This window comes from Urocitellus parryii, chromosome X (genome assembly GCF_045843805.1).
Source record: "Urocitellus parryii isolate mUroPar1 chromosome X, mUroPar1.hap1, whole genome shotgun sequence".
NCBI classification, from domain to species: Eukaryota; Metazoa; Chordata; class Mammalia; order Rodentia; family Sciuridae; genus Urocitellus; species Urocitellus parryii.
The window spans coordinates 80,181,254-80,325,432 of NC_135547.1; the positions used below are offsets into that span (position 1 = coordinate 80,181,254).

Genomic DNA, 144,179 nt, shown 5'->3' on the forward strand with positions numbered 1-144,179 from the left:
CAACGGCCAAAGCAAACGCCGCCGGCTGGGGCTAAAAGCCAGCCAGCCAGCCGCTCCCGACCTCTGCCGGCCAGCACCAAGGAGGCCCAGAGTCAACAGTGCATGGACAGGTCTGTTATTTCATTCCTCCTCATTCCTCAAACATCAGATTTCCCTTCAGTGAATCTAAACAACCAAATAGAACTAAAGTCAGTTCTAGCCTCTAGGAAAAAGTCAAAGATCTCCCATGGACCTTGATTGCTAAGGGTTGGCACAGCCCTCCCCCTTGGGGTGCAGGAGCCCACAGACCACCTTCTACAACCTCTCTGTTTAAATTGCTTTCCTCTATTCCCTTAGGGGAGAAGAGAGAGGTATGCAGGAATGAGCAATCAGCACCCCCTGTTCTCTCAGGCTCACAGGCCAAGCTGAGAATCAAAACAAAATCCAACCAATCATTCCTTCTGAATTAAATAGACAGCCTCCCCACATCAAGAGAGAGCAGGTGCCAGGTTTTAGACACTAGCTGAGAGTGACATGGAGAGAGGAAGTGGAAGAGGGGGAAAGAAAACAAGGGAGGGAAAGGCCAGATAGAGACAAAGGGAAGATTTTTTTAATCTAAAAGTCAGAACTCTCAAAGAGTGACTTTCAGTTAATGAGCGAGATAAAGGGAGTGGGAAGACCTTGGTAGTGGCAAAACTAGAAAATGGGACCACTTTGGGTATGAGATTTTCTTGTCTATAAGTGTAAAAATAAATCTCTCAAACTTCCTCTTTGATACTCAGATCCCCTCTAATAATAGTAATTTCCCAATAATAAGAGCTACCATGTAATTAATACCAACCAACTGGCTGGAAATGTTTTATTCCCAAACTGGTCACCAAAGTGCCCAGGGTTACATAGCCAACTCAGAAGGGTGCTGCAAGATATTTTAAATTTTTTGAAGGAAACATACCTCATGAATTACTACTATTAATTTTTTGCACCTAGTTACTCAATAAACAGAAATGCTCCATATTTCTTTTGACTTAGCGGGTTCAGTGAAAATAATTACTGAGACAATAAGAGTTCAGTTAATCAACATTGGGAACCTTTGCCATATGCAGTACATGGATTACCTCATGTAATCCTTAGCATTATGAGATAGGTCTTAATTCTGTTTCTATTTCTTAGATAAAGAAACTAAACCTTCAAAATATTTAAAAATTTGCCCAAGGTTCCCAGCCAAGTGATGAGATGAGAACCTTAGATGGGCAGGTTCCAGAAGCTATACTCTCAAATCATTCACAATACTGCTTTTCCAAAATTAACTTCACACGTATTACATATATAGGCTGTAAAAAATGCCTTGATAGGACAAATGACCTTTGTGTTATGGAAATAGTATTACTATTCTAGAAATCCAGAATTGATCAGTCTCTAAATCAACACAACCACAAGAGTCATAGGCAAAGGCATGCTGCTTAAATTAAGAAACAAATATGAAACAGAAGCCAAATTTGAGGTTACTGTCAAGTTATTTCAACCGTTAAACTGCTTTTATTTGGAGAAGGGTGCCAGGGATTGAACCCAGGGACACTTGACCACTGAGCCACATCCCCAAGCCTAGTTTTTATTTTTTATTTAGAGACAGGGTCTCACTGAGTTGCTTAGCACCTTGCTTTTGCTGAGGCTGCCTTTGAACTCGTGATCCTTCTGCCTCAGCCTCCTGAGCCATTGGGATTACAGGTATGCACCACCGTGCCTGGCTATTCAGCTGGTTTTGAACTAATTCTTAGGGGACTTCTCATGCTTAGTATAATCCTAAACTTCAGTTATCCTTAACCACTAAGGTTCATGTTTTATGTTATGATGTAAGAAGAAACACCCTTTACCTAACTGAATATAAAATAGCCCCAGCTATTATTGATTCCCCTCAGGGAAATAAGCCTGAGGAAAAGGTCAACATATAGAGGACAGCAGTCAAAAGAACCACAGAGGAAGGGAGCCAGAGTCATGATAGAAATATGCCTTTTACCTGCCTAACCTCTGGGCTTCCCTGTTACATGATCCAGTAAATTCCATACTTCATTTTAGTCAATTTAAGTGGGTTTTCCATAATTTGCAACCAAAACATCATTAGTAAGAGTTATGTTCCTAAAGAGTCCAGTACAATGCTTGGTATCCCCATCCAAAAAAGCCCAGTTCCAATGTCTATCCCCACTGAAGATTATTCTGAACCATAAAACACAATTTGTTGCTGCATCCTTTTGTATACATAGGTCATTCTATGTAACTTTACTGTGTAACATATCACAGTGGGTTATTTGTTTATGATTGCTTCTTTAACCAACTAAATGCCTAGGACATAAGTACACCTTGCTCTAAACTAAAATGAAACATTATTCAATATTAGTTCAATCCTCCTCTTCTAGCAGGCCCAATGATGCCAGACAAGCCCTATTCTTTAAGTTCTAATGGCTCAGGGACTTGACCCACTTCAGCCCCAGGCATATGTAAAACAGCTCAAATGGCAATTAACTAGGTCTGCTGTCCCAGCAGCCAACACCCTACACCAGATGTGGCAGAAGTCAATGCAGAGATTGCTGAGACAAGCCTTGGGCCTCACTAAACCCAGCCTTGACAGTAGGAACCCAATGATAGCAAACATGAATGCAGTCAACCAACTCTAATATCAGAGCAGCACAAGAATATTTTCAGAAAGGCTCACTAAATTCATCCTTACATTCTCTCCTCTCTGTCCCATCTCCAAGTCTGCAATTCTATCATAGATTTTCTTCCTAGTACTTTAGATTGAACCAGAGTCTCACACATGCTAAACAGACACTCTACCCCTAAGCTGAATCCCCAACCCTGTAATTTTATCATAGAAATTTGACTGCATTGATCGAGGACTCTGGCCTTTTTCAAATACCAATTATCTCAGTATAATGGTTCCGTCTTCTCAATTCTCACCATGCTGTGCATATTCTTCTATCAGCAATTCTCTTATTGACTTGTGATTATCTGTATATGTGTGCCTTCTTCAATAGACTGTGAGCTCCTTAAAGATAAGGATTGTGCTTTCTCAGCGTGTATTCCATGGACCTAAGGACCTAACATAGTGCTTAAAACAGAAGAGCTGCTCAAAAAAGGTTTTGGATTTTTTTTTTTTTATATTGGAGATTGAACCCAGGTGTGCTTAACCATTGAGCCACATTTTCAGCCCTTTTTCATTTTTTCTTTTGAGATCGGGTCTCACTAAGTTGCAGGGTGTTGCTAAGTTGTTGAGACTGACTTTGAACTTATGATTCTCCTGCCTCAGCCTCCTGAGTCACTGGGATTACAGATGTATGCCACCACACCCAGCTGAAAATGTGTTTTTTTAAAATGAACTATTGTTGCATCCCCCTTAAAATAAAAGGGCGATTTGATACCAATTAATACTTCATAAAGCTTTGTGAAGGAGAAATGTTTAGGATTTGGGAATGATGGGAGAAGGCATGGATTTAAGCCTGATTAAGCCAATTACTAGCCCAGTATCCTGTCTCAAGTCCTAAAGCCTCTCTGAACATTAATATCTTTACCCTCACAATGAAAACAATCATAAACATACCTTAAAATGTTGTTGTAAGGAGAAAATGAACTGAGCCTACACTTAGTGAATGTGATATCTTGTGAAAACATCGGGTTAATTTATAATGTAATTTAATTGAAGGAGGGTATTTTTATAATCCTTTTTGCCTAGGGATAGATACGGTTTCCTTCAGAATTCAGTAGAGAACACTATTATACATGTGCATGGTCCCTGAGGGGTTTGTGTGTGTGCTGCTGTGGGCCTATTATCTTTCCTCTGTTTGATAATAAACAGCTTTTATCCTTTAGCCCTCCTCGCCCAGCACTGTTTAAGATTGGCAATGGGCAGTGGGAAAGACCCAGAACTGCATAGAAACCGAAAGTTTCTTAGAATCTATACTAGAATGGTGTTCTTGCAGATGAGAGGCCTTCCTCATTCAGCTATGCTTCAGTTAATATTAACACCAATTTATGTTTCCTGAGCACCTGCAGGTTGGATAGTAAGAGAAGCCATCTAGGAACAGGAATGATGATGGGAAAAAAGTCACCTCTGAATGCCAAACTAAAGTCTGCCAGATTGAACTACTCACTGCTCTTCATACATGCCCTGTGATTTTTCTACCTCTGGATCTTTTCTCTACTGGCCCGGAGGTCAGAAATGGCCTTTTGATGCTCTTTTCTTAATGTCAAGTGTTAACTATCCTTCAAGGCCTGGCTCAAATTCTCTTTTTCTAAATCTTTCCCCATACACCAAACTCCCCTTTTTTCTAGAAGTTGTTGCTTCCTCAAAGTACCTGGCTTCTGGGATTCACTGTTTTTCCATCATCTGTCTCAGTTAATGTCTCCAAAGTACTCTCCCCTGGACACTCATCTCTTCTCTGAAATACGACAGTTACACACAAAGTTTGCCTCCAGTCTTCCCATCCTCCAGTCTTCACTCCAGGCTATTGCTAAAGGCAGCTTTCTAAAATAAAGACCACTGTTCTGATTTATTTTTTATTTTATTTTTTTTATTGTTGGTCGTTCAAAACATTACATAGTTCTTAATACATCATATTTCACAGTTTGAATCAAGTGGGTTATGAACTCCCAATTTTACCCCGTATACAGATTGCTGTATCACATCAGTTTCCCTTCCATTGATTGACAAATTGCCTTTCTAGTGTCTGATGTATTCTGCTGTCTGTCCTATTCTCTACTATCCCCCCTCCCCTCCCCTCCCCTCCCCTCCCCTTTTCTCTCTCTACCCCTTCTACTGTAAATCATTTCTTCCATTTGTATTATCTTGTCTTACCCCTCCTTTCCTCTTATATGTCATTTTGTATAACCCTGAGGATTGCCTTCCATTTCCATGCTGTTCTGATTTAAACTTCCTGATTATGGGAGAAATATCTAGACTCAGTAACATAACATACATAGAACTACCAAATACAGGTCCATGAACTCACTACATCAGAATCATGGGTAGGGGGGTAGAGGGGAGAAGTAATTGGTTAAAAAAATGTAGATTCCCATCAAGAATCTGTTTCCTGAAAATCTGCAACTGCATTGCAGATCAGCCAAGGATGGCAAATATGTTTCACCTCATGAATCAATTCAAGTTGGCTGCAAGTAGCCATTTGGAGTACTGTGTTTAGAAGGACTGAAAGTCACATCCAGGCTCACTGGGAAAGAACATTATGTCTGATTAACAATTTCTGCCAAGGTCAGGAAACCAGCTGACAGTGGTGATCATGCCAGGCATTTACCATACCTGCTCTAGACAAATAGAATACATTTGTGTACTGTTCCATTTGTTTTTAACACCTCCCCACTACTCAGAGCACCCAATCCCTAAGTCCCTAGAAAATTCATAATCTTCCTCTAAGTTCAATTCAAATATCATCTAGTCTGGGAAGCTTTGGCTGACCCTCCATATAATTCCTTCTCTCATCTGGCCTCTCATAACAGTTTGTTCATAAGCAGAACTTGTGTTTGCCATTTTAAATCCACTTTCAAATGAAAGGGAATATTAAATTATCTCATTTTTAAAATACCAAATCATGTTGTAAACTTCTAGGTATATCTATCTGTCCTACTCTGATGTACTGGGGATAAATGACTGTACCACATTCATCTCTTTTTTAAAATTTCAATTCCCTGTTTCAGTGCCTGGTATCCTCAGGGTGCTCAGTAAACAATATATTGAACTAAAAACAAACTTCATTTGGTGGGCATAGGGACAGGGAAAGCAAGAGACCTGGCAACTACATCAAACACATCCTTCTCTGGAGAAACATGGAGATAGAGCCAGGTTCATGAATGCAAATGAACACTCCTGAATGAAGACAAAGCACTAAAAGGTATACAGCCTGACATAGGTACAAAGATATATCCTTTCCTCCATAATGCATTCTGTTTCAGCCCCCAATGGCCTCCCACTATTCCCAACTATTCCCACTATTCTTGTTTGTATCACACAACTTGGTATCTGCTTGTCTCAAGCAGGTAAGTCTTGTCTCTACTATTAGTACACTCCTAGAGAGTCAGAATCAGGACTGAACATCTCCAGATCATCCGAAGCATCTAACACAGGTCTAGGTACTCAAAGGCCTTTTTAATTGATGTAGTAAATGTTTCTTTCATTTATAGTTTAATAGGTTAATATTTGTGAAATACTCTGTCCAGTTGTTGTTGCCCTCCAATATCAAAGAAGAAAATGTTCAGGAAAACTCTTGCCTGTGGAAAGGCCAAATTCTTCCACCTCCACATTAATCTGCTCAGAGCTTACATCTCCAGACTGACAAAGCCTTGCTTATGCCCCTTAGTTGAGAAATAAGATGAATTAGTTTGCATAGTATGTTATAATAGGGAAAGTTGTGTATCTAGACTCAATGACTTGAATTCCTACTCTGACTCTGCCAACAAATTGCTGAAAGGCCCCTGGCAAGACTCTTCCCCTAAGAATCACTATTATTTATAAAAGGTAGATTGAAGGTCTCTCAGGGCCCTTTCAGCTCAAAGATTCATTTTTCAATTAATGCATGTGTGTCTCTCATGAGGAACATGAATATAGAGGAATTGAATATAGCCTGTCCTTATGGCTTTTATTGTCTTTTAAAACTTTATTTCATTTATTTATATCTGATGTGGTGCTGAAGATTGAACTAGGTGCCTCACACATGCTAGGCAAGCACTCTACCACTGAGCCACAGCCCTAGCTCCTATTGTCTTTTTAAATTTATTTACCTAACCAACTTTTTAAAATATCTACAATGTACCAAACACTGTTCTGAAGCTAGGAAATTAGCATTGAATAGAATAAAGTCCTTGTTCTTAAACAACTTATATTCTAGAAAAGAGACTATAATCAAATAAAGAAGCAAAAATGTTTTAAAACATTTATTTTTTAGTTTTACATGGACACAATCTCTTTATTTTACATTTATGTGGTGCTGAGGATCAAACCCAGTGCCTCATGCATGGTAGGCAAGCCCTCTACCACTGAGCCACAACCCCAGCCCCAAGAAGCAAAATTTTAATACATCAGCAAGTGCAATGAAAAATAATAAAGCAGCAAAATAATTAAAGGGACAGCTAGGGTTTATCATTAATTTATATAAGGTAACAGAAACACATCTCTTTTTAAATACCCCAAATCCTTCTGTTTTTTAATTTGTTCTTTATTATACATGACAGTAGAGTCTATTTTGACATATTTATACAAACATAGAGTATATCTTATTCTAATTAGGATTCCAGTCTTGTGGTTGTACATGATGTGGAAATTCACTGTGGTGAATTCATATGTGTACATAGGAAAGGTATGTTCAATTTGTTCCACTGTTTTTTCTATTCCCATCTCCCATTAATTCCCCCTTTGTCTAATCCAATGAACTTCTATACTTCCTCTGTCTACCCTCCCTTGTTATGGATTAGCATCCAGATACCAGGGAGAACATTTGACCTTTGGTTTTTGGGATTGCCTTATTTTACTTAGCATGATAGTCTCCCGTTCCATCCATTTTATGGCAAATGCCATAATTTCATTCTTCTTTATGGCTGAGTAATATTCATCCATTCATCCATTGAAGGGTACCTAGGTCAGTTCCATAGCTTAGCTATTGTGAATTGACCTTAGCTATTATAAACACTGATGTGGCTGCATCACTGTAGTATGTTGATTTTAAGTTCTTTGGATATATAATGACGAGTTAGATAACTGCATCAAATGGTGGTTCCATTCCAAGTTTTCTGAGAAATCTCCAAACTGCTTTCCAGAGTGACTGCACCAATTTACAGTCCCACCAGCAATGTATGAGTGTATTTTCCCCCTGTATTCTTGCCAACATTTGTTATTACTTGTATTCTTGATAATTACCATTCTGACTGAATTGAGGTAGAATCTCAGTGTAGTTTTGATCTGCATTTCTCTAATTGCTAGATATGTTGAATGTTTTTTTCATATATTTGTTGACCATTCATATTTCTTATTTAAAAAAAATTGTAGTTGTAGATGGACAGAATGCCTTTTTAAAAGAAATTTCCTGTGGTGCCGAGGATCGAACCCAGTGCCTCACACATGTTAGACAAGAGCTCTGGCACTGATTGCTCAACCCCAGCCCTCATTATTTCTTATTTTGAGGAGTGTCTGTTTGGTTCCTTTGCCCATTTACTGATGGGGTTATCTGATTTGAGGGGTGTTAAGCTAGAAAAGTATCTTTTGAAGTAACATTTGATTAGAGTCATAAAGGAAATGAGAGTCAGCCATGTAGATATCTGGCGGAAGATCATTCCAGAAAGAGGGAACATAAACTACAGAAGCCCTGAGAAATGGTTTTACTAAAGGTATTCAAGGAACAGCAAGGAGGCTAATATAGCTGGAGCAGAGTGAGTAAGGGGAGAGTAATAGGAGAGGAAGCCAAAGAGGTAAGTGAGGGCAGAATGAAGAGCATGAAATGGTCTCATACACCATTTTTAAGACTTTTGATTTTGTTCTGAATGTGTCTGCGAACAATTGCAAGGTTTCTATCACAGGAAGTGACATGACAGGACATGTATTTGAAAAGAAACACTCTAGCTCCTGTTTTGAGAACTGACTATGGACAGGGCAAAAAGAGTTGAAACAGGAAAGCCAGTGAGAAGGCTTTGTTAGAGGCAGTGGTAGTTCATTGAGGGAACACAAATATCTACACATGAAGCAGCTGCAGACTCAAACAATAATGTAGTGACTACAAATGGAATATAGAGTTTTAGTGCTATGGTTGGTGGGTAGTGGCAGAACCAAGTATGTGAATGGAACTGTCATAGAGGAGGTGAAGCTCAAGCTTGGCCTTCAGGAATGGAGAGGTAAGATCTATCAAATGGGAAGAAGAATCTAAGCCCTATCAATTCCACAGGATTCATGTGAAACTCAACTGAGAGCCTATATGGAAGAACACTATGTAAAAAAATATATAGCTTACAGACATGAGAAATTTTAACCCTGATCCTTGAGCTACCTATTCCCTATTTCTCATGAGCAACTAGAGAAAAGGGACTAGTAACTGTGTAACTCTAGAAAGCCTAGCATGCTAAAAATCACACTAAGAAATTGGCTATCAATTCAAAAGACCTTTATATGTAGTAGCCCTATGAGCTGCCCCATTCCCATGGGTAGGTAGAGCAGCCCTTACTGGTTAACTAAATCGTAGATGTTCCACAGCATTTGAGTTTGTGAGCCAAGGCTAAACAAGTGTGAAAACTAAGCTTGGCCCAATGGAAAGGACCAATATTTGATAACCACAGAAGCTGCTCCAACCCCCAAGCCTCAGAAGTCTTCTTTCCCATTCTGTGAAATTGCTGAGAGAAAACTGCCAAAGCCACAGCTGATAGCCCTCTTAATCCTTCCTCAATTCTGTGACATCAGTATCACTCAAGAAACCTCCGCCAAATCCTCGAACAAGCTGTTAGGAAGGATGAACAAAGTTTGCCTGTGCTGTTGCCAGGTAAGCAGAGTCACAGAGGATCTGAGCTGGTGGGTACCCAGAGACCATCCAGAACAGTGATTGACTCTGATTGAAGCACAGAAATGACCAGTAGCCTTACTGGTTCTCCCTTCCATCTCCACCTCCATAGGCCCTGACAGGACTCCCTATAAGGCCGACATTCCTAAAAGCATCAAGTGATCCAAGCATCATCTACCCAACCAAATATCCTCAATCACAAATGAGAGTACCAGGATTCAGAGAAGAAGAAAATTGTCCAGTCACAAACTGAGTTTACCACGTAAGCTCAGGTCTCCTAAGTCTCTGCCCTTTCTCATTTTCCCTTATCCTTTATGGGATAAAGGCTCATATCATGTCACTCTGATTCCCAAATCCTGTCTGAAATTATAATTTTTGTACATATAATTTATCCCTTGTCCCTGCTTTATTTTTTCTTCTTAGCACTGAACACCATTTAACACACTATGTTTTACTTGTTTGTCTCCTTACACCCTCCAACCACAAGTTAAGCTCCATGCTGGGAAGGAAGTGTTTTGCTCACTGCCCTATCCCCAGTACCTAAAAGAGTATCTTGCCTTTATTAGTCATCCATACTTTCATTGAATTAATAAACAGCGTGTTGACTTACTACTGTTGAGAACCAAGCTTCCCATTTGGTTGCTTTACCATTCTTAGCATGTGGCCCTAGATCCTACCACTGCACCAGGTTCCAATCAGCAGTAAAAAGGGGAAGTGAAAAAGCAAAACCTGAAATTTGTATACATCATTTCCACTGAGCAGAACGTAGTCAGTCACAACTAGATGCAAGAGAGGCTTAGAAATACAGCCTTGATTTGGGCAGCCTTGTGTCCAGTTAAAATGTTCCTTACTACAGAAGAAGAGGAGAACTAATATTGAACAAGTGCCAACTATAGCTCACAAAGCAAAGAAAGTCTAAAACTCATAAATGGTTTATAAGCAGTCCCTAGCTTGTTCCACTACCTATCCCATAACACACATATAGAAGCAAGAAGCAGCCTATCTCCTCAGAAAATTATCATAAGCCCAATAAAACTGTTGTTGATGTAGTGTTATTCAGAGTTGGGAATTTATAAGTCCCATTTCTGTGTTACTTTAACCAAGTGACATGATCATTAAGCATGTTTCTTGATCAACTGAATACAGAAGTTCTAAGTTTTAAGGTAAATTGAAGATATAAAAGTGATCTGGGGGGGCTGGGGATGTAGCTCAGTTTGTAGAGTGCTTGCCTCACATGCACAAGGCCCAGCACCACACACACACACACACACACACACACACACACACACACACACACACGATCTGTAAACTGCAATGCCTTATACAACTGAGGAACATTGTCATAATCACGGAGAATGTTATTCTTATCCTCACAGCCTGAGGGAAGCAGCCCCAAATTATCCTCTTCAGCTGACCCACAGATAGTGCTCAAACTTGGTGTTTCCTAGCACTAGCTATTTTTCTATACCGGCTTGCATTATAGATATCCATTTCAGTTACCTGGAAAAGAGAACTAAGATGAGGCAGTCAAAGAAATGGATCCCCTTCTGGAAAACTGTTGGCCCCTGAAAAGCTAGCACTTTACTGAGCTCTCTATAAGATTATTGTTCAAGGGTTAAACTATTCTTGTGTACCCTATAATGTGGCAAATAGAGGAGAAGATTCTGTTCTCAAATAACCAGAGTCCAGGCCAGTGCAATACATAACTATGTTTTAAAGCATACAAGCTTAAGTTCAAATCCAAGCTCTACCAATATACAGCTGTGTGGTCATAGGCAAGTGATTTAGCCTCTCTGATCTGCTTCCTAATCCATAAATACAGGGTATTAATAGTTTCTACTGGCATAGAGTAGGTATTCATTCCTAACCATGAAGGAATAAATGAATGAATTATATAGATCATTAAGTAGCATGCCTGGTACATAGCAAATGCCAGGCCCCTTTCTTCAAGATTAAGGCCCTATAAGTAGTAAAAATGCTTTAAATATTCAATAAGAATGATAATCTGAAAGCTATGTGACTGTCTTTGTATTCAAATATATTGTGTCTAAATAAAAGGTCAGGTTATAAGGTGAGTGACCTGGGATCCATCATTCACTTATTCTTCCATTTGTGCATCCATTCATGCAACTAATCAAGAAATATCTGTAAACACCCATCATGTGCCAAGCCCTGTACCAGGTGCTGAAGACATGGTAAAGCCTTAAAATTGACAAGATTCTTGATTTTATAGCACTAATAATCTAATGTAAAAGATAAGTTAACAGATGATTATAATATAAATAATCAAAGTTATCTTAACAAGCAAGTCTTGTGTACCATAGATATTTAGAGACGGGGCATCTAACCCAGCCTGGGTAAGGAGGGAGGTTAGGGGAAGGTTCCCAGAGAAGATAATGCTGGAACTAGACCTTGAAGGACAAGTAGGAGTTTTCTAAGAGGAGTGTGGAATGAAGCATGGTAGGCAGGGGTTAGCCTGTGCACACCTGGAGTCAGAATAAGGCCAACAATCTTCAAAGACCTGAAAACGTTTACTTAGTGGGGAAATAGAATGCAAGAAGGAGATGGAAGAGATAGGAATGGAGAACTAAGTTAAACAGACCATATGAAACTGCATAGTCCAGGTTCAAGAGTTTGTTCTTTAACCTAAGAGCACTTGGAAGGTTTTTAAGCAGGAGCATGTCACAATCAGCTTTGCATGTCGGGAAGATCACTTTGACTACAATGTAGAAGATGAACTAGAGGGCTAGGGCTACAGTGGGGATGTCATTGATGGACAGCAGCAGACTGATTGAGGTCAAGGTGGGGAAGAGAATAACCCAGACTTGTCTGTCAACTGAAAATAGAAAGGAGTCAAGATGTTCCCAGGTTTTTTCCACTCTCAACCTGACACTATCACTTAATAACTAGGTGCCCTTGCCCATTCATTTATTTGGCTGACACTCAGTTTTTGTATGTATCAAATGGGTATAATAACTGCTATTGTAAGGTGGGAGTGGATCTCTTAAAAATCAAAGGGAGATCAGTAGAGGAAAGGGAGCAAGGGAAGAGAGTCAGAGAGGGATGAGGAAAACTGGGGCATGATATTGGCCAAATTCCATTGTTATATTGTGTACGTGTACAACTATGTAACAACAATCCCATCATTGTGTGCATTTTTTTTTTTAAAAAAGCAAACATAAAAATAAACTCCTGTTGTGCTACTCTCTACAGTATTAGGGAGTCAAAGAATGGCTGTGATACTCTTTCCTAGATACAAAGGGCTATGAAACAGGAAGCTGGAGGATAACCAGTAGGGTTTCAGCTCACTGCAAAGGCAAGTGTGTAATCATCAGATGCAAGCTTAGTCCAATCACTCTTTCCCAGATTTTCTTTCTTTTTAAAAAAATTCTCCATAAAGAGCCCTAATAAAAAGGAGTGATTTACTCTACTCTTAGTAGGATATGAGCTGAGTTCTCTTAGGAATGGTGGGCTGCCCCAAACCATCCATACTGTTATCTAGGCCCTCTCATGAGCAGTGCCAGGCTATTCGTCTGGCTAGTGGCTGCCATGCCAAATAACATTCCTAAACTTCAGGTGGCCGGTAAGTCAGAGATACGAACACCAGAGGATAGGCAGAACCAACATAAGCTCTGATCCCAGGACAGAGGCTGTTTGTTATTGACATTCCCTTTCATACATATGCAGCCAAAGCCCTACCATTATCCAAAGGAAATCAGGGGCTTGCAGACACCAAATCTAGGCAAAAGAGTCTGGCTACCCTACCTAGAGTAGGATTAGCACCAATCCCTGGTACAATGGTAAGAGGCAATAAAATTTGTCCTTGGCACTCTCTACCTTCCTGGCACCCCAAGTTTCATCCCTGTCCCAATATTTCCCCTCATTATCAACAAAATTTGCATCTAGCTGGATTTCCACATCTCCCTGACAAGATTTTTGGGTACTGCCACTTTCTTATCAGGCTAAACTCTGATTTTCCCCTTGCCCTCTGACCATCTAAATCCTTGGAGACTTTCTCATACCCTGCCTTTCTACCAATATCACAGGACAGCAGGAAAGAAAAGAAGAAAAACTAGCTTTGTTCCCTGGGTTTGAAAAAAGATCAGAATAAATTCCTAACATCCTTTTATTTCTGCTAGCCCATTCATCAATGCCCCCCCAACCTTATTCTCACTCCATAGATGTGAGAAGCAGGTATTAGTAACTCCACTTTAAATGGAAGAAGCTGAGACACAGGAAGATGATAACTGACTTGCCTAAAGCCATAGTGCAAGTTGATGGCAGATCCTGGACCTAAACCCAGGTCTCCTGCCCATCAGACTATTAGAGTCTCTGTCCATGGGAATATGCTTTTCCATCAGAAGATGATGACTTCCTGTTGGAAGCCAGTCAGTAAAAGAAGTGCAACCAGCTGCAAGCAAGGATCCACCCTGCAAGGGCCTGTTCCACGAATCCCTCTCCCCTACCCTCACCCCCAGCCCCAGAGACTCACTCAGTTCCAGGCCTGAAAAATGTAAGCACCAGCCAGGCTGGGGGGGGGGCGCAGTATAGAATCTGGTCCCCTCCTCCTCTTCCCCTCCAGATCCCTGGAGCTTGAGCCTTGGAAAAGCCACGCACTACAGGGAGGGGGCCGCCCCGTGACAGCTGCAAGCAGGTTATTCCAGAGAACGTTGAGATGGCAGGAATATTTTCCAGTTGAAATCAACCCAATTCCCTTTGCGTTTGAGTCTCGGGAACATTCATGATGAAAATCTAGACAGCATGACACTGTATGAACTCTGAAAGCCGGGCTGATGCTACTCTGGTTGGTGTTGCCTTTGGCTCACACTGAAGACCCAGTCAGAGCCCTGGAAAGGTTCGGCCAAAGCAGCTTCAGCCAAAGACCCTGTGCCATCCATATTTTAAAGGCTGCTGTGTGTAGTGCTGACCTGGCCTCTGAGTCAAAGATTAGCTTCTTGTGCTTTTGCCCAAGGAAGATCTGGGATTGTAAGCCTCACCATTTGGGGTAGCCCAAGGAAGAAGAGCCCCTTGGCCACACCTTTGTTCCATCTATCCAGGATGATTGAAAAGGATGGCAAAAGGAAAACATAGCAGGCTGCAGGCAAAGGTGACGCATTTTTACCCAGAGTGTCACTGGCATCAGACAGAGGGAGGGCACAAGTCTGTGGGCGGGCAGGGTGAGGGTTTCCCCACCAATGTGGAGAGAAGCAGCATGGTATTGAGGGAGGGCCCCTGGACTGGAAATGAAGAGAACTCTGGTCTCCTGACTACCTGCTTCCACACCTCAGTTGGGGCCCTGTGTGAAATCTGAGAGGACTTTTCAGTATGCTCATAAAAATGATCACCTCAACCCCAACAGCACAAGTGGAAGCATGGAAAATTGCCTGGAAGGCAGAAGAAGTGGGCTCTGCCAGTCACTGACTGCATAACAAGTTACTTCCCCCACTCTGGTCTTCAGTTTCATCCCATTAAATTAGGAGTATAATAAGTCCTGCCTACCTCACAAGACTGTTGTGAGAACCGAATGAGATAATGGGTGTGAGTGGGTTTTTAGAAGCTGTCAACTAGGAGGCCCTTGGTTGTAGCAAGGGCATATGGAGTTGAGTGGGTGATACAATTGATATAGTGACCTGGAGCTTTGTGAGAGGAGCGAAGGGAAGAGCCAGGTACTCCCTACACTGTGGGCCCAGGACTCATAACACATAGAAACCTGAGTGTAAAATCAAACCAGAGAGGAGAGAGCAGCATTGGGCTTTAGCAAGGTCTGGTCTAAGTGCAGTCCAGGGAGTAGATCTCCTTCACAGCCTTATGTCCCAGGGCCAGGAAGGCTCTGGCTCCAAAATATCCCCATCACTGATGGCTGAAATTACAGAAGAAAACCTGGATTTTGAAGCTAAACCATTTATTCTATTAAAAATACAAATGTAAGGCTGGGGTTGTGGCTCAGTGGTAGAGCACTTGCCTGGCATGTGTGAGGCACTGGGTTTGATTCTAAGCACAGCATGTAAATAAATAAAATAAAGGTCCATCGACAACTAAAAAGAATTTTTAATTAAAAAAAATACAGATGTACTCTGGCATGAGTAGGGGGAATGAGTCTGGTATTTCCAGCCTATAATATGGGTTATTTCTGAGTTGCTTTGTTCCCTCCAAGTACTGTCCCATTTCAGTCCATAAAGTATTGCTGCACTACCCTATTAGAGTATCCTTCTTAAGTCACAGGTGATGCCACGCCTTAGCTCCAGAACCTTCAGTAGCATCCCATTACATACAGGGAAAAAAAAATCCAAAAGCTCTAGTCTGTCTTTCCAAATTCTTAGTAATTTGCCCTAGCCTCTTTCCAGCTACACATCAGACACATGCCTTCTAACCTCTGTACTTTGGCCAAACTGCTCCAGTCCAGAAGCCTCATAGCAAATATAGATTACAAGTAGAACACACTGGACTAAAAGTCCAAACTGAGTTCCAATCCCAACACAGTCATTAACTTTCATGGTACCTTTATATAAATCATTTATTCAACCATAATGTCCAGAGTGTTGAGACTCCTTGAAAAGCGTGTTAAAATCATTATTTTTACTAAAGTCAAAATGCTTTTGAATGACTTGATGTTTAAATTCTAGGACATAGTCTAGGTTCCCCCTGTATTGTCATCCATATTATTTTTTTCTCTTATGCTTTCCAAAGTAAGAAGAAGTTATAGCCAATGCCCACAGAATCACCCCAAACCTTAGAAAAATATAAGTATTCCTCTAATTTTAATACTACAAAAGGCAAGGTCATGTGCTACATATACTATTTTTTCTACCTTTATGTCTCTCTTTCACATTTTTCCCTAATATCCTCTCACCTTCCTGAAAGTGTTTAAATCCCCCCATCCTTAAAGACCCCCCCCCACCACCATAATACTAGAAATTCTTTCCAATGCCACAACCCGCCAGCCCACAATGAGCTTTCCCTCCCCCTGAATCTTTAATACTACTTGGGCCTATTCTTTGCTTCTTCAAAAGTCATACTGTGAATTCTCTCACAACTGTGTGAAATAGTGCGACTTATTTAAACCTACCTACTTCATACAGTGTTTAAGAGCTCCTTAGGGTAGCTCTCTGTCTCACCTACCTTGAGAAACACTTTATAGGGGATGAGGGGTAAACAGCTCTGGAGTGAACCTGGCTTTGGAGGCATGGCATAAATTTAACAGGAACATTATTTCATCATTATCATCATCTCCACCACCATCATCATACCTGAAATATACAGGGTACAGCATAAAATGTATTTTATACCTACTATCCCACACAATCAGAAAATCAAAATTAGGAAGACCTTAGATGATTCCATTCCAGTGGTTCTCTTTGCCTGGAAGTCTTGATGCACTAGATGCAGGATGAAGCCTGAGAATGGCATTTCTAACAAGTTCTCAGGTGATACTGCTGCTGCTGATCTGGGGAATCACACGTCAGGAACCACTGACAGGGTCCAGTCCTACCAACCACTTGAGAAATGAGAAAAAAAGGGAGGTGGGGAGACCCAGTGAGAGAAAGAGACCTGTCAAAGATTACCCAACAAATCAGTGATCTAATTGTGGCTCCTGACTCCTAAGTCAGAGCTCTTTCTTCCTCACTGGGGCTAAACCTCCTCCCCTTCTTTCTTTTCTCCCAAGAGTACAGTGAAGATGAATTAAATGCTGTCTGGAAAAGCCCTTTGGGTTCTACAAAGCTAAGATGCTCATAACCAGGTGGCAGTGTTATAGCTCTACAGAGACATCTGATCCCAATTAGGCCTCCTCTCCTCTCAGCCTGGACTCTGATGTTTGGATGATCTCCTTTGCCCCCACCCCCTCCCAGCTGTGTCTGCAACAAAGCACCACCCTTGTTGGCCCTGAGCCATCTTGAGCCACTGTTACTAGCTGTGCCTTCCCTGAGGCTGTATGCATATGAAATGGTCTAGCTCAGCCAAGGGGGTTGTTGGGGGCAGGGGAGCTAGTTTTCTTGAAGCAGGGCCCCAGATGGGACTGAGGCTCAGGTTCCACCTATGACCTGAACCTACCTCCACTTCCAGGCCTAGGCAAGAGCCCTCTGGAAACTACAGGTTATACACAGGTTCTGTTGGGGGTGGAGGATAGCTTATACTCACTCTCCCCACCCTATGCCTGGTCAATTGTAAGGGGGGGGCGTGCAGTGCTGGGGTCACACCACAGATTATCCAGGAGTCAGAAAACTATGGCCCACAGGTTGCATTTTGTTCATAGCCTGTTTTTGTACTGCCTATGCATTAAGAATCCTTCCTCTTTTTTAAATAAACATTTTAATAGGATTTAGAAAAAGAAGTGGGAAGAGGTGGTGGTGGCCGCAGCAACAGCAACAGTAACAGAGACAATAGTGGCCCACTAAGCCTAATATATTTACTATCTTTCCCTGTACAGCAAAAGTTGCTGACCCTTGGACTTCATACCATGGCAAGAGAATCCTCAAACTACACAATGTCAGAATTGATAGGACTTTGAGAGATCAGTTACCTAAAGATCAAACTGCATTCCTTGGTGCCCTAGGGTTCTAGAAGTAGCTCAAAGGATGACCCTGAAGTGACCTGAGCTTCTATTTCCTCCCATCCACCTAACTTGCTTTTCTCAGCCAGAGAAGCCAAGCCATTTTCATTTCTAAAATGAGCGTCTCTGATTTAAAATATAATGAAATCACCAGCAGTAACCAAAGCTCTTCATTTTATACATGTAAAAACTGAGGACCAGAAAAGGGAAGGGTCACATTCAAGATCACAAAGTTACTCAGAGATAGAGCCACAAGAGGAAATTTGATGTGCTGATTCCCCAGGTCAATGGTATTTACACATCAAAATCCTACAAATAAGTAGATAATGTAGGATACAATTATATCAATAGCAATTATCACTTGCATAAGATTTTCACTTTCCAAGTGTATTGTCATACTTGTCATTCAAATGGCACATAATAGCAGTACTTTACCAATTTCATTAAAACATATGCTTTAAGATAAACTATTCTAGAAGATAACACCATCCCATCCAGCCATTATATAGGTAAGAAAACAGGCCCAGAACATATGGGTGACCTTACTCAAGGTGAATAAAGAAACAGTGGCCTAGCTTTTTTCCACTACCACACTAAGAAATCAAAATACCAATCTGGGAAAAAAAAGCAAAGATGTTTCTTCCCAGGAGATGAGCCCAGTTTCCCCTACTTTCCAGCTCTTTGAAAGACCAGGAACTAATAAGTTTCACAGGACTCTCCTTTCTCTCTACACTTAAGTCTCTAATTTTCTCATCAGTTCTGATGGCTTGTTTTTTTTTTATTGGTCGTTCATAACGTTACATAGTTCTTAATACATCATATTACACGGTTGATTCACGTGGATTATGAACTCCCAATTTTACCCCGTATACAGATTGCTGTATCACATCAGTTACCCTTCCATTGATTGACAAATTGCCTTTCTAGTGTCTGATGTATTCTGCTGTCTGTCCTATTCTCTACTATCCCCCCTCCCCTCCCCTCCCCTCCCCTCCCCTTTTCTCTCTCTACCCCTTCAACTGTAAATCATTACTTCCATTTGTATTATCTTGTCTTGCCCTCCTTTCCTCTTATATGACATTTTGTATAATCCTGAGGATCGCCTTCCATTTCCATGCAATTTCCCTTCTCACTCCCTTTCCCTCCCACCTCTCATCCCTGTTTAATGTAAATCTTCTTCTCAAGCTCTTCGTCCCTACCCTGTCCTTGTTTACTCCCCTTATATCAAAGGAGTCATTTGGTATTTGTTTTTTAAAGATTGACTAGCTTCACTTAGCATAATCTGCTCTAATGCCATCCATTTCCCTCCAAATTCTATGATTTTGTCATTTTTTAATGCAGAGTAATACTCCATAGTGTATAAATGCCACATTTTTTTTATCCATTCATCTATTGAAGGGCATCTAGGCTGGTTCCACAGTCTTGCTATCGTGAATTGAGCTGCTATGAACATCGATGTAGCAGTGTCCCTGTAGCATGCTCTTGTTAGGGCTTTAGGGAATAGACCGAGAAGGGGAATAGCTGGGTCAAATGGTGGTTCCATTCCCAGCTTTCCGAGAAATCTCCATACTGCTTTCCAAATTGGCTGCACCAATTTGCAGTCCCACCAGCAATGAACAAGAGTGCCCTTTTCCCCGCATCCTCTCCAGCACTTATTGTTGTTTGACTTCCTAATGGCTGCCAGTCTTACTGGAGTGAGATGGTATCTTAGGGTAGTTTTGATTTGCATTTCTCTGACTGCTAGCGATGGTGAGCATTTTTTCATGTACTTGTTGATTGATTGTATGTCCTCCTCTGAGAAGTGTCTGTTCAGGTCCTTGGCCCATTTATTGATTGGGTTATTTGTTGTCTTATTGTCTAATTTTTTGAGTTCTTTGTATATTCTGGTTATTAGGGCTCTATCTGAAGTGTGTGGAGTAAAGATTTGTTCCCAGGATGTAGGCTCCCTGTTTATCTCTCTTATTGTTTCTTTTGCTGAGAAAAAACTTTTTAGTTTGAGTAAGTCCCATTTGTTGATTCTATTTGTTAACTCTAGCGCTATGGGTGTCCTATTGAGGAATTTGGAGCCCGATCCCACAGCGTGTAGATCATAACCAACTTTTTCTTCTATCAGATGCCATGTCTCTGATTTAATATCAAGCTCCTTGATCCATTTTGAGTTAACTTTTGTGCACGGCGAGAGATAGGGATTCAGATTCATTTTGGTGCAAATGGATTTCCAGTTTTCCCAACACCATTTGTTGAAGATGCTATCCTTCCTCCATTGCATGCTTTTAGCCCCTTTATCAAAAATAAGATAGTTGTAGTTTTGTGGATTGGTTACTGTGTCCTCTATTCTGTACCATTGGTCCACCCGCCTGTTTTGGTACCAGTACCATGCTGTTTTTGTTACTATTGCTCTGTAGTATAGTTTGAAGTCTGGTATCGCTATACCGCCTGATTCACACTTCCTGCTTAGTATTGTTTTTGCTATTCTGGGTCTTTTATTATTCCATATGAATTTCATGATTCTTTTATCTATTTCTACAAGATATGCTGTTGGGATTTTGATTGGCATTGCATTGAACTTATATAGGACTTTTGGTAATATCGCCATTTTGATGATGTTAGTTCTGCCTATCCATGAGCAGGGTATATTTTTCCATCTTCTAAGGTCTTCTTCTATGTCTTTCTTTAGGGTTCTGTAATTTTCATTGTATAAATCTTTCACCTCTTTTGTTAGGTTGATTCCCAAGTATTTTATTTTTTGGGGGGATATTGTGAATGGAGTAGTTGTCCTCATTTCCGTTTCAGAGGATTTGTCGCTGATACACAGGAATGCCTTTGATTTATGCGTGTTGATCTTATATCCTGCCACTTTGCTGAATTCATTTATTAGCTCTAATAGCTTCTTTGTAGACCCTTTTGGGTCTGCTAGGTATAGAATCATATCATCTGCAAATAGTGATAATTTAAGTTCTTCTTTTCCTATTTTTATGCCTTTAATTTCTTTCGTCTGCCTAATTGCTCTGGCCAGTGTTTCGAGGACTATGTTGAACAGAAGTGGTGAGAGAGGGCATCCCTGTCTTGTACCAGATCTTAGAGGGAATGCCTTCAATTTTTCTCCATTCAGAATGATGCTGGCCTGTGGCTTATCATAGATTGCTTTTACAATGTTGAGGTATGATCCAGTTATCCCTAATTTTTCTAGAGTTTTGAACATAAAGGGATGCTGTACTTTGTCGAAAGCTTTTTCTGCATCTATCGAGATGATCATATGGTTCTTATTTTTAAGTCTATTGATGTGGTGGATAACATTTATTGATTTCCGTATATTGAACCAACCTTGCATACCAGGGATGAATCCTACTTGATCATGGTGTATAATTTTTTTGATATGTATTTGAATCCGATTCGCCAGAATTTTATTGAGGATTTTTGCATCAAGGTTCATTAGAGATATTGGTCTGTAGTTTTCTTTCTTTGAAGTGTCTTTGTCTGGTTTCGGAATCAGGGTGATGTTGGCCTCGTAGAACGAATTTGGAAGTTCTCCCTCCTTTTCTATTTCCTGAAATAGCTTGAAAAGTATTGGTGTTAGTTCCTCTTTAAAGGTTTTGTAAAACTCTGCTGTATACCCATCCGGTCCTGGGCTTTTCTTAGTTGGTAGTCTTTTGATGGTTTCTTCTATTTCCTCTATTGTTATTGGTCTGTTTAGGTTGTCTATATCCTCCTGGCTCAATCTGGGAAGATCATAAGACTCAAGGAATTTATCTATGCCTTCACTATCTTCTATTTTATTGGAGTATAAGGATTCAAAGTAATTTCTGATTATCTTCTGTATTTCTGAAGTGTCTGTTGTGATATTGCCTTTTTCATCCCGTATGCTAGTAATTTGGGTTCTCTCTCTTCTTCTCTTCGTTAGCATGGCTAAGGGTCTGTCAATTTTATTTATTTTTTCAAAGAACCAGCTTTTAGTTTTGTCAATTTTTTCAATTGTTTCTTTTGTTTCAATTTCATTAATTTCAGCTCTGATTTTAATTATTTCTTGCCTTCTACTTCTTTTGCTGTTGTTTTGCTCTTCTTTTTCTAGGATTTTGAGATGAAGTATGAGATCATTTATTTGTTGGTTTTTTCTTTTTTTGAGGAATGAACTCCAAGCAATGAATTTTCCTCTTAGAACTGCTTTCAATGTGTCCCATAGATTCCGATATGTTGTGTCTGTGTTTTCATTTAACTCTAGGAATTTTTTAATTTCCTCCTTGATGTCTTCTAAAACCCATTGATCACTCAGCAACCTATTGTTCATTCTCCAGGTGATGTTTGATTTTTCCTTTCTTCTTTTATCATTGATTTTCAGTTTCATTCCATTATGATCAGACAAGATGCATGGTATTATCTCTACCTCTTTGTATTGTCTAAGAGTTGCCCTGTGACATAGTATATGGTCTATTTTTGAGAAGGTTCCATGTGCTGCTGAGAAAAAAGTGTAGCTACTTGATGTTGGGTGGTATAGTCTATATATGTCACTTAAGTCTAGGTTGTTAATTGTGTTATTGAGTTCTATAGTTTCCTTATTTAACTTTTGTTTGGAAGATCTGTCCAGTGGTGAGAGAGGTGTGTTGAAGTCTCCCATGATTATTGTATGGTGGTCTATTAGACTCTTGAACTTGAGAAGAGTTTGCTTGATGAACACAGCTGCACCATTATTTGGGGCATATATATTTATGATTGTTATGTCTTGTTGGTGTATGGCTCCCTTGAGCAGTATGAAGTGTCCTTCTTTGTCCCTTTTGATTAGCTTTGGCTTGAAATCTATTTTATTAGATATGAGTATGGACACTCCTGCTTGTTTCCGCGGTCCATATGAGTGATATGATTTTTCCCAACCTTTCACCTTCAGTCTATGTATATCTTTTCCTATCAAATGCGTCTCCTGTAGACAGCATATTGTTGGGTCTTGTTTTTTGATCCATTCTACTAGCCTGTGTCTCTTAATTGGTGAGTTTAAGCCATTAACATTTAGGGTTATTATTGAGATATGGTTTGTTCTTCTATCCATGTTTGTTTATTGATGTTACTAAACCTGATTTGTTTTCCTCTTTGATTATTCCCCCCCTTTACTGTCCTACCTCCCATTGTTGGTTTTCAATGTTATTTTCCATTTCCTCTTCCTGTAATGTTTTGCCAAGGATTTTTTGAAGAGATGGTTTTCTAGCTGCGAATTCTTTTAACTTTTGTTTATCGTGGAAGGTTTTAATTTCATCTTCTAACCTGAAGCTTAATTTCGCCGGATACAAGATTCTTGGTTGGAATCCATTTTCTTTAAGCGTTTGAAATATGTTATTCCAGGATCTTCTAGCTTTTAGAGTCTGTGTTGAGAGATCAGCTGTTATTCTGATTGGTTTACCCCTAAATGTAATCTGCTTCCTTTCCCTTGTAGCTTTTAAAATTCTCTCCTTATTCTGTATGTTGGACATCTTCATTATAATGTGTCTAGGTGTGGATCTCTTATGATTTTGCACATTCGGCGTCCTGTAGGCTTCTAGGATTTGGGATTCTGTCTCATTCTTCAAGTCTGGGAAGTTTTCTTGTATTATTTCACTGAATAGATTGCTTAATCCTTTGGTTTGGAGCTCTGTGCCTTCCTGTATCCCAATGACTCTTAAGTTTGGTCTTTTGATATTATCCCATAGCTCTTGAATGTTCTGCTCATGGTTTCTTAGTAGACTTGCTGAGCTATCTATGTTCTTTTCAAGTTGAAATACTCTGTCTTCATTGTCTGATGTTCTATCTTCTAAGTGATCCACTCTGCTGGTAGTATTCTCAATTGAGTTTTTAAGTTGGTTTATTGTTTCCTGCATTTCTAGTATTTCTATTTGTTTGTTTTTTATTACCTCTATCTCCCTGTGAAATTGATCTTTTACTTCCTGGATTTGTTTGTCAATGTGATCTTTCATTGTCTGATTTTGCTGTCTCATGTCTTCCTTGAGACTCCAGATCATCTGAAGCATGTATGTCCTGAGCTCTCTATCTGACATTCCATCTGTTGCAGCTATTACCTCTTCTAAAGTTGAGTTGACCTGCATTGCCTGTGGTCCTTTCTTTCCTTGTCGTTTCATACTGCTGGCGTTTCTTTCTGCTTGGTGAAATTGTTGTGTCTTTGATATTTTCCCCCTCTATTTATTTATATTGCTCTTGTATAGTTGAAAAATCACCCTTGCAGGGCAGGTAGTGGCTGTGATCCTCCTCCAATTAGTGTGATCCGTCTACCATGCTGGCAGGCCCTAGGTCTGCTTTGCTGGTCGGTCAAAGGTCCACCTACCCAGCAGGCGCCAGGGGCACCTGTGTCACTCCATAGGTTGCTGGGCCTAACCTCCCGATGGGTTGCAGGTTGGCCTCGCTTGCAGGCACTGGGGTAGGGGCCGGTTCCGCCCCTCAGCAGGCTTTGGGCCCGCTCTGCTGGTGTTCACAGTCCCCCGCCTAGCTGCAGACACTGGGGGAGGGGACGGGCCTAGGCTTTGGGCCCGCTCTGCTGGTGTTCACAGTCCCCCTCCTACCTGCAGACACTGGGGGAGGGGACGGGCCTAGCCCTCAGCCGTCCGCCGGACCTGTCCTTGTGGGTCCGGTCTGCGTTCCCCGCCGGCGCGTGTAGCTGCTGTCACTTGGCTGGTTGCTGGTCCTCCTGATGGCTTATAATTCCATCTATTTGCCAAAGATTCTCAAATTTTATCCCCAGTCAAAACTGTTTTTGCAATCTCAGATTAATATATTCAATTGCTTATTCAACATCTCCATTCAGATGTCAAACAGACATCTCATATTCAACATGTTCAAAACTAAACTCCTTATCTTTCCCACCTTCCTAAAAAGGACCTACTATACCCACAGGGAAGAAGAACCAATAGCTTGAAGACCACTTGAACCAATGTAAAGAATAAAAGATATTGGCATAAATACTGATGAATGAGAGGTAGCCTATATAAGCCAAGTTCATTTTCATTAAGAAAGAAGCTATCCTTTAGCTGTTTCCTTTCCCCACCAGAGCCTTCTTGGAGGTCACAAAAGCAATTAATCTCCAACAGCATGAAATTAAAAGCAAATGCAAAAGTTTTTTATAGGATGTTTTGCTCCTTTTAAAGTGACTATGAAGGATGGTTGAAAAAAATGGAGGTGAACCAGCCTAGAGATTAATGATCTCTGTTTATGAGTGAAGAAGGTGGGTTAGAAATAGAGGAAAGAAGAGATGAGAAGAGAGACACTATGAACAGGAAGTGATTAGAAGGAAGCAAAGTGGGAATAAGTAGTCCCTGAACCTTCACTCATCTTTAGGCTCAGACCCAAGGAAATCTCCAAAATATCTAAATAGGCTCTAAAGAAACAACTGTACCCTCCTCTTCTCTCAAAATCTCACCCTCATAATGACCATCTGCAAACATTCTGGTCCACATTGCAACTGAACTCTCTTTGTAACATAACAGACTCCTTGAGCTTTTACTCTTTTGGGAACTCTCTGGTCAGGATATAACCAGCTCAATGAGGCAGTATGGATGTGTAGAAAGTAGTGGGGTTTGGAGTTAGAAGACCTGGGTTGCAGATTCAGATCATCTCTAAGTTTCTGTGAGAACTACCCCTATCCCCAAATTAGGCCTGTTTGATCATATCACAAATAGAAGGGCGCCTGGAATGTTCATCTATTTCCATGACAGTAGGGAAGACTTCACAGTCTCAGAGCCTGCTATGGTTTTTTATCACTTTGCAGCAGCTTCGACCAGATTCTTGCACTCCATTCTAGCAAATGTACAAAAAGGTAAAATTCCTGTGCAAACTAGTGCCTTCTGGAGAAAGTCTAGAAAGATGAGCCTATTAGTTAAGTCCCACTAACTTTTAGATGGGGAAACTGAGAATTAAGATCCAGAGAAGGAATATAATCTCACAGGGAAAGATCAAAGGGACAATTGGGACATGCTAAGGCCATAAAGGAACCTACTAGGGGAAAATCCTAAAATGATAGTCCAGGAGTCCTCTATGTCTAGTTCTACTTCTGTTGCTAACTAGCTGAGTAGCATTAAGCAATTCTCTTCATCATTTAGGTTTTTCAATTCTTCATCAGCAAAACAAATGAATTGATCTGCCCTTACTGCTGATGCTCTAGGAGAAGTGATTCTGTGCTGGGATCCTTTCTCTGAGCTTAAGCTCCTAATGTGGTTGTCCCCAAGGAAACTTATGACAGAATCAAGTATAATAAAGTTATAGGAAAAACTCCGGCCACCCCACCAAGAGAAGGGTCAGAGTCCTGCAGATATCCAGAAAACTACCCTTCTCCTCCTGACTGAACCATGTTTTCCTGGTGAACTCCTCATGAACTTTTAAGACAAAGCTTGAAGTTTCATATCATTTTTGAGGGCTTCTCTGGTTCCCTAGAGCATAATTGATTGCATCTTCCTTTAGGCCATATTTACGCTTGGCATAAATGCTTACACGAATATTCATAATTCTGAATTAGCATTTTTATATTTTTTTTAGTTGTAGTTAGACACAATATCTTTATTTTATTTATTTATTTTTATGTGGTGCTGAGGATCAAACTCACGTCCTTGAACATGCTAGGTGAGCGCTCTACTTTTGAGCCACAACTCCAGCCCTGAATTAGTTTTTCATTTATAAAATGGGATAAAGAACAAGTTTTGGGAACTGTAGGAGATGAAAGTTTAAGTTAAGTCTTACAGAGGCTTGAAAGCTAAACAGAGAGGCCTGAACCACATGAGGATACAACAGGGAGCCAGTGATAACTTTTTTGTGAGCCCACATGGCAAAAAAGGTGTTTATTATGGTGATAATCAAGACATGAATATGGGAATGATCCTGAATTTCATGTGTCTGCCTATGTGTTGCAGAGACGAGAGAACTAAAGAGAACCCAGGGGTGACCTGGTATGACCCAGACCAAACTGCCAGATAAAATCCAAGTAAAGGATTAAAGACCATAGAAAGTAGCTCTCAAAGGGTCTCTGGAAAGCTCCATACAGGAGCAGAGACCTGGCTGGGCAAGAGAGAAAGGGTTAGGGGTAGAAACTACTCCCAGATGGCAATGGGGTCTTTGGCTCATTTTGCTCTGGAACCATTTAGGAAATAAGAAGGAATGAGAACAGCTGGGTCTAAGCTCCAACCCACACTGTACTGTGGTCTACCTCAGGAGTCAGCTCAGGGTCGGCCCCTACATACACAGACCCCTGGCAGCCCTTGGTGCTTCCACACAGCAGGGGAAAACTAACCTTCCCAGCAGCCTATGCAAAGGCCAAGGAGCTGAGAGGCTCCTGAAGGAACAATTTAGAAGGTATAAGAGGGTGCAGGGTGCGGCCAGGAACAGTGACCAGCAAAAATTTTGGACTCCTGCTTCAAAGTGGGCTTGGCCTGGTCCTGCCAAACAAGGCAGAAAGAGGACCAGCTTGGTTTTGGCCTGACTTCAGAAGGGGCAATAAGTACCCACAAACAGCCGGCTATGAAAAAAAATATCTGCTCCCTCTGGAAAATCATGGCCTTTAGCACATTCCCCAGAATGACATAAACTAGGGAACAGTGCCAAAAATGTGACTTTCACGTTTCTGTAGCAACAGACGATTTCCTCTCCCCACTTGGCTTTTTTTCTTCTATGTATAAATAAAGGAGCCAGTCAATCGTTCAAAAAATATGAACATCTTAAGCACTTCCAGGTTTGCAAGTAGTAATTATTAATAGAAGCAAGTGACCATGTCTCTTAGAAATGTTATTTCACATATCCCTTTTCTGGTTCCTTAAAGGAGATTTATATATGCAGCCATGCTGAACTGAAATAATAAGAGTTGACAAAATGACCACACCAAAATGGATTTTTCCCCACTTGATTTATATCGCTAACCTTGCACATGAATGTTCCATTTGGTCTGCCCAAGACTCTTAAGCCTGGGGACAAGGGACTGGAGGTCACCCAGCCCATGGTGGCTAAGGATAGAATCCACCAGGGCAAAATAAGGAGGATGGAAACTTCAGGAGAGTCCAGCTGTGTAAGTGGCTCACTGTTGTTCAGACTTAGCCAGAGGTCACCATAAAATCTAATGAGGAAAAAGCAATATTCATTGTCCAGTTTTTGCCTTCAACTTCTATCTTCTCATCATTTCATCCTTGACTAGTATGACCTTCTTTCTGAGCCATAGCATTCCTTTAAACTCTGGAAATTATATATGTCTTATCTCTTGACTGCCTGAACTTGTCTTTTTCCTTTATCTCCACCATCCATTTACCTCAGCAGTCTTCCCAAAATGTCAAAGATTTAGAAAGTTTGCTCAGCCTACAATAGCTCAAATCCAACTGTGTCATAAGCGACAAGTCCTTCAGTGGGAATTAGAACTGGGCTATACAGGAACTAAGGCCCCCAAATGATTCCTTTTTCTTAGGTTGTATGGAGTGGAGGCTGGGAGTCCTGATTAAGTTAGAACTGAAAGAGCTAATTACTTGTTCAGATGTTATGTGAACAGCCTGCTCTGCTGCTAAAAGGATGTTGCCTCTAGCTACTAGTTATCTAGATATCTAGATATCTAGCTGATGGAGGGCTGCCCCATTCCAGAAGGTGGCAATAGAGATGCTGAAATAGAGGTCTTTGTGATAGGAGAGTGGAGCAAATTTTCACTTAGGAGCAGGTGGCTTTGCAGTCAGAAGTCAAACAGCCAAGAAATGCTAGCTAAGAGTTTGCATCAAGGATTGATATTAAGCAAACAAAGAGTCAAACTCAGCTGGAGCCAGCTTCCTGTACTTCAAGAGACAACTTAAAAGACTAGCTTTCTATTCTACGTTGATGAAGATGTGAGTTAGGTTGAAGAAGTGTAGGGTGATCCCTCCAAAATCATATGAGAATCCAAAGAAATGTTAGAAGTCCTTGGGGGTTGCTAGCATACCAAATGTAAAATGTACTGAGTTTGTTGGGAGCCCATCAAAATGACCCATGGGGAGATAGTTTGGAACAAAACCTCAACCATGGCCTGATAAGATATATATTTTACAAATTTAGTTAAAAGATGGAATTTCCATGAGTGTGCTGGGTTCAATCAGTCCCTGTTATAGTTTGGATATGATTTAAGTGTGTCCTTTCAAAGGTTCATGTGCTGGAAGCTTGGTCCCCAGTGTGGTGGAGTTGAGGTTGTAGAACTTTTAGGAGGTGAGGACTAGTGCAAGGAAATTAGGTATTGGGGACATCGCCTTCAGAAGAGATTCATGCCAGTCTCACATAGTGAGTGTGCTCTTATGAGAATAGGTTGTTACAAAGCAAGGCCACCCCATGAACTTGGCCCCTTCTGCACATGGTCAATTCCCATTCCATTTCTCTGCCATACTGTGACATAGCCAATGGGATTTTCACCAAAGCTGAACAGATGGGGCCATCCAATCTTGAACTTTCAGCCTCCAAAACTGTGAGCTACATAAACCCATTTTCTTTATAAAGTTCATAGCCTCAGACATTTGTTATAGCAAGAAAAATTATATAAATACAGTCCCTTAAAATAAATCAAACACTATATTTCAATGCTTATGTACATGGGTCTCTTAATCAAAAAGATCTGAGGATATGTTTCCTTGATGCATGTATCATCCTCCTTCACAGCCAGTTTTCTAATTTGTAAAATGGGAATAAAAATAGTACCAACTTAATAAGTTTTTGTAGACACTAAATAAAATAATATATTGCATATAAATCACTTTGTGTACTGGCTTGGTATGTAGTAAGCACCCAACACATGATAACTTATTATTATTACCTAAATGATTATATGTTTATTGAGTTACAAAATATATAAAGCTTGTCTTATTTGCACATGTAAAACATTACAAAGAGAGGAAAGGAGGGGTAAGACAAGATAATACAAAGGGAAGAAATGATTTACAGTAGAAGGGGTAGAGAGAGAAAAGGGGAGGGGAGGGGAGGGGAGGGGGGATAGTAGAGAATAGGACAGACAGCAGAATACATCAGACACGAGAAAGGCAATATGTCAATCAATGGAAGGGTAACTGATGTGATACAGCAATCTGTATACGGGGTAAAATTGGGAGTTCATAACCCACTTGAATCAAACCGTGTAATATGATGTATTAAGAACTATGTAATGTTATGAACGACCAATAAAAAAAAAACATTACAAAGATCAATGTTGTGAATCTATATCCACAGTACCTGTATCTGATTTAGGAATGCCATTTCACAAGTCCACAAATAATACTGTGAGCCCCCAAAGGACCAACTTTGTGAAACTAGTAGCAGTGAAAGTTGATTGAACAAACCAAGGACAGTGACTACACTACAGGTCTAGTAGTCATCATAGAGCAGGACTTCCTTTTTCTTTGTGATGAAAATTACCACCAGTGTTTAAGTAAGAAAAAATCATAGTAGAGGTTGAATGCTAAGGATTTGGTCATGGTCTACATTCAGTCATCAAGTTTTTGGTTTTTGTTTTTCCTAGTTCAGGATCTTCTAGAAACCAAACTCTCTCTTTCATCACCATCTTTTTGATCCCACTTTAGTGGATCATTTCAGTCAGTTTACAAGCAAATAACAGACCTTCTCATGACCCAGCTTCCTTCCTGAACCCAAATTCTCTACTCTTTATTAAAGAAAAACTTCAAGATATTTTCTAGAGTCACTGTCTTCATTTACTTACCTATTTCTAAATTGAACACACTCTAATTGAGCTCATATTCCTAAAGTTTACCTGAAACTTCTTATCAACGTTACTAATGGCATCTATATTACTAATGTGTAGAAATCTCTGTGTCCTTACCTTGCATTAAGTACTAAGCAGCATTCAAACTGATGAATCACACTCTTTCTTGACATCACATTGGCCTGGTCTCCTCCTACCTCACTTGTCTCTCCTCATTTTCCCATACTAGTTGCTTTACCTCTGTTCCATCTCTAAATGTTGACATGTCCCAAGACACCTCTATTTTCTATGTATCCTCTCTCATGAAAATTTTATGTGACTATTATGGTTTGGATATGAGGTGTGCCCCCAAAGCTCCTGTTAATGCAGCAATGTTCAAAATTATATTGATTCAATTTTGAGACATATAACCTAATTAATAAACTGATCCACTTGATGGATTAATAATTTGAATGGACTAATTCAGTGGTAACTGTTGGTACATAGGGCATAGTTGGAGGAAGTTAGGTAACTGGGGCTAAGCTCTTGGAGATTGTGTCTGATCCCCTGACTCCCCCTCTATATTTCTTTTTTTTATTGGTTGTTCAAAACATTACAAAGCTCATGACATATCACCTTTCATACCTTTGATTCAAGTGAGTTATGAACTCCCATTTTTACCCCAAATACAAATTGCAGAATCACATCGGTTACACATCCACTGCTTTACATATTGCTATACTAGTGTCTGTTGTATTCTGCTGCCTTTCCTATCCCCTACTATCCCCCCTCCCCTCCCCTCCCATCTTCCCTCTCTACCTCATCTGCTATTGTTCAATTCTCTCCCTTGTTTTCCCCCCCTTTCCCCTCACAACCTCTTATATGTAATTTTGTGTTACATTGAGGGTCTCCTACCATTTCCATATGCTTTCCCTTCTCTCTCCCTTTCTCTCCCCCTCACTCGTCTCTGTTTAATGTTAATCTTTTCCTCATGATCTTCCTCCCTGTTCTGTTTTTAGTTGCTCTCTTTATATCAAAGAAGACATTTGGCATTTGTTTTTTAAGGATTGGCTAGCTTCGCTTAGCATAATCTGTTCTAATGCCATCCATTTCCCTGCAAATTCTATGATTTTGTCATTTTTTAGTGCTGCGTAATACTCCATTGTGTATAGATGCCACATTTTTTTTATCCATTCATCTATTGAAGGGCATCTAGGTTGGTTCCACAGTCTAGCTATTGTGAATTGTGCCGCTATGATCATTGATGTGGCAGTATCCCTATAGTATGCTCTTTTAAGATCCTCAGGGAATAGTCCGAGAAGGGCGATAGCTGGATCAAATGGTGGATCCATTCCCAGCTTTCCCAGGAATCTCCATACTACTTTCCAAATTGGCCTCACCAATTTGCAGTCCCACCAGCAGTGTACAAGTGTACCCTTTTCCCCACATCCTCACCAACACTTATTGTTGTTTGACTTCATAATGGCTGCCAATCTTACTGGAGTGAGATGGTATCTTAGGGTGGTTTTGATTTGCATTTTTCTGACTGCTAGAGATGGTGAGCATTTTTTCATGTACTTGTTGATTGATTGTATGTCCTCCTCTGTGAAGTGTCTTTTCAGGTCCTTGGCCCATTTGTTGATTGGGTTATTTGTTATCTTATTGTTTAATTTTTTGAGTCCTTTGTATACTCTGGATATTAGGGCTCTATCTGAAGTGTGAGGGGTAAAAATTTGTTCCCAGGATGTAGGTTCTCTATTTACCTCTCTTATTGTTTCTCTTGCTGAGGAAAAACTTTTTAGTTTAAGTAAGTCCCATTTGTTTATTCTTCTTATTAACTCTTGGGCTATGGGCGTCCTATTAAGGAATTTGGAGCCCGATCCCACAGTATGTAGATTGTAGCCAACTTTTTCTTCTATCAGATGCCGTGTCTCTGATTTGATATCTAGGTCCTTGATCCATTTTGAGTTAACTTTTGTGCATGGCGAGAGAAAGGGATTCAGTTTCATTTTGTTGCATATGGATTTCCAGTTTTCCCAGCACCATTTGTTGAAGATGCTATCCTTCCTCCATTGCATGCTTTTAGCCCCTTTATCAAATATAAGAAAGTTGTACTTTTGTGGATTGGTTTCTGTGTCCTCTATTCTGTACCATTGGTCCACCTGCCTGTTTTGGTACCAGTACCATGCTGTTTATGTTACTATTGCTCTGTAGTATAGTTTGAAGTCTGGTATCGCTATACCTCCAGATTCACACTTCCTAATTAGAATTGCTTTTGCTATTCTGGGTCTTTTGTTTTTCCATATGAATTTCATGATTGCTTTATCTATTTCTACAAGAAATGTTGTTGGGATTTTGATTGGCATAGCATTAAGCCTGTAGAGAACTTTGGGTAATATCTCCATTTTGATGATGTTAGTTCTGCCTATCCATGAACAGGGTACATTTTTCCATCTTCTAAGATCTTCTTCTATCTCTTTCTTTAGGGTTCTGTAGTTTTCATTGTATAAATCTTTCACCTCTTTTGTTAGGTTGATTCCCAAATATCTTATTTTCTTTGAGGATATTGTGAATGGAGTGGTTTTCCTCATTTCCATTTCAGAAGTTTTGTTGCTGATATACAGGAATGCCTTTGATTTATGCATGTTGATTTTATATCCTGCCACTTTGCTGAATTCATTTATTAACTCTAGCAGTTTCTTTGTAGACCCTTTTGGGTCTGTTAAATATATTATCATGTCATCCACAAATAGCGATTATTTAAGTTCTTCTTTTCCTATTTTTATGCCTTTAATTTCTTTTGTCTGTCTAATTGCTCTGGCTAGTATTTCAAGAACTAAATTGAACAGAAGTGGTGAGAGAGGGCATCCCTGTCTTGTTCCAGATTTTAGAGGGAATGCCTTCAGTTTTTCTCCATTTAGGATGATGCTAGCCTGAGGTTTAGCATATATAGCTTTTACCATGTTGAGGTAAGTTCCTGTTATCCCTAGTTTTTCTAGTGTTTTGAACATAAAGGGATGCTGTACTTTGTCGAATGCTTTTTCTGCATCTATCGAGATGATCATATGGTTCTTGTCTTTAAGTCTATTGATGTAGTGGATTACATTTATTGATTTCCGTATATTGAACCAGCCTTGCATCCCAGGGATGAATCCGACAAAGAAGGACACTATATACTGTTAAAAGGAACCATCCACCATCAAGACATAACAATTATCAACTTGTATGCACCAAACAATGGTGCTGCAACATTCATAAAACAAACTCTCCTCAAGTTCAAGAGTCAAATAGACCACAACACAATAATTATGGGGGACTTCAACACACCGCTCTCGCCATTGGACAGATCCTCTAGACAAAGCTGAACAAAGAAACTATAAAACTCAATAATGCAATCAATAACCTAGACTTAACCAATATATATAGAATATATCAACTATCATCAAGTGGATACACATTCTTCTCAGCAGCACATGGATCCTACTCAAAGATAGACCATATATTATGCCATAGGGTGACTCTCAGTAAATATAAAGGTGTGGAGATAATACCATGCACCATATCTGATCATAATGGAATGAAACTGGAAATCAATGATAAAAGAAGGAAGGAAAAATCCTACATCACATGGAAAATGAACAATATGTTACTGAATGATCAATGGGTTACAGAAGACATAAATGAGGAGATAAAAAAATTCTTAGAGACAAATGACAATACAGACACAACACACCGGAATCTATGGGACACAATGAAAGCAGTTTTAAGAGGGAAATTCATTTCTTGGAGTTCTTTCCTCAAAAAAAGAAAAAAACAACAAATAAATGAACTTACTCTACACCTCAAAAACCTAGAAAAGGAAGAGCAAAACAACAGCAAATGTAGTAGAAGACAAGAAATAATTAAAATTAGAGCAGAAATCATGAAATTGAAACAAAAAAAACCATTGAAAAAATTGAAAAAACTAAAAGTTGGTTCTTTGAAAAAATAAATAAGATCGACAGGCCCTTAGACATGCTAATGAAGAGAAGAAGAGAAAGAACTCAAACTACTAACATATGAGATGAAAAAGGAAATATCACAACAGACACTACAGAAATACAGAAGATAATTAGAAAGTATTTTGAAACCCTATATTCCAATAAAATAGAAGATAATGAAGATATCGATAAATTTCTTAAGTCATACAATCTGCCCAGATTGAGTCAGGAAGACACACACACAATTTAAACAGACCAATAACAAAAGAAGAAATAGAAGAAGCCATCAAAAGACTACCAACCAAAAAAAGCCCTGGACCAGATGGGTATACAGCGGAGTTCTACAAAACCTTCAAAGAAGAATTAATACCAATACTTTTCAAGCTATTTCAAGAAATAGAAAAAGAAGGAGTTCTTCCAAATTCATTCTACGAGGCCAACATCACCCTGATCCTGAAACCAGAGAAAGACACTTCAAAGAAAGAAAACTACAGACCAATATCTCTAATGAACTTGGATGCAAAAATTCTCAATAAAATCCTGGCAAATCGAATACAAAAGCATATCAAAAAATTGTGCATCATGATCAAGTAGAATTCACCCCCTCTATATTTCTCTTTCTCTCTCTCTCTCTCTCTCTCTCTCTCTCTCTCTCTCTCTCTCTCCACCCCCTCCATCCCCACCCTTCTTGGCCACCATTAGTGGAGCAGATTTCATCTGCCACACTCTTCTACCATGATGTTCTGCTTCATCTTGGGTCCAGAACAACAGAGTTGACTAAACATGGACTGAAACTCAGAAACCATGAGCCTAAACTAAATGTTTCCTCCTCTAAGTTGTTCTTGTTAGGTATTTTTGTCACAGTGATTAAAAGTTTAATAACACACTGACCCACTGGTTTTACACAGACCATCTATAAATGGATGAGTCCCACATTTTAGCTATATTCCTAAACCCCAGACTTGTATATTCAATTACTTAATTGACCACAACACTTATCTGTTCACTAGGCATCTCAGATTTAATGGATCCAAGACAGAACTCCTGATCCACACCCACCCACAGAACCTTGCCCCTCCAGTCATTTGCATCTTAAGAAATAAGACAGAAAAGAGAGTCATTCTTAATTCTTTTTTCCCCATGGCCCTGCATTCCAATCCATTCTGTTTCTCCATTAATTCTTCCTTGAGAACATCCCCCAAATACATGCACTTCCTGTCATATCAAGTAATAAAACTTTATTCCAATTATTTTTTTGTGTAGATTATCACAGCAGCCTCTTAACAGCTCTTCCTGCATACATTCTTGCCCCTTTATGGTCTACCTTCTAAGATCAGACAGAGTAATTCTTTTGAAATAAAGTTTGATCATTGGGTATCCCTGCTTAAAAGACTTCAATGGCTAACTATTAGTATCAAAATAAAATAACATTTTAACACAAACAACTAGACCCTATATGAGCTGTCCCTACCCATTCCATCTCATACCACTCCTTTGCCCCCTATGCTTTTGCAATGCCAGGCTTTCTCTCGTACTGATGTGTCACACTCCTAGTTGCTTCCTCTGTCTATAAATGTTCTTCACCAAAATTTTACTTGTCTGAGTTCTTTAAGAACTCATCTTAATGTCACCTAGTTACTCTATATCATATAACCTCAGTTTCTTTTACCTTAACATTGATCATTATATCTAACATTTTCTTCTTTATTAGTTTCCTTCCTGCCAAACTAGAGTGTAAGCTCTACAAGAATAAGGACATTGTTGATTTTGCTTAAATCTGTATTCCCTACCACTAGAATAGTGCTTAAAAGTTGATATGCTCCATGAAGGTAGAATTTTTTTATATTCATAATTGTATCTCCATGTCCTATAATAGTTCTTGGCATGAAATAAGTACTCAATAACTATTCACAAGTGAATAGGAAAATCCTATACCTAATTGTTAGATGGATCCCTGTCTAGTCTAAGACAAACCAAGTTTTCATTCAGATCAACCATTTGTCTTGAGTACAACAACACAAAAAATGTGGGCATTTAAATGTTCATATGGGTTAAAAAAGAAAGCAATTCCCTGGGCTTCATTCATTCTGTGCCTTTATCATCAATGCTCTTCTGATTAGAAACTAGGACCTATGTCCTAGTCTCTTTCTAGAAGTTCTGGAATCAAGCCTTCACATTGAGCTATCACTCCAACCATGGACACTATTGTTGACCATTTCAGAAGAACTTGTCCATGTTTTCCCTGGAAGTACTAATTCCTAAAGGATGTACTCAATACAAATGAGGATACTACTTCCATCAGCACTCTTATGAATTTGCCAATGATATGAATGCTCATTCCATTTCTGGATAAGTGGAGGACTAAATACTCTTTCCCTACCTTCATCTCCTTCTAAAACCCCAATTAAACAATGGTATGGGATTTTTTTAGTAAGTCAGGTTTTAAGAACTCCAAATGAAGAATTTGAGTCATCCACAAAGAAATATCATGTATTGACATTGGGGATTTCTCAACTACATAGCTTAAGTTAGAATATTCAATGGTGAAGCCCATAGATTTCAAACCCCAACCACCTAAACAAAGCTTCCAACAATTTCTTTTAATGTTTCTCTCTTAAATATGTGCAGAAATCCATAGAGCACTAGATATTTAAGAAAATCCTGTAATAAATATGCAAGGGATAAGACAAACATGAACATCCAACTTTTCCTATTGTTGATTTAGGAAGCATATGAAATATAGGGAGACAAAAACATCAATAATACCACAATAAATATTCTCAAAGAAATATGAGGTTTGAGGGCTGGGGTTGTAGCTCAGTGGTAGAGGGCTCACCCAGCATGTTCAGGGCACTGGGTTCTATCCTCAGTACCACATAAAAATAAAATAAAGGTATTGTATCTAACTAAAACAAAATATTTTTAAAAAACTTTTTTTAAAACTTTTTTTTTTAAAGAGAGAGTGAGAGAGGAGAGAGAGAGAGAGAGAATTTTTTTAATATTTATTTTTTAGTTCTCGGCAGACACAACATCTTTGTTGGTATGTGGTGCTGAGGATCGAACCCGGGTCGCACGCATGCCAGGCGAGCGCGCTACCACTTGAGCCACATCCCCAGCCCTAAAAAACTTTTAAAAAGAGAAATGTTAGGGTTTTTTTTAATCCAGCAACCAAGAACTGGAAGCTACTAAAAAAGAAATATTAGGAAATTTTAAATTACTCTTAGAAATTAAAACTAAGAGAAAATAATAGAAATTCCCACAGAACAGCTGAATGATAAAATTCAGGAAATCATTCAGCTACTAAGAGCAAAGAAAGAGATAGAAAATAGAACAGAAAAATGAAAGAAAATCAGAATTGTCCCAGAATTACAACATCCATTTTGGGAAAAGAAAAGAGAGAAAAAAGGGAGAATTAAATCCTCACTGAAATAGGTTTTTTTTTTTAATTCCCAGAAGTAATAAATATGAGTTTGTGGGCTGAAAGGGATATGAGTGACCAGCACAAATAGGTAAAAATAGACCCAAATAAGGTATATCACCATGAATCTTCATAATATTGAATACAAAGAGAAGATCCCATGAACTTCTAGACAGAAGTTCATGGACTTGTCAATAATGACCCCCTGGAAGCTAAGAAAAAAAATTAGAAATATGCCCTAAAATTATTTCCAACTTAAAACTCTATCACTAGACAAAGAGTCAACTGAGTATGAGGGCAGACTAAAACTTTTTTTTTTCAGAAACTAACAAAAAGTACATAAATATATACTTTCTATGTCCCCTTTCTCAACAAACCACTGAAGGATGAACGCAATCAAAACTAGAAAGAAAATACAGGATTCAAAAAACAGAGGAATTAATAAAAGATAGAGTATGCATAATACTCAAGATGGTAGTAAACAGAAATCACAATACAAGAGATAAACATCAGGCTCAGGAAAAACTTCTCCATACTGAAGCAAGATAGAACTCTAGAGGAGAGACTTGTTCAAGGAGGCAACATTATTATGGTTCTGAATATATTTAAAGGAGATTTATACAACTGAGGGCGAGTGGAGATAAACTGGGAAACTAAGTAAACAAAACAAAACAGAGAAAAATGGGCTGGGGATGTGACTAAGTGGTACAGCACTTGCCTGGCATGCATGAGCTCAGGGGTCTGATCCCTAGCACCATGAGAAAAAAAGACTAAATGTTTCATGTGCTTGAAAATAAAATTTTAAGGAGCTTAAAGAGTTAAAAAATAAAGCGTATTAAAAATCAATTCCCTGGTTTTCCATTTTATATCCCCAAAAGACAATAATTTCTACCTTTTAAAATCAAATTCCTAGGTATTTATGTCTGGATATTTAAAGAATATTCTATATTGCTACTTCTTGATTTTTTTTCAATTTTAGCCATTGTCTTTTTGACTTCCTGCTATAGAAAGTGAGACTTATACCCCTTTTTCACCCCATATATGTATATCTCAAGCTCATCTGTACATTTGCAGTCCTTCGTTCTACTAATATTCAATGAGTACCTAATTATGACCAAGTAAACTTATTCATATGTGCCATGATTATACTCTGAATACTTTTTCCATGTAAATTTTTGTTTTTATCATTTATAATTATAAACTAAATTTAAATATGATATGACCCCTGTGGCTGAGACTCTGTAAAAGTATTTAAAATCCAGTCATTGAAGAAATTCAGTGGTCAAATCTATAGCAGGGGTTTATTCTTCTACTACCCCCATCAATGCTCAAGCACCCTAATAGAAACTATAACTATTAGATAGCAAAACCCATCATATTCCTTTAATCCCTGACATACAAGAAAAGTTCCAAGTAGCTATAATATAACTCAAGATGGGCTTCTTGGTAGACATAAATCTAGTTTGAATTTAAAAGTACAATGAGTAAATAAGCTTTCTCATTGAGATTTCAGACCTCATGAATACAAACTATTAAGACTGAGTAATATGCATTCAATTTTCTAATAATGAGTGGCATTTTCCTATATCTTCATTACCCACCTGGCTGATATCTAGGTATTTATTAATTTATTAGATGCAACTCAGCCAAACTCACATATCCACCACATTCACATACATTTATTGAGTGCCTATTCTGTGCTTGGAGCAAAATAGGAAGTAAAAGTACAAAGATAGTGATGCAATGTACAGAAGAGAGTTGCAAACACAAGGAAAAAACAGAGATAACAATCAAAGGATACAAACTTCTGCTATAACATGAATAAGTACTGAGGATCTAATGTATAGATGGTAGATCTAGTTAATAGTTGTATACCTGAAATCTGCAAAAACAGGAGATCTTAAGGGTTCTTACCACAAGTAAATAGTACCTTTGAGGTAATACATGTGTTAATCAGCTTGATTGTGGTAATCATTTTAGGATCCATGTATATCAAATCATCATATTGTATACCTTAAATATAAACCATTTTTGTCAATTGTATACTTCAATAAAGCTAGAAGACAATTACAAGAAAAAAAGTGTAATTAGTTGTGCCAGATAGCTTCCATTTGTGTTTCCACCTCTTTACCCTTTACCATAATCCATCATGCTCTGAACTCTGGAAGGCTGACCTACACAGAGGTACCAATGGCCTCTCTTGCCCTCTATCTTTTGAACATGCTTAGTGAATGTGGGAAAATGGCAAGAGTCTTAAGGGCAAGAGAGATGAACTCAGGAAATTTATTTCCCTGGATCCCTTAATTCAGGGTAGCCACTGGCTGGCTACATCTCTCAACCAAAGGTCTTGGCTTATATTAGTCAGATTTATGTTGCTGTGACCAAAATTACCTGACAAAAATTTCTGAGAGGAGGAAAAGTTTATTTTGGCTCATGGTTTCAGAGGTTCCATTCATGGTCAATTTATTCCATCCCTCTAGGTCTAAACTAATGCAGAACATAATGGCAGAGGATAGCTGCCAAGCTCATTATAGGTGGGAAGTGGGTTAGAGGGGAGAATGTGTGTTTAAGAGGTTGCAAGGAAGATGGCATACTACCAGTGACCCACCTCCTCCAGCCACACCTCCACCTGTCTATAGTTATCAGTCCACACAAACTAGGATGAACTGACTAGGTTACAGCTCTCATAATCTAACTTCTGAACCTTCCTGCATTAAAACAGAAGCTTTTGAAGACACCTCATATCCAAAGTACAACATGTCTCCTATCAGTCAATTCTATTCACATATCCTTCTTGGTATCCCTTTCAGGAACAGTGATAGCAATACACCCAATTGCTATTAGATCTGTGGTACTATACTATCTATCTTTGTGGATTTTCTAATTCTTACTCATATCTTTGTACATAGTGCTGATAATAAACTCTTTAAATATCTGATATGTCTTATCAGTTTCCTGCAAGGACTCTGATAAGCTGAGATCAGTAAAGGCTCAGAGGAGGGAACTATTTAAGCATTTAAGAACTCTACATAGAGGAATGCTTAAATAGAGTCTTAATAAATGAATAAGTATTTTCCAGAAAGACTGAAAAATGAGAGAACAAACTAGGTGTGCAAATCCAGGTAAGTAAAATAATAAAGGCATAACAGAGTTTGGCATCGGACATAGTTGGCGAATTATAAGGTCTTCAGTGTGATTAAAGCTTACAGTTTGAGGGCAGGGATTGTAATAAGATAAAGTAGAACAAGATGATTTTTGCCATGTCTTCTATGTATGAACAATCAACCATATACTGATATACTTGGTTTGCAGGGAGTATATACAACACAAAGTCCTCCTTGGTCAAATATATATGCCCTAATACTGTTAGCTGGGACTTTGGCCTCATGTATCCATATATTCCCTAATCCAATGAGCTGGGATAAATCTACCAAAAAAAAAAAAAAACCTCAAGAGAACTTAGGTTCTTCAGAGCACCTGAAACCTGTCTTATAGAGATTGAGAATGAAATAAAATCATAAAGTGCTCATGTTTCATACATATTTGGGGACATGATTTCTCTGTGAGAATAAAGAATCAATATGAAAATGGGATAAGATTTGACTTATTGAATTTTAAAGTGTCAAAAGGATGTGAGAAAGATGGCAAAATAGTAGTTTTCTACCATCATCTCCATACAGAAATATCAATTTTGACAACCACTCACAGACAAGAGTACCCATGTGGAAGTCTGGGAATCTAGTGAGGAAATTTCAGCATACCTGAGCATCGATACATTGAATAGGACAAGAAAAACAATTTCATTTTATCAAGGAGGTACACTTCAGTGCCAAGAGAGAATTCCATGGACCACAATATCTCCCACAGGGGAAAGAGAGAGCACAGTTGAAAGAACGACTGGACAAGGCTCATTAAATGGGAGAAGTACCCTTTTATTGAGGAACAGCTTTGCACATTTATAGAGCCGGGGGCGGTTCAACAGAGCAGGGTATTGACACAGGGCGTTTTCTGATTGGTGGGTAAGGATCATGAGGGTCAGCAGGCTCACCATTGGGCAGCTCTTCCTGCTGCTGTCTCAGGGCATGGGGAAGTTAGTACCGGAAGAGAAGTGCGGTCGGCGCCATCTTTGGAGCCGGGGCGACTCCCAACAATGGTGAGTGATAGTTTGGTTTCACAGCCATGTTGGATGCTGCCCACCACATTACTGCCCCACCCAAAATACTCAGGGTATCAGCACAGCTTAGCAGTTGGGAGATGCCAGGATCAGGAAAGACAAATGTGGAATCAAAGCAACCAGGGCTCAGAACTCAACAATGGGTCACAAATTCTGCTAATTATTTTGTGAACTTCATCAGGAAACCTGACCACTAGCTGCTTGGAATGCCTTACCTATTCATCCCCCTCAACTGACTGGTGGGTACCCACATTGTTCCCTACACCTCACCTCTGCCCTATGGGCAGTTCCCTGCACCTTACCCCAATGACAGTAAGTATGAGGCTCTGAAGAATGCTCACAGATATAAACACCCAGCCCAACTCTACAGGATTGTGAGCAGGCACACAAATTTAAGCATTTAGGTGAACTACTCTAGAGAAAACAAATGATAATTTCTCAGCACGTGGCTTGCTTTGAGAAATAGATAGAATGCACCTAATTTTAAGAATTCCCTAGCCAGGATGAAACAAGAGGTATGGATCAGGCATGTATGGGGAGCTAAAGCATCCCAATCAGGTTCACTGGGAAAGCCATTTGGCTCCCAAAATCAGTCAGTAAAAACTGGCATTGGTGCTGCTTCTTCAAATGTGAATAAAGTGATATAATACTTTAATAAACACAAAAATATTTAGAAACCATGATACCACCAAAATAATATAATAATATTCTAATTGACAACCCCTAAAGAAACAGAGTTCTACAAATTTCATGACTTTTTTTTTTCAAATAATTGGTTTAAGAACACTAAAATAAATAAATAAGTAAAACATGGACAACTCAACAAATTCGGGGAAACAATACATGAACAAAATAAGAAGATTAACAAGAGAAATCATTTTAAGAAACAGATTCTGGAGCTGAAAAACATAATGAATGAAATAAAATTCAAAATTGAGTAAAAACAGCACAGTTAGTTAAGTAGAAGAAAGAATCTATAAACTTGAAACAGGTCTTTTGGTGTTTTGATCCATGTTTCACAGTATAGACAATGGTTAAGTATACAGAGAAACAAGAATAGAATGTGTGTGTGGAGGGAGAGGGAGAGAGGGAGAGAGAGAGAGAGAGAGAGAGAGAGAGAGAGAGAGAGAGAGAGACAGACAGACAGACAGACAGACCAACCAATGAGCAATCCATTCTATCTTCCCTATAGCCCAGACCAGTGTTTCTCAATGTGGGTTCCCAGCACCAACAGAATCAGCTTCACACCAGAACTTGAGAGGTGTAAATTCCCAGGCTTTCTCAGACCTACTAAATCAGAAACTCTCGAATTGGCAACTGGAAATCTGTGTTTTAACAAACCTTCTAGGTGATTCTTGAGTGATGCACACTCAAGTGTGAAAACCGCTGGCCCAGGTAAATAGAGGATTTAAAGTTCAAGTATGGTCCAGCTCAGTTCAACAGAGTACAACAAAAAAATCATGATTTATACAGAAGCAAAGCACTAGTTATAAAGTGTGTGTTTGCCTCCAGTGTCCCTGTATATACTCCACAGGATGTTACAGGATGAATTCAAAGTCTAAGAAGTCCCAACCTTGGCCACTTTGATTAATGGGATTGCTGAACAGTGTAGGCCTCGCTGAAATGGTAACTTTCTAGAGCACTAATATACAGGATTGTATGATTTTTTTTAAGAGCATGCAGCTCTGGTTCCAGATTATTCCAATGATCCCTCGAAGACAAGTAAGCCATTCAGGTTCTAAAGGAAACCTCCAGATGTTTTAAATGTACACTCTACATCTTGGATGGAAAAATATCTCTCCAAGCACACCGTTATAATCTGAATGCATGTGTTCTCAGTCTTCCTTTCATCATATTTACATAATATATTCCATTTTCCAGTGTAACATTGTCAAAGAAGGATTTAGGATATGTAAGAACAGCAGGCACAAAATATTATTTTCTGGGGATTGCAAATAAAATTGTCAACAAAGAATATCAGGCAATATTTTGTCCATTGTTCCTAGAGTGGGGAACCTTTGCCTCACTAACATGAGCAGAAATATGCCCACTGTCACCTATCCCACTTGACTTTTGGTACTCAATGCCAGGCTGCCAAAGTAAAACAACCTCAGCAAGGCTACCCAAAGGAATACAAGAGTTATGACACCATGGAAATTCAAGGGCCTTTCTTTGTAAAAATAAATAAGACCCCCTCAATTGTACTGCAACATTCTGGAGAAGGAAATAAGGAACTTTTTCACTAATAATGACAAATAAAGGATTTCAATGATGCATGTAGTTCTCAGGTTGGAAATTGAATATATATATATATATATATATATATATATATATATATATATATATATATTTTAAATCTAGAAACTTTACTCTTCTTTAAAAGGTCAGATTGAATTTTGATTTAATTCTTCTGCTTCAAAAAATAGATAAGCAAAATGAGACCTCTTTGATTTGCAAATGCATATGTTACAGTTTCACTACCATGACATGTTTATTAAATAAAATTTTATGTTCCCGGTCCCTAGAATGAAAAATGAATGACTTGCATACTTTAGATTTTTTTTGCTCTTAAAAAGTAAAAACTAAGCTAGACACAGTGGCACATGTCTATAATCCCAGCAGCTTGGGAGGCTAAGGCAGGAGGATCACAAGTTCAAGGCCAGCCTCAGCAATTTAGCCAGGCCCTAAGCAATTTAGTAAGACCCTGTCTCAAAGTGGAAAAAAAAGACTGAGGACATAGCTCAGTGCTAGAGTACCTCTGTGTTCAATCCCTAGCACTAAATAAGTATGTTAAATAATTAATAAAATAAAAATTAAATTTCCTTTTCATGAATATTGATTTTTTAAATATTTTTTAAGTTGTAGATGTACTATACCTTTATTTATTTAATTACTTTTATTTGGAGCTGAGCACCAAACCCAGTGCCTCACATGTGCTAGGCAAGTGCTCTACCACTGAGCTATACCCCCAGCCCATGAATATTGATTTTTATAGATTTTTTTTTGTTCTGCATCTCTTTCTTCATGGCAACAATATTTGACAGACAAATATTTCTCCACCTCTGCTCTAAATGGACCAAAGCCCACAGAGTGTGTTTGCTTACAATCTGTAACAAGCAAAAATGAAGTCAGAGGAAAATGTATGGAGAAAAAACAAGTAAGCATCTCATTCTTATGTTTGGTTGAGAAAATACTACAGGACACATTGTATAGTAGGAAGACTATGGCACCAAGAGTTAGGTGACATGCGTTCCAGTCCCAGTTCTATCACTAATTAGCTGTATCACCTGATAAAGGGTACTCCTTTCCTGCTTATATGCCTTACTTTTCTCATCTTCAAAAAGGACATGGAGGTGGGCAGAGAATGGAAGAAAAAGCAAGACGAGGAGAGATTGGACTAGGTGATCTCTCAGGTCAAGCTCTAATGTTATTTGAGATCCCAGATGTTAATGAAGCAGAAGAAAAAGAAAGTTTAGCTTAAATATGCCAGGAGCACTCCAGAAAAAGAAGAAAGAACTCACAGCCCAGCTTGGTGCATTAGCAAGTCCAAAGTAACATCCTAAAACCTTACTGCTATCCATTTTCATAAAGTAATCAGACTTCAACATGCCACCCAGTTAACCTTGGCAAAGTCAAGGAGAATTTAGCAGTGACATTTTCCAAGCCCTATTACCTGTGTGTTTTCTATTGAATATTTCACTGCCAAATCCAACAGGAATTGCCTCTAATACAACAACATGGGCTGGCCAGGATTTCTCAAAGGGAATTAGCACATTATCTCCTTTGCAGTCAATCTGCCAAGATTCCTCTCTCAACTCTGTAGTTCAACAGTTCCTGTGTCAGTCCCTGCCCAGAACTGGGTGGCCCACGTGCCAGTCAACGTGACCTATTTACTTGCCCTGCCCTCCTTCTCAATCAGAGATCATAAATCTTTTAAATTCCTGGATAAAGAGATCAACGTGCAGTTTGAATGAAAGTGGTTCCACCCTTTGCTACCACAGAAACAGGTGGGCAGAAAGAAAACTTTCATATATAAAAATTTAGTTGGGGGTTGAGAGACAAGCAGTATTGGAGTCAAGGAAAGGACATAGACCCTTACATTCCTGGACTAACTCTCCTTCTGGTTTGGCTCTCAGTCTCATACTCTAGGGGCATATCAAATGTGTGGTCCTGGTAGTTAGGATTCTGAATTGTGTATATGTATGTAAACATGGTATGGGCATCAGGGGAGGGAATGAGCAAGCCTTTAAGGTGTGCATGCAGCCAAAATTCATCCTCTAAGTCTCAAATAAAACTGTTTCCAAGATGAAGTCAAGGAGATGAGCCTGGAATGCAGATGGAATAGAGACTAACTTTTCAAGGAGGCTTCACGTGGACTGAGCAGAGCCAAGAAGATGACAAGCAGTTTAGTCACAGAAGACCATAGAAGTAAGCACAGGGATCTGGAAATGACATGATTGGCTAGAAAGTTATAGATTAGAAAGTATCCAGAAAAAGGAAAAAAAATGCTTACAAAATAGAATCAGGTCCCTAGTTCTGAATGAGATGGAGCAAATGCACTCTTCTATATTATACCCACTAATATAACTAAAATCTCTGAAAACTATACATAAAAAAAAGCATGAGAAGATTCTGAAAGGTAGAAAGAGGACTGGCCAGAGATTGTGGGCTTTGAGAACTGCCACAGTCATAAATTCCTTGAATATTCTTTATGCCTCATATACCCTATATTAGATATTGGGGAAGTCAACCTAGAAATACCTATGGGTGCAAACAAACTAACTAAAAAAAAAAAAAAAAAAAAAAGAGCCTGCACTTTCTAACCAAAAGCTCGAATAAGGGTAATCTAGCAAAACAGAAACCTTTTATAAAATAGCTGCTCTCCTCCTGCCAAATACCACAGGGAAAAACACTGACCCAAACCCTACTCCAGTCATCAAAAGCATAGTGGGGAACTTGGATTTTCACTTTTGCCCCCATTTAAAATAAGGCACACCATCTTTTTACCAGATGATGGCAGACAAGGCCAAGTATGAACTGAGGACTTGTATCCTTGACCATTAGTAAATAATATGCCTCAGTAATATCACTGGAGACCACCTGGGAACAGCAACGAATTGATCACCCACCTTCTACCCAAGGTAGTATCATCAGAGATTTAGTGGAGAGCTTAAATTTCTATACCTATCTAGAATCAATGAGGTACTACTTTCCATTGTGATTTCATTAGAGGCTTAGTGGGGAATGTGTGTTTCTACCCTCACAGTGCAATAAGGAGCAACAGCATTCCCTTACCCTGTCAGCAAGCCTGCTAAAACACAAGATTTAAATAAGATACAGAGTACACAACATAATACACAAAATGTCATGATATGATACAAAACCACTGTTCAGAACAGAGAAGTATCAGCTTGAAAGAGAAAAGATGATCAAAAAAACCAACACCAAGATAATAAAATGTTAAAAATAGCTAGCTTAATAAACATGCTTCAATGTACATTACAAATGTGCTTAAAACAAATGAAAAAACTACACTCACTACACTCAACAACAGAATACACACCCTTTTAAAATGCCTCTAGAGTATATACCAAGACAGATCAAATTCTGGGTCAAAACAAATATCAATGATTCAAAAGAACTGAAATCAGGGCTAGGGTCGTGGCTCAGTGGCAGAGCACTTGCCTAGCATGTGTGAGGCACTGGGTTCGATTCTCAGCACCACATAAAAATAAATAAAAAATAAAGGCCCAGTAATAACTAAAAAAATACTTGAAAAAAAAGAACTGAAATCATAGTGTGTTCTCTGACTACAACAGAATCATCAGGCAATCAATAACAGAAAGGCAACAGGAAATTTTCTAAAACCTTGGAAACTAAACACACTTTTAAATAATTGTCAGGCCAAGTAATATAACTAAAGATCAATCAAATAAAGGCTAAGAGAGAAGTCTGAATAACTAAATCTTGCGTTAGAAAAGAAGAAAAGTCTCAATACTATAAGCACCCCATTTTAGGAAATTAGAAAAATAGACAAAATAAATCCAAAACAATATGAATAAAGTAGTGAAATAATCAGGATAAGAGAAAAATCAATGAAACTGAAACAAAAAAATTTTAATCAATGAAGCAAAAGGGTTGAACTGGGCATAATAGCACATGCCATAATTCCAACAATTCAGGAGGCTGAGGCAGGGGGATCACAAGTTCAAGGCCAGCCTCAGCAATTTAGCACTGCCCTAAACAACTTATTTGATACCTTGTCTCAAAATTTAAAAAAAAAAATTAAAAGGACTGGAATATGGCTCAATAATTAAGCACCCCTGGGTTCAATTCCCATTCCAAAAAGAAAAAAAACAAAGTTGGTTCTTTGAAAATCTCAGTGAAATTGACAAACTTCTAGCAGAAATGACAACAAGAAAGAGAGAATACACAAATTAACTTAGACAAAAGGTCCACTTTCTCGTAAAAATAAAAGCACAACTCACATAATGTGAAATACACTATATATGAAAGGTATTGAATAGCCCTATACACGAAAGATATTGTATTTACAGTTTTTTTTTTAATTCCTGAAAAAAAAAAAACAGGCTTGGCTTCACTGGAGAATTCTACTAAATGTGTGAAGAAGAACTAACACCAATTATACATAATCTTTTCCATAAAATAGAAGAAGAAGGAATACTTCCAAATTAATTTTATGAGTCCAACATTACTCTGATACCAAAAAAGAAGAGAGCTACAGAAATATGTCTTATGAGTTTAGATGCAAAAATATTTAACAAAATAATAGCAAATAGAATTCAGCATATAAAGAAAAGGTATATACTGTGATCAAATAAGGTTTATTCTAGAGGTGCAATGATGGTTTAATCTGTGAAAATCAATGTAATTCACAAATAGGATAAAGAAGAAAAATTACATAATCATATCAATTGATAACATAAGATGTATTTGACAAAATTCAACACCCACTCCTGATAAAAATGTTCAATGAATTAAGAAGGCAACTGCCTCAACTTGATCAATAACATTCACATAAAACCTATAGCTAACATGACTTAATGATAAAAGATTAAACGTTTTCCTCCTGAGATTGAGAATAAAAAAAGGATGCCTATTCTCACCATTGTTATTCAACATGGTGAAAAAAAAAACTCTTGCCAGTGCAGTAAGTCAAGGAAAGGAAACAAAAGGCACACATATTAAAAAGGAAGAAATTGAACTGTACCTATTTACAGATGACACAATGGTATACATAGAAAATTCTAAAGGATATACCAAAACCTCCTGCAACTAATAAATGAGTTTAGAAACTTTGCAGAATGAAAATAAGCATTCAAAATTATTTGTACTTCTATATATAGCAATGAATGCAAAGAAAACAAATTTTAAAATGCAACATAATTTAAAATCATTCAAAATGCAGAGGTACAAAACTAACCAAACTCATAAGAATTTTTATGCTAAAAACTATAGAACACTAAGGAAAGAAATAAAAAAAAACATCTAAATAAATGGAGAGACTATGTGGGTTGGATGACTCAACATAGTGAAATTATCAATTCTTTCCAAAATGATCATGGGTTTAATGCAGTCTCTATCAAAGTACCAGAAAGAGTTTTTACAGATATAGGAAAACTTACTCTCAAATTAATATGGAAAGACAAAGTAACTAGAATGGCTAAATTCATTTTTGAAAGAGTTGAAGTGGGAGGAATCACTCCTACCTGATTTTAAGACTTATTGTATGGCTATAATAATCAACACTATGTGCATTAGTGGAGGAATAGACCCACAGAAATGAAAACATGTCCACAGGAAAACTTAAAACAGCTTTATTCATAATAGTAAAAAACTAGAAACAAAATTTCCCTAATAGGTGAATGGTTACATAAAATTTGTTATAACTATATCGTGAAGTACCACTCAGCAATAAAAAGGATTTAGATGCAACAAACTTAACTGGATCTTGCTTTGGTCTGAATATTTGTATACCCCCCAAATTAATATGTTAAAACCTAATGCCTGGGGGTGATGGCTATATTCCCAGGGGCTTGGGAGTCTGAGGCAGGCTGATTGCAAGTTCAAAACCAGCCTCAGCAAAAGTGAGGCACTAAGCAACTCAGTGAGACCCTGTCTTTAAATACAAAATAGGGCTGGGGATGTGGTTCAGTGGTCAATTGCCCCTGAGTTCAATTCCTGGGGTGATTAGGTTAGGGTGTGCCCTCATGAATAGGATTAGTGCCATTACAAAGCAGGGCTTGGGAAACTTTCACTATGTAAGAACAGCAATAAGGCACTGACTGTCCACAAGTCAGAAAGCAATCACTCACCAGACATTAAATTTGCTGGTACATTGATCTTGGACTTTCTAGACTCCAGTACTATGAGAAATAAATTTCTGTTGTTTATGAACTACCCAGTCTAAAATATTTTATTATAGCAGCCTGAATAGACTGACAGATCTCAATGATACTATGCTGAGTGAAAAGAGCAAACTCAAAAGATTACTTACAGTATGATTCTACTTACATATCATTGATTCTACTTACATATACACAAGTATAGAGATAAAGAATATACTAGTATCTGGCAGGGTTTAGGAATGGAAGATTTGGGGGAATTTTGTACAAAGGGGAACACAAAGGAGATCTTTATGGTGATGGGACAGTTCTGTATGCTGGTTGCAGTGGTGGTTACAAAAATCTACACATGACAAAATGACATAAAACTATTCATATACATTTGTACCAATATCAGCTTCCTGGTTTTGATATTGCACTATAATTATAAAAAAAATTAACCATTCTCTAAAAGGAAACCAAGTACTTCAATACTATTTTTACAAAGTTCTGTGAATCTATAATTAATTCAAAATAAAAATCTAAAAACAGCATCAAGGGTACCAAGGACCTGAACGTATTAAACACTGTACCACACCAGAAAATCATAAAGATTATGAAAAGCTGTCATGTAAAAAAGAACACATCTACTTTTTGAGGTATAAATATTCTTTGAGGTAGCTAAATAAAAGTGATGCCATCATGAGGTATTTACAAAATTTCCTTTGCTTTTCTACAGTGGCTGTGATAGCCCTCCCTTCTGTTTTTCCATCTCATTGTTACTGTTCCACTGGAGACTTTCACTTATTCTTCTCCCTCTATTGTAACAGACTCCAAGAAAACCCAAATGTTTGTAATGTGTTCGAAATCAGACCTTTTTCCCTCCTCTACTACCAGCCTTTCAATAATTGTCTATTGCCTAAAAAGTGAAGTCCAAACACAGTAAACTCACATTATCAAAGTGCTCAGTATTCTGTCCCCTGATCACTTAAAAAAATTGTAGTAGTTGATAGACAGAATGCCTTTATTTTATTTGGTTCATTTTTATGTGGTGCTAAGGATCAAATCCAGTGCCACACACATGCGAAACAATGCTCTGCCACTGAACTACTGCCCCAGCCTTCCCGTGATCACTTTTCTAGCCTCTATCTCCCATTTTACCCTTTCCCTTGAACACTATCCACCAGTGTTACAGAACTGGAAGCCATGATGGGTGTGGTGGTACAATCCTGTCATTCCAGCTACTCAGGAGGCTGAAGCAGGATTGCAAGCTCAAGGACAGCCTCTGCAATTCAGTGAGACCATGCCTCAAAATAAAATGAGAAAGCAGAGGATGAGGATAGAGCTCAATGGTATAGTGCTTGCCTAGAATGCACAAGGCCCTGGGTTCAATCCCCAGTAGTGGAGGGGAGAGGGAACTCAAAGCATTTCCACGTGCATACCTCATACTCGCCAGCATCCATGCTTTGTCCTTCCTATTTTCTCACCTGAAATGCTTTCTCCTCTCACTCCTCACTCCTCTCCTTTTCTCAATTTTTAAATATTGTATTCATCTGACAATACTGATTTCTAATGCTGCCTCTTCCATGGAGCCTTACTTGCTGTTCCTCATCACTGTCATCCTCATTCAGACTGAATTAGTCCTTCATTATACTGATCATTTGGCTATTGTGAAAGCTTCAATCCCACTTTTTAATATTGATTTCTTTTTCTTTTCTTTTTTGTTTTTTGGGGGGATGGGGATATGAGGGATTGAGTCCAGAGGCACTTAACCACTGAGCCACATCCCTAGCCCTTTTTTATTTTGAGACATGGTCTAGGGTCTCACTAAGTTGCCTAGAGCCTCATTAAGTTGCTGAAGCTGGCTTTGAACTTAGGATCTTCCTGCTTAAATCTCTGGAGTCACTAGGATTACATCTGTGTAATATGTAAGGTAATATAGTACTGATTAGGCCCAGCTTTTATATGCTGATTTCTAATGGATTCTTCAAAATTTCCCATATACCATTTCCAACACATTTCCAAATATGTTATTCCAATGGGAGACAACAAGAGCAAGATCTGAAATGGAGTGAGAAGGGGCCTCCTTCCTTTTTTTCCATTTCCTATATTAGTATATATAGTAGCTTCTTTCTACACCCCAAGCACCAGCCTCACTACACCTCCTAAAAGCAGCAGCTAAGACACACCCTTGACAACCAAAACATAAATTCCCCCACCAATTAAACTACCATTGAGCCTTATCCCCTTCAGTAGCCCTTAATTTGCATACCCCTCTTCAGAGGTCCAAGCCTCCACCATGACATCACCCCTCTTCAAAATTCAAAACACCAGTTGTGTAGAACTTCCCTCCATAGATCTTTTATTTCCCCAGTCTTCCTACTTCTTGCAGCCATTAATCCCTAGGGTACTCTACTTATCTAACTTCTGCTCTTCCCTTTATCAATTCCCTTCTGCCTGAAATGCATATTATGATCTGTTTTCCAGACAGGATCCTATAATTTTTCTAGCACTTTGCCTGACCTTTTATTTTCACATCTATATCATTCTTGTATTGTGCATATGCTTCTCTTTGTCTCTCTTCCCTCCATTCCTGCACGCACACTAACACACACACACACACACACACACACACACACACACCACTTGATTGAGATGTATTTGTTGAATGAATGTTGTCTAAATGATCAAAAGGGATTTTTTAAACTGGACTTTCTAGGGCAACCTTGTGCTGAAAAAAGAATAAGACTCTGGATACATGTATAAAGGGAGAAAATAGACCAATGATTGATAGAGTAAAAGGATGAGTATAATTCACCAATATTATCCTCTATGATATGTAATACCAACTATAAGTCAACCCACTACAATTTTACTTTGCAAGCAAATGAACAAAAAAGTAGTCAGCAAATTAAAAAAAATATATTTACAATGTGGTCCTCTATCTATGCATCATAGCAACTAACAAAAACAAATATCCTCTGTGTATTTCTGCTGGGCATAGGAGAATTAAATGACATGTGGATATAATCATTTTCCTTAAAGAGATTATAATGTATCTCTAGAGAGAATACAAAGAGAACTGGCTCAGAGGCCAGGATGTATCTTTGGTTTATTTATTGATAACTTTAAAGGGGTGGAACAGGAGTTCCAAATACTCTCACTAGCTTAAATGCATTGTGGCATTAGGTTTCCATGAGGAGAAGGTAATATAGTACTGATTAGTGAACTTCCAAACACAAGAACAACTGTTAATTTTCTACCTCCAAACAAGACAGTACAGACAAGACAGAATGAGAGTTGAACAAATTGAGTGGGGAGGTAGCCTCCATTTCCCCAGGTAGATACAGTGGTACATGCCTCTAATCCCAGCAACTCAAGAGGCTGAAGCAGGAGGATCTCATGTTCAAAGCAAAGCCCTAAGCAACTTAGCAAGACCCTGTCTCAAAATAAAAAAGTAAAAAAGTGCTGGGGAATATGGCTCAGGGGTTAAGCACCTCAGGGTTCGATCCCTAGTACCATAAAAAAAAGATAACTGTGGGTGCTATGTGGAAGACGGAGAGGATATAAAGTACAAATACATCTCCATTTGCATAGATAAGTAGAAATGTAAATGTGGAAGCAGAGATAACAAGTTGGGAAGCGGTTGCAATAGTCCAGGAGAGACATCATGGTTTCTTGCATCAGAGTATTGGCAGGAGAGATTGAAAGAAGTTAATGGATTCAGGATGTTTTAGAGATAAAATCCAGAAAATGGAATGAGTGATTGGACATATGTTTTAAGAGAAGGTGAAGGAGTCAAAGATGACTCCAAGGTTTCTGGCTTAAAGAAACTTTAGCACAGAATCATCCCCGAAGCAGCCAATCTGATCAAGACAAAGAACAAGAATTTACCAGAGTCCTCAATAACAGGTCCCAATCTGGTTTGGATTTTGTTTCCATTATCTGATTTTCCTTTGAACTGGCAACTGGCCACTCTTGGGCCTCTCCATTGTCACATCTACAAATTTAGTTCCTTTCAGTCTCACCTGCCTATAGGGGTCAACTGATGGTAATAGTCCAAGTTACCTCAGCTCTTGTCCAGACCTGCATAATGCAAGACTTCGTGCCTCTGAAAACTTCTCCCAAGCATTTCTGGGAGTCCTTGGGGTGTCTAACATGTGTTCGCCACCAGTTTTGCTATCCAATTTCATAATTAGGGTCATTTTATACTTGTTGGCTCTGAAATATATATATTTAAAAACTACAATGTGGAAATAAATGTTTAATGTATGCGAACTTCAATCATTGTTACTTTTAATATTCATAAAAAGTTGCATTACATTTGAAAACAATTTGTGGGTTTTATTTTCTCACTTCACAAGAATTCCCAAGTATGCATGATGATTACTTAGAAATCATAGCCAATTGCAAATTAAAGGAGTTAGTTATAGCCAAATAATTTCAAAAGCAACATTTTTAAGATCCTTTATAATTTTGCACAGGAAGAGAATTTTATTTCATGTGTAGTGTGGGTGTATTTTATTACATTTGATATGATGATGGGTGGGGCTTCCAAAATTGTAGGGCCTATGAGAGTCTGTAAATGTCCCTACCTTCAAGCAACAGGCACTGCTCTTAAAGCTATTTGCCTGTGGAAACTTCCAAATACCACTGTTTCAAATGCCTTCTGGGAGTTTGGGGGTCATTTGCAGGTGTCCCAAAGCATTTCTGTGTTCCCTAACATCTTCAGAGCACCCAAATCACAATCTGTTGCATCCAAGTATGGAGAGAACATCTCTTCACATTTCTCTGAAACACCTCTACTTATGCCCCAGTTTCTCTCAGATTCTATCAATTAACCTGCTCCCTCTGTCTGTGAACTAAAGTCCATGGTGCTAGCAGGTTTTCTTCCTAACCCTAAGTGCCAGCATAAAGCCATTTTCTCATTATCCTTTACTAAACAACAAAATAAAACAAATCTCCTGGAGTCCTGGCTCACCAGTGTATCATAGAAGCCCACCCTGCATGAATATAGTTTAAATTCAAGATGGCTATCACCACAGATCTTTCCAAGGACAAAAATTATGTTAAACCTACTCCAGTCTGTTTTCTCTTGATTCCAGCACCATTGGATTTCTGAAGAGGTGTTAGAGACCCTAAGATGTGGTGTGGTTTGGGCCTATCCCATAAGGACAAGGTCACTCTGGGTTGGAATCAGCTTTATAGGGGCATTTATCCTAAGGCTGAGAAAAGTAAATAGAAAGTATGTTTATAGTCCATTGTGATCTACAAAGAACTTGATGTACATTATCTCATTTGATAATAATCCTATGGGATAGGTATTATCATTAGTGTCTACAGAAATTTGAAGAGTTGAAAAGATGGTCCAAGGTTTTTCAGCTAATATAAGAAAAAAGCTGGGATTTAAATTCAAATATAGGTCCTCTGACTCCAATACCCTTGAGATATTTCCATTACATGTTGGTGTAAGGGCGTGATTATTGGGTATTAATTTCTACTTAATTCAGTTGTTCTCACATATGAAAGTACATCCAAATCATGTGAAGGACTTTACTATTTTAATAAAAAGATTTCTGGGCACCAGCCCCTGTGTTATTGATTCAACCAATTTTTGTGAGGCCTAAAATTTACATTCTCAACAGATTCTCAGGTGAAGCTGATGCTGCTTGTGTAAGGATCACACTTTAAAAACAACTGGTCTAAGGCCAGAAGCTCTAGATATAAAACCTACCACTTTCTAAACCACAAGACTTGGTTCTGAAGCATAACCTTACAAAGGAAATATAAGCAGGGTAGGACTATTTAGGTAGCAAATATATTCACTTCATTTCACTGCACCCTAAAACATCAGTATTCAAAATTATCCTTAGAGATCATTAGGAAGGAAAATGAGTAGGAAGAATTAGAGAATATAATACACCTAAGATAAACAACATTCAAGTACTCATGTTATAATGTAAAATGCCTGCTGCAAGGCCCAAGGGAACAAAGAAATTCTACAGGGTAGTTAGAAGGTTTAATTCTACAGGGTAGTTAGAAGAAGGCTTTGAGGAGATGACTTTTGCCCTAGATGAATGGAATGAGTAAGAAACTTAAAAAAAAAACTTTACACAAATATATTTATCTTAGTAATAGGGAGAAATTGGAGAATATCTAAACGTACAAGTATAGAATATTAGTACATGACTGCTCAATAAGCTATTTGGCAACCATTAAAAAGGATAATCAGAATAACTATAGCAATACATAAGATGCTTTAAAATGATGTTAAAAACTGATAATATTTAGGGTATAGGAGAAAGATCATTTAACTATAATAATGTCTCCTCAATTGTCCATGTATACATTATCTATAGTCTAGAATTGCAGGCTGGCTTCTGGGGCTCTTTCTTGGCTGCTTCACCTTCCTTTCAATCAACACATGGAGAGAATAAGAGGAAACAAATATACAGCAGAATATAGAAACATTTACAAGGCCAGATTGCTGAGGGGAATAAAGAAGAGGAAGAATATAACTCCTTCCTCTGAGAAGTTTATAGTCAAATTAGGGGTCTAAGACAAATAAATAAGAAAGAGTATGCCCAGAACCAATTGAATAATATAGGCTGTAAGTGCTAACAGAAGCTGACACAGTCTAAAGATTATCTAGAAAAAGCAGAAGATCAGCTTGAAGGAATAGGTGGGGTTTCAATTAGAGAATAGTGGGATAGTATGAGCAAAACTAAAATGGAATCTTTGGAGTCTAGTGAAGGGATTGCCCTGACTAAAGAACACAGAAAGCTAGGCTCAGTGGCACATGCCTATTATCCCAGCTACTTAAGAGACTAAGGCAGGAGAATCTCAAGTTCAAGGCCATCCTCAGCAAGTTGGGGAGAACCTGTCTCAAAATTTAAAAGAGCTGGGAATATAGCTCAGTGGCAGAGTGCTTGCCTAGCATGTGTGAGTCTCTAGGTTTAAATCTCTAGTATCAGAAAACAAAAAAAAAAAAAAAAAAGAACATGTGAGAGGTAATACTGGAAAGGTAGATTGGTATTTGACTACAAAGAGTCTTGAGTACCAGGCTTGGAGCTCTGGAGTTAGGCATACATATACTGGGGAGCTATAAGTAGCTCTTGAGAAAGTACTGCCATGATAAAAACTGCTTTGAGAAAATTTTCATTTTGGCGAGGCATGGTGGCACACGCCTGTAATCCCAGCATCTTGGGAGGCTGAGGTAGGAGGATCACAAGTTCAAAGCCAGCCTCAGCAACAGCAAGGCACTAAGCAACTCAGTGAGACCCTGTCTCTAAATAAAATACAAAAAAGGGGCTAGGGATATAGATCAGAGGTTGAGTTCAATCCCTAGTACCCTCCTCCCCAAGAAAAAGAAAAAGGAAAAGTTTATTTATAACATGTACAAGACAGACTTAGAGGGTGCAATAATGGGGTAGGAAGACCAGGTAGGTAATCTTTGCAGTAATCTGTGACTAGGAGCACAGATTCTTTAATTAAACTTTCAAGTAGATGACCACTTTATTTTTAATTGTTGAAAAGACTGGAAAACAAAGAAAAAAGGTGTTGTATGTGGCCCCTTAATCATATCTGTCCCCAAAAGCAGTGCACTATATTGCACTTGTAATAACATGGGCTACCTTTTCCAATAGGTAAACAGGTCATGTCTCCTTGCCTCTCCCCTGTCTGGTGCTCAACTGAGTTGTGTAACCAACATTTGGAGCCATTCAGGCGAAAGTGAATTCTGACCTCATCAAGATAAAGGAGATCAAGCCCCCCACAAACATGTCACTAGATCATTTAGAACAACCAAGTGTACCAAATTTATGTAAATGTCACTGATTAAGAGCAAAACAAAGACCAAATCCAAACAAGCTTTGGAAAATCATATACAATATGGACAGCCTAGTATAGCAACGTAGTTTACCTCCCTACCCAGTCATCAGTATTATGGAATGTTTCTTGAAGACCTAAAAACTGGAAATGTTTCTATAACTTATTTTAAAAGCTGTTTTCCTAACAAAGGTAATGACAACCAGTATTGCTATAGTGAATTCCCATACCACAACCAGGTTAGTTTTTAATTATTGAGTAATCAGAAAGCACCTACTATATGCCAAGTACTGTATTACACACAGATTTTATAGAAAGAAAGCGGGGAGGTAGGAAGGAAGAAAAGAAGGGGAAAGAAAGGGATCCTGTCCTTCAGGGGCTCATAGAAGAACAGATAAGAAGTCAAAGGGCAATGAGAACTTCATTATATACTAAAAATCTACTGTCCTTTTCTTTCTTGCTAAAGATATTTCACATTTGTTTGGAATAGCAATATAGCATGCTCAAGAGATGAATCATGATTACCTTAAGTTATTCAAAGTACTTTGATTTCCTTTTGCTAAACCCTGACTTTCCCAGACTCTTTGCAAGTAGAAATGGTGATTAAGATCAAGTTCTGTCCAAAGAATTGTAAATGGAGATCTTCTGGAAGGCTTCTGTGGAATGTTTTACTAGGCTTTCTCCAGTCTGATGAGAAAACCTTACACCCTTGGCCCTTTGTCACATAAGTCTGAGGATGCCATGCCTGCAACTGAAGCAGCTACCTTGTAACCATGGGGCAATAAAAACGAAGACAAGAAGCCACATATTCTAAATGGTAGAACAAAAGAATAGAAATATTTTAAGAACTATGTAATGTTTTAAACGACCAACAATAAAAAAAATTTAAAAAAATTTTTAAAAAAAGAAATATTTTAGTTTTTTCATTATATCATTGAGCCATTTAAATCAAACTACCATCTAGAACTACCACCTCTAGACTTCATGATAAGTAAACAAAAACGTCCTTATGGTTTAAGCCATCATTAGGTTTTCTGTTACAGATAATAGAATTCACATATATTGGGTACCTATTATGTGCCAGGAAAAATATGGTGCTTAATATGTTTTATTTTATCTTCACAACAACCCCTTGGAATATAAATTATTATCATTCTTTTACCAATAAAGCTGAAAAAAGGGTCAGTGTCTTATTCAACCATGCTAGAACCAAGATTCAAACTCACGTACGTCCAACTCTAAAACTTTCCACTAATAATATGTCCACAACTAGAATACATGATAGAAAGAGAAAAAGCACCTGTTAGTACTGTTAATTAGCTTTCACTCATCACAACAAAAGACCTGAGATTATTAACTTATAAAAGAAAGGGTTTGTTTTGGTTCACACTTATTGGAGGTTCCAGTCCAAGATCAATTGGCCATGTTGCTTTGGGCCTGTGGTAGGAGACACATCATGGCAAGAGGATGTGGCAGAGCAACACTTCTTATTTCATGAGAGAGGAAGCAAAAAAAGAGAAAGAGGAAGAGGCCAGAATCCCAAAACTCCTTGTTGAAAGAGTGCACCCAAAGATATAAGGGCCTCCAAACAGGCCTTATCTCGCAAGGTTCTACCACCTCCAAACAGCAACACTCTGAGGACCAAGCCTTTAACATACGTGTGCCTTTGAAGGTCATTCGGGTTCTAAGCCATAGCAGGACCTTAAGATCTGTAAAGTTAATCTGAGATTCAAGCCAAAGAAGAGAATATTTTCAAATATATAGGAAGGTGTCATGAAGGAGATAATATGTAAGCTGGGCCCTGAAAAAATGGTAGGATGTACTTATTTAAAAGGAAAAATAAAGCCAAAGGATGGTCTAAACCAGTAATTATTACCTTTGTTGTTATTTTTAGTAAATCTCTTAAAAATCTAAGGAAAGCTCTGGATTCTCTCCTGCAAAAAAAAAAAAATCACATATTCCAAGACTCACAAACTTTTGCATAATATTTATGTCTGTTCATGGACCCTTTGGAGCTCTTCCATTGAACAACAGATTCCAAGTTAATAATTTCTGGTTTAAACAAAGGAAAAGAACATGAAGCAACATACTAGAACAGGAGAGTACAAGGCATTGAATGAGGGTGTAATTAGTGTTTGGCTGACATATAGATTACTTTAATGGAATCTGTGGGAACAATGTCACAGAGATAAATAATGGTCAGGATTTAAATGTCTTGGATGGTAGAAAAAATAATTTGAATGTTACCTGTAGGGCAAAGAGAACTATTGGAAATTTTTGATATAGAAGTAGTATGATCAAAGGTTCGTTTGAGTTAGTAGAGCATTTTCCAACAGTTTCCAGTCCAACTTACCATGATACATTCAGGAAGTATTCCTCACCACCAGCAGGACAAAATTTCATTCTAATTTATATAGCAGAGATTCATATGCAAAAGTATAATTGATAGTAGACTGACCCATAATTTTGTATATATCATTATTTCCTACAATGAATAGTTATCTTGGTAAGAGTATAATCCATCATTCTTGCTATTTTATTATCTATTTGAAAATAAAGTATTTTTAGGTAAACACTATTACTATTTTAGTATAAAGGATAAAATGGAATAGCCAGATGAGGAGGTACATAAAATAAAGGCAAGTTTTAGGATATTCCCAAGTTCAGGAACTTTTGTCCTTGTGGGGTTTTAGGATATACCACCTTGCTGTCATATAGATGAGCTAATCAGTAGCTCACTGAACCCCATTGTTTAGAGTTTAAAATAAAGTATTTTTCAACACAAAATTAATTGAACTCATAGTACTCCTATTATTTAATTCAATAAAGTGCTTCCTAAAGTGAATAGAACTACTAAAATAACTATTTCTGTGCTTCTAAAGACATTTATTTGTTTTAGCCTCAATGACCATCCATCAAAACCTAAAGTAAGATTTCTTTGAACTTATCTAGGTCCTATTTGCTAAGGAGTAGTTATGCCATTTTGGATAAATATGATGTAAATAAATTTTTTACTATTACGGTCATTACCATCTCAGTCAAAATGCAGCAAAAGAGGCACTATCAATGAAATTGTCAGTGTAGGGTGTGCCAAAGGCTCATCCCTCCACAGAAAATCCAGAAAAATGAGCAAACCATCAGTATCAACTTTCTCAGAATGCTTAAAAACAATCAATAGTCTACAGCAACCAAGTAAAGGTTGCATCAAGGAAAAGCTGATTAGAATAAGGTAGTTGAATTTTAAGTAAATTTAACTTAAATTTTCTCTACTCTCTGCCCAGTGCTTTCTTGAATACAGCAGACCATGTTCAAGTTTAGATACCTGGTATCTGGACAAAGAGAGTAAATCTTGTTCAGAAATAAACTTTGTCACTTGTCTTTGGGGATCTCCTGGAGGAACGAGGCAAAGTGTTTGATTTGTTCCATATAATTGAGAACTCTCTGAGAGCAGAAAAGTAGCTAAGCAGGATTCATTTCTTGAAAATATTGAAAGGCGAATGAACAAGCTTCTACCACCTGAGGCAAAATATTACAATTGGGAAAACATTGGCATGGTTAAAGTCTGGGTGGAAAAGCTGGACAGAGTGTTTCTTTGCAGAATAAGGACTTTGAAAAAATCGCCTATGTTCTGTAAACCTAAATCTATCCTAAAAAATAAAGTCAAATAATTTTAATAATTAACAAAGGACTAATTGGGTGGACCTATTTGAAGACTGGACAGATCTGATGAATGTGTTATTTAAATTGAAAAGAAGTTAATAGAAAATATCTAAATTAAAATGTAGAGAATAATAAAAACAATAAACAAAGTTCCTTCACATAATAAGGAATATAAGGGCCATACACTTGCTGCTATATTTGGATCCTGAATTTCTACCAAAGGCCCATGTGTCAAAGGCTTGGTCTCCAGGGCAGTGCTATTGAAAGGTAGTGGAACCTTTGAGACATGGGGTCTAATGAGGGCCCTTAGGTCATTAGGGTCATGACCCAGAGAAAATTGTGGGACCCCAGCCCTCTTTCTTTTTCCTTCTTGGCCTGTGATGTTAGTGGATTTTGCTCTACCACATGTTCCCACCATGATGTGCTGCCATACCATAGGCTCAAAATAATGGGACCAATTGATTCTGGAACTTCCCAGACCATGATCCAAAATAAGCATTTCTCTTCATAAGTTAACTATCTAAAGTATGTCATTATAATAATGAGAAGCTGATTAATACACATGCCCCAGGATAGGATACATGTTCAGAAAAGACCTAAGAACACCTTACCTCTAAACTCTGGCTCTAATCTTTAGGCTTAGTGCAAGGAGAAAGGGAAGGGTGAGACAGAGTAAATAACCAGATTAGTTTGGTCTTGAAAGAGTACCCCAAGAAAAAGTCAATATGCAAAGACTAGAACAGTTTTATTGTCTTTTTTCACTACAGGTATTCAGGGACATCTCAGTCAAATCACAAGTTGACCACCAACTAATCAAACAGAAACATCAGACATCACAACCAAGAAATTATATGGTTTTTGAAAATTTACCAACAAACAATTTAAAAAGCATTTAACAACTGTATTTATGTGGGTTTGCCTCTGTGCCTTTTATCCTATGCCATTGGTCTTCATGTCCATTTTAGTGCCAGTACCATGCTGTTTTGGTTACTATTTCTCTGTAATATAATGTGAGGTCTAGTATTATGATATCTCCTGCTTTACTCTTTTTTTTTTCCCTCAGGATTGTTTTGGCTATTCCAAACTAATTTTAGAACTGCTTTTTTTCTAACACACAAATACAACATACAGCAAACAACAACAATCTCTGCCTGGAAAGTGTTGACAAAATCTGATTACCAGTGCTATCACATTATTACAAAAAACAACCAGTTTTAACACATTAAAAATGAAAGGCATACAAAGGAAAAAGAAAGTGTGTCCCATGAATAGGAAAAATGAACAGAAATTCTATCCCTGAAGAAACAGATATGGTACTTACTACTCAAAGACTTTAAATTAAATGTGTCAAATAAATTCAAAGAGTAAAGGAAACCATGGACAAAGAACTAAAGGAAACTAGGAAAAAGATATCCCCCCAAATAGAGAATATCAATAAAAAGATAGAAATAAAGAAAAGAAACCAAATCGAAATTCTATACCTGAAAACCATAATTGAAGTGAAAAATACACTAGAGGATTTCAACTGCTGGCTTGAACAAGTAGAATAGAATTAGCAAACAGAAAGAACATTTGAGATTATCCAGCCTGGGGAACATAAAAAAAATGAAAAAACTGAACAGAGATTAAAGGAACTGTAAGAAATCAATTTTACCAATACACAATGTGACAATGGGGAGTACCAGAAGAAGAGAAGAAAAAGGGATAAATGTTTGAAACAATGATTCAAGACTTCCTAAATTTGATAAAAGATAAAATCTATGCATATCATCAGATCACTAAACCCAAGTAATATAAAGAAATCAAATCCAAGACACATATACTATCAAAAGACAAACAGAAAATCACCAAAGCAGCAAAAGAGAAACTACTCAACACATACAAGGAACAATTCACAACATTAGCTGATAATTTTTCATCAGAAGCCATAAACACCTGGAAGAAGTGAGATGGCACATTTAATGTACCAAGAGATAAACAAAGTATTCGATAGACAAGAAAACCATCTATCAAAAAAGGAAAAATTAAGACACTCTCAGAAATCAAAAGCTGAAAGAATGCAACAACACAGATTTGTTCTCCAAGAAATACTAAACAAAGTCCTTCAGGCTGAAATAACACAAAAAAATAACTTGAAGTCATATGAAGTAATAAAAAACACAGGTAGGGCTATAGCTCAGTGGTAGTGTTGGCCTAGCACACATGAGGCCCTGGGTTCAATACCATGCATAGCAAAATCAAAAATAAATTAATTAATTAAATTTAAAACAATGGTAAAAGTAGCTAGCTACACAGATAAAATAAAATCTTCTATACTGAAATCTTACTTTGTATTTCCTCTTTCTATATATGACTTAAAACAAAAATGCGTAAAATAATAAGTCTATGTTAAGGTCACAAATGTATAAAGATATAATATATGATAATAATATAATAGGGGAGGGAGAAGCTGTACAGAAACACCTTTTGTTAATACTGTTACAAACTAGGTGAATACAAGTTTAGTTTAAGAGGTATATTATAAATTCACAGAGAAACTAAGAAAATGACATAAAAATATACCCCCCAAAATGAGAAAAGAATTAACATGTTTAACTATGAAAAAAAAGTCAGTTAAATAAAACAAAAGGCAATAATGGTAGAATTGAGGAACAAGAAAACATCAGACATAGAAAACAATTTGCAAAATTGCAGAAGTCTTCCCTTATCAATAATTACTTTAAATGTAAATGGAGATAACCTTCCCCAAAAGGCAGAGATTTGCAGAAGGGATTTTTTAAAAATCATCCAACTATATGCTGAATATATTCACTTTACATCCAAAGACATAAATGCACTGAAAGTGAAAGGATAGAAAAAGATGTTCCATGCAAATAGTAACCAAAAAAGAACTACTGAGGATATACTAATATCAGGAAAAAACACAATTGTAGCAAGAGATAAAGGAAGACTTTATATGTTGGTAAAAAGGAAAATCTATCACAAAGATAAAAAATTTATAAGCATAATTGAGCCTAGTAATGGAGACCAATTACATATGAAGCAAGCCATGAGAAAGAAGGAAATGGATAGCTCTGCAATAATAGTGGAAAACTTGAGCCAGAGGCACTGACACATGCCTATAGAACCAGCTACTTAGAAGGTTGAGGCAGGAGGATAACTTAAATCAGGAGTTCAAGGTCAGCCTTGGCAAGATAGCAAGACCCCATTTCAAAATTTAAAAGTTGAAGATTTTAGTATGCCACTTTCAATAATGGCTAAAACAGCCAGACAGAGTCAATGAGGGAACAAAGTTCCTGAAAGATCAATATAAGCAAATATATACAGAACACTCTACCCATAAACAACAGAATAAACATTAATATCAAGTGCACATGAAACTTCTTTGGGATAAACTATGTTCAGTCAAAAAAGTCACAACATTTTTTTTTAAGATTAAATCTTCTTTTACCACAATGGAATGAAAGTAAAAATCCATAATAAAAGGAAAACTGGAAAAATTACAAATATGTTGAAATTAGACAACACATTCTTCAACAACCAAAGGGTCAAATGAGAAATCATGAGGTAAATGGGAAAATACTTTGAGACTAGTGAAAATAAAAATACTACATACCAAAATTTATGGAATGCAGCAAAATCAGTGCTCAGAGGGAAATTTATAGCTGCAAATACCTCCATTAAAAAGGAAGAAATATTTCAAGTCAGTAAACAAACTTTACACCTTGAGGAACTTGTAAAAGAAAAGCAAACTAAATTCAAAGCTAGCAGAAGCAAGAGAACATGATAACAACCAGGAAGGATGTTTTAAAAATACAGAACAGAAAAGCAATAAAGAAAAATAAAAGAAACTAAGAGTTGGTTCTTAGAAAACAGCAATCAAAGTGACAAAAAATATATAGTTAGGCTAAGAAAAAATACATAAGAGGACTGATTCAGTAAAATCAGAAATGTAAGTACAGACATTATTACTAATCTTACAGAAATATAAATGATTATGAGGTATATTAGTCAGCTTTCTTTCACTGTGACAAAATACCTAAGAAAAAAATTTAAAAGGAAGAAAGATTTATTTTGACTCACCATTTAGGAGGTTTCAGTCTATGGTCATTTAGTTCTACTGTTTCTGAGCCAATGGTGAAGCAAGATGATGATGGGAAGGGTGTGGCTGACCAAAGATTTTTCACCCCATGACAGTGGAAGCAGAGAGTAAGAAAGATGAAAGGGCTAAGGACAAAATACACCCTTCAAGAGCATATACGCAGTGACCTCTTTCCTCCAGCTAAGTTCCATCTCCTAAAACTTTCACCATTTCCCAGTAGCTCCAAAGACTGATACCAAATCTTTAGCACATGCCTTTAGGATAATTTTCAAATCCAAACCATAATTTTCTGATGATAACCCCCAAAGGCTCATGTCTATCTCATAAGGCAAAATGCATTTTGTCTATATTCAAGAATCCCTAACAGTCTCAACAGTTACAGCATTGCTTGAAAGTCCAAGTACAAAGTCTCCTCTGAAACTCAAAACAAACTCTTAGCTGTGAGACCCTGTAAGATTTTTAAAAGTTGCATACTTACAACCTGCAATGGTACAGGATAAACATCCCTATTGAAAAGGAAGGAATAGAAGAATAGAAAGAAAGAATGGAACCAAAGCAAAACCAAAACCCAGCAAGGCAATCAACATACTGTAGACCCATGTGCAGCATTTGGGGCACATGTTTACATAGGTGCTCTCCAAAAGGCTTGGGAAACCCCACCTCTGTGGCCTTGTTGACTGTGGCCCACATGTCCATTCTTTTGGGATGGCTGTGCTCACTGCCTGTGGCTTCCCTCAGCAGACATTCCACATTCCTGGAATTGTGAACTTCCTTCCATTACAACTTTTGTCTTCACTCTCATAGCTTCACACACCCTCTTATAGGCGGCCCACAGAGGTTCCAATCCTGCCACTTACTGCCTGGCTTCCGAGCATTCCTTTGAAATCTGGATGGAAGCCTACGTGATATTAACTATTGCATTTTGCACACCTGAGAAAACAGTATTATATAGATAATACCATAGTCTGTCACCAGTGGGAGCAGGAAGTGGGCCCACTTAGACCCTGGCTGCTGTGGCCTCTGAGTGCCTGGATAGAATGATGAAATAAATACTGTGGAAATAAATTCCTAGTCAGCCCTGTGGAAGCAGGATGCCCAGGAGCTCAGCTCTCAGATAAAAAGTTTATGCTTGTACACCTTTGAACCGTCAAGGGGTGAGGTCTTGCTGATTTCTGAGATGCCCTCAATTTCTGCAATGTTTCCTATGGTCCTAGTGCTTGGCTTCTTTTCAAAGGCACGAATCTCTTTAACTATATCATCCTTTTGGCCACAACTTTAAAAGCATTCCTTTTCCAACAAAAATGCAAATTTAGGTCTTTGTGCTTTTTTTTTCTTCCAATTATCACTGTAAACCTGGCTAAAAGCAGTCAGCATGGCCTGAATGCTACCTTGAAATATTCCCTATGAGATTAAATAATCTATGACCTTTAAACTCAATTCACATACTCTCAAAACATGGAGAAAATTTAGACAAATAATGTTTCAGAATGTAATACAAATGACCTCTACTCCAGTTCCCAAGAAGTCCTCATTTCCATCTAAAGCTCATCAGCACAGCTTTTACTTTCCATATTCCCATCAGCATTCTAGCTTTCTGAGCCCTATCAGAACTGCCCATTAACCTTTGCTTACAGCATTCTAGGGTTTCTATATCCTCCATCTCCCAACTCTCTTAATTCTTCCCATAAACTAGTTTCAAAGCTTCAGAACCACATAATCAGGTATAGTAACAGTAATGATCCCATTTCTCAGTACCAATTTTCTATGTTAGTCAGCTTTCCTTTGCTGTGACAAAATACCTGAAAAATACTAAGATTTATTATTGGCTCATGGTTTAAGAGGTTCCAGTGTATGAGTACTAGACTTGTTTTTAGGCCTGTGGTGAGGCAAAATATCATGGTGGAGAGGGCATGACAGAACAAAGATGCTTATCTCATGGCCTCAGGGAAGTAGAGGAAAGAGTGGCTAAGGATAACATATAACCTTCAATGATGTGATCCCAGTGACCTACTTTTGCCAATTAAGCTCCACCTCTGAAGTTTCCACCACCTCTACCATAGGCTGGTGACCAAGACTTTAGCACGTGATCTTTGAGGAACATTGCAGATCCAAAACATAACATTAGGAAATACTTTGAATTATTTCATACAAATGAACTATATAATATAGATTAAATAGACAAATTCATAGAAACACACAAACTGCCAAAACTAACTCAAGAAGTCATAGAAACTCTTGACAAGTGTAAAGATTGAATCTGCAATGAAAACTAAACTAAAATAAAATTCCCAAAGAAAAACCTATGGCCAGATGGCTTCATTGATGAATTCTACAAATTATTTAAGGATGAAGAATATTAATTTTTCTCAAGCTCTTCCATGCCAAAGATAGAAAAAGGAACACTTCCTAACTCATTCTATGAGGCCATCATTACCCCTATCAGACAAGTACATCCCTAGTAAACAGAACTATTAATTGATATGAATAAAGATGCAAAAATCCTCAAGAAAATTGTATATGGAATCCAATAACATATTAAGAGACTATACATAATGAGCAATTGGAAATTATCTCAGGAATGTAAGGGTGGTTCACATTTTTTTAAACTAATAAATGTAATACAACACATTGATAGGATAGAGAGGGAAACCCATATGGTTATCTCAATTAATATAAAAAGACCATTCACAAATGTTTTCTCTAATATGTAGAAGCTAGAGTAAAATAAAGGAAGGGGGAGAGAAAGTATAGGCTACCATAAAGATAAAGGGAAGATCAGTAGTATAGAAAAAGAGACTGAGAGGCAGGATGGAGGAATGGGTAAGGGGAGGCAATGTGGAATGAATTCTTCAAAAATCATGTTATGTGCATATATAAATATGTCACAGGGAATTTCACTTTTATGCATAAGTATAAAGAATCAATCAAATATAAATAAATAGGCGAGTGAAAGGAAGTCTAGTAGAGTAGAGGAAGGAGAATGGGGAAAAAGAGGGAAGGCAAGAGGGAATGGGGGAAGAAAAAGGAGGCCTGTGAACCAAAATCAAGTTTCATGCATGTGTTAGTTTGTTAAAATGAACCCAACTACTATATATACCTATAAAGCTTTAATTTTTTTAATGAAAACACCATTCAAAAAATCTAGAACTTTTTCCTGGTAAAAACACTCAAAAAACTAAGAATGAAAGGAAATTTCCTCAACATATTGAAGGGGCATATATTAAAAATCATCTGTCACCAGACTAAAAGCTTTTCCCCTAAGATGAGAAACAAGACAAGGATGTGTGCTTTCACCACTGCTGCTCAGCATACTAGAAGTTCTCCCTGGAGCAATTAGGTAAGAAGAAAAAGGGATCCGAATTGGAAAGGAAGGAGTATCACTACTTATAAAATGCAATATTTTTATATATACAGTCCTACAAAATTCACATAAATATTGGTAGCACTAATAGACTCTACAAATTTATAGTATACAATAATTAACATGGAAAAAACAATTGTACTTATCTATTCTTGTGATAAGCAATCCAAAATTGAAAAGAAAATCATTTGAAATTCTATGATCCTACAAACTACATGTGTTGAAATCTAACCTTCAATGTGATTGTAATAAGAGGCAAGGCGTTTGAGAGGTGATTAGCTCCTGAAGGAAGGTCTTTCATGAATGGGATTACTTTCATTACAAAAGAGATCCCAGATAACTTCTTTACTCCTTTCAGGATATAAGAACCCAATTAGAAGGCACCACCTATGATGAATGGGTCCTTATTAGACACCAAATCTGATGATGCCTTAATCTTGGACTTCCCATCCTTCAAAACTGTGAGAAATAAAAATGTTCATGTGCCACCCAGTTTGTGGTATTTTGTTATAGCAACCCAAATGGACCAATACAAATAAAATAAAAAGAATAAAATACTTAGGAATAAATTCAACCAAAAATGTGAAATATTTATTATCTAAAACTACAAAATATTGCTGATATAAGTTAAAGAAGACCTTTAAGAAATGGAAAGATATCCCCTGTTCACAGAGTTAATATTGTGAAGCATGGCAATATTCTCCACAGTAATGTACATACTTCTCTGATGAATTGGTTTTTTGACAAAGATGCCCAAAGTACTTAATGTGGAAATTAGTCTCTTGAACAAATGTTTCTGGGACAACTGGACAAACATATGCAAAAGATTGGATCTATACACAACTTCCAAACATAATGTACAAAATTTTAACTCAAAATGGATCACAGAATGAAATATAAGAGCTGAACCAATAAAATTTTTAAGAGAAGGGAATGAGAAGATGGGGAGGGCAAGGGTAAGTACAAGAGACTTAGTTGGATGGAGCAAACTAAACTCCAGGTATTTATAATTATGTCAAAATAAATCCTAAACTATTATGTACCAATTAAAAAACTTTTAAGAAAATATGAAGGGTTATGCTGCACAGCAAAGGAAATAATAAACAAAATCAAAAGCCATATACAGAATGAGAGAAAATATTTGCAAATACAATAGGAGGTTGATAGCCAAAATAAATGTTATACAATTCAAAAAATAATAGCAAAAAATAATAGCCCAACTTAAATAGACCTCAATAGACATTTTTCCAATGAAGACATATATTACTAATCATAAGGAAATAGTAATTCAAAACCAGAATGAGACATCATATCACATATGTCAAAATGACTATTATCAAAATGTTAAAAGATGGATTAGGGTGACATCAGGAAGAAAGCATAGTAAGGCATAGTAAAAGATCTCAGCCTTTGTTTTGCCCATAAAGAACAACTAGATAAGGGCTGAGGCTGTGGCTCAGTGGTATCATGCTTGCCTAGCATGTGTGAGGTACTGGGTTTGATTCTCAGCACCGCATATATAATTAAATGAATCAAATAAAGGTCTATACATATAAAAAAATTCTTAAAAAGAGAACAACTAGATAGCCCTCCATAAATGGAAAATAACTCTGGAAGAGCTCAGGAATTCATTTAAGAAGCTACAACACCACAATGGAAGAAAAAAATTGATAATAACTACACAAATAGGATTCAAAAAACACTTTCATTTTCCCTGCATCATCACATCCCCCAAACCAGACTGCTCAGATCTCTCTGGCATTGATTTTACCTGACAGTAGAAAGGAGAGTTAGGGGGCTATGAATAATCAACTTCTTCAACCTTTCAGGGCACTGCCCAAGTGGATAACTTCAATGGCACCTTACCCAGATTCCTGTGGAGACTGGCAAACCTGAGAAATCTAGAGAAAGCTGGAACAAAGAAGGATGGCAGATATCAGTATCAACATAAGGCAGGAGCCATTTCAGTCCACAGTGGCCTATTTGGAGGATATCAACAGCCCGTGGAGTTGCTTTACACACAACTTTCACTACAAAAGACCCAGCAAAGTTCACCATTATAAACCCCACATGCCTGTGCAATAGAAACCCCCTCAGCTTTTGCTACTAAAGAAATCAACAGCCAGCACAGCCACAGCAGACCCACTGTACCACCACAGAAGGCTCCTATAGTTTTTTACCTTCACAGTCCCAAAGTACTTGATTCATAACCCCTCTCCCTACTCCTGCCCCAGTTGCTATAGCCATGAGCATCCCGGCCAAGGGACCCAGCATAGTTGTCATATGCATTCCCACAAATGCCCCTGGATTCCTGCCACAAGCCCTTGCTCCCACCACCACATGTGCACCCACAGCTAATCTCTGTAGCTGGGTTTATGCACACCACCAGTTCTAGCCCCCACAGCTGGCCATGCACAAACAGCCAGGACCAACTCCTATCATCAGCCCCATTGTGCTTATGTTCACAGTTAGCCCCTAGAGCTGTACACAGGCTTGCCACCAGCCCAGGCCCTCCACACCTGCACATGCAAACACAGTTGACTCTGCTTTCCAGCACTAGCACAAACTAATGCACTTTACCCCTTTACTTGGCCCTTGCATTGGCAAGTGTTAGTCAGCTTCTGTTAACATAGCGAAATACCTAAGATTACCAACTTATACTGAGGAAAGTGTTGTTTGGCTCATAGTTTTGGAGGCTCCAATCCATGAACAAATGCTTTGGGAGTATGATAGCACAGGACATCCTGGTAGGAGAACGTGACAGGGCAAGCCATTCACCCTAAGGTTAGAAATATGAAAAAGAGAGGAAGATGAAGAGACTGAAGTCTTACAATCAATCCTTCAATGATCTAATTTCTGCCCATGAGGTTTTTAAAGTTTCCACCACCTCCCAATTGCACTACAGGCTGAGGACCAGTCCTTTAATTCGTGGGCCTTAAGGGGACATTCAAGATCCAAACTATAGCAGACACACAAGAACACTACCAGGTAATCCCAGAGGCTTGGGAGGCTGAGACTGGAAGGTTGCAAGTTCAAAGTCAGCCTCAGCCTCAGTAAAGCACTAAGCAATTCAGTGAGACCCTGTCTCTAAATAAAATGCAAAAGAGGCTGGGGATGTGGTTCAGTGATTGAGTGCCCCTGAGTTCAATCCCTGGTACCAAAAAAAAAAAAAAAAGAACCCCACCAGGTTGGCCATTTCAGGTATACACACACACATGCCAGATCCCTATCACCAGTGCACACCTGAACACTGTACCATGCAACTGCATCCCATCATCCCAGACCACTATCACCAAACATGCATATACCACCAACCCTCATTGCCACACATGCCCCAAGAGTTGGCTCTGATCCCTACCCCTGGATCCAGCCAATGCCACCTTATACATGCTTGAAATTATCCCTGGATGCAACACATATATTTGAAGCTTGCCTCAGAGAAAGAAAAAGAAAAAAAAAAGAAATAGAGGCATATTTAAAGGAATAATGGATGAAAACTTCCCAAATCTGGAGAAAGACAAAGTTCCAGGTATGTTAAGCTCAATGATTTCCAAAGGATTCAGTTCAAAGAAGACTTCACCAAGATGGGTTATAATCATATTATCAAAAATCAAAGACCCAGAGAAAAGAGACCCCTCATATATATGGGAACCTCAATGAGACCATTAGCAGATTTCTACACAAAAACTGTGCAGGCCAGGAGAGAGTGAGATGATATATTCAAAATGTTCAAAGTAATACTAAAGAGAGTTTTTCTAACTGAAACAAAATGCCACTAATTAATGATGTAAATATGAAAGAATAAAACTCACTGGTAGAGGTAAATATAGACTTAACATCATAATATTGTAATACTAGAAGGACAGTGTGTAAACCACTTTTATTTCTCGTATAAAGGTTAAGACAGAAGTATTAAAACTAACTATATCTAAAATAACTTAATTATCCATACACAATAAGAAAGTTGTAAACTGTGACATCAAAAATATAAAATTGGGGAAGTAAAAGTGCTGAGCTATTGTATGCAAAGCTGTTAAAAGATTAAAATAAACTGATAATAATTATAAAATGTTTTATCTAAGCCTATGGTTGCCACAAAGCAAAATCTATAGTAGATACCCTAAAGTTAAACAAAACAAAAACAATACTACAGAAAATTATAAAATAACAAAGGAAGACAACGATAGAGGAAGAAAGAAACAAAGCCTTTACAAAACAACCAGAAAGCAATTAATAAAATGATAACAGTAAATCCTTACCTACAAAAATTACTTTAGGGCTGAGGTTGTAGCTCAGTGGTAGAACACTTGCCTAACACATGTGAGGCCCTGGGTTTGATTCTCAGCATCACATATAAAATAAAGGTACATTGACAACTAAAACAAAAAACTTTTAAAATTTATTCTAAATGGGGGTGCTGGGGTTATGGCTCAGTGGTAGAGTGCCTGCCTAGCACATGTGAGGCACTGGGTTCGATTCTCAGCACCACATTAAAATGAAATAAAGATATTATGTCCACCTGCAACTAAAAAAGATAAACATTTTAAAAAATTTAAAAATTACTTTAAATGTAATAGACTACATTTAACAATCAAAAGACAAAGTGGCTGAATGTACATATGAATAAGACCCAACTATCTGCTACATATAGGAGAACTGCTTAATCTTTAAGGATATATGTAGACTGAAATTGAGGTAATGGAGAAAGATATACCATGTAAATGACAAATTAGATGAAACAGACCTCAAATCAGAAACTATCACAAGAGGAAGTCATATTAAGATGATAATTAAGTCAATTAATCAAGAATATACAAAAGTGGTAAATATTTATGCATATAAGTATACAAAGCAAATACTCAGAAATATGAAAGGAGTTATGAACAGCAATATATTAAGAGTAGAAGATGTCAATACTCTACTTCAATATAGCTCATCCAGACAGAAAATTAATAAGGTAACATTGGACTTGAACTATACTTTAGACCAAATACACCTAACAGACATATATAAAATATTTTATTCAACAAAAACATAATTCATATTCTTCTCAAGCAAACGAAGAACTTTCTCTAAGATAGATAATATGTCAGGCCACAAAACAAGTCCTAATGACTTTAAGAAGATTGAAATCATATCACATATCCACTTTGACCACAATGGTATGAAACTAGAATCAGTAACATGAAGAAAACTGTAAAATTCACAAATATATGAAAATAAAAGAGCCTCTTGAACAATAAATGAGCCAAAAAAGATAAAGAAATCAAAGGGGAAATGAAAAAAATCTTGATACAAACAAAAATAGAAATGCAGCATACCAAAGATTATGAGATGTACCTAAAGCCTAAGAGGGAGCTTTATAGTGAAAATGCCTACATTATAAAAGAAGGAACTTAAGTAAACAACCTAATGTTACACCTCAGGTAAAAACCTTAAGTAGAAAAAAGTAAGCCCATGGTTAATAGAAAGAAGAAAATAATACAAATGAGAGAAAAAAAAAGAAAAGAAACATAGTCAAGAAAATCCAAAGATGAGATCAATGAAATGAGTTGGTTTTGTGAAGATAAATAAAATTCACAAAATTTTAGATAAACTAAGAAAAATAAGAAAAGACTCAAATAAATAAAATCAGAAATGAAGAGGAGACATTACAACTGATAGCATAGAAATACAAAGGATCATAAGTGACCACTATGAAATTATACACCAACAAATGGAAAACATAAAGAAATGGAAAAATTGGTACAGGCAACCTATGAAGACTGAATCATGAATAAGTAGAAAAATCTGACCAGACTAATAATAGAAAGCAGTTTGAATCAGTAATATGAAGTCCCCACAAAAGAAAAGTTCAAGACTTAATGGCTTCACCTAAATTCTATGAAACATTTAAGGACTAATAACAAATCTCAAACTCTCCCCCAAAACTGAAAAGGATGGAACATTTCCAATTTTATTTTACAAGGCATTACCCTAATACCAACCAGACAAGCATACTGCAAGAAAAAAAAAATTACAGGCTAATATCTCTGAGAGACATATATGCAAAAATTCTTTTAAAAATACTAGGAAATCAAATTAAAAACATATTAAAATAATTGTACAGCATGGTCAAGTGGAATTTATCCCTGACATGTAAGGATCATAAAAAAAACATACAAATCAACAAATTTGATATATCACAGCAGAATGATGAGAAAATCATATCTCAAAAAATGCAGAAACATATGACAAAATTCAACATCTTTTCATGATTTTTTTTAAAAAATCAATAATTTGAGTATAGAAAGAATGAACTTCAACAAAACAGAGGCCCACAGCTAACATCATAGTCAATGTTGCAAAGCTAAGATCAGATGCCAGACAAGGATACCTACTCTTGCCACTTCTAAACATAGTATTAAAAGACCTCAGGCTTGGATCAAAGCTCAGTGGTAGAGTCTGCCTACTGTGCACAGATCCTGGGTTTAATACCAGCACTGAAATAAAAATAGAAGACCTAGCCCAAACAATTAGACATGGAAAAGAAATAAAAGGCTTTCAAATCATAAAGGAAGAAGTAAAATTGTCCCCAAAGCAGGCATCATCTTATATATTTAAAACCCTAAAGACTACCAAAAAAACATAAGAATTAATAAATGAATTCATGAAATTTTCAGGATACAAAATCAATATTTGAAAAAGTCAGTGCACTTCTATATACTAAAAATGAAATTACCCACAAAAAAGTGAAAATCTCATTCATAATAGCAGTAAAGAGTAAAGCCCATAGGAGTAAATTTACCCAAGGAGGCCCGGATATAGAATCCCCCAAATACTCATGTGTTGATCACTTGGTCTCCCAATGCACCAATGTTCAGAGATGGAGCTTTGGGAAGTTATTGGTCCATGAGGCTCTGACCTCATCAGTGGATTATTCCATGATACCTGAATGAACTACTGGAAGGTGATGGAAACTGTAGGCATGGTTGAAGTAAGAAAGTTGCTGAGGGCATGCCCTTGGGGATGATATCTTGTCCCAGTTCCCTTCCTCCTCCTTCCCCTCCTCCTCCTCCTTGTTCTTCTTTCTGTCTCTCCCTCCCTCACTCTGCTTCCCAGCTGCCATGAGCTGACAATTTTTCTCTGCCACACCCTTCCACCATGATGTTCTGCCTTGCCTCAGCCCCAAAGCAATGGAGCTAGCCAACCAAGGGCTGTATTTGAAACCATGAGCCAAAGTAAATCTTTCCTCCTTTAAGTTGTTATTGTCAGGTATTTTGATCACAGTGACAAAAACTGACTGAGGTAAAAGATCTCTTCACTGAAAACTATAAAACATTGATAAAAGAAATTGTAGAAGAAACAAATAAATGTAAATATATCTTATGTTCAAGATCAGAATTAATATTATTAAAGTATCCATACTGCCCAAAGAGAACTGCAAATCCATTGAAATACCTATCAAATTCCAATGACATGATTCACAGAATTATTTTTTTAATCCTAAAATTTGTATGGAACCCCAACAGATCCTGAATAATAAAAGCAATCCTGAAGAAATAAAAGATAAGGGCATCACACTTTCTAATTTCAAATTATATTACAAAGCTATAGTAATCAAAACACTAGGGTAGGGCTGGAGATATAGTTCAGTTGGTAGAGTGCTATATGTACAAGGCCCTGGGTTCAATCCCCATCAACACACACACACACACACACACACACACACACACACTCTCTCTCTCTCTGTTAGTGTCATAAGGGAAGACCCATAGACCAATGGAGCAGTATAGAGATCCCATAAAAAAACCTGCACACATACAGTCATCTAATCTTCAAAAATGGTGGCAAGAATTGGGGAGGATATTGAACAAACTACATGTGTTTTATTGCGTTATGTATTAATATATAACAACAAATCCCACCAATATGTACAACTATAATGCACCAATAAAAGGTGTGGAAGAAAAAAACTAATGACTCAAACACACAAATACTCGTGTGCATGCACACACACACACACACACACACACACACAAAGGTGGAAAGAGTATACAATGAGAAGATAGTCTCTTCAATAAATTTTTCTGAGAAAACTGGATATTTGCATGCAAAAGAATAAAACTGGAATCCTTATCTTGTACCATAAACATTAACTCAAAATGGATTAAAAATATAAACAAAACATCTGAAACCATAAAACTCCTAGGACAAGACATAGGGGGAAAACTCTGTAACATTGGTCTCTGCAACAATTGTTTTTTAAATTTGACACCAAAAGCACAGAAAACAAAAACAAAAATGAACAAGTAAGTAAAACTTCATCAATCTAAAAGATATTCTTCACAGCAAAGGAAGCAATCAACAAAATGAAGGCAACCTAGGAAAAGAAAATATTTTTGTAAACCCTGTATCCAATAAAGGATTAATACCTAAAATAGATAGAAATCACAATATAATAGGTAAAAAATAATAATCTATGTAAAATGGGGAAAAGACCTAAATAGACATTTTGGCAAAGAAGACATACAAATTGCCAATGGGTAAATGAAAAGATTCTGAACATAATTAATCATCAGAGAACTGCAAATCAAAACAACAATGAGCTATTTTTCCTGATGTGTGCTATGCAGAGTCACTCATCTCTGAAACCTGAAAATTGAGAGTTTCTTTGTACCCTGGTGGCTGTATCCAGTAGCTCTGTGACTGTTACAGAGCCACAAAATTGACATATTGAATTACTTTGTAAATGCTATTGATATCATTTGGACTAGCATGAGAAAAAAGAAAATGAAGCAAAGTTAGGAGGCTCATGAATGTTCAAAGAAGAAAAAAAGGATTGTGTTGAAGGCTAAACTACCTTAATCAGCAGCATGCTGAGAAAATAAAGAAAAAAAATGATTGAGATGTATGAAAAGAGACACACCAAACAAAAGAATGTTGAAAAGACTCCACAGGAAGCAGTATCTGCCTATCTGCTCCACAAAGACTATCAAGAGAAACTATTTCCCAATATGATTTTTAAAATGAAAAAAAGAAGGCAGGAAAATGGTAAGCCTCTCTACCCAAAGTTTGTGCCTAGAGAGGAACCTGAATATTAAAATTTACTTGAATGGAAAAAAAAGAAAAGACTGCATGGCTCTCAATGTCTGCTTTGTTGAAGATCGCATTATGAGAAAACCACCTAAATATAAAGATTAATTAAGACAATGGGCTTAAATTTCATGAAGGCCCATGTGACACATCCTGAACTGAAAGCCACCTTTTAAACCTGCCAATATTTAGTATAAAAAAGAATTGCTTCCCACCATCATGTACATCCATAAGAATGGGGTCCTAATTAGAATAAGATATATTCCATGCTTGTATAATTATATCAGAATGAATTCTATTGTCATGCATAACTAAAAAGAACCAATAAAATTAAAAATAGAAAACTATTTTTGTAGGAACATGACAAAAAATTTTAGAAAATAAAAGATAATTCCTCATCCCTACTATACTCAACTTTTGGTCTTATTACCAAAGACACTGTCAGTGAAATAAACAGGAGCAAGTTGGACATTGTGACACAAGGTGCCAAGGTTATTTGTGGGAAAATATGTCCAGGTTATCAGCAATCCTGAAAATGAATGCATAATGCAGTCTTACTGATTTGACAGCACTTTCATGAAGTGTCTCCTTATAATTATTGAACATTACAAACCAGGGAATCACCATTTCTATGATGTTTATGAATATTAACAAATAGCCTTGTGCATGTACAATCATCAAGAGAATTTTGTTTTGAGACAGGGTCTAATTATATTGCCCAGGTTTGTTTTGGTTCAACTGATGCTCCTGCCTCAACTCCCAGTACTGAGGACTACAGATGTACCATTACAGCTGGTTAATCAAAGAATTATTTATTAAGTTGTTGAAAATATTACAATAACCTTTTTAAAATAAGAAAACACCACGAGGACACAGTGGCATGTGCCTGTCATCCCAGCTACTTAGGAGGCTGAGGCAGAATGAGCACTTCAGCCCAGAAGTTCAACATCAGCCTGAGTAACATAGGCAGACTCCATCTCAAAAAATAACAATAATACAGGCCATGCATGGTGGCACATGCCTCTAATCACAACTTGGGAGACTGAGCCAGAAGGATCACAAGTTCAAAGCCAGCATCAGCAAATTAGCATCCCTGGATTCAATCCCCAGCACCAAAAAATAAATTGAATAATAATAAAAATATGAAAAATTCTTGAGATTTGATGTACATTATGGTGACTAATAATATTGTATAGAAGAAATTTGCTGAGAGAGTAGACCTCAAGTATTCTCATATTCACATTAAAAACATAAATGTTTGAGATGATAAATAAGTTGATTAGATTTTTCAATCGAATTAACATATAAATCATTTAATAATATATATGTACACCAAAAACATCAATTTTATACCTTAAATATAAGCAATGTTTATTTATGAATCATACCTCAATTTTAAAACACAGGGGTAATTCTTCATGACCTTACATTTGGAAGTGAATTCTTACTTATGAAAGCCAAAGCACAAACCACACAAAAGAAAAAAAATAGATAAATTGGACTTCTATTTTTAAAATTTTTATGCATAAAAGTACACTATTACAAAGTGAAAAGACAACCTACAGAATGAGAGAAAGTATTGGTAAACCACATATCTGATAAAGGTCTCATATTCAGAGTATTTAAGGAATGTTTACATCTCAACAACAGTAAGACAAACAACCCAATGAAAAATAGGCAAGGGACTTAAATAGATATTTCTCTAAGGAAGATATACAAACAGCCAATAAGTACAGGAAATGATGCTCAACAGTATTAGCCATCAGGGAAATGTGAATCAAAACCACATTGAGCTACCACTTCACACCCACCAGATGTTAAGTACTGGGGAGGAAGTGGAAAAATTAAACCCCTCATGCATTGCTGGTCAGAATCTCAAATGGTACACTGCTATGGAAATTAGTGTGGCATGTCTTCAAAAAGTTAAACAGTATTACCACGTGACCCACCAATTCAGCTTACACATATATTCCCCAAATTGAAAACAAGCATTATGAGGCCTTCGGTTTGATCCATGAACACCACAAAAAAGGAGGAGGAAGAAGAGAAGGAGAAGGAGGAGAAGGAGAAGGAGAAGCATTGAAATCAAGCACTCCAGGCAAGCATGTACTTTTACACAAATATTCATCAATAGTCCAAAGTTAGAAATAAACCAAATATGTCCATCAATGATGAACAGATGATAAACAAGTGTGGAATACAAACATAGTGAAAAATTATTTGTCCATAAAGATGAAGAACTGATAAAGGTTACAAGATGAATGAACCTCAAAAACATTATGCCTGGTAAATAAGCAGTACACAAAAAGTCATATATGGTATGAAGATATCAAATATCCAGAATAGGTAAATTCATAGTGATAGAAAGTCAGTATCAGGGGCTGGGGATGAGGCCCTGGGTTCAGTCCTCAGCACCACATAAAAATAAATGAATTAATTAAAGATATTGTATCCAACTACAACTAAAAAATAAATTTAAAAAAAGAAAGTAATTACCAGAGGATGGGGGGGGGTGAATGGGGCATAAATGATTAATGTGTATAGAGTTTTCTTTTGGGGTGATGTAATGTTTTAGAACTAGATAGAAGTGATGATTGCACAATGTTGTAAATATTCTACCTGCCACTATATCGAACACCTTGAAATAGTTAATTTTTTTTAAAGAGAGAGAAAAGAAAGAGAGAGAGAGAGAGAGAGAGAGAGAGAGAGAATTTTTTAATATTTATTTTTTATTTTTCGGTGGACACAACATCTTTATTTTATTTTTATGTGGTGCTGAGGATTGAACCCAGCACCCCGCACATGCCAGGTGATCACGCTACCGCTTGAGCCACATCCCGAGCCCCAGAAATAGTTAATTTTTGATATGTGAGTTTCACTTTCAAAACAATCATCAAAAAAAAGAGTAAATGAAACCTAATCATCCTGAGGACCTCTCTATGATTTACATAAATGTTTCAAAACCATGATTTAGAAACAGGTGAAGGCAGGAAAAAGATCCTTGGGATGGGTGTCTAGAAATCAGGATTTAGGATTGACTATTAATTAGCTTTGTAAGCTGAGGCAAGTTATGTAGCATCTTTGGATAGCTCTTGCATTTGCAAAAGGCAAAACCTCAAATTTGCTGCCTCTACAATAAAAACTTCAAAAGAGTCACCCGTAAGAATAGCCCTATAAAAAATCATACTCAGAAAAATACCCACCCAATCTCCTGGACTTGCTGGGAGTGACAGAATGAGTCAATGAGTGGGAATGCACTAGATAAAAAAGGGCTGGCTGGATTAAAAAGTAGCTAAATCTACCCATTTCATTCATTCAGAAAGCAATTTTTGAGTACCAAATATATACCAAACAGTGTACTAGGTACTGAGGCTACAGACAAGCAACTCAAAAAGTCATATACACTACTGTATGAGATAGGAAAACAGATAATTATAATAGGGTATGATAAAGATATATGATATGGAATGCAATGAGATTCTGTGGGATCACACAGGTATATAACCTCACTCAATATGGAAAGATGTCTGAGATGAAGTAATAAAAAGTTGCCAGGCAAAATAGTATGGAGAGAAGACTCAAACCAAGAAGATGGAGATGGTATAAACGGTTATGGATACCTTAAACAAATTGGTGTCTGCAGGGGACTTCAAACAGCTCAGCATTGCTGGAGCTTAAATAGCAAGAAAGAGAATGGCAAAAACAAAAGAAAAAAAAAAGTTTATGTGAAAGGATCATGCCGGATCTTACAGGCCCTGAAAGGAATTTAAACTTTCTCTTAAGAGGAATGGGAAGGGTGGGGGAACAAGGGAGAGAATTGAACAACAGCAGATGAGGTAGAGAGGGAAGATGGGAGGGGAGGGGAGGGGGGATAGTAGGGGATAGGAAAGGCAACAGAATACAACAGTCACTAATATGGCATTATGTAAAAATGTGGATGTGTAACTGATGTGATTCTGCAATTTGTATTGGGGTAAAAATGGGAGTTCATAACTCACTTGAATCAAATGTATGAAAGATGATGAAAGATGATATGTCATGAGCTTTGTAATGTTTTGAACAACCAATAAAAAAATAAATAAATAAATAAATAAATAAATAAATAAATAAAATTAAAAGAAAAAAAAAGAGGAATGGGAAGCCATTGAAGGATTTAAGGATCCAGAGTTCCATATCAGATTTATATTTTAAGATTATTTTGGCATTGTAGAGAATGAAGTAGAGGGGGCCCAGATTGGTGGTAGGGACATCAGGTAGGAGATAATGACAATAGTTCTGATCTAAAGTCATGAGGGTTTGGCCAGGTATGTTGGCTCACACCTGTAATCCCAGTGACTTGGAAGGCTAAGACAGGAGGATCACAAGTTTAAGGACAGCCTTAAAACTTAGTAAGGGGCTGGGGATGTAGCTCAAGCGGTAGCATGCTCGCCTGGTGTGCACGGGTCGCTGGGTTCAATCCTCAGCACCACATACAAATAAAGATGTTGTGTCCACCAAAAACTAAAAAATAAATATTAAAAAATCCCCCCCCTCTCTCTCCCTCTCTCTCTAAAAAAAAAAAAAAAAAAAAAAAAAAAAAAAAACAACTTAGTAAGACCCTGTCTCAAAATAAAATAAAATAAAAAGGGCTGGGGTATAGCTCAGTGGTAAAGAGCCCTTGGGTTCAAGTCCTACTAGAATAAAATAAAGCAATAAGGGTTTAAATAAAGGCAATGGAAATAGAGCAAAGCAGATGGAGTTGAAATATATTTAGGAGATAAAAATCAACAGGACTTGCTGAGGGATTTGGGTCTAGCAGGTAATGGAAGCTGGTGATATATGGATGACTTTATAGTTTCTAGGTTAGGTAGCTGGTAGATAATCATGCCACCAAGAAAAATTGGAAACTCAAGAGTAGGAACATGTTTATTAGTAATATGATGGAGTCCATGTTGAACATGTTAAGATTATGGTTCCTGTGGTGCATACAAGTGCCTTGATACATTATTTGCAACTTAGGAATGATAATGGACATATAGAATTGAGGGTCACCAGAATGTAAATAGTAGTTGAAACTTAGTGTCTCAAGAGATTATTTTAGATGATCTTTGGAGAATCTTCCAGCTTCAAGATTAAAAATCCTTCATTATACCTCCTCTTTTTCTTTCTTTTTGATGATATCCTATGGAAGAATAAAGATAAGTTTATAGGAAAGAATTGAATGGAGTAAAAGTGACAGCTTTATGGATCATAAATGGAAGACTGTTCTAGATAGGAAAGAAACATAGGCAGAAAGAAAATAGTTTAAGATCTTCAGGAGAAGCTGAACTGCACAGTCAGTCAGCTATTGGCACAGATATACAATGCTCCGAGCAGGCCATTTAGATCTTGATGTTGATCCAGACAAGACTGTCCCTACCCTTGACTTGGCACAACAAGTTGGCATCAGATACTGCTACCTTGAAGTTCATGCCTGTGGCTGCCAGCGCAGTGGCCCAGGAACTATGTTTAGAAGGCCATGTGCATGGCTTCTCTGCTCTGTATCCAAATGGAGGAAATTCACTTGGCTGATTTTCGGAAACACTCTCTAGGAGGAATGTGAAGCAGGTTTCTAATCTTGCTCTGCTTAGACATAAATTAAGATCTTGTTTGTTCAGAATGACTACTGCCCCATCCTGCCAGAAACTCCACTGTGCTCTCTGGGGTGTGCAACCTCTATTTATTAGGTTATTTTGTTGGCCAGGGGCTCACACTGTGCTTTGTTCTCTTTGCTCCGCCGCTCCCATGGACTGGCTGCCGAGCAAACCAGACGGTGACCCCTGATTCACTCTTCCATCAATTCTATTCATATCGCTTCGTTGTCTTTGGATGGCGTGACCAAGCACCTCAAAGCAGATGCTGGGAGCCTTGTGTACTGCTCCAGAGTGACAAGCTCCTCCCAGGCCCTGGAGACACATAGGAAATCCAGCTGCAAGGCCTCTCCTCCTGGCCCCACCCAACGATGGCAGTACAGTTGGGGACAAGGAACCCTGAAAATCTGGCTCTCCTAGACTTCAGACATCAGCAAGTCTGGCCCTGTTTGAATGCAGAAAAGGCAAATGCCTACAAGGGATTTTGAGGGGAACCAAAAACTCTCAGTATCCTGAAACATCTCCATTCACCTTCCCACACTCTAATATGCTTTGTTTAAGGTCCTGTGCCTTGAAAAACTACCCAGTGACAAATTTATATAGGTGAAAGGACCACAACTATGTACCAAATTACCTAGATTCTAGCCTCAACTCTGCTGTATGATCCTGGGAAAGTCCCATCCCTTTTGGGGGCCTCAATTTCTTCAATACATTATACAAGGAAGAAACTGTATGAGATCATTTGTAAGGCCCCCTATGTCTATAACATTTTGTATTTCTATGACCCAAATTCAAACTCAAATGCTACTTCACAGAGGCTGCCACTGAATTCATCAAAATTTATCTATCCATTTGTTTGAATTAACTAGGTACACCAACAGAAAAAGAATCAAGGGCATGGATTGGTCATATGGATGTCCCAGAGGCACACAAACCCTTTATGAAAATGAATTCTGACAAGACAATCCTCAACTTCCTTTCTGCCCTGTTTATCTCACATCTATCCCATCCATATCCCCCTACTCTCCACTACTGGCCATCTTGACTGAGAAAAGGTAAATACCAACCAGAAGTTGAAGAAGCACTTTAAAGAAGATGAACAAAACCATCCAGGTTGGGAAAGTAAATCCAAATCTTAGATGAACTGTTTTATAAAGAGGTCCAGATTGAGGCCCCATTTAGAAAGCCGCCCCAAGGTGCTATGCAATAGAAGGGCAGAAGGTGGCTTTCCCCAAATGGAGGTGAGTTATGTGTCTAAAAGCCTAGGAAAGCAACCACTAGATGTTATATCATCTCAGAGAGGAAGGAAAAGCTAGAGCCTGGAATCCCAGATATTCTACCCTGGCTTTTTCAGGATAGCCTAGAGAAGTATAATAATAATAATGATGATGATGATGATAATAATAATAATAATAATAATGGCTGCTAACAATATTATTATATTTACTAAGTGCCAGGCAATACTCTTAAGTATAAATTGAAGTGGAAACAATTGTAAATTAAAATAATTATTCCTTATAACATTCCTATAAGTATTTATCATCATCATCATCATCCTCATTTTACAGATAAGGAGAATAAAACAGAGAGGTTAAGTAATTTTTTTAAAGTCAAACTACCAGGAAAGTGTGCATCCAGCGCAATAAAAGTAGGTAATCCAGTAAAGGAGAAAATTATCATCTCAAATGACACAGATCAGAGCTGAAAAGATCTTCATTTTTTATGAGGGAATTGAGATGAAAGAAATTTACTCAATGTAACATGATGAAAAATTAAGAGTATAAAAGCGTCAGAACTGGAACCCTGATCTGCTGATTCCCAACCCAGTACTCTCACCACTACTGCTTTTGATCTTTTGTTGTGTTTCTCCTTGAATTTGCCTCCCTATCACCCAACTCAGTGGACATTGCCAGCTTGGTCATTCCATAGCCTGTCTCACAAGATTGTGGAGGGGTAGCCATCTCTGTAGTTCAAGTCATTATCTTCTCTTTCCAAAATATAAATGAGGCTAGAGCTGGCTCCAATCAAGCATTTTCCAAATGATTAGATTCCCTGAATCCCAATATCACCTCTGTGGGGGTTACTGATAGAATGCAAAACCAACATTTTCCATCCATAAAGACATCAACACCCAACCATGCCAAGGCCTCGACCTTCTGAGAAGATGAGTGTTCAGTGATGTATGAGGCCCGCCTCCTGCTCAGACAGATCCATGGATTCAAATCTGAACTTTTAAAGGGTCATTTGGGGAAACCAATACCAAGCCCAGCTGGAAAAATTCTGCCTGATTCATTAAGAAATGACGAGTAGAGCTTGTGAAAGTGGAAAGTGGGGCTAGAGGGAGTGGGGCTAATATGGTTTAGTAATGCCATCAAAGTGTTCTGGCCAGTGGCAAGGAAATGGGCAGCTCAGGGCTTCCAAAGGCCCAGACTACTCTTCTGTCAGTATTCATGGCTCACTGCCTCAAGGTGTTGGAGTTCACAAAGCCATCCTCCCCACATTGTGCCTCACTCCACCCCTCCAGCGGGTGTGGGAAATAAAAGTCTCTAGTATGGATGGGAAGTTTTAAAGGTCCCCTTGGGGCTGAGACTTCAACCCACATGAGACACTCTGCCCATTACCCAATTCCTTTATGGACCTCTGAGCTGGACACATATCACCAAGCCTGGTGAGCAGGGTGGACCTACTCCCACACACACACACTGAGGATTTGAGATATGAGTTTAAGACCTCAGAAATGAAGAGTTTGGAAAGAGGGAAAACTTTACCTCACAAGGGAAGAGAGTGGCACCAAGAGGCTGGTTGATATCCCAGGGCAGTATCAGAGCTCACTTCTATCACATTCAGACTTTCTACAACATAGACTCCATGCAAACTTTCTTATGATAAAAGAGGATAAAATGGTTGATTCTGAAGCAGCCATGAGGTGACACACAAATAACAGCTCATTGATTTATTTATTAATTTATCCAGACAACAGCTCATAAGTGCCTACTATATGCAAACCATCATGAGAATAGAAATAGACAAGGGAAGTGGCACTTTCTCCAAATGCTCAAATCCAAAGTGGTCATTCCCAAATACCAGCTATATATAAATAAAGGCCTTTAAATGGTATAAATGAGAGAATCACAGTCTCCCAACTTGAGTACCTTCAGAAAGCACCATCTATTTCAACCTCTTCATTGTTCAAGACATAAACTCAGGAAGGGAAAAAGCATTCTCGGTGTTGTACAGCCAAATAATAATACAGCTGACTTTTCCACTAGGACCTCAAAGGACTAAAAGGTTACTGTAGTTTCATGCTAATTTCAGGCAACACTTTTACAAAAATTAGAATGATACAGAGATTAGCATGATCCCTGCACCAGGATGACATTCAAATTCACAAAGCACTCCATATTCTATATATATAATCAAAATATCATACTGTATCCTAGAAATATGTATAATTATTATGTATCAATTTTAAATTGTTAAAAATTAATATCAAAATTAAATGTTAAGACAACGCTGCACAGGAGTTTTGTGTTAATATTTAAAGAATAGATAGGATTTTTCCCAAAATTGTATTATGAAAATTTTTAAGTATACAGTCAGGGCAGGCTACATTAATTTGTGGGGCCTGGTGCAAAATGAAGAAGTGAGGTCTCTCATTCTTAAAGCAGGGGGAAATTGCTGTTAAAGCTACTAAAAAAAGTGTTTTCTTTCTTCTGTGTATTCACACACCCTATCTATTAATTCCTCTTCCACACCTACCCACTGCATGCGCCTCCCTGCTCCTCTCCCTCCCCACCCCCGTGTGTGTGTGTGTGTGTGTGTGTGTGTGTGTGTGTGTGTGATGGTACTTTCTATTTGTTATTTAATGTGGTTCTAAGAATAATTGACATTTCAATTATTAGTATGAATTTTATTGTTCAGCTTTATTTTTCAAGGTTAGTTTAAATGTAAATATAAGAGCATTAACTCGTAGGTTAATATCACTAAAAGTGTACAATTCACATTTAATAACTCATACATGAATATGTATTTCATTCTTATCAGAACAATGGAAATATTACACAAAACTGAACTGCTTTGTATTTCACTTTTTCATGTACACACATTCTACCAATAGTCTTCACCTTTGATTTACTGTTCTAAGGAAGAATAGAAAAGGAGCTACAGACTGCCCTATCTTTTACTTCTATATCATAGTCAATTATAGTAGTTGGCTAATAGAGGAAAATAACATGAGTAAGAAAGAATATGATAGGGTTCCTTGGTCATTTTAGAACACCACTGCCTTCTTTTTGCAATCAAACCAAGTCTTGGTCTAAATGAAAAAAAATAGCCTCTTGGGGTTTTCTGGGCCCTTGCTTAGTCATAAACATAATTCATTTGAGTCTTGTTGTGCTCCTGGACATTGTGGGTTCACTGGAATTCTGTGCTAATATAATATCATAAATGTTATACATACATGGGGTAGCACTAAAGAATAGATATCTACTCCCCTTATGCACATGCACCATTGTCCCATTGGATTTTCAACATGAGTTGGGAGATGAAATTATTATGAATTACAAAAGAGGAGCAGCAGGACATTAAACCAAGCACAGGGCCCTTTTGTACATGAGGCTGTAAGTAAATGCACAGATTAAAATACAGAGAAATTTATAGTGAATGAACATATAATGAACCTCCACCTAAACTTCATTGTTGAACAAAAATCAACTCAAAGTGGATCACACACTGAAATGTAAAATATGAAACTATAAAAATTTTAGAAGATAATATAAAAGAAAATATTCAGAACCTAAGGCTTGGTGAGTAGTTCTTAGCCATGACACCAAAAGCATGACCAATAAAAATATTGATAAGCTCTACTTCATCAAAATTTAAAACTTTACACTCCATGAAAGATTCTGTTAAGAAGATGAAGTGACAGGCCAAAGATTGAAGACAACATTTACAAATCAGATATTTGACAAAACATTTGTACTTAGAATATGTAAAGAACTTTCAAAACACAACAGCAAAAAATCAGATGATTCATTTAGAAAACAGACAAAAAACATGAAGAGACATATAGTGAACATCACCAACAATTAGGAGGAAGCTAATTAAACCACAGCAAGATATCTTCTGTGTATTCACACACCCTATCATACCTATCAGAGCGACTAAAATTAAAAATAGTTATAAAATTAAACGCCAGCAAAGATATAGAGATTCTGAGCACTTCATTTATAATTTGGAGCATGTAAAATGATGCAGGCACTCTGAAAATAGTTTAGCAGTTTCTTATAAAACTAAATATGTAACTACCATTTGACCTAGCAATAACACTCTGGGTATTTATTTAAGGCATATGTAAACATATTTTGGGGGGCTGGGGTTGTGGCTCAGTGGTAGAGCACTCACCTAGCACATGGATGGCTTGGGTTCGATCCTCAGCACCACATAAATATACATAAGTAAAATAAAGGTATTGTGTACAACTACAACTAAAAAATAAATATTTAAATAATAAACATTTTTTCACAAAATCCTATACACAAATGTTTATATCAGCTTCATTTGTAATAGTCCAAAAGTGGAAATCAAGAGCTTTCTTTGGTGAATGGATAAACAAACTATGGTACATCCATATGGAATACTACTTAGCAGGAAAAAATCCCAACTATTTATTACTGAAACAGCTTGGATGGATCCCAAGGGCATTATGCTGAATGGGGGAAAAAAAGCAAGCCAACCTCAAAATATCACATACTATATGACTATATTTGCATAGCACTGAAAAAATGATAAAATTAAAGTGATAGAAAAACAGATCAGGGGCTAGGGTTGTGGCTCATCGGTAGAGCATTCGGCTAGCACATGTGGGACCCTGGGTTCGATCCTCAGCACCACATAAAAATAGATAAAGTAAAGATATTGTGTCCAACTACAATTAAAAAAATAAATATTTTAAAAAAAGAAAAAATAGATCAGTGGTTTCAGGGATTAGGAATGGAGGAAAGTTTAAATATAAAAGAGGGGCTATGGCTGTGGCTCACCAATAGAGCGCTTGCCTAGCATGTGAGAGGCACTGGATTTTATCCTCAGCACCGCATTAAAAAAATAAAAATAAAGGTCCATTGGCAACTAAAAAAATTATATTTAAAAAATATATAAAGGGGTAGCATGAGAGAATTTCTTTGTGCTAATAGAACACCTTTTCTAATTGTGATGTTGAATAACAAATGTGTACATAATAAAATACCATAGCACTTGTTATGGATTGAACTAAGTACCCCAAAATTCATATATTGGAAACCTAATCCTCACTGCCTCAGAATGTGGCTGTTTGTGGAGATACAGCCATTAAAGAGGTTATTAGCCTAGAATGAGTCTATTAGGGTGGGCCCTAATCCAATCTAACTGGGTATCCTTATAAGAAGAGATTAGCACATACTGAGACATACAAGACTTATATAGCTATATATACACAGAGGGATGAACATGTAAAGAGGAAGCAAGAGGGAAGTCATCTGCAAGCCAAGGAGAGAGGCCTTAGAATGAAATCACCTCTACAAGGACCTTTATTTGAACTTCTAGTTTCCAGAACTGTGAAAAATAAATTTCTGTTGTTTAACTCATCAAGTCTTTGGTATGTTTGTTTATGGCAAGCCCAGAAAACTTATACAGCACTATATGCCAATAAAAGATACATGCATATAAAAACTGGTAAAATGGGGGATGGAGTTGTAGCTCAGTGGTAGAATGCTCACCTAGCACATGAGAGGCCCTGAGTTTGATTCTCGGCACCACATAAAAATAAACAAATAAAATAAAAGTATTGTGTCCAAATACAACTAAAAAATAAATATAAAAAATGGTAAAATGGCATAGGTTGTATTAGTCTGCTCAGGCCGCCAAAATATCACAAACTGATATCGTAGACAAAATATCACAGGTGTTTGTTTTCTCACAGTTCTAGGGACTAGGAGTGCAAGACTGCAGTGCCATAATAGATTTCTGGTGAGGACTCTATTCCTGGCTTGTAGAAGGCAAGGAATAAAATATCCTCACATGGCCTTTCTTCAATATTTATAGGGATGAGGGAGAGAATGCTGGTATCTCTTCCTCTTTTTATGAGGATACCAGTTCTATCAGATTAAGGTCCCACTATTACCTTAACCTTAATTACTTCCCTAAAGGGCTATTCTCCAAATACAGTCACACTGGGACTTAGGGCTTATTATGATTTAGATATGAGGTGTTCCCCAAAAACTCGTGCATGAGACAACACAAGAATTTTCAGAGGTGAAATGATTAGATTATAAGATGTAACCTAATTAGTGCATTAATTAGGATGGATTAACTGGGCAATTGGTATAGGCAGGTAGGGTGTAGCTGGAGGAAGTACATTACTGGGAAGGTGCCTTTGGTGTTTACATTGTGTCCACAGTGAGGGGAGCTCTTTCTGCTTCCTGGTTGCCATGTCCTGAGCTCCCTTCCTCCACCACACTGATGTTCTGCCTCACCTCAGGCCCAGAGCTATGGAGTCAGTCGACCATTGACTGAACCTCTGAAACCATGAGTCCAAATAAACTTTTCCTCCTGTTCTTGTCAGTTCTTTTGGTCAAAGCAATGAAAAGTTGATTAAAACATGGCTTAAAAATATAAATTTGTTGTGGAAATAATTCAGGCCATCAAAAAAAGTATATTGTTTAGTTCATTGTACTGTTGTAACATCAATTTCCTGGTTTTGAAGATGTACCATGGTTACGTGAGATGTTATCATTGATGGAAGCTGGATTATAGGTACACAGGAACTCTCTGTACAACTTTTACAGTTTCTTTTAAGTCTGAAATCATTTTAAAATACAAAATTTAAAACAAAAACAAAAACAAATGAAATAAAAGCAAATATTCTAAGAAGTCCCACAGTATGCAAGAATCCATATCTTGACAGTTTGCATAGCAAAAGGAACAAGGACAGTTGGCAACATTCACCAATTCATCCAAGCTGGCTGAACCTCAGTGTCTACATGCTTCAAATCATGGCATGCAGGGCAGAGCACTTCCCAGGCCATCAGAAGCCCTGGATCTTTGCCCCCACTTTTGCTTCCATTAACATTAGGTATTTTTTGATATATTACTTCCTCTCTTTTGGTAAAATGGGGATGAGCTCTAACCTGCCTCCCTCACAATCCCAGGAGACAACACCAGGCATCTGGCTTATTGACATACTCATCTTACTATTAGCATTTTCTTCCCCAAGTAGCAAAAATAGAAGACAAGAGAAGAGGGGGAGAAATTAGGCAACATGTAGAAAGGAGGAGGGAAAAAAAGCTGCATGCCAGATGTTTTTTGAGAAATGAAGAAAGTGTGAGGTGAAGTAAGTGTTTGACAAGAATGTTCAGGAAGAAGATTAATCACCATTTCAGTGTTCCATGTCCAAAGTGATTGTGTCTTTGCTTGTTTGGCTGGATCTGATTTCAGAATTAGAGAAACCAGCTTTCTCATTAAGGCAGGACAGGGTGGGGGGACACACCAGGGCTCCTTTAAGGTTGGCTACTAATAGAGGACAGATGGAAATGACTGGAATGCCCTTAAATAAAGCAGAAAGCAGCTGAGAGAAAAACTGTTAAAAGAAAGTACATAAACAGTTTGACCACAAACTACCAGGTTCTGACTTGCTGATAGGGGTGTAAAACTAACTTGTCAGCTTGGTTTTTAAGTGCCAAACAGTGAGTGCTGAAGTGGCAGGGAAGACCAGTCAACAGGCACAGTCACTCCCACTATTCAAAACCTTCCATGGCTTCCCACTGCCTGACAAAAAAGTCCAAACTCCTTTGCTTTGAATAAGCTGACCCAAATCTGCCTTCTAGCCTTTTCCCCCCACTGTGTCTCAAATCCACAAAATTGGATGGATTATATTGACTGCACCTTCAAAAACCACATTGGAACCAAAGGTCAAGAGACCTAGATCCAAATCCCCACATTCTTATTATCTCACTATATGTTATGGTTTGGATGTGAGTTGTCCTGTAAAAGCTCATACATAAGACAACACAAGAAGGTTCAGTGGATAAATGATTGGGTTATGAGATCCTTAATCCCAATCAGTGAATTAATCCCCTGATGGGAATCAAATGAGTGGTAACTGAAGGTGGGTAAAGTATAGCTGAAGGAGGTAGGTCATTGGGGTGTGCCTTCAGGGTATATATTTTGTATCTGGCAAATAGAGGCTCTCTCTCACTCCCTCTCTCTCTCCATTTCTGTCTTTTCTGATCATCATGTGAGCTTCTTCTCTCTACCACACTCTTTTGCCATGATGTTCTACCTCACCTTGGGCCCTGAGAAATGGAGTCAACTGCCCATGGACTGAGACCTCTGAAAACATGAACTCCCAAATAAATATTTCCTCCTCTACAATAGTTCTGGTCAGGTCTTTTAGTCAGAACAGCAAAAATGCTGCCTAAAACACTATGTAAAATAAAATTACTTAACCTCTGTGAGCCTTGCTTTCTTCTTCTGTCCAATGAGTATAATAATGAGTATAATAATTCTGTTGCATAATGATGATAGTATTGAGACAAAAGCACCTTGGAGAGTCCAGCAGGTTTTAAGCACTAAGTTTCTCAACCTGTTCTATAACTTTCCTTGAACATGGTCAATCCCAAATCTCTCATACACATGAAAGAATCTATCTGTGACTAATAATTTCATCATTTAAGCCCCTCTGAATCTTTACCAAAAAATATTTTAAGAAAGTGTGTTCAAATCTCTTTGGCCTCACTACCCAGATTTAATATCTATCTTCTCTGTAGATATTTTATACAATAGTCTATGGAATCTACAAGCCTTAAATGATTAGATTATGATTTAAGACACCATATTTTAATCATCTGTTCATGAACATGTCTTCCTCATTAGTATATGGGGGTACTCAATGGCAAGAATTATGTCTTATTGAATTTAATGTACCCAATATCCATTAGGCAATAAGTCTCAACAAGGGATTATGGAATTAAATCTCTTCAGTATTTTGGGAAACTTCACTAGTGTAGAGTAACAAAGATTCATCATTATTATGTCAATTACACTTAAATCAATTTCTTCTGACAAATATTGACTTAGAAAAATGACAAACAACACAACAAAGATAAGCATTAGGGATCCAACTGTAAATGAGACAGTCTCCTTTGGGCACTGATTCTCAGTCTTGCCTGTATATTGTAATCCCCTGGTGAAGTATTAAAAAAACTGATATCCAAGTCTCCCACCAAAGGGATTATAATTTAATGCATCTTGGATACAGACATCATCGGGATTCTTAACATTCAGCCTGGGCTGAAAATCACAGATATTATGAAACAAGTAATTGTGTACATAATGAGTCTTTTGAAAAAAGAAGGATGCTATGGGAATTTATTATCTAGTCCTGAGAGTGTTGAATTCTATATCCATCAAAAATATCCTTCTGCAGTTGTGAATTTAGCTCAGTGGCAGAGGGTTTGCCTAATATGCTTAAGGCCCTAAGTTTGGTCCTCAGCCCTGAAAAAAAAATTACCTTCAGGAAAGAAGTAGAAATGGCCAGCGTATTATGGGATGCAGGGGTGGAATGGCGCTGGGCACGTGATTTTGAACAAACCCGGGTCTGTGTCTCGGAGGCGCCGCCGCCGCGGCTGCTGGGAGCCCGGGGAGCGCCGCGCGAGAAGGAGGCGGCAGCGCCACCGGTTTTGCACCTGATCACCTTTCTAGCAGGAGAACGATCATGGAGGTGGTGCCAGCTGAGGTGAATAGTTTGCTTCCAGAGGAGATAATGGACACTGGTATAACTTTAGTGGATGATGATAGTATTGAGGCTGTTATTGTTTCATCCCCAATTCCCATGGAGACAGAACTGGAAGAAATTGTCAACATAAATTCTACTGGTGACTCTACAGCCACGCCCATTTCCTCGGAACCAATCACAGTGTACAGTAACCACACTAACCAAGTTGCAGTGAATACCACAATTACTAAAGCAGATTCTAATACCACAGTGAAACCAGCTTTTCCAAGTGGCCTTCAAAAACTTGGTGCTCAGACTCCTGTGACTATATCAGCCAATCAGATTATTTTAAACAAACAGACATCTGATCTTAAACTTGGCAATCAGACCCTTAAACCAGATGGACAGAAGTTAATTTTAACAACTTTGGGCAAGTCTGGTTCACCAATTGTTTTAGCTCTACCCCATAGTCAACTACCCCAAGCTCAGAAAGTTACAACTCAGGCCCAGTCAGGAGATGCTAAGTTACCACCGCAGCAAATTAAAGTAGTTACCATTGGAGGGAGGCCAGAGGTGAAACCTGTCATTGGTGTCTCAGCATTGACCCCAGGAAGTCAACTGATTAATACTACAACTCAGCCCTCTGTGTTACAGACCCAACAGTTAAAAACAGTACAGATTGCCAAGAAGCCTCGAACACCAACCTGTGGTCCAGTAATCACGAAGCTGATCTTTGCAAAACCAATTAATAGTAAAGCAGTTACAGGACAGACAACTCAAGTATCACCATCAGTCATTGCAGGTAGGGTTCTTTCACAGTCTACTCCTGGAACTCCATCAAAGACCATAACAATATCAGAAAGTGGTGTTATTGGATCAACTTTAAATTCTACAACACAGACACCAAATAAAATAGCCATCTCACCTTTGAAATCGCCAAATAAGGCAGTGAAATCAGCTGTGCAGACCATCACTGTTGGAGGAGTGAGCACATCACAGTTTAAGACAATTATTCCTCTGGCAACTGCTCCCAATGTCCAGCAGATTCAAGTGCCTGGAAGCAAGTTTCATTATGTCCGACTTGTTACTGCCACAACAGCCAGTAGCTCAACCCAACCAGTTAGTCAGAATCCCAGTACAAACACTCAGCCTCTTCATCAAGCAAAGCCAGTGGTTGTTAATACAACCCCAGTGTGGATGTCAGTTCTATTTGTCCAAGCTCAGGCTGTCAAACAAGTTGTCCCCAAACCCATCAATCCAACTTCACAAATAGTAACTACTAGCCAACCACAGCAATGGCTTATCATGCCTGCCACCCCACTGCCACAGATCCAGCCTAACCTCACTAACCTGCCACCAGGTACTGTCCTGGCACCAGCTCCAGGAACAGGGAATGTGGGTTATGCAGTGCTTCCAGCTCAGTACGTTACTCAGCTACAGCAGTCTTCATATGTGTCTATAGCAAGCAACTCTAATTTTACTGGAACATCTGGTATCCAGACCCAGGCAAGACTCCCATTCAATGGGTACTGTGACTGCTTTGCAAATGGCGAATTTTGCAACAATTGCAATTGTACTAATTGTTACAACAATTTGGAACATGAAAATGAAAGGCAAAAAGCAATAAAGGCATGCCTTGACAGAAATCCAGAAGCTTTTAAGCCTAAGATAGGGAAAGGAAAGGAGGGAGAATCAGATCGACGTCATAGCAAAGGATGTAATTGCAAACGATCAGGATGTCTTAAAAACTACTGTGAATGCTATGAGGCAAAAATAATGTGTTCCTCAATATGTAAATGTATTGGCTGTAAGAATTTTGAAGAAAGCCCAGAAAGAAAGACATTGATGCATTTGGCAGATGCAGCTGAAGTAAGGGTGCAGCAACAAACAGCAGCGAAGACGAAATTATCCTCTCAGATTTCAGACTTACTTACTAGACCAACACCGGCTTTGAATAGTGGAGGAGGAAAGTTGCCATTTACATTTGTAACTAAGGAAGTAGCTGAAGCCTTCTCGCCCAGGCAGAGCAGGCAGACAAGAAGGGAAAATCAAAGGCAGCAGCAGAGCGGATGATTCTTGAGGAATTCGGACGATGTTTGATGAGCGTCATCAACTCTGCAGGAAAAGCAAAAAGTGACCCTTGTGCCATGAATTGCTAACTCTTGCACAAGACTGATAAATGAACCTGTACAGAAATTTTAAGGATGCTTGACTGTCTGGAAGATAGTTTAACAATTACTGTATTTGAATTCAGTCCTTGTTTTAAGAGACCTGAAATTATAATATTGAAAGAGAAGAAATTTTAAATGAGGAAATTAGTACATTTTAAATCTTAGTTAATTCTATGCCCCTTCTAAATAGAATTTTTCTTTTAAATTTTTTTCTTTATTGTATTATATAGATTTTTAATTTACTTGGGTTTCTTAAGAATTAGATGTTCTATCCTTCTGATTCTATTGGCAAAGAACATTTATAAATTACTATAATTTATAATGTATGGCGTTGTATGACTTTGTTCAGTAGAAAAAACCAAAGCAGCATTGGTATTGCCCAGTCATTCTTTGGTTCTAGATTTAGAATAAACATAGACAGAATGTCTACATAAACAAATTATGGAACATATTTGGATGACATCTTATGTTTATAAAAGTGCTATCTTTTTAAGAAAAATTAGCTTTTTTAGGGTGAATTCTGGGATATGCTATTGTCACTTTGGTAAATTAGAAGGGGAAGCAATCCCCAGGCACACTTTTAAAAATTAAAAGTCATATTTTCAAAAAAACAGAACAAAAGAAAACAAAATATTAAGGGACAGTAAGTGATTTTCAAAGGATGGGCAGTTTTTCTATAATGAGGAATGGCTAACATGCTGAAGGATGTTCTCCATTGTCTTTCAGAGGTGGTATGTGTTTGAAATAATAAATTGTTGAAGTGATTGCTGGGTATTGTTAAAATGAGGTATGTGTGAATAGAAGTAAACATTATGTAGGGTTAATGTAGATCCTCTCATAACTATCAAGTATAAAATTTGGCTTGAATGGAGAAATAAGGAATAAAGAAGCTGTAAGAGTGAATTTGGGGAAAGACTTTTCATCTCTACAGTTTTCTTTGTAGACTTTTGAACAGAAAAGTTTCAAACCAATACACGACTCTTAATTGATTTACTCAAATGGGCTGCCTAACAAAGCATTCAAAATTATAGTGGGATTTGTTTTTATATGGGATGTTTAATATGCCATTATTTTTAGCCAGTGATTTGGTAAGCTGAAGGTACGTGTGTTTTCAGATAATTGTTGAAATTACCTAAATCATTTTCAGTAATTTAAAAACTCTATGAATTTAAGAGCCTTTTAATAGGACTCCTGATTTTATGACAAAACAACAACAAAAAACCATGTTGGAATTCAGGCGTTTTGTTAGGTACTTTAATCCTCAGTAATTATTAGTATATGATCATTACATTTCCTACAAGGACTCTATAGTTGTATGTATTAAGTGTGTATATATGTTCATATGAACATGCAAGATATAGGCAATAGAAATTAAGTAATCCAGAAGAGGATTCCGTTATTCATTAAAGTATCCTTCTTTTGAAATTTGGATTTATAAAATTATAGTGCAGTAACTTTAAATGTAGATAGTGCAAACATTCTTAGCACCTCAATCTAGTATGTCTAATTAAATTTGTATAAATGTAAATTAGTGTAAGAGGATAAAATAATATCTAATGAAGTTATTTTTCAAAAGATTGCAATAAGTTTTTGGTCTGAACCTAAACTTTGTTCATTTTGTATATATTCTGTGTTAATTCTAATTGCACCATTGTGATGTGTATTTATATACAGTGTGCAGAAAATGTTTGTGAAATTTTGATTACAATTGTAGATTATGTATGATGGCATTGCTTAAGAATGTCTTGCTTGTAAAAATTTGAAGGTGCAATCAAATGCTACTAGTTTTTGATTTTCAAGAAGCTATCTAAAGAAATAAGCCTTTTTCTTCCTGTGTAATACTAAACAACTTTTTGTATTTAGGCATTTGCATCAAATTGCTGAACAAGATTAATAGCCACATTAATCCAACAATTTTAAAAGACTATTTGGGGAGGGTTGGATATATAATTTTCTGGCTCTATTTACATCCCAAAGTAGAAAGATTAAATTTATATTTACTAGAGCTATTCAAATACACTTTTCTATATTGTAAAAACAGGATAGGAAAGTAAATCATACAGAAAAATAAACATTTACACTATTCTGTAAAAAAAAAAAAAGAAGTAGAAATGAAGACATCCTCAGATGAAGAAGAGCCAACAATCTGTCATCAACAGACCCATCCTAAAAGACTAACTAAAGGAAGTTCTCTAAACAGAAATAAAATAGTGAAAATAAAAAAAGAAGAGGGCTCATGGTGGAATGATGCTTGACTAATATATATGAGGCCTAAGGTTCAAACCCCAACACCACAGAAAAAGAAAGAAAAGAAAATCTTAGAGCTCAGAAAGGAGGGGAAACAGAAGAATCATGAAGATAAACACCACTTTGAGAATTTTCTAAGTCATCTGTGATGACTGAAACATCTTTATAACATCATATGATGTGGTCCTTAATATATGTAGTAGAAATACTTTTTAAAATTATATTACAAATAAAAGGAGGGTAACTTCAGAACATTTATCCCAGAGGAATGAAAACTTCTGTCTATATACTCATCTGTGCATGATTACTCATAGCAGCTTTATTCCTAATAGCTCCAAACTAGAAACAACTAAAATGCCCTATAAAAATTGTTAAACTAGAGCATATCCATAGCATGGAATACTATATAACAATAAAAATAATCAAACTATTGATAAATGCAGCAACTTGGATGACTCTGGGGGCATGATGCTGAATAAAAAAGTCAATCCCAGAGTACCACATACTATATTTTTTCATTTATATAACATTCTCAAAATGATGAAACTATAGAGATATAGAACACAGTTTAGAGACAAGAGAAGAGGAGAGATGGCTGTGGCTATTAAAATTTAATATGATGGATATTTGTGATGAACCTATTCACTATCTTAATAGCAGTGGTGGTGTGTGAGTCTACATATGTGATGAAATGATTTAGAACTATATACATAAATTGTACTAGTGTTAATATTCTGACTTTGATATTGCATTATAGTTAAGATACAACCACTGGAGGAAATTCAGTGTAGGACACATAGAACATATTTATAATAACTTTGTAACTTCCCATGAATCTATACTTTTTTAAATAAAAAGTTAAATATCAAACATTCTAAAATAAGAATAATTATAATAACTTATGAGTAGATAAGAACTATAAAAATCAAGTTACCTTTAATAACAATTAATCAATTACCTAAAATGTGAAGGCAAGGGAGAAGTATATAGTTTTGTATATGATTAAAGTGGTTATCATCTTAAAAAGGATGTTATAACTATAAGATATTTTACTTAAGTCTCATAGTAATCACAAAGGAAAAATTGTAGTAAATACATAAAAGTTTAAAGCAAGAGCCAGAGCAATTAGGCAAGAGAAGAAAATGAAAGTGATAAAAATAGGAAGGGAAGAAGTCAAATTATCACTCTTTGCAGATGATATTTTCCTTTACCTAGGAGATTTTTAAAAATCCTACCAAATTCTACTAGAGCTAATAAACACATTTGGCAAAATAAAAAGTTATAAAATCAAAAACTTTACTACATACCAACAATGAATCTGCTGAGAAAGAAATCAGGAAAATAATTCCATTCATAACAGCCTCAAAAAATAAAATACCTAGGAATAAATCTAACCAAGGAGGTAAAAGACCTCTACAATGAAAAATACAGAACATTGAAGAAAGAAATTGAAGAAGATCTAAGAAGATAGAAAGATCTCTCATATTCATGGATAGGCAGAATTAATATTGTTTAAATGGCCATACTCCCAAAAACCAATATACAGATCCAATGCATTTCCCATCAAAATTCCAATGAAATTTTTCAGAGACCTAGAAAAAATTCTAATATTGACTTTGACAAATAAAAGACCTAGATAGCCAAAGCAATTCTAAGTCAAATAAGCAATGTTGGAAGAATAGAAGACACAGAGAATAGAAGACACAGTGATAAAGTCACATAGATATAGTCATCTGATCTTTGACAAATGTGTGCCAAAAACAGATATTGGAGAAAAGATAGTCTTTTAAACAAATGGTGCTGGAATGACAGGTTATCCATGTGTAGAAGAATGAAACTAGATCCTTATCTCTTACCCTGCAAAAAAAAAATCAACTGAAAATTGATCAAAGACATTGGAATTAGACCAGTAACTATGCAACTCCTGGAAGAAAACAGAGTCAACACTCCAGCACATAGGCATAGTCATTGACTTTCTCAATAGGACCCCTAAAATTAAAAAAAATATATCAAGTGTTAATAAATGGGACAGCATCAAATTTAAAAAAAAAAAAAGCTTCTGCACAGCAAACAAAACAACTAGGAATGTTAAGAGAGAACCTACAAAATGAGAGAAAAGTCTTTGCTAGCTACTCTTTTGACAAAGGATTAGTACCTAGAATATATAAAGAACTCAAAAACCTTCACACCAAAAAAAAAAAATCAAATGACCCAATTAATAAATGGTCAAATGAATTAAACAGACACTTCTCAAAAGAAATACAAATGGCCAACAAATACATGAAAAAATGTTCAAAATCATTAGCAATTACAGAATTGCAAATCAAACTACACTAAGATTTCATCTCACACCAGTCAGAATGGCAGTCATCAAGGATACATATAATAATAAATGCTGGAGAGGATGTGGAGAAAAAGGAACATTTACACTGTTGGTGGGATTGCAAATTAGTACCACCATGATGGAAATTAGTACAGAGGTTCCTCAAAGACTAGGCTTGGAACCACCATATGACCCAGCTATACCATTCCTCAGTACTTTGAGGTTGAGTTTGAGGTAGCAGGTCACTGGGAGACATACCCTGGAATGGTGTACCTTGTCTCCAGCCCCTCCCTCACTCCATCCTTCTCTCTCCTTCTGTTTCCTGCTGCCATTGGTGTGAGTAGCTTTCCTCCACCACACCCTTCTGCTGTGATGTTCTTCCTAGCATTGAGCTCAAAGCAATGGAGTCAACCAAACAGATTGAAACCTCCAAAACTGTGAACCAAAATAAATCTTTGCTCCTTTATGTTGATTTTCTCAGGTATTTTGTCACAGCAACGGAAAGATGATTAACACAATGGTCAACTCATCTTTGACAAGGGTATCAAGAACACACAATGAGGAAATACAATAAATGGTTCTGGGAATACTGAATGAGTTTGGACTCCTATCTAACACTATTAACAAAAATTAACTCACAATGGATTAAATTCCTAAACATAAGAATTTAAACCACAAATCCTCTAGAAGAAAACAGGGTAAAATCTCCACTACATTGGTCTCCACAATAATTTTTGTGAGTGACTAAAAACACGGACAATAAAAGCAAAAATAAACAGGTAGGACTTCACCGAACTAAAGATTTTGCACATCAAAGGAAATAATAAACACAATGAAAGACAATTTATATAATGTGAGAAAATATTAGCTTCACATATATATGCTAAGGATTTAATACTCAAAATATATCAGGAATTTATAGAACATAATAGCAAAAATATGATTACAAAATGAGCAAATGAACTGAATAGACATCCTTCCAAAGATGACACATGAATGACCAACAGGTATACAAGCAGGTGCTCAACATCACTAATCATCAGGAAAATGCAAATAGGAAACCACAATTAGCTCAAATCTCTTTGGGCAGCTATTATCAAAAAGATAAGTGTTCACAAGTGTTGGTTAAATGTGGATAAATGGGAACCCTTGTACACTGTTGTTGAGAATGTTCATTAATGCAATCACTACTGCAAACAGTATGGAGGTTCCTCAAAAACCTAAAAGTAGAACTACTATATCATCCAGCAATCCCATTTCTGGGTGTATATCCAAATGAGTCAAAATCAGTATCCTAAAAAGATAAGCCAATTTCAAAAAACCAAAGGCCAAATGTTTTCTCTGATATGTGGGTGATAATTCACAATAAATAGGGGATGGCTAGGGAAGAATAGAGTTACTTTGGATAAGGCAGAGGGGAGTGAAGGGAGAGGAGAGGGTATGGGGGTAGGAACGATAGTGGAATGAATAGGACATTAATATCCTATGTACATATATGACTACATGACTGGTGTGACCCTATGTCAAGCAAGTACAACCAGAAGAATGAGAAGTTGTACTCCATTTATGTATGACATGTTAGACTGTATTCTACTGACATGTATAACTAATTAGAACAAATAAATAAAAAATATCTTCACTCTCACATTCATTGCTGCATTACTTACAATAGCTAAGATATGAAAAATACTAAGTGTCCATTGACAGATGAATGGATAAAGAAAACGTAAGACTGATAGATAGAGACACATACAGAGTAAAATATTATTCTGCCATAAAGAAAAAGCAAAATACTGCCATTTGTGTTGGTACGAATGAAGCTTGAAAGCATTATGTTAAGTAAAATAATTCAAACAAAGATAAATATTGTATGATCTTATTTATGCTAAGTGAAAACTTTAAGAAGGTCAAACATAAAAACAGAGAATAGAGTTGGGTGTGGTGGCACACACCTGAAATCCCAGCAACTCTGGAAACTGAGGCAAGAGGAGCACAAGTTTGAGACCAGCCTCAGCAACTTAGCAAGGCCCTAGCAACTCAGTGAGACCCTGTCTCAAAATAGAAATAAATCAATAGGGCTGGGATGTAGCTCAGTGGTAAAGTACCCCAGGTTAGATTCCCCAGTGCAGGGTAGAGAAAATGAAATGTTGGTCAAAGGGTACCAAATTTCGGTTATAAGATAAACAAGTTCTGCATTCTAGTGTATAGCACAATGATTATAGCTAATAATATTTTATTATATACCTGAAATTTACCAAGAATAGATATTAAATATTCTGAATCCACCCCCACCTCAAAAAATGTAACTATGTGAGGTATTAGAAGTGTTAACTAACTTGATTTGGTAATCATTTCACAGTTCATACACATTTAAAAGCATCACATTGTATCCCTTAAATATTTATAATTTTATTTGCCAATTATACCTCAATAAAGCTGGAGGGGTTAATTAGTTCATTAATTAGCTCTTACTCTAGCCAACATCTTGACTACAACTTCATGACAGACTCTGGGACAGAATCATTCAGCTAAGCCACTCCCAAATTCCTGACCCACACATTTCTCAACTGTATGAGATAATAAATGTTTATTGTTATTACAAACCACTAAACATTAATTTGTTATGCAGCAATCAGTAACAAACATCTATTCAATATGTTGATATTTTCATGTAAAATCATGAAAGATATTATGAAAATAATCTTTTTTATAATATCCTAGTTGGATTTTGTTAGTAAGATATGTTAGCCCCACAAAATGAATTAGAAAGTGTTTCCTATTTTTGTGTTGTTTGAGTTTTTAAATGATTGGTATTATTTCTTCCTAGAATATGTGGAAGAATTCACCAAGATGCTATCTGGGATAGGAGTTCTTTGTAGGAAAGTCTTAAATAACTAAATCAACTTTATTAATAGATAATATACCTTCATAATTCCCTGATTTCTTCTTGCACTTCTAAATATTTACCCTGTTTTGCTTTTAGTGAAATTCTCATTTTGATATCCTTCCTCTTTTGCTTAACTTCTCCACCAGTTCAGCCAAAGCCTGCTCTGTAGCAACAAATTTTATTATGACTCTTTTTTTAGAGACTCCAAGTTATAAATCTCCAAAGGCCAAAATGCATATCACTTTATTTGCTCTTCTAGTTAACTACTAGTTTAATATCACTGTCAGTTCAATCCCTGTTGCTGAGCAAATTTTCTAAAATTAAGTCACATATCCAGCTAAGACATCAATGTAAAATATGGGTTCCCAGGGAAGACCTTAGTATGATCTAGTAATTTGACCCTTTGTCCATCATTTCTTACATGAAACAGTTGATTCATTTTTCTTTTATCTGCTCTCATACTTTCTCTTTTGTGACGAAAAGAGGGCCTTGCTGAGAAAATCAGACCATAAGAGAGGATGTCAGATCCAGATGGGAGAAATGAAGTTTTAATTTCACACAGTAGTACAGCCAAAAGCAAACTCCCAGAGGCATTAAGTTCATCAGAGTTAAATCTGGACACTAAGATGAGACCAAAGCACCACAGGCCCCAAGGACCTCATGGAAAGAAAATTCAAGATTTCTCAAGGCTCCTATTTATTGCCTTTCTGATTACCTCAAATTTTCCTTTCAAGTAGCATCCTAATGCAAACATCAATTTCCTTCTCTCCCAAATAAAGGCCTCAAATTCAAGACCTTTTTACAGTGCCCCATAACATACAAACTTGCATCCTCCTAGGCTGCTAATGTGGTTTCCTACTACCTAAATTCCAGTAAGACAGGTCACTGAAGCTTTTGCCAACTGTACTGCAGGCTTGTTCAGGACTACAGTCCTGACTTCCACAGATCAGAAGAGGCTTTGAAAGGGCCTTGGAGACCTCTCTCAGGGGTGGCCCCAAACACCTCAGCTAGTCTGGTCCCACTGAAAAGCTCAGAGGAAGGGTGAACCAGCCAAACAAAGCTAGTTAAGTTCTTACCTGTCGCCTTTGCTAATTAGAGACTGCAGTTCCTGGCTTGACATGTGAAAAGGGATTAGGAAGATGGGAGGAGGATGAGAAGATGAAAGTGAATATGGAGGAAGACAGCTCAACCCCATAAAATGGCCAGGAAAATGCCTGATAACAGGGAAAACAGGCTTCGTTTAGAAGGTATCCCCACCCCCACATGTAGGTGTGCATCATCCTTTTTGATTCATCCACTACTGTGCAGGAAGAACCTTCACAAAAGAAAAAGGGGCCTCCATGTCTTACAGCCCTGGCCAGACTCCTCCTCCTCAGCTTCAAAAGCTGGGAAACATAGCTGGCTTTCAGAAAAAATAAAAGCTATACTTGCTCCCTCAGTCTTCACCTACCTGCATACCATTTGGGACCAACTTCCCTTCTGGGTCCAGAGAATTCACAGTAATTAAGGGTAAAAAGCCAAAGGGCCCAGGACTTTTCAAATGGCTCTGGTTCCAGGTGCAGACCTGCTGCCTCCTGAGTAGGGTGAACACACAGGAAACCCTCACTGTTCCATCCTACCCCATACCACCACCACTGCCACCTATATAATTATTAATGGAAGTTAGCATGAGACTTACACATATACCAGTCATCAAGAATTTGGAGGACTCCTTGGGTACCCATATTTCTTTCAGATACATCTGTGTCTTGGCTAACATGGACTGTGCACCAGGTCTTTCACTGTAATGCCTGCATTGTCTCCTCTGTAATAATGAGTAATCTGTAATGAGATTATTTGTGTTTGTGTGAGTATCCTGTTTCTCATCGAAACTTCACCTTTAGCATCTATTGATAATTCTTGCCTGAACCAATTATTACTATGACAACTACAAGACAGTGACTTTCCTAACTTTATCATTCCTGCTAAAGTCAACATCATATAGCTCCTGATATGACACACTAAAAAGGACAAAGAATTACATCTGTGGTATTTTGCCAATATTTCTTAACTTTAATCATGAGGAAATATCAGACAAACTCAAATTAAGGAACAGTCTACAGAATAACCAATCTGAACCATTCAAAAGTGACATTTCTCAAAGACAAAGAATAGCTAAGGAACTATTTCAAACTAAAAGGAACCAAAGATGAAATGTGTGATCCTGGATTGAGACAACTTGCAAAAGTTTTACATGGACTAAAGATTCAATAAGTGTATTTTATCAATATCAAATGTCTAGGATTTGAAAATTGCACTGTGATAAAATAAAAAACACATTTCTAAAATTTCTATGAAATCACAAACACCCCAAATGACCAAGCAATCCTGAGAAAGAAAAACAAAGTCAGAGGCACCACACTTCCTGATTTCAGTTTAGTACTGACATAAAATCAGAGACATAGACCAATGAAACAAAACAGCGATTCCAGAAATAAGATCACACATATATGGTCATTAATTTTCAACAAAGGCACCAAGAAGACACAATGGGGAAATTATATTGTTATATTGTGTGCATGTATGAATATGAAACAAGAAATCCCAACATTATGTACAACTATAATACACTCAATAATAATAACATGAAAGAAAAAAAATATTTGCCATAATATGAATGAACCTAGAGGACATTCTGAAAAGTGAAATAAACCTGACACAAAAAGACATATACTAGTCAGGTGTGGTACACACCTGTCATCCCAATTAACTTGGTAGGCTGAAACAGGAGGATTGCAACCTTGAGGCCAGCCTCTGCAATTTAGGGACACCATGTCTCAAAATAAAAAATAAATAAATAAAAAGGGCTGTGGCTATGCATGGTGGCACATGCCTATAATCTCAGCATCTTGAAAGTCTGAAGAAGGAGGATCACAAGTTCAAAACCAGCCTCAGCAATTTAGCAAGGCCCTAAGTAACTTAGCAAGACCGTGTTTTAAAATGAAAAATAAAAAGTGCTACAGATGTGGCTCAGTGGTTAAGTGCCCTTGGGTTCAATCTCCAGTACCAACCCCCCCCCCAAAAAAAAGAGACAGATAGAAAAATACTAGATAATTTCTCTTATACATGGAATCTAAAAAGGAGAAAAAAAGCAAGTAAAAAAAAAAACATAGGAACAGAGAGCAGAATGGCAGTTACCAGTGGTTGAGAAAGAGTGGCAACAGAGAAATATAGTTCAGAGTCCAAAGTTGCAGTTTATAAGATGAATAAGTCCCCAGAGATCTAATGTACAGCAAGAAGATTATAGTTAATAATATTTTACTGTATACTAAGAGTAGATTTCAGGTGTTCCTAGCAAAAAATATTAAAAAGGTAACTGTGAAATGATAGATATGATAATTGGTTGGACAGTAGTAATCATTTAATAATGTGTATTTATAATAAAAATTGATGTTGTACAACTTAAATATAGACAACAATAGTTTTTAAAGAAACAAGAATTGTATTGTGTGATATAAGGAAATACCCTTATCCTTAGGAGATATACACTGAAGCACTTAAGAGTAAAGCATCAGAGAATCTATAGCTCTCTCAAAATGTTTAGCAATAATAAAATTGAGAAAGGATAAGATGACTGGGCATGGAAGCACATGCCTGGAATGCCAGGTACTTGGGAGGCTGAGGCAGGAGCATCACAATTTCAAGGTCAGCCAGGGCAACTTAGCAAGACCCTGTCTCAAAATAAAAAGGGCAGGGAATGTGACTCAGTGTGAGAACACTTGACTACCCCATGCAAGGCCCTGGGTTCCATGTCCACTATCACAAAAGAAAAAAGAAAGATAAAGTAATAAGAACAGAGTGTTAATATTATAGAATGTTAACAATTAATGGATATAAATTAAGGATACACAGAAGTTCATCATATTAATGCAACTTTTCTGTAAACTTGAAATGTCTACAAAATAAAAAGAGTACAACTTGATAAACTATATGTTATATAATATATATTATTATATAGTATACAACATACATTGTTATTTATATAATGCATATACACATATATACATATATTTGTGCATTTACTCATTCTATACTCATTTTTTCTGCAGTGTCAGAGGAAGATATGCTCCTCTTCATTTTAAAAATTAAACCTGGGTTGGGGGTGAGGAGGAGCACTTGACTAGTATATGCACTTGCCTAGCATGTGCCAGACCCAGGTTCATTCCTCAACACTAGAAAAAACAAAGTTGACCCTTATACCTGGGTCATATATCACATCTTTCCCATCTTATTTAGGCTCCTGATCTATCTATCCATTATCCCACCTTTTTTATTTTCCAGTATGTACATTGGCTCTTTCTAGGTGGAACTCTCACCCATCCTGAAAAATCTTCTACCTCCACTCAAATGCCCCTGACCTCATTCCATCTCCATGACTTGCAGACTCCTCCAATCAGTCAGAGATTGGTGCCTGTTACCTTCATTTCCTTACTGTGAATTTACTCACCAAATCAAATCTCTGTCCCTCATTAATCACACCCAATTCATTATCAGTCCTATCCATTCAATACTCAAAATAGATACAGAATCCAATAAATTCACACAGGCTCCACTATTTATGATCTCTTTCAAACCACTATCACTTCCCCTGAATTCCTGCCACAACCTTCATAATCTCCCTGCCTCTACACCACCTTTCAAAGAAAAGCAATAAAGATTTTTTTAAAATAAAACAATCAGCCCTGCTTAAAACTCTTAGTTTTCTATTGCCTATAGGAAAAAAACAGATACTTTTTAAGAGTTATATGAACCTGCACACTATAGACCCACAGTATTCTCATCATCTTCCCTCCAAACACTTCACATTCTGAATAAACCAAACAACTGTATTCTCCAAACATACCTTTAGGAGGTAGAGCCTAAAGATGGGGTGGAGGCAGTGTCATACACCTCTTTTCCCAGGGACTCAGTGGGGGCTGAGGCAGGAGGATCCCAAGTTCAAATCCCAGCTGGGAAACTTAGTGAGGCCCTGTCTTAAAAATAAAGATGAAATTAAAAGGGCTGGGGTTGTGACTCAGTGGCAGAGCACTTGCCGTGTATATGTGAGACACTGGGTTTGATCCTTAGCACCACATAAAAATAAATAAACATAATAAAGATATTATGTCCATCTATAACTAAAAATTGTTTTTAAAGATACTTTTAAAAAGATAAAAATAAAAATAAATTTAAAAGTACTGGGTATGTAGCTCAGTGGTGGAATTACCATGGGTTTAATCCCCAATAGAGCAGGAAAACAAACAAACAAACAAAAAAAGATGGAATGGGACCTATTGGGAGATCATGAAGTCATTAAGGTCTTTGAAGGGAATAGTGGAACTCAGAGTTCTTCCTCTACTTTTTCACTTCTGTGCTGTTTTAGTTACCTCCATTACTCAAGGTTCAAGATGAGGCAGAACAGTGTGGCAGAGGGAAGCAGCTCACTTGATGATCAGAAAGTAGAGAGGTCTCCACTTGTCAAATACAACCGTATACCCCATAGCCATGCCAGCAGTGAACCACTTCCTCCAGCCACACTCCACCTGCCTCCAGTTCCCACTCAGTTAATCCCACCAGAGATTAATCCACTGGTTAGGTTAAGGCTATAACCCAATCATTTCTCCTCCAAACCTTCTTGCATTGTCTCACAAGTGAGCTTTTGAGGGACACCTCACATCCAAACTATAACACCAGCTGTGAGGTAATTTTGGTCTACCACAGGAGTCCTGCCAAGATGTGCCTTCACAGGCCTAACACAATGAACCCAACCAACCATGAGCCAAAATTTTTTCCTTTCTAAAATAATTATCCCAGGTATTTGTTATAGCAATAGAAACTAACTAACACAGTGTCCCAAAGCATCAGGGTGATACACAGCAACAGAAAGGACATTGCTGAGACAAGAGAAAAATCACAGAAGGTTTACTTTTCTCTCCTCTCTGCTTCCATTCCTGACAGGTAAATCTACCCAGACAGAGGTATAGAGAGTCTGAAGTTATAGGGGTTAGTTTTAAAGACCAGTTTTATTCATTCTGGGCATCAGAAATATGAAAACAAGATCTTTCTCATCCCTCACAAAAGGACAGGATGAAAAGAGGGTAGAATTTGTCCTTTTCACATTTAATTTATATTTATTTGTGAGATGATTTCACCAATATCTGTTCATTTCTCCTTATTTATTTATTTATTTATTATATGTGATGCTGAGGCTTGAACCCAGTGCTTCACATATGCTAGGCAAGTGCTCTACCACTGAGCCACAATCGCAGACACCTTTTGACATTTTATTGGGAGCAAAGAATATACTTCTCAGCTTAGATTCCTGGATCTGCTTTTTAAAAAAAAATATTTTTTAGTTGTTGATAGATCTTTATTCATTTATTCATGGTGCTGAGAATTGAACCCAGTGCCTCACACATACCAGGCAAGTACGCTACCACTGACCCCAGCCCCAGCCCAGGATCTGCTTTTTGGCCTTGGTTACTACAGCAGCCTCTCAACCAGACTTGCCCATGCCCATGCTACACAGAGTGATCTTATTAAATCATAGTCTGAACACATCTCTGTGAGACACTTCAATAACTCTCCATTACTCACAGAATCAAGATCAAATTCCCTAGCATGGGGCTGGGGTTATAGCTCAGTGGTACAGCACTTGCCTCATACATGTGAGGCACTGGGTTCAATCCTCAGCACCACATAAAAATAAATAAAGTAAATATTTTTTAAAAAATTCCCTAGCATGGTCTACAAGAAATCACCTTGCTTCTTGTCCCACATACTGAGTATTTCTACCATACAAAAATCTCTTCCAATTCCTTGAATGTGCCCTGGTCTTTCACACTCTTGGCATCCAACACAGGAAGTACTCCCTCTTCATAGAAAGCTACCCTTCAAGTTACCTGTTCAATTCCCTCTCTCCTTGCTGTCATTTCTCTGATCCTAGCCACTACCACCTCTCATTAAGATTACCAAAACTGTCTCCTAACTAATGACCCCATCTCCACTCTAGTAATTTAGCTCATTCAATTCATTCTTCACAAAATAGCCAGAGTAATATTTCTAGGACACAAATCTGATTTTTTCATTCACCTTTGAAAAGACCTTACAATAGCTCTGCTTTATTTATATACCAGTCTATTACCTTTATAAAGCACAAGAAGGCCCTTTGTGATCGAGTTTTTACATGTTTTTCTAACCTCATCTCTCACCACTTCCCTTCACATCCCCCTTAGAGCAGAATGGAGTAATTCTACATCACACCAATCTAGTCTCTATTACCTGAAAACATCATGGCTTTACTCCTGTTCTTCAGTTGTTTGCAATGTCCTTCTCTGAATTTATAATCAGCCACAATTCACTCACCCTTTTATCTATTTCACAAACATTTATTGAGTACCTATTATACACTGAGCACTAAACTAGTCTTTAAAAATAAAAAGTATTAAGACATGATTTCTGCTCTAAGGAAGCTACAATCTAATAATGGTAAAGAAACAAATGTATATCACACTATTCTGAGGAGTGTAAAAGAAGATTGATATGGAAGTAATGGACTTGAAAATGTATGCCCCATGTAGTTATTAAGGATTCTCAAGGGCCACAGAATACAATAGCTATAGATACAACAAGTTTATTGTTGAACTTGGCTTACATGATAATGGAGGCTGTGAAGTCACACATGCTATTTTTGAGCTAGAGAAGCACAGAAGGAAGTGCTGTAATTCAGTTTGAGTCCAAAGGCCTCAAAAATAAGGGAGCCAGGAGTCTTACTCCCATTCTGACACCAAAGGCCTGTGAGAAACAGGAAAACAATTGACTTAAAGTCTCAGAGTTCAAAGGATAAAGAACAAGCAACTCTAATGTCTAAGGGCAGAGGATGAATGTCTCAGTTCAAAAAACAGAGAGAGAGACTTCATCTTTCCTACACTTATTTGCTGTATTTTGACCTACAATGGATTGAAAGATGCCCAATCACGTTGGTGAGAATACATCATTTTTACTAAGTCTACTAATTTGAAGACTGATCTCTTCCAGAAACATTATCAAAGACACACCCAGAAATGTTTTAGCAGCTATCTGAGCATCCTTAGCCCAGTCAACTTGACACACAAAATTAGCCATCACACCCCAATTATATCTAGCAGACATATATAGAACACTCCACCCAACAACCACAGAATACACATTTTTCTCAAGTATAATTGGAACATTCTCCAGGATAGACCAGATGTTAGATCATAAGACAAGTTCCAATAAATTTCTTATGAAGTGACTTTCTGACCACAATGGAATGCAGCTAGAAATTAATAACCAAAAACTGAAAAATTTGCAAATAAATGTAAATTAAAAGACTCTTAAATAACCAATGGATCAAAGAAGAAAACAAAGACAAATAAATATTTAACAAAACAACATAACAAAACTTAAGGGATGCAGAAAAATCAGTTATCAGAGGGAAGTCTATTGCCACAATTGCCTGCATTTTAAAATAAGAAAGGGGTTGGGGGAATAGCTCAGTGGTAGAGCATATTCTTAGCATATATATGGTGCTAGGATCAATCCCCAGCACCAAAAATAAACACTTAAAATAAGATCATAAATCAATAACCTAACTTTATATCTTAAGGAACTACAAAAAGAAGACTAAATTGAACCTAAAACTAGCAAAAGGAAGGAAATAATAAAGACTAGAGCAAAGTAAATAAAATAGAAAAACAATAGAGGTAATCAATGAACCAAAACGTTGGTTCTTGGGAAAGGCAAAGAAAATTGGCAAACTTCTAGCTAGACTGAGGAAAACACAAATAACTAAAATCAATAGTGAAAGTGGGAACATTAATGTCAATTGTATAGAAATAAAAAGGATTTTAGGAGAATACTATAACTAATTATATCAACAAATCAGACAATCTAGATAAATTAGATAAATTCCTAGCAACCAACTAATTTAACTGACTCAAGATGAAACAGACAAATGATGAAAAAAAAAAAAAACTTCCTACCAAAAATCCCAGGATCAGATTGGTAGAATTCACCATTTAAGCTATCATTTAAAAAGTAATTAATATCTATCATTCTCTAACTGTCCCCCAAAAATAGAAGAGAACATATTCTGAGGCCAGCATTACCCTAATACCAAAGCCATATAAAGACATCACAAGAAAATTACACATCAACATTCTTTAGGAAGATAGTTGCAAAAATCCTCAACTAGGCCAGGGATGTAGCCCATAGGTAGAGCATGTACTTGACATGCATGAGGCCCTGGGTTCAATCCCCAGCACCCCAAAAAATATATCACTGGGGTATAGCTCAGTATAGAATGTGTATTTACCATGTGTGAGGCCCTGGGTTCAATCCCCAACATCCCCTCCCCCAAATCCTCAACAAACATAGTATCAAACTGAATAAAACTGTGTATTGAAAGGATTATACACCACTATCAAGTGAAATTTATCTCAAGAATATAAGTGATTTAACATAAGAAAATCAATTCACGTAAATCACCACATTAATAAAATGAACAGGAAAAAAAAAACACAATCCCCTCAATTGACATTTTCCTGATAAAAACAATGAACTAGGAAAAAAAGGTAACTTCCTCAATAAAACAAAAAATATATATGAAAAACCCACAGCTAACATCATATTCAATGGTGAGTGACTGGATGCTTTCTCCCTAAGATCATGAAAAAGGATGCCTGCTTTTATCACTGCTATTAAAAGTTGTACTGTAAGTTCTAATCAGAGCAATAGAAAATAAAAAATAATCAGCATTCAAAATATCTAAAACTATTTGTACTCACACATGCCATTAGAAAAATTCCAAAGAATCCATAAAAAATCTACTACAGCTAATAAACAAATTCAACAAAAGTTCAGGATACAAGACCAAGACACAAAAATCAGTTGTTTCTATATAGCTGTAATGAACAATCTAAAAGGAAATGAAAAAAGCAATTCCATTATCAACAACATCAACAGACACAGAGACACATGCCTATAATCCCAGTGGCTCAGGAGGCTAAGGCAGGAAGGTAATAAGTTCAAGACCAGTCTCAGCAACTTAGCAAGACCCTATCTCTAATAAAATATATAAAAAAAATAAAAGGGCTGGGGATGTGACTCAGTGGTTAAGTGCCCCTGGGTTCAATCCCTGGTACCAAAATAAACAAACAATAAAAACAAATTTAAAATGGCTGGAGGTGTAGCTCAGTGGTAAAGCACCCCTGGGTTAAATCCCCAGTATCCACACCCCCACCCCCCCCCCGCAAAGAAGAGGAGGAAGAAAGAGAGAAGGAGGAGGAGGAGGAGAAGGAGGGGGAGGAGATGGAAGAGGAGGAGGAAGAACAAAATACCTAGGAATAAGTTTAAGGAACTTCCCTATGCTCATAAATGAATACATGACCAGTGTAACTCCACATCATGTACAACCACAAGAATGGGATCAAAATTGAAATGGGTTGCACTCCATATATGTATAATGCACCCTACTGTCATGTATATCTCAAAATCAAATAAATAAAGAATTTAAGGAAGACAGTAAATGACTTATATACTGAAACTTAAAAAAAACATTGACAAAAGTAATTAAAGACAACCTAAACAAATGGAAATATACCCCAAATTCATGAGTCATCGGGCTTAATATTATTAAGATGTCAATGTTACCCAATGCTATCTACAGATTCAAGGCAATTCTGATGAACATTCTAAAGAGGCTTTTTTTTTTCAGAAATGGGAAAGTTGGTCTTCAAGTTTGTATGGAATTGTGTCACCAAATAGACAAAACAATCTTGAAAATGAAGAACAAAGTTGGATAACTCACATTTTCTTATTTCAAAACTTACTACAAAGTGCAGCAATCAAAATGGTGTGGAAGTGGCATACAGAAAAAAAATTACAGGCTAATGCAATAAAATTGAGAGTCCAGAAATAAATCTGTACATATATAGCCAGTTATCAACAAAGTACCTAGGCTCAAGATGGAGCACTGGGGAGCAACAAAATACATAGGGTAGCCAGAAGAAGAGAATGTGAATCTTCATTAGAAGGAAGAGACTGAAATCAGTGGTGTCACAGAAGGTAATGAACCCTAAAATCTTTAGAGTTTGGAGAGCCGTCTGAGATCATGTAGTCTAAACCTTTACTTGTGGAAGATGAAAAAGTGGGACCCAGAGAGAAGAAGAGACTTGTCCAAGATTCACAGTGACTTAGTGGTCTAAAATTTTAACTCTGCCTGGTATTCTTATTTACTCTAAGGCACTTGGTTATTTGGTTGCTTTTACTTTTTTTTTCCTGGATACCAGGGATTGAACCCAGGGGCACTTAACCACTCAGCCACATCCCCAGCCCTTTTTATTTTTCATTTTGAAACAGGATCTCAAGTGGCTTAGGGCCTCACTAAGTAGCTAAGGCTGGCTTTGAACTTGCTATGCTCCTCCTGCCTCAGCATCCCAAGTCACTGGGACTACAGGCATGTACCACTGTACCCAACTCTCCTCTTATTTTTTAAAGCCACATTTGCTTTCTGCAGAGAATTTGGAAAAGTAAAAAATAAATAAATCTTTATCATCTTACCAATAACTGTAAACATTTTGATATATGCACTGGTTTTAAAACAAGTTCACAAATTCTTTGACATTTATCCCCATCCAGAGATGGAATAGAATTCCCCTCCATGGGACTATGGGCTGGCCTTAGTGACTTGTGTCTAACAGAACTCAATGGAAGTGATGCTACATGACTCCTAACGCTAGGTCATAAAAGCAATATTGCTTTCACCTGGCTCTCTCTGTCTCGGGACACTTGTTCTTGGAACTCAGCTGTTATGCTATGAGGAAACCCAGGCCACATGTAAGCATTCCAGCTGAAACCTCCAAGGGGTATTCCTAGCCAGCAACCAATACCAACTGCCAGACATGTGAATGAGGAAGCCTTTGAAACTTCCAGGTCTAGCCATTGTCTAACTGAAACTGTATGAGATACTGAGCAAGAACCATGTGGCTGACCCAGTCAACTTCTAGAGTCCTGAGAAAATAACAAATTATTACTGTTACTTTACATCCCTGAGTTAGGGAGGGGGTGGGTTTGTTATGCAGCACTAAATAACCAATGTAGCAAACTTCCTTCAATGTTATGTATGCATATGTATCTTAACTACATTACTGGAATCACAATGTATATAGTATTTTACTTTTTTACTTTGCATTATTCCTGATCATGTTCCAAAATCATTAACATGTATCTAAAATACTAATATAATGGACACATGATATGCTGCCATTTAACCAGTCTTTGTTGTTAGACATTTTTAATATTTTCCAACTTTTCACTATCATAAAAAATGCTATAGTAAATATTCGTGTATCAACACAGTTTGTCTCTGTTTATTTGGTTTTTGTGCTGGGATGGAGTCCAGGGTCTTACACATGCCTAAGCAACATGCTCTGTCACTAAGCTATACCCCTAGCCCTATTCTCTTTTAAGTATGTTTATATTTTTGTCATTTGAATGACAAAAGCAACACAGTTTACCTGAAACAATTCAAATAATACAAATGTTCTTAAACTAAAATTAATATTTCTTCATTCTCCCCCCAAAGCCATGCCTCTGATATAATCACTATTAAAAATTTAGCATGAAGGCTGGGGTTGTAGCTTAGTGGTAGAGCGCTCACCTAGCATATATAAAGCCCTGGGTTCCATCCTCAGCACCACTAAAAATACATAAATAAAATAGGTATTGTATACCTAAAACATTTTCAAAAAATCTAGCATTTTCACACTTTCACCTTTACATATACAAACATATAAACATATAGCATGAATTTATTTGCTTTCACAAAAATGAGGTCACTATAGCCTTATTTTTTTTTCCTATACTGAGGATTGAACTCAGGAGCACTTTAATACTGAGCTACATTCCCAGGCCTTTTTTGCTTTTTTTGTTTTGTTTTATTTTGTTTTGGTACCAGGGATTGAACCCAAGAGTACTTAACCACTGAGCCACATCTCCAGACCATTTTTATATTGTATTTAGAGACAGAGTTTCAATGAGTTGCTCAGAGCCTCATTACTGAGGGTGGCTTTGAACTCACAATCCTCCTACCTCAGCTTTCCAAGCTGCTGGGATTACAGGCATGAACCACTGCACTTGGGCCCAGGCCTTTTTATTTTGAGACAGGGTATGGCTAATTTTCCCAGGTTGGCCATGAACTTGTGATCCTCCTGCCTCAGCCTCATGATTAACCTAGATCACAGTGGCGTGTTACCACACCCAACTTGCCTTCTCTTTCTAATATATCATGGATACCCTTCCAAATCAAAATGTCTTACTCCTTTTAATCACTGGATAGTGGTTCACAATACAGATATACCATATTGTTATATTCCATGCTATATTTTTATACATTTTAAAAAATATATACAGGCAATACATTGCTTTAGAGGTGATATTCAGAACACACAGGCATAAAGACAAAGGATCTAAGTCTTAGGAATTTGGAGACTCTATGGGCAGCCAAGGCATTAACCTTACTTGCTTGTCCATGAGGAAGCCTAGAAGGAGGGGATGACCTAGGGAAGTATCATGATATTCAGGACAGTGGGGTTACTCTTTACCAGCTAATATGCCTTTTTTTCTGCTGCTGGGTATCAAACCTAAGACATAGCATATGCCAGGCAAGTGCACTAACACTGAGCTACACCTACACCCCCAACCCCTAATTTTTTATAACCATTTCCCTATCAGTAGACATTCAGATTGTTATTATTACAAACAATATTGCAATAAACACTCTGAACCATTATCTATATGTACTAGTACTTTTATATCTGACAGTTATATTCCCACAAGTGAAATTTCCAGGTCTAGAGGTATATAATTTTTCATTTTAATAAATACAGTTGGAGGACTCCCATTACACATAACAGACTAAATACACATTTATTTATTATCTCTTCTAAAATGAGAAGAAATGAGTTTTTAAGGGGTGTAAACCCACAAGGACAAAAAGAAGGGGAATAACAACAGCAACAGAAAAAATATGCCAATGCATTTTTGGAAGATGGAAAGCAGATGGAGGTTAGCAGAGCTGAGAGAGCTGAAGAGCTAAAGTGCCAGCAGAGGGGAATGTGAAATGAGAAGCAAGAGAATTCATGCTGCAGAATTCCTGGAAATCTCAGGAATTAAAGACACTATCATTAGTCTATCACCAATCACTAATGACTAGTGTCTTATGGAGGCAGAATTTTATTGCATGTATGTGTGAGATGCAGTTAGACCACTATATGTTCTTTTACCTCATCCTGCTCTGCAATGAAAATACTTTTCCCTACTCTGGCAGGTGATCAGAAGTTTATTTGAAGAAAATTGTTACACAGAAGTCTCAGACCCAGATACCCCAGGTGGAATGAAATGTAAGGAAAGGGTATCATGTTGAAAATGGGGGTATTCAATGAAAGTCTATAATAAGATCTCTTTTCCTACCCTACCCCTCAAATAGCCTGACTCCAAGAATGCTAGCAGCCAGGTATATGTATTTTCCAGGAAGGAAATGGGATGATTCACCTCTGGAAAAAAAACTGAACTACTCTCAAAGAAATTACTTATAAATAAGGTCATTTTGGGGTTCCCAGTGAACCAGCCGTGTTATCTCCCAATCATCTTATGGTAAAGCCCATCAGCTGAAAGCCCTTCCCTTATAGGAAAATTCTTATATGAAAGGTTAAAAAAAAAGAAGAAGCAAACCAGATGAAATAGTAAAACAAAGAAGAAAGCAGAAAACTTTTTTCAGTACTAGAGATTGAACCCAGGATCAAGCACATGCTAGGAAAGTGTTTTACCACTGAACTATATCCCAAACCATTTATTTTATTTTATTTTATTAAGACAGGGTCTAAGTTGCTGAGACTTGCCTTGAACTTGCAATCCTTCTTCCTCAGCCTCTTGAGTAGTTAGAATTACAATCATGTAACACTGTATCCAGCTACAAGAAAACTTTTCTCAGGGATCTAGGATATTATAACTATTAAATAAAAACAAGGTGCTATAAAAACATTTTTAAAACAAAATAGATATTAAATAACTAGTCTGTATTTTTATCTACAATTCACTTTTTAAACTTTTATTGATGCATTATAATTATACACAATGGGGATCTCATTATTCCATATTCATATATAATTTGCTCAATCTTCTTCCCTAGTACCTTCCCTTTCCCTCCCCTCCCCATCCACTTGGTTACTTATAATTCACTTTTATACATTTATATCTTGAATTTTATGGTATTTTTAAGATGGTACAAGATGAGGATGTAAATGTGTTTTCTTACAAACTGAAAACTGTCCTATGTCATTTATTAAATAATCCTCATCTAGAGACCTTTGTTCAAATTCTTGATAGTTTCCTTAGGATAAAAGTCTTATACTGGGATTACTGTGTTACAGGACAAAAATGACTTTGAAGTTTTGAAATTTGTCAAATTTCTCTCTAGAAAATTTTTCATTCCCACAAGCAGTATATGAGAGTGTATTTCTTATAGCCTCACTAATACTGAATAATTTTATCTTCTCCAATGTTATGCCCCCAACAATGGTATTCTTTTAATTAATACTTTTTGCTTAATTACTTTGAATTATAGCAAAGGGTGGGCTAAATCTACTCAGAGTAGGAATTTCAGTGATCTGATCATTTCAGCAGTTCTCTGTAACTTCTTTCCTAGCATTGCACTTTGTTTTTGTTTGGTTTGTTTTTTTGTCTCAACTCTGTCCCCTTTCACACATATCCCTGTGTGCTATTTTATATACACAAGCCCCATGGAAATGAGTTTGGTCTTATGAGTAGATATATGATTAAAAAATCTTCACACCATTTCTGAAGTCATGGTTGTCAATGTATTAAAACTTGAAATAGGCAAAAAAAAAAAAAACTTGAAATACACATACCCTTTGACCCTGTAATTCCCATTTGACAAATGTGACCTAAGGAAAAGATAATCAGAGAATCATGCAAAGTTGTAGGTATAAAATCATATATGCCCAGAGACTCAGGAAACTGAGGCAGAAAGATGAAGGCCAGCCTCAGCAAGTTAGCAAGTCCCTCAGCAAGTTAGCAAGTCCCTAAGCAACTTAGAGAGACACTGTCTCAAAATAAAAAGTAAAAGGGGCTGAAGATGTAGCTCCATGTGAAAGCACCCCCGGGTTCAATACCAATACCAAAAAAAAAAAAAAAATTCAAGATTGTTTGTAAAGGTGAAAATTTAGAAATAATTTAAATGAAATCAATAGAGAATTAGTTAAACAAAATATTATAGAATTCAGATCATTTTAAGAATTCAATATATATTGGCATAGAAAAATGCACCAGCTAGATGAGGTGGCATACAACTATAATCCCAGCAGCTCACAAGGCTAAGGCAAGAAAACCACAAGTTCAAAGCCAGCCTCCGCAAAAGCAAGGCACTAGGCAACTCAGTGAGACCCTGTCTCTAAATAAAATACAAAAAAGGGCTGGGGATGTGGCTCAGTGTTCAAGTGCCCCTGATTTCAATCCCTGATACCCACACCCAAAAATGTACCACTGGGTTTTTAAAGGATATTTCAAAATGATATGTTCATTCATTATTTATTGAGCATCTACTGTGTACTAGGCACTATTCTAGGCACTGGGAAGAGAAGAGAAAAGAAAAGCAGCACCCTTCTATGTAATTTAATTGTAGTAGCATATATAGCATAATCTCATTAATATAAAATTTTGAATGTATGCAGATATGTGTTTATGTTTGTATAAAGAGAGAGATGTCTTAACAAAAGTCCTCTGTAACTACTGGTCATTTCTTTTCTAGATGGTTAGATTTGAGTTGATTTTTACTTTTTTAATGATTACAATCAAAAGATAAAACAATCCATCTCTGGAGGACATTCCCAGACACCTTCCTTCCCCTTTCACTCTCAGTCATTGTCCTTGAAAAATGTCAAGTCTCCCAGGAAGAACAACTAATCTATTACCAGCCATCAATGCACTCTCAGGAAATGTTTGTTGTCCCTTTTAAAGGGCAGTTGTCTAAGGGAAAATATTCCTAAAAATGTTCCTAAGAGTAGTTAGAGGTGGGAGATGACCACTGAATTGGGTGTGTTGACCACACAGTTTTCAGAGGGAAAGAAGGGAGAGGCAACCGCATCTAAGACTGAAGGATGGGAAAGTTCCATGCAATACCAGAGAGATTACAGACTTCCCCACCCTTATTGGCCCCACAGCCTTACCTTCACAGTATCCTAGGGGAGCTGTACTCTGTAGCCTGCCAGAGGCCCTCTGGCAGCCAGAAAGGTCATAGGGAGGAGGAAGGTTCTCATCTGTATAAATGTGTCCTTCTCCTTTTCTCCTCCCTAAAATAGACTCATTAGGCTTTTGGCATCCCCCAGAGAGTGGGAGCCAGCCCCTAACTGCTGACAATCCCCATTAGCATGCCTTCATTGCAGCACTTTTATTGCATTGATCAAATTCCTTTCTCCAGAAACATTCCCCAGCCCACCAGCCAAGTTATGTATTGAAGAAGAGCATCTGGGCAGCTCTCACACTTCTTATCCTGCATGCCAGATCCCAGAAATAGGACAAGGTAGTGTTCTTCTTAACTAAATTGTCAACCCATCCCCTTACCAGAATACATCACAAGTGTCGTCACTTTTAACAGTACTTAGAAGTATAGCATGACAAATAAGTGTTAGGTTTACAGTCCAGGAGGATTGATATATATATATATATATATATATATATATATATATATAGAGAGAGAGAGAGAGAGAGAGAGAGAGAGATAGATAGATAGATAGATAGATAATAATCATTAATGCCAACCAGGAATAATTAAAAGATATGATAAAGTATAAGCAAAGAGCTAAGAGATTGAAAGGAAAAATAGCACTCAATCTGATTGGGAAAGCATTGAGTTTTCACAGATAAAGTAGCATAGGAGCTAAGGCTTGAAGAATGAGCTCAAAAGATAGAAATGTTGAAAGGTATCTATCCAGGCTGAGAGAAGAACACAGAAAGGAAATGAGCCAGGTGCAGTGTTTTACACCTGTAATCCCAGCAGCTTGGGAGGTTGAGGCAGGAGGATTGCAAGTTTAAAGCCAGTCTCAGCAACTGAGTGAGACCCTGAGCAATTTAGCAACACTCTGTCTCAAAATTAAATTAAATTAAAATTGCTGGGGATATGGCTCAGTGGTTAATTGCCCTGGGTTCAATCCCTAGTATTTAAAAAATGAAAGAAAAGAAAGAAAATGAAGACAGAGAAGTGCAGTATTGAGATAAGAGCAAGTTATCAGCCATGGCTGAAGGGGTAGCCTTGATGCTCAATGCTCACTAGATGTTAAATGATCATATAGAATTCCTGGAGACATGTAATAAGAGATGACATCACAGGGGGAAAGGTGGCCTAGGCCAGATTATGAGGACCCTGGAATGTTAGGTTAAGGATTTTGAATTTACTCATTTAAAAATTATCAAGGGAGAGGAGTGACTGGATCTAGCCTCTGCCTTAAAAAAATAATGCTAGTGGCTGTATGGAAAGCAGAATACAGGCAATGTGATTGGTAGAGAAGGGAGAAGAGTAAAGATGCAACTTCAGTGTCTAGGTGAGAGATAACAAAGGCCTGCACTAGGGTAGTGACAATGAGGATGGAGAAAAGGGATATAGATTGTGGAGTCCTCAGCACATAGAAGATGTCCAAAGTTATGGGTATGTATGAGATTAACTTAGGACAAAATGTAGAATGAAAAGAGAAAAAACTATAGGGAAGACCAGCATTCATTCAAGAGACAGATGAAGTGTTCCTAAATGTGACTAAATTATAACCAGAGGAGCAGTATGAGAAACAGAGTACAATGCCCTGAAAGTCATGGGTCAGAATTCTCAAAGTCCAAAGTACCCTGGAGTTAACCCTCCTTTGATCTGCATACCAACAAAGCAGCTTATGATTATGGTAGCTTTTTTTTTAGCAGTCATGTCATAATTTTGGCTCCTACTGAGTTTGTTGTCAACTACAACTCTCAAGTCTTAGTTGTAAGAATTGTAATCCAGTCAGATCTCCCTGTCCTAGACTTTTGTAGTTGCAAAAGCAGGATCTACTTTGTTCCTATTTAATGTCATTATGCTTATTTTTACTTGTTATTCAGCCTGTCCAAGAATTTTTTACATCTTGATCCTGTATCCATTAGATGAGCTCCTCCCATTCTGTTATCTGCAATTTTATCAGCTCACTATCTATCCATATCAATTAAAATGATGACTACAAAAGGATTAAGTCCAATGTGGCACTAGAGATCTATCTACTTTAGGCTGACATAATTGAGGGGGGGTATACTGGGACTCAAACCCAGGACCTTGTGCATGCTAGCCAAGTGCTATACCACTGAGCTATACCTCCAACCCCAACTGACATAAATTTTAATCAGCCATCTTTGCGTTCCAATTATGAATCTTGTTCTGTATCATCACTCAGTCCACATTTTTAATTATTTTTTATTCTATCTACAAAGAGGTTGCAGGGGGGGGGAAACTACTAAAATCAACATACCATGACTAATATGTTCTCTTTGTCTGTAACTCTAGCAACCACATCCAGAGACAATTTCAATTTCCTTCGGTAGGCCAAATTCCCAATGATCGATTCCTTTTCTAGGTAGTCAGAAGCCATCAGGTTACTAATTAATCCTAAAATGTCTCTGAGCATTAACATCTAATTTCTTTTTTATTTATTTTTCAGTTTTCAGTGGACACAACATCTTTATTTTATTTTATGTGGTGCTGAGGATCGAACCCAGCACCCCGCACATGCCAGGCGAGCGTGCTACTGCTTGAGCCACATCCCCAGCCCCAACATCTAATTTCTTAGTGGATACTTTCTAGATTCTTTTTTTAAGTTGCTTTTATTTTTTAAATACATGACAGCGGAATGCATTACAATTCTTATTACTCATATAGAACACAATTTTTCATATTTCTGTATATAAAGTATGTTCACACCAATTCATGCCTTCATACATGTACTTTAGATAATGATATCCATCACATTCCTCCATCATCGTTAACCCCCTGCCCCTTCCTTTTCCCTCACACCCCTCTGCCCTATCTAGAATTCATCTATTCCTCCCATGCTCCCCCTCCCTACCCCACTATGAGTCAGTCACCTTATATAAGAGAAATTCATGGTTTGGGGGGGATTGGCTAACTTCACTTAGCATTATCTTCTCCAACTGCATCCATTTATCTGTAGATGCAATGATTTTACTCTCTTTTATTGCTGAGTGATATTACATTGTGTATATACACCACATTTTTTAATCCATTCATCTACTGAAGGGCATCTAGCTAAATTTTGGCTCCACAGTTTAGCTATTGTGAATTATGCTGCTATAAACATTGATGTGGCTGTGTCCTGATACTTTATAGATTCTGACTCCACTCTTTTGGCACCTTTTGTCAAAAAACATATATAACAATGCTACAAATAGTATCTGCAATTACTTTTTAACTCCATAGTATGGAATGTGGATGTTGATACAAATGTAAGGAAGTGTCTTTGGTGGTTTTAAGGGGGAAAGGGGCTGACATAATCTGATTTGCACACTGCCCAGAACTATAATAGATTGTCAACCTCACAAAAAGATTCCAGAGCTGAATGAAGCTACATACGGTCTTTTTTATTATTATTATTAATTTTTTTTTGGTACCAGGGATTGAACTCAGGGGCACTCAACCACTGAGCCACATCCCCAGACCTATTTTGTATTTTATTTAGAGACAGGATCTCACTGAGTTGCTTAGTACCTTGCTTTTGCTGAGGCTGGCTTTGAACTCACGATCCTCCTGCCTCAGCCTCTCGAGCCGCTGGGATTACAGGCATGTGGCACCGCACTCAGCCATAAGGCCTTTTTGAATCTTCCTTAACTTCTAACTTTTCAAAGTGATTAATCCCTGCTCACCATGCAACATCACAGTTTCTACCTCTGTTTTTACTCTTTTCTTTATGCTTAGGATATCCTTGTCTCACTCCCACTACATTCTCCCCAAGTACATATACTATACCTTTTCTAAATTCCAATTCTAATGCTGTTTACCAGTAAGTCATATGAATTTACCCAACGTCTGAATTCCTATACACTTAGTATGTGCCTTTGAGCCTTTTCAATGTTAGATTATGGTTTTTAAAGCAGGGCCAGAAGAAGGGTATAGAAACCACAAATGCTATCCTAAAAGAATGTTTATTATTGGCACCCCACTATCAGACACTCCAAGGTACCTCAGAAAAAGTATAGGTCCCCAAGAATGCTAGCCAAGGACAAAGCCACACAATTTTTAGAAATTAAGGAATAGACATCAGGGATTGTTCTATCAAGATGGTTGCAACAATGAAGCTCTCTTCTCATTTTAGGGCCATGTTTCTGATTTGTTCCATTAGCAATGCTTTAACCATACCTTTTACTTCCTGTACTAAACTTATTAGTATACCTTGAACAAAGATGACACTAAAATAATATTCCTATTGTCAGTGGGCTCGCCTGATGACAGAGTCCCCCAAACAACAGCATTGATGTCTTTCTGTATCTTAAAAGTCCTTTGTGTTGGAATGGGAGCTAAAATATCTGATACAAGAATATCTTTCAGTTCTGGAACAAATGAAACTGTCCAATCTCATCCAAAATCATGGATTTCCTAAAGAATAATTGCTACACTTCCATCAATACTAGTGGAAAATTCCAGTAGACCTGAAAAAAAAGTTTCTGAAATCCTACCATACCAGTTAGGATTGTGTTCAACTACACATTACAGAAATCCAAATCCTGTAACTTAAACAAGAAAAGAGTTTATTTTCTCATGAAATCAAATGTCTGATGTTATGCAGTCCAGAGCAGAAACAACAGCTCCACAATATTTCATGTTGAAAGATGGCTGCTCTCTATATCACATGTACATTCCAGGCAAGAAGAAGAATAGGCTAAATGGGCAAATCTGCCAAATTTGTGCTTCTTTGTCAGGAAAGCATTCATTTTCCCTGACACCCCATCCAGTAGACTTCCATTACATTCCATTGATCAGAGCTTCATCACATGATTTCCCTTAGCTTCAAAGGCACTTGAGAGACCAACTGAGTATATCTCAGTCCAATATAAAGTTGGGGGAAAGAGGTTTAAGTACAGAAGAAATTAAGCACAAGGCCTGGGTTTGGTCCCTAGCACTGCAAAGAAATTTTATTTTTTTAAGCATTCCTTTTTTTAACCTTTATTTATTTTAAAATTTTTTATCGTTGTAGATGGACCCAATATCTTTATTTGTTTATTTTTAAGTGGTGCTGAGGATTGAACCCAGTGCCTCACATATGCCAGGCAAGTGCTCTACCACTGAGCACAACCCCAGCCCCCACAAAAAATTTAAAATAAATGAATAAGAAATTAAGGAAAGGATATTACACAGGAAATGCAGTGTTTACCACTTATACAGAGGTCCAAAGAGATGAAAACTTTAAAACTGCATGATAAACATAAGAGTACATGTCTCATCTCTCCCTGTACCTTCCCTAAAGTCAGTGACTACATCTTCATCTCTCTGTTAAACACAATAGATAATATTTATTCCACACTCACTGTATACCAGAAACTGCATAGACCCTTTAATATGCTTATTTCATATAAAATCTACCTAGCAACCTAAGAAGGTGGTAAAACTGAAGCTCAGAGATTTGGTATGACTTATCCAAAATCACACCTCCAGCACATAGTCTAGGTAGAATCTGAATTCAACAGTAAGATGCTAAAGGCTATATTTTCCCACTATACCAAAGTAATTGACATAATGTTAGCACTTAATACAGTAGCCATAAACTCCCTTCCTGCCTCTGTCATCTATTTCAAAGGGTGATATACCTTCAAATTTAGGGCTGGTCTTAATATGGCTTCTTGTGGTCAAATACACACAGTTTCCCTGTTTACCTTTCTGCTTCTATAGGGGAATAGAGGCTTTTGCTTCTTAATAGAGGCCAACTCTATGCTCCAGACAATAACTATTGCTATTATGAAAGACAATGTTTCAAAGACAACAGGCAAAAGCTTCTATTTGAAGTGAAAAGAGATAAATTTTTATGAGGTATTTTTATGGTTGTAATGGTTCCTGGGAAGAGTGTCCCAGTCACATCAACCCAGTGCTAAGTAAGGTGTCAAGAGATTGAGGAGTCAGGGTTGGCAGTTAGGAGACTTATTCCCTAGCCCAGGTTTTGTCATTGATGTGCTGCATGACCTTGGACAAGTCACTGTACAGTTCTCAATCTCAGTTTTATCACCAGTGGAACAAGAGATTTGGATAAATAAGGTCGCTCTGAGAGCTTAGCTTACATCTGTAAATGTTTAACCAGGAATTACAAAGATACTGGTCAGTCACATGCATAGGCAGATTCATGTGCATGTGCACATGCGCGCATGTGCATGCACGCACACACACACACACACACACACACAGAGAGAGAGTTTTAAACAAGCCCTTATCACTTGTATAAGCACCAGACATTTACAGAACACATTTTCCTAAGGGCCAAATTTAGTGCTTTCTCCCTGCTTGCCAAGGCTAAGCCATGTGATCATTTTTCTTGTAATCTACATCCACTCACAAGAAGAATGTTGTTTTTCATGATGTCACTCAAATTATATTTGTTAAAGTGAGACTGGAAGCTGGGCCTGAGGAGTCTGCTTAATTGCATTATTTCAATATATTAAGTTATCTCGGGTGCTCAAGCCTGACTGTGATGAGAAGGAAATCTGCCAGTGTTTGGGTTTTATCTACCAGCACTGAGGGTGGTCTTAGAGTTTGCTGAGCAATGAGGTAGATATTTTTTCTCATGTTCACATTCCTCTTATTAAGCTTTCAAGCCTACTTTTCCATTGACCTCACTCCTAGAAAAGGCTTCAGGTCTCACCTGGGTCTGCATCTTCCTGGGTGGATATAGTGAACCCAGGGCATGGTTCCCAACCCCTCTAGTTTCCCCAGATCCACTTAGAACCCCCTCATCTTGCCCTCACCTTCGAAAGACAAGTGAAGAATAAAAATATTTTAGTGCCGTTCATGACCTTAATATATGGGCTTTTAAAACTTATCTTTAAAAAATACACAGCATTGGAGTTGGGGATGCAGCTCTGTGGCAGAACACTTGCCTAGCATGCTTGAGGCCCTAGGTTCAATCCCCAGGACTGAATCTCACACACACACACACACACACACACACACACACTTGAACTATAATCTCTGAGGACACTTTTAGTCCTAATAATTACGATTTGCCCACAGACACATCCAAGTTAGAAAGCACTCTCTCAGAACTTAGGAATATGAATCTAATTAGCATCACCGTCAGTACCTGAGGGTCACACAATCCCAAAGAATATCATTCACATTGTAAAGGCTACCACTCACTGAAGGCCCCGAGATTAACTGCACCATGTTTAACAGAACATTGTATGGGTGCTTTGAGCATCATGCCAATCATGGCATGTCTTGGGCCATGCATGCTACCTAAAATCTGTTTTTCCACTAACCCTTGGTACAGGAACCCCCCTATTCTAAAATCTTAGGTTCTCTCTTTACTGGGAAGGAATATAGATATCCCCTTGGACTCATTCCCAAAAACTTAGGGATCCTTGGGGAATGGCATCTGTCCAAAGGAAAAAGAGCATGCATTATATAAAATGAGTGATAAGGCTGGTTCAGGTTGAAGTTAGAGCATCCAAAGGGAGCCTCTTGGCCTGAATAAGATCAGTAGGCCTTTTTGCTTCTTCACCAGCATCTTTTATAGTACAAAAGACCGTGTGACTAGGAGAGAAGAAAGTCAGAAAAGGGTAAGATTATAATGGTTTAAGCTAAGTGGAAGATTTCACAAATTCTCTTGGGTCAAACCAAGAGTGTGCCAGTTATGCCCAGCCATAGGGTCATGAGGTGTTTCCCTAATGGTTTCCTTGGAGTGGGGAAGGGGTTATGCCCCTCCCAGGGAAATGGCCTGAAGGAGCTCTACTGAAATATCAAATATGGTTATAAGAAACCAGGACCTTTGTGTACATCCATTCACAAGAGGTTCCAGAGAACTAAAACTCTCCTACATTCTCTATGCACATGGATTCCAGCCCTGCACCTAGACTAATTGTCATCTCCAGCCATCTTTCATATCCTCAAATATTTTCCCTTACTGGACTCAGTTTCCCAATATGTAAATAAGGGAACTGGAATGAAATCAGATTTCATGTTCTGTGGGGACTGAGGGTTTAAGCTCAAGAGTATGACTTCAGCATGTGGTTTAAGGGCTACCTTAGGAATGAGAAAGGCAAGGGGAGGCCAAATGGGCAGAGATGCAGACTCGCACAAACACTCTTTAACAGAGCAGTTCAGCTTCTATTTATTTTGTATATCAGGCTTCCATGAAAGATTCCAGTAGAAAAAATTCTAATGCTAAAAATAGTTGGAAAGCTACCGGTTTACATGTCTGTTAAGTGCTATATGGAGCAAAAATATTCTAAGAATCTATGAATAAAGGGTGATAAATTGAGAAGAACTACTTTTTTCTTGGAAAACTAATACTCTGCTGAGAAGAAAGGGTACTTAAAATCCTAAGAAGTAGCAAACAACCATCTTTCACCTGAACAGTGTAGATAGATCTGTGGTTGCACTTTGCTTCCTGGTTGGAGCATGAGATGGAAAAAAATCATCTGCATTTTTATTACTTTGGTGTAGGTTATATTCTAACTGGAGAAAAAAATGATTTAGTATGAACAGAGACTTTAGACATAGATGGAAAGACATGTTTCAGGTAGAACTTTGTTCAAGGAAGCTAAACAGTGATGTCACCCTCATCTAAACTTTCTAGAGCAATTAGTTAATATGTCTACATTTATCTAGCTTATAGTTTTAAGAAAATTTTAGATATTTCTTCTAAGAGTAAGAAACTATACATTTTAGCACCATCTGCTGGTGTTAAATTAGTTCTGGAGACCAAACATCAACTACCTACCTTATATGTAAGGTAGGCATCTGTTGGCACTAATTAGTAAAGATGGCTTACCTTCTATTATATGGTCACATGAATGATTCCTTTGTAAAAGAAAGTTGTCCTTAAAGGAGGGTTCCATGGGAACCCAGAAGAACTGACTTCCCCCAAAAGATTGGCATAAAAGGTGATCACCTAACTAATGGAATTTGAGGAGCCACAGAAAAATATTTCCTGGTCCTAATTCTCCCATTGATAGCCAATCCTAGTATCTTAAATTTCATGGGCACAACTGTATTATTTTAGATCTTAAAGACTCTTTGGTCCCCCAAAACTTCATGTGAAAACACAACTTTTTCTAGAAAAAGACACACCTTAAGTTGTTCATAGCTTCACTTCATAAGGAATTTGGTTTGACACTCATGGAACTAGGATTTGGTCTGGACAGTCCAACTTTATATATTGTCCTTGTATGATTATTAATAGCATCCCCTTCACTCTTAAATGTGTCTTGCTTAGGAGATAAATTATATAGACACCTTAGCAATGGTGTTAGCTATAACTATACTTTGGGGTTTACTTGGCCCCATATTCCCAAGATTAAATTGGCTTTTTAGATATTAGGCATTCAATTCAAAAGGCTCTCCACTAAGTGGAGAGTGTTGCCTGAGTATAGCATTAGGAGCCAACATTTAGATGGGTGGGGGTTGGTGAATGAAAATTAAAACACAGATAACACTTGTGGTATAATATTTGCTAAACTAAAAAGTTTAAATACTAACTAACCAGATGTCATTGAAAATTTTATTAGTTTAAAGGCTACAACAAAGAGTGAGGTTTTTTTAACTGTATTATGAACTTGATTAAATCTCCACATCTATGGCACATTGCTAAATTTATTTATTTATTACATGAATGACTGTCTGCTAGACTTTAGTCCATCACAAGTCAGATATTTCAAAGTGAAAACCAATAGATACAGTTGCCCACACCTGTAATCCCAGCAGCTCAGAAGGCTGAGGCTCAAGGATCACAACGTTGAGGCCAATATCAGCAACTTAGCAAGACCCTGTCTCAAAATATATTTTTTAAAAGGGGAGGGAATCCCACCACAAGTCCAATGACATTCTTCATAGAAATAGAAAAAGTATCATGAAACTCATCTGGGAAAATAAAATGCTCAGAATAGTCAAACTAATCCTTAGCAAGAAAAGCAAACAAGGAGGCATCACATTCCTAGACCTTAAATTATACCACAAGGTGGGGCTGGGATAGTAGCTCAGTGGTAGAGCACTTGCCTAGCATATGCGAGGCCCTGGGTTCGATCCTCAGTACCACATATAAATAAATAAATAAAATAAAAGTATTTGTCCAACTACAACTAAAAAATAAATATTTACAAAAAATTATACTACAAGGCTATAGTAACAAAAGTAGCATGGTATTGACACCAATACAGGCAAGAATACCGTGGAACAGAGTAGAAAACATAGAGACTCACCTGCAGAAATAGTTAACTCATACTAGACAAAGGCACCAAAAACATACATTGAAGAAAAGATAGCCTCTTCAACAAATGGTGCTGGGAAAACTGGAAATCCATATGTAGTAGAATGAAATTTAGTTTAACCAACCTTTCTCACCTTGCACAAAACTTGAAATGGATCAAAGACCTAGGAATTAGACCAGAAACCCTCCATCTGCTAGAAGAAAATATAGGCCAACACTCCAACATACCAGCTTTGGAATTGACTTCCTTAACAAAACTCTTAAAGTGCAAGAAGTAAAATCAATAATCAATAAATGGGGTGATGGTATTAAACTAAAAAGCTACTTCACAGCAAAGGAAACAATTAAGAATGTGAAAAGAGGGGCTGGGGTTGTGGCTCATAGTAAAGTGCTCGCCTAGCATGTGTGAGGCATTGGGTTCGATTCTCAGCACAACATATAAATAAATTCATTAAATAAAGGTCCATTGACAACTAATATTAAAAACTAAAAAAAAAAAGAATGTGGAGAGAGCCTACAGAATGGGATAAAATGTTTGCCACCTGAACCTCAGAGTGATAATCTCCAAAATAGAACTCAAATACGGGGTAAAAATGGGAGTTCATAACCCACTTGAATCAAAGTGTGAAATATGATATGTAAAGAACTATGTAATGTTTTGAACAACCAACAATAAAAAAAAATAAAAATTCAATAATAATTTTTTAAAAAAAAATATTTTAAAAAAATAGAACTCAAAAACTTAGCAACAATAAAACATAAACCAATCAATAAATGGGCAAAGGAAATAAATGGACACTTCTAAGAAGAAATAATAATGGTCAACAAATATATGAAAAAAATGTTCAACACCTCTAGGAATTAGATAAATGCAAATTAAAACTATACTGATTTCATCTCACTCTAGTCAGAATGGTAATAATCAAAAATACAAGTAACAATAAATATTGGCAAGGATGTGGGGGGAAAAGGTACACTCATACATTGCTGGTAGGACTGCAAATTGGTGCAACCACACTGGAAAGTAGTATGGAGATTCCTCAGAAAACCTGGAATGGAACCACCATTTGACCTAACTATCCCGCTCCTTGCTGTATATCCAAAGGATTAAAAATAGCATACTAGGGACTGGGGATGTGGCTCAAGCGGTAGCGCACTTGCCTGGCATGCGTGCGGCCCGGGTTCGATCCTCAGCACCACATACCAACAAAGATGTTGTGTCCGCCGAGAACTAAAAAATAAATATTTAAAAAATAAATAAATAAATAAATAAATAAAAATAGCATACTAGGGCTGGGGATGTGGCTCAAGCGGTAGCGCGCTCACCTGGCATGCGTGCAGCCAGGGATCGATCCTCAGCACCACATACAAACAAAGATGTTGTGTCTGTCGAAAAACTAAAAAATAAATATTAAAAAATTCTCTCTCTCTCTCTCTCTCTCTAAAAAAAAACTCATTGTTATACAAAATTACATATAAGAGGTTGTGAGGGGAATGGGATAACAAACATGGAGGGAAATGAATTACAGTAGATGGGGTAGAGAGAGAAGATGGGAGGGGAGGGGAGGGGGGATAGTAGAGGATAGGAAAGGTAGCAGAATACAACAGCCACTAATATGGCAGTATGTAAAAATGTAAATGTGAATGTGTAACCGATGTGATTCTGCAACCTGTATTTGGGGTAAAAATGGGAGTTCATAACCCATTTGATTCTAATGTATGAAATATGAGATGTCAAGAGCTTTGTAATGTTGTGAACAACCAATAAAAAAAATAGCATACTATAGTGATGTGACCACATTAATGTTTATAGCAGCTCAATTAACAATAGCTAAGCTATGGAACAAACCTAGGTGCCCTTCAACAGATAAATGGATAATGAAAATGTGATATATACACACAATGGAATATTATTCATGAAGAATTAAATTGTGGCATTTGCCAGTAAATAGATGGAACTGGAGACTACCATGTTAAATGAAATAAGCCAATCCCCCAAATCCAAAAGCCAAATGTTCTCTATGATATGCAGATGCTGACACACAATAAGGGGGGAGAGGGAAGAATAGAAGTACTTTGGATTAAACAAGGGAAAGTGAAAGGAAGGGAGAGGGATGGGAATAGTAAAAAGAATAGAATGAATTGGTCATAACTTCCCTATGTTTGTATATGAATATACTCCATGTATGTATGATATGTCAAAATACATTCTACTGTCATGTATAATCAAAAAGAACTTAAAAATTTAAAAAAAAACTTTAAAAACTACACTGAGATTTCATCTCACTCCAGTCAGAATGGTAATTATCAAGAATACAAGTAACAATAAATGTTAGTGAGGATGAGGAGAAAAGTTTCACTCATACATTGCTGGTGAAACTACGGTTGAATGCTTTTGTTGATATGTGGACAGTAACCCACAATAAGTGGAAAGAGGGGAAGAATAGATATTCAGTAAATTAGACAAAGGAGAAAGAAGGGAAGGGAGGGGGATAAGAAAAAGAAAGACAGTAGAATTAACCTGAAATGATTTTCCTATGTACATATATGAATACACCATAATGAATCCCACCATCATGTACATCCATAAATATGGGTCCTAATTAGAATAAGATATATTGCATGTTTGTATAATTATATCAAAATGAATTCTACTATCATATATATAAAAAGAAACAAGTGAAATAATTTTAAAATTTTAAATAAAATAAAAAGGGGAGTGGATATATCTCAGGGGTAGGGCACTTGCCTAGCATGCACAAGACCCTAGGTTCAATCCTCAGTACTGAAAAGAAAAAAAATCATTCAGACTTTCACTTCTCAGACATTTTTCTTATGGGCCTAGAGCAGGCTTGCTCAGCACTCCCGACATTATAAGGAGCTGCCTGTGCATTGTAGGGTGTTTAGCAGCATCCTTTTCAAGATGCCAATATCACTAACCCCTACTTGTGACAATAAAAATTTCTGCTGGGCTGGAGGTGTGGCTTGGTGGTATTTGACTTGTCTAGCATGCAAAAGGCCCTAGGTTCAATTCCTAGCACCACAAAAAAAAAAATTAAAATATCTCCAGCCACTGCCATGCATCCTTCAGAGGACAAAAATCAACCCTAGTTAAGTACTACTGTCCTTGACCTTCTATAGGCAAGCCCACATTGCAGAGGTTGTGGCTTATGAAGAAAAAGGATAGGTTATACCTAAAGCAAGAGTCATTGCTCAACTTTCAGTTTTGAATTAAGTTTTATTGTTGTTGTTGTTGTTGTTGTTGTTACATTCACATGGAGAACAGTTTTTAAAGTCAGTCTTTTAATGAGAACAAAGGTTATTCTCCGAATTTTTAAGGCTGACCTTTTAAATTTCTACAAGCAATATTGGAGGAATCTCCATAGGGGAAAAAAAACCATAGAACTAAAATGTAGGTTATAACATAAGGGAAGTTTTCACCCCATGGAGTGGGGGAAGAAGTCTTCTAGGGAAGGAAATGGAAAAGATGGGGACAGAGGAAAGGAAAGAAATTGAGATTTCATTCTTTTGGTTGCCCCACAAGGTCAAAAAAATCCACATGGGGCTGCAGGTATGGTAAAGCACTTGCATAGCATGCACAAGGCCATAGGTTCCATCCCCAGAACCACAAAAAAATAAACTCTCATGAGATTGCAGGTAGGTTGAGGAAATTAAAAAACATATAAGTCTTTTGCCCTACTTCCCCAACCATAGCCTAGGGAGATTGCAAGCTTCACAGAAAAGAGGTTAAGCCTGTTGGTATTCTATACAATATAGTGTGGAAACTATGGAATAGGTAGGACTAAAAGAGGAGACGAGACAGGTGGACCTGAAGGCAGCCTCTCAGGGGCTTGTGTGCTCTTTCAGGAGGCAGAGAAAGCAGATGAGCATTCCTAAGCCCCCAGTGGGAGAAGAGGAACACAGAAATACTAAGAGGAGGATTCATGGGCCAAAGCACAGGGACCTCCTGACTAGAAGAGGGCCTGGCAACATCTCTGGTCCTTAGCAGCAAGTAAACATACAATGCCCCAAAGACCAGGTGGTCTGACATAATGACAATTAAGGACAACATTGAGGTCTGTAATATAAAGGAAAAAAGTTACATTTTTGCACCATCTGCTTTGTGACTTCAATTTGTATTGCTCCATACTTAGAAATTACAAATAAAAAATGATGAGTGGCCTTTTTATTATTGCTCACTTAGATTGCAGATCTTCCAAGGTATTTTTCCTGCATCTTGCTCTGTACAGAGGAAAAACTGCTTTCAGTTCCATGCGTCTTCCCTACATTCACCCTGCTTCAGATGAATAAAGAAAAAATGCCCATCACATAACAAGTCAACATGTTTACTTAGGCTGGATGCTCTAGAATGTCTACAGAAGAAGCCCCCTCCCTGATTTTGCTTACTTGAAAGGAGATTCTCTCCACCTGTTTCCTCTCCCATCTAATTTCCCAGCTCTTTGGAACACATGGCTGTGTAAAAGTTTGTTTGTCTTGAATTGCCTTAAATGGTCTCTTACAGATCCTAATGTTTTTTTATCAACTTTAAACCTTATTTCTGCCACAGACATTTTTGTGGCACCAGAAATTGAACCCAGGGACAATTTACCCCTGAGCCACATCTATAGCCTATTTCATTTTTTTTTCATTTTGAGACACAATCTCACCAAATTGCTGAAGTTGGCTTTGAACTTGAGATCCTCCTGCCTTAGCATCCTCCTGCTGGGATTACAGGCATGCACCATCACATTTGGTTGTCACACACTTCTTACAGAAGTCATTCCTTCTTCTCCAAGTCATTTAATTTTCTATAGTACACAGCAAATGCTTGAATATGCACAAAACATCAATGACCAGATAGAAACCTTATAACAGCCCTTAAGAAGATTGGGCTTGAACTGAACAACATTTCCACCTGCCAGGCCAAATAAGTTGCCACAGTGTTATCTTTTCAGACAGAGGTTCTGAAAGCAGCCAGGTTACTGCAGATGAGGGAAAGAGAAAAGAAGAGTAAGGGGGAGTCTAATTAGAGAAAAATGCAAACATTTCAAGTTGAGGACCCCATGATATATACCATAATGCTCTTTTTACAAGTACTGAAATTTACTTAGCCACCACATCAACTTTTTTGTCTTTGCTTAAGTTATACCCCCTTGCCTAGAATGGCTTCCTTCCTACTTCCTACCTAATAAATCCCTCAAGGCCCTGCCAAAGCTTTAGTTCTAAAAATCATGTCTCAGCCAAGTGAGGTGGCACATGCCTGTAATCCCAGCCACTCAGGAGGCTGAAGTGGGAAGGTTGTAAATTCAAAGCCAGCCTCAGCAACTTAGCAAGACCCTGTCTCAAAATTAAAAAATAAAAAGGGCTGAGAATATGGCTCAGTGGTTAAGCGCCCCTGAGTTCAATCCATAGTAACAAAAAAGAAAAGAAAGCCTGTCTCACCTCCTTTTAGCGTCTCTCCCTTCTCTCACTTATACAACTTACTGTCACTTGCTAATTCACATGGATTGTCCTGTAATGTATCCTATACTTTCATCTATTTAATTTTTCATCTTTCCTAAAAGGTTTTTTTTTTCTTGGTACTGGAGTTTGAACCCAGAGGGGTTAACTACTGAACCACATCCCCAGCCCTTTTTTATTTTTTGAGACAGTCTTTCTAAGTTGTTGAACCTGGCTTTGAACTTGTGATCCTCCTGCCTTAGCCTCCTGAGTCACTGGAATTGCAGGTGTGCTCAGCTCTTGGAAACTCTATAAGAATGATGAACACTGAGTTTCCATGTTCTCTACAGCAGGCCTACAACAAAGTCTATAATATGGTCATAATTACTAATTGAACAAGATCCTTGGCATAGAACAGAATGTCAGGTGGCAGTGGTCCTTCAAAAACTGTTGATGGGGGGAGCAGGGCTTGCTTAGTGAAACAGTGCTTGCCTAGTGTGTGTGAAAAACTATTGCAGGGGTGGGGGGCAAGGGATATAGCTCAGTGGTAGGGTACCTTCCTGGCATGCGCAAAGCCCACAACTGATAAAATGTTGGTTTTGTGCCCCTAACAAAGGATTTTGTTCTTGGAAGAGTCTTAATAAAGATCATCTATTATATTTTGATTCCTCTCTAAAGAGAGGCCTGGCCTGAAAGGAAGCTGGCTTCAGGATCTGAGACTTTGTCCCTTTTTTATAGTAGTAGCAGGAAATATTGATTGGGAATGTGCTAGGCATTACAAGTGCTTTGTGTGAATTGCATCATTTTAATCTTCTCAGCTTTATGAGATAAATTATGCTCATTTTGTAGAGGAGAAAACTCAAGTGCAACAATGTTAAATAAATTGTCCAAAGTGACATGCTTAGTAAGTAGGAAAGCTGCAATAAAAACCCAAGAAGTCTGACTCCATCATGTGTTCTTTCAACCACAATGCTGTATTCCTGCCCTTCGTTGGAAGTGCAAAGACATTATCTTCAATAAATTATAATCAGACCTTTAAATGACACTGTGTAAAGGATGTAGGTAGCAAAAAGGTTGACACAAACAACTTTGACAGACAGTCCGTACCACACAGGAGAGTATACACATGATGCTATCACCTCTGGGCAAACTATTTTGATACTAAGAGCAGTTGGAATCAGCAGCCTAGGAGAAACATTTTCAATAAGCAAGTTACTCCAAAGTGGGGAAGAAAAAGAGATTTAAGTAACAAGCTGCAAAAGAAGTTAAAATGATGTCTTCAGAGTTTGAAAAAGATGGCAGGCTATTGGTAGAGCCCTTGCCTAACATATACAAGGCCCTGGGTTCCATCCCCAGCACAGCAAGGGAAAAAAAAAACAACCCTGAGATGTCTTTATGAATATTTCTTAGTTTCAGAAGAACCTAAATTTTTGTTCCCTTAATGTGTTTATTCTTCTCTGTACTTAAATAGGTCCTGTCAGAACATTTACATGCAGGCTCATCTTAACCAATATTCCATAAAAGGTAACTCAAATATAGATGTACATAGTTATTGTAGTGATAATTTTTTTTGCACTGGGGATTGAGCCCAGGGGCACTTAAACTGAGTCCCATCCCCAGCCTGTTTCATTTTTTTTATTTAGAGAAGGTTCTCACTAAGTTGCTTAGGATCTTGCTAAGCTGCTGAGGTGAGCTTTGGACTTGTGACCCTCCTGCCTCAGCCACCCAAGTTGCTAGGATTACAGGTTTGTGCCACCACCACACCTGGCTTGTATTGACAATTTATTGCTGTGGAATAAACTACCTCAAAATTTAGCTGCAGCAATCAAAACTACTCTAAGATACCATCTTACTCCAGTCAGAATGGCAGCTATTATGAAGACAAACAACAATAAGTGTTGGCGAGGATGTGGGAGAAAAGGCACACTCATACATTGCTGGTGGGACTGCAAATTGGTGCAGCCAATATGGAAAGCAGTATGGAGATTCCTTGGAAATCTGGGAATGGAACCACCATTTGACCCAGCTATCCCTCTCCTCAGTCTATACCCAAAAGACTTAAAAACAGCATACTACAGGGACATAGCCACATCAATGTTTATAGCAGCACAATTCACAATAGCTAAACTTTGAAACCAACCTAGATTCCCCCAATAGATTAATGGATTAAAAAATGTGGCATATATACACAATGGAATATTACTCAGCAATAAAAGGAATAAAATCATGGCATTTGCAGGTAAATGGATGAAGTTGGAGAAGATAATGCTAAGTGAAGTTAGCCAATCCCCCCCCCAAAAAATGGCTAATGTTTTGTCTGATATAAGGTGACTGACTCATAGTGGGGTAGGGAGAGGGAGCATGGAAGGAATTGATGAACTCTAGATAGGGCAGAGCCGTGGGAGGGAAAGGGAGGGAGCAGGGAGTTAGCAAGGATGGTGGAATGTGATGGACATCATTATTCAAAGTACATGTATAAAGACATGAATTGGTATAAACATACTTTATATACAACCAGAGATATGAAAAATTATTCTATATATGTAATAAGAATTAAGATGCATTCCACTGTAATGTATTTAAAAAATAAAACCAATTAAAAAAATTTAGGTGCAGCCATGCACAGTGTAATCCCAACAGCTCTGGAGGCTGAGGCAAGAGGGTCACAAGTTCAAGGCCAGCCTCAGCAATTTAGCTAGATGCTATGTAACTTAGTGAGATTCTGTCTCAAAATAGAAGTAAAAAGGGCTGGGGATGTGGCTCAGTGCTCAAGCAACCCTGGATTCAATCCTGCACCAAAAACAAAACACAGCACAACAAGTGAAGACAACAACTACTTTATAATGCTCACATACGTTGGGAGATTAAAGAATTGGACTTACTGAGTCACTTAGGTGTCAACAGCTATCCAACAATTCAGCTGGGCCTAGATGGTCTAAGATGGCCTCAATCATGCATGTGTGTGTCAGTGCTGTCAGCAGGGTCTCTCTCTTACCATAAGCTCTCATCCTTGAAGTAGCCAGCCTGGTCTTTTTCATATGTGACAGAAGAGTTCCCAGAAGCAAAAGAGGGCAACCCCAATGCACAAGAATTTTTCAAGCTTCTGTTTGTGTCACATTTGCTAATGTTCTGATGGCCAAAGCAAGTCGCTTGGCCAAGTGTCAATGTGGGAGGGAACCATAAAAGCACATAGATACTGGGAGGCATGATTCATTAGGGACAGCTACTTTAACGATCTACCACAGCTGTTATTCAGAATTTAGCCAGACACATCCAGTGGCTGGCACAATTGTCTGCTTATTTTCTCATCCTGCCTGGGTTCCTCATGAAAACTCTTCAAATGTCTTCCAAAAACAATGCCTGGAGCAAATTCCAAGGGGGAGAAGGCCCCAAGGATATAGTCAGGTCTATCTTTAGTCAGCTTGTGCCACCAAATGCCAAAAAGAGGGAAAGTAAAACACATGCATATTGCTAAGCGAAAGAAGTCAATATGAAATATATGCATAACTGTATGATTTCTATCATATGACATCCTGGAACAGGCAAAATTATAGAGACAATGAAAAGATCAGGGATCTCAGGGGAGATGGGAAGAATGATTAAGCAGAGCATAGTTGGAAAACCCATAGAAAAGTACAACACAAAGAGTGAATCTTAATGTTAACTATGGACTTCAGTTAATAATGACATAATATCGTTTCATCAATTGTGATAAGTTTACCATTTCAGTGCAAGATGTTAATGATAGGAGAAACTGGGGAAGGAGAGAGGGAGGAGTATAGGGGAACTCTTCATACTATTCGCTCAATTTTCTGTAACCTTAATACCACTATAAAAATAGTCTTAATTAAAAACAAGTTATCCTCTTCATTTAAAATCAAAATTTAAGCTGAGGAAGATAGTGTGCACCTGTAATCCCAGTGACTCAAGTAGCAGAGGCAGGAGGATGGCAAGTTCAAGGCCAGTCTCAGCAACTTAGTGAAAACCTGTGTCTAAGTAAACAATACAAAGGACTGAAGATATGGCTCCAAGGCAAAGTGCTTCTAGGTTCAATCCACAGTACCAAAACCAAATTATATCTTAATATTTTAAATTGTATGAAAACACAGGAGTACAGCATGAAATAAATGTTACACTTTTAAAAAAAAAACAGTGAGGAGCTGGGGTTGTGGCTCAGCAGTAGAGTACTTGCCTAGCACATGCGGAGCCCTGGGTTTGATCCTCAGCACCACATAAAAATAAATAAGTAAAATAAAGGTATTATGTCCATCTACGACTAAAAAATAAATATTTTTAAAAAACAATGAAAAAACTGAAATTTAAAAAAAAAATAAGTGTAAAAAAGAGAGAAAAGGAATTGTGATAGACTAACATTGGTGACTACAAATGCACCACTCCTAGTATTTATGTCCTTGTGTAGTTCCCTCCCACTCTGCCTCTTTGCTTGACTTCATGACACGTTTTGGCCATAGGAATATGAGCAAGTATGATACAGAGGCTTGTCTTTTGAGAATGCTCTTTCTTACAGCCCAGCTGCCATGTAAGAAAGCCTGGCTGGGATATCCTGCTGGGCAGAGGGGGATACTTAGAAAGGCCCTGAAAGATGAACCACCATGTTAGAGAAAAAAAAAAAAAAAAGGAAGAGAACCAGTGCATCCCAGCTCAGCCACCAACTGAACTGAGGCCACAGAATGATCCCAGCCAACCCACAATATCATAAGAAATGGTGAATTGTTATTGTTGCTAGCCAACAAGTTTGGGGGTGCTTTTTCTATGCAACAATAAATAACAGAAGCAGGTAACTTTCCTTAAAAAAAATTCATGAAAAATCATGCTATTGATATTACTTACAATATACAGATTATCTTTTGCAGAAATGCTTGGGACCAGAAATATTTAAAACTTTGAATTTTTTTCAGATTTTGGAATATTTGCATATACATAATGAGCGACCTTAGGAATGGGACTCAAGTCTAAACATGAGGTCAGGTATAGACTATTCCACTCGTGACTTCATGTTAGCATTCAAAAAGTTTCAGGTTTTGGAGCATTTCAGATTTCAGATTTTCAAATTAGAGATGCTCCACCTGTAATCATGTGGTAGGAAGTGAGCACAGAATCCTATTTTAGATTCTTCCCTGTGTGAAACTAGCTTGTCCATGCAAAGAAGACAGCAAAATATTGACCTCATTAGCAAGCAACAAAGATTGGAAGTCCCTTATTTTAATAATAATTTCTTCCATTTACATATAAATCATTCACTGATAACAAGTATTTCCTATTAACTGCATAGTCTAAGGGTGGAGGCCAAAATAAGAATTTGGGATTTGATGCAATTCTAAGGCATAACTTATTTCCAAGCAAGAAAAACATAATATTATGAAAATCATATTTGAGAAAAAAATCTTCTGGCATTCCTATATAGTATCATTTGGAGCAAGGAATACTGGAATTGGTGAAATAAGTCAAATTGTAAAGTAGGGGGAAAATAAGAAGCACTTGAGAGATATGGTTAGAAAAGTACCTACAATAGGCATCATCTAATTAGAAATGGTGAAAGAGAATAGTCAAAATGGGTTTTGTCTTCATGCCGAATGTTTTTTCTGATATAAGGAGGTTGACTCATAGTTGGGTAGGGAGGGGGAGCATGGGAGGATTAGATGAATTCTAGATAGGGAAGAGGGGAGGGAGGGAAAGGGAGGTGGCAGGGGGTTAGCAAGGATGGTGGGAATGTGATGGACATCATACAAAGTACATGTATGAAGACTTGAATTGGGTGTCAACATACTTTATATACAAGCAGAGACATGAAAAATTGTGGTATATATGTGTAATAAGAATTGTAATGCTATAAAATAGTGCTACCTTAGATTAGGTAGAGAGAAGTGATGGGAGGGAAGGGGAGGGGTTGGGGAGATAGGAAGGATAGTTGAATAAATAGACATTATTATTACTGTGTGTATATATGTGAATGCATAACCAATGTGATTCTGCAACCTGTATACTCAGAAAAATTAGATATTATATCCCATATGATTCAAATGTATGATATGTCAAGGTCATTGTACTGTCATGTGTAACTAATTAAAACAATTTTTTTATAAAAAGAATTATAATGAAAAAAACAAAGTGCATGTATAAATCCATAAATTGGCATGAACATACTTTATATACAGAGATATGAAAAATTGTGCTCTATATGTGTAATAAGAATTGTAATGCATTCCACTGCTGTTGTGTATTTAAAAAAAATAAAATCAATAAAAGATTTTAAAAATGGGTTTTTTCTTTGTTTTCTATTGTTTCTATGACAAATTACCACAAACTCAGTTACTTAAAACAGCACTAATGTGCTATCTTACAGTTCTGTAGGTTGAAAGTCTGACATGGATCTTGCTGATATAAAATCAAGGTGTCTGCAGGGCTGCATTCCTTTCTGGAGACTCAAGCGGAGAAGTCACATCTAGATTTACCCAGATTCTAGAAGCCACCCACATTCCTCAGCTCCTGGCCATCTTCATTCTTCAAGGTCAGGAAACTTGCATCTCTCTATGACT

The 144,179-nt window shown here is 37.5% G+C and overlaps 1 non-coding gene and 2 pseudogenes across 1 annotated transcript; all 3 read left to right on the forward strand.

Annotated features, from left to right (window-relative positions):
• The first annotated feature begins 42,132 nt into the window (after window positions 1-42,132).
• Window positions 42,133-79,209, forward strand: LOC113194483 (ribosome biogenesis protein NSA2 homolog pseudogene; annotated as a pseudogene).
• An 8,350-nt stretch (window positions 79,210-87,559) lies between these two features.
• Window positions 87,560-87,664, forward strand: LOC113194511 (U6 spliceosomal RNA). Its single transcript, XR_003302300.1, has one exon. It is a non-coding gene; the product is annotated as a U6 spliceosomal RNA (small nuclear RNA).
• A 7,305-nt stretch (window positions 87,665-94,969) lies between these two features.
• On the forward strand, window positions 94,970-97,351 carry LOC113194484 (protein lin-54 homolog pseudogene; annotated as a pseudogene).
• Window positions 97,352-144,179: the final 46,828 nt, after the last annotated feature.